The sequence below is a fragment of the Lithobates pipiens genome, unplaced genomic scaffold (genome assembly GCF_037356315.1).
Source record: "Lithobates pipiens isolate NorthernLeopardFrog02 unplaced genomic scaffold, aLitPip1_a1.2 Scaffold_19, whole genome shotgun sequence".
NCBI classification, from domain to species: Eukaryota; Metazoa; Chordata; class Amphibia; order Anura; family Ranidae; genus Lithobates; species Lithobates pipiens.
Window position 1 is genome coordinate 220,228,224 of NW_027507764.1, and position 144,179 is coordinate 220,372,402.

General features: G+C 44.6%; 2 protein-coding genes across 3 annotated transcripts; both read right to left on the bottom strand.

Moving 5' to 3' along the window:
• Positions 1-17,744: 17,744 nt before the first annotated feature.
• On the bottom strand, positions 17,745-33,971 carry LOC143996585 (uncharacterized). The gene is made up of 2 exons (XM_077491708.1): positions 33,852-33,971; positions 17,745-24,209 (listed from the first exon to the last, which is right to left on the bottom strand). The coding sequence occupies exon 2, from the start codon at positions 24,196-24,198 to the stop codon at positions 21,844-21,846; it is 2,355 nt and encodes a 784-aa protein (XP_077347834.1). The 5' UTR covers positions 24,199-24,209; positions 33,852-33,971; the 3' UTR covers positions 17,745-21,843.
• A 19,512-nt stretch (positions 33,972-53,483) lies between these two features.
• On the bottom strand, positions 53,484-81,157 carry LOC143996586 (uncharacterized). Of its 2 annotated transcripts, none has more exons than XM_077491709.1 (3): positions 81,021-81,157; positions 61,380-61,496; positions 53,484-58,059 (listed from the first exon to the last, which is right to left on the bottom strand). In XM_077491709.1, exon 3 carries the CDS (start codon positions 58,040-58,042, stop codon positions 55,676-55,678), a length of 2,367 nt encoding a protein of 788 aa, XP_077347835.1. In that variant the 5' UTR covers positions 58,043-58,059; positions 61,380-61,496; positions 81,021-81,157; the 3' UTR covers positions 53,484-55,675. The 2 variants fall into 2 exon arrangements, with proteins under 2 accessions (XP_077347835.1, XP_077347836.1); XM_077491710.1 differs by lacking the exon at positions 81,021-81,157 and adding an exon at positions 74,122-74,185.
• Positions 81,158-144,179: the final 63,022 nt, after the last annotated feature.

Here is a 144,179-nt window from a genome sequence, read left to right on the forward strand (position 1 = left end):
CCTTTCAGTCTGAAATTTGAACTCAACAACAAGCCATTCAGATTCTCCTCCTCCGAAGGTGAACACCTCCTCCAGAAATTGGGCATAATTTCTAAGGACCCCCCTTGCCCGATGCAAGCCTCTGCTAGCTCCTCCAAGTGACTTTGTCCAGCTAGTCCACTCACTTCCATTTGGCAACAACCCAAAACCAAAAAAGCCAAAGAGGGCCATCCACCCTGAAACAGTCCTGTGCTATCCTCTCTGCCTCATCTCCTCCTCAGGATGGACCATGTTTTCTACAGGTCCCGTTATTCCTTTTCCGAATGACTCTTGTTCTACTCTTCGTTATTGAATCTCCCCCCCATTATGTGGGGAGACTACTTCCCCTGTTCCACCTTCACACGGTCCAGACACATCTGGTCACTGACTATGCATTCCAAGACACAACCTACCCAGAAACTCTCTTCAGCTTTCCTCGAATTACAAGTAAACTGCCCCCCCAGACCCCAACGTCCCACTGTATGGCTTTGCGCTACTGACTGACTGCAGCCATACACTACACCGGAGGATCCATTACCCTACCAAAGTACCTGATAGTCTCCCTGGAGTCCCCCGGAACACTCCCTTTTTGGAACAGGACTGGACTTCCACTCAGATGAAGGCTTTATCCCCATGTGCTTCTTGCCAAAACCATGCACAGTTAACTTAATCCTCTCTACACCCCTAACCCCTATGCCCTCCCCCCCTGTACCCGCCCCCACCCTGACACATTTGACACCCATATTAGTCGTCTCACCTATGCTGCATTTGTTTTCATTTATTTACAGGGGTTGGTGGTTTTGCCAAAGTTCCAGCAAGTTTCATTGTTTATTCCAAAGTGCTGCGCATGGAGCGGTGCTCTTGCACCTCCTCCTGCCCTCAGAGACGCAGATTATAACCCTCTCCTGGTCAGGATTTCCCCTCTAGCTTGAGGGAAAATGTGCTTGTATTGAAGGGTATGGCGGATTTATCCTGTCCCTTTGTGTTCTGTTTTGTTCTTCCTCTTTCTTCTCTTCCTTCTAGATCTCTTCTACTGTACTAACCTTTTATTTTTCCTAGTGACATGGGTGACCTGGCTTCCCTTCTGGACAGCTGACAACAACAGAGTGAATGGGCTCCCTATATTCCTCCTCAGACCTTGCACCAGGCTGGGGGTAAGTGAATGGTACTCACTGGCATCCTCTTTCGAGTTGTTCCATGGCTGATATGTCCCCACCAAACCCTTGCTTGTGCATTGCCTCGCACAGTGTTCAAGGAATGAACTCACCAGTGAAATGTTTGAAAATTTTCCAGTACTACTACACACAGAAAATTGACATACTATTTCTATAGGAGACACATCTTCCCCGCACTTACTCCCCCTCATATATTCACCCAAAGTTCCCCAAATTCCACCTCGCTAACGCGGACACCGAAACTAGAGGGGTGGCGATATTTTTCTCCTAGTCAAGGGACTCATAGATGGCCTAATCTACTCCTTGATTACCTATTATGCCCCAAACATGGGTCAATCTCAATTCTTCTCTTCCCTGTTTCACACCCTAAACCCGTTGACGGAAGGCGCTGTAATATATGGAGGAGACTCCAATGTAGCCTTCGATACAGGGCTAGATAAAACCCAGCCCCCAGGTGGAAACCTTATACGGCCCACCCGACAGAGCCTTAAGGTAGCTAGACAGATATTTCAACAGGGATTAGTCGGCATCTGGAGAGAGGTCAACCTGATGTTGCATGATTATACCCACTTTTCTAGCCCCTATAATTTGTAAGAATTGACCACCCGGCAATCAATATCCTATTAATGAAGATCCTACATAAAACACTTGGTCTGGTCGGATCACTTCTTACTCTTCCTGATATTGGGGAAACCGAAAGGGGGGTATCTTGGCGACATAATGCCTCAATCCTCAGTAATCCGGTCCACGAGGGCAAAATAGAAGAGAGTATTAAGGAATATTTCTTACTAATCGGTTTGACAAATGTCTCCCCAATTATGTTATAGGCAGCTCATAAGGCCACCATTAGGAGTAAACTTATCCAAATGGCGTCCATGCTACACAAGGCTAGATAGACAAACATCAAACAGTTAGAAGAGGAATTTCAGCTCCTCAACAAATGGCACAAAAGCAACCCTACATCACTACCAATTGCACGACTTGATACCACATGTACAGCCCTAAACTTAGCCCTAACCGCAAACCCCAAAAATTAGGTCACACAACTTACCCAAAATTTACCTAGGGAATGGGACTCGCTCTCAAAACCCCTAAAAAAAATTATGGAAGCTTTCCACGACTTCTACAAAAAATTATAAAAATGAGGGAAAACCGGCCCTCGATAAACGCACTAGCATCCTTTATTAACTCACTCACCAAGCTCGAAGATCACCACAGGGACAGATTAGAGGCATCGATATCTGTGGAGGAAGTCTTACAGGTTATAAAAAATGTGAAAACTCACTTGGCTCCTGGGCCGGATGGCTTTTTGACTCCCTACTATAAACACTTCGCCCCCAATTCTTGCACCCTATTTGGCTCGCTTTTTTAATGAGCTTCGTAAAGGAGCCCAATTGGACAAGTCCTTTAAACTTTGCCTTTATCTCAGTGATCCCTAAACCCGGATAAAGATCATAGCTCAGTTACCAACTACTGCCCCATATCTTTAATAAATAATGATCTTAAAATCTTAACTAAGATCCTTGCTGACCATATTGCCTTTTATTAGCCTTTATGTCCATAAGGACCAGGTCAGCTTTATTCCAGCAAAACAGGGTCCTGATCCGGAGGGCAATTGACATTATTTCCCAGGTCCAGTTGGGATGGAAGCCCCCCTCAAACAGGTTTCCTACTCTCCCTGGACCAGAAGGCATCTGATTCTGTCTCCTTGTCCTTCCTCGTCACAATCCTTCACAAATGGGGCTTTGTCCACTCCTTTATGAATGTGATTGGAGCCCTCTACTCCAACCCAGAAGCTAAAATAAAAATACAACTTAAGGGATACCACTCAGACTCCTTTCTGATTTTTAGGGGGACTAGGCAGGGATGCCCTTTATCTCCATTATTTTTTTGCTATTATAATCGAAACACTTGCTATAGCCATTAGGGATCACCCGGATATACATGGGGTCAGATGTGGGCCACATACTCACAAATGTGCACTGTTTGCAGATGACATTCTGCTCTTTATAACTTCACCATTAACCTCACTCCCCTCCGTTTGCAAATTACTGGACAAATTTGGCACAATCTCTGGCCTTACAGTGAACTATGGAAAATCACAGGCCTTAAATATAAATCTCACCGACCATTTGGTTTCCAGATTACAGGAGGAATTCTAATTCAGTTGGAGTGATATGGTAATTCCCTATTTGGGGGTCAATCTGGCAGCCTCAGTGAAGCGACTATATGCGGCCAACCTTCCCCCAATATACCGTAAATTGGAGGAAGACCTCACACGCTGGGACAAAATGGATCTCTCTTGGTTGGGCAGGGTTAATTATGTAAAAATGACTACTGCTTCTTCCGATCACTTCCTATTCCAATCTCGAAGGATCACTTATAAAAATTCCAATCGCAAAAATTGTCAAATTCATCTGGGGCACAAAAGGGCAAAAGGTTGCTAGGGAGACCCTCTATCGACCTTGGGACAAAGGGGGGAGGTGCCCTCTGAAGCTCCTTTGGTACTACCAAGCAGCACAACTGACCCAACTATCTAACATGCATTCCAAATCGGCACACCCAGACTGGGTTCACAAAGAAAGACAAGTGATACCTCACCACACACTAGACTACCTGCTCTGGTGCTCTCCTAAAGGCAGACCTGCCATTATGATGCCCACACTCACCCACTCCCTGGTGATATAGGACTCCCTTAAGAACAACCCGCACCTGATGTCTTTGTGGCATCCACTATCTCACCTCTTCCGGAATCCTCTCTTACCCTGGGCATGGACATTAGGGCCTTTAACTGGTGGCTCAACAAGGAAATGTATAGAATCTGATATTTTGTCAACTCTACAGGCCCTCTTACTGTAGCTCACTGTGTGAGCAAACTTGAAATGCTTGCCTCAGAGAGGTACCAAATCTCCCACTTCCTTAATAAATTTTGGACCTCAAAACCCAACCCACTGTCTATATATATTGATATATCAGTCATTGGCTAAAACGGACGCTAAACTCCTATATATGCGGGAATGGGAAAAGGACCTGGAGCCTAGCAGACTGGCACAGGGCCGCTACCACCTCATCTAAAGGGATCTTGAATAAGGCACTAGTAGAAGCAAATCCAAAAGTTCTCATGCAATGCTATCTTGTCCCTTTAAATTTTTCTAAACTATATCCGACGTCCTCCCCTTTGTGTTTCCGAAATTGTGGACACAATGGGCTGGGCCTGCATGAGTGCTTCCGGCACTGGGGAGCTACAGTTAATTGTGGGATCCATGAATGCCAACGTGTACTGTGACATACTGAAGCAGAGCATGATCCCCTAACTTCGGAGACAGGGCCACAGGGCAGTATTCCAACATGATAACGACCCCAAACACATCTCCAAGGCGATTGCTGCCTTGCTAAAGAATCTGAAGCTAAAAGGTGATGGACTGGCATGTCTCCAGACCTAAACCCTATTAAGCATCTGTGGGGCATCCTCAAAAGGAAGATGGAGGAGCACAAGGTCTCTAACATCCACCAGCTCCGTGATGTCGTCATGGAGAAGTGGAAGAGGACTCTAGTGACAACCTGTGAAGCTCTGGTGAACTCCATGCCCAAGAGGCTTAAGGCAGTGCTGGAAAATAATGGTGGCCACACAAAATATTGACAATTTGGCCATTTCCACTTAGGGGTGTACTCACTTTTGTTGCCAGTGGTTTAGACATTAATGGCTGTGTGTTGAGTTATTTTGAGGGGGCAGCAAACCTACACTGTTATACAAGCTGTACACTTACTACTTTACATTGTTATTAAAGTGTAATTCCTTCAGTGTTGTCACATGAAAAGATATAATAAAATATTTACAAAAATGTGAGGGGTGTACTCGGTTTTGTAAGATACTGCATATTATATGTAAAAAATCCAACAGGCTGGTTGTCGACTTCAGTATGACCAGCCTGCTCATAGATGGATCGAATCTCAGCTGGTCTATCTATGGCCAGCTTTAGTACATTAAACTTTTCTATATTGTTAACGTGTTTCTTCCATTCTACAAGCAGATTAAATAAAACACTACATTAAAATATACAGATTTTTGATGGGAGTCCAGAATGAAAAGTGATATATGGAATTTATGCTTTATATCAAAAACTACAGCCAGTAGGGAAAAATTGCCATTTTTGAAATCAGCAGGTCAAATATACCCAGAAACAGGACTAATATTTGAGACACGGAAGCTTTATTGAGTATTTTGTTTCACAGGTTAGCAAGAAAGGAGACGTTTTAGTAAAGGACTGCCAGGCACAAAGAAACAAGTAGCCTCTTGGTCTTTATATCCAATTTATTCCAAAGGACAAGAAAGTCCACAAAACAAAGAAATACGTTTCTGAACTGAACTGTTGAATTCTGAGGACTTGACGAGTGGCATCCTTTGAGAACAGACAGAAAGTGTCCAGTCTCTTTAGCATAGCTATGTGCAATTATTATGCAAGCTTGGATGCAGTTTACATCCGGGCCATGTTGATTTGTGTACATTGCCGTGGTTTGGATGTGGACTGTATCTGGTTATTTCATGCATAATAAAGTGATTTCTGTGTAGCTATCAGCAGGAATTACAACTCAGACAATGGACCATGGGGGACACAGTATTGTTATTTTTTGAGACCCAGGGGCTGACCACCTAGTGAAGTGGGCAGGATGTGTTTTGTGTGTGATTAAGCAGGTTTGGAAGTTGAACAAAGCAGAGTTCATTCTGATAAATCTTGTTGATATAGTTTTTCCTTTTTTTATCTCCTTGTTATTAATAAATACCGTATATACTCGAGTATAAGCCGAGATTTTCAGCCTCTTTTTTGAGGCTGAAAGTGCCCCCTCGGCTTATACTCGAGTCACCGCTGTCTGACTGCTCGATCAGCGTATCGAGCAGACAGACGGCGGACATTAAAATTCAAAAGCCGCGCCTCCTTCTCCGCCTCCGCCTGTGATAGGCGGAACACTGAATTTCCCAGCAGTCAGTGTTCCGCCTATCACGGACATCCGCTCATTCTCATACTACGGACGACGATGAGAGGATGTCCGTGATAGGCGGAACACAGGCTGCTGGGAAATTGAGTGTTCCGCCTATCACAGGCGGGGGCGCGGCTTTTGAATTGTAGAATGGCCGCCGAGAAGAGCGGCGATCCATCGGCACGACACGGGACAGAGGAGGCACGGGACGGAGGAGGCACGGGACGGAGGAGGCACGGGACGGAGGAGGCTCGGGACGGAGGAGGCTCGGGACGACGGCGGCTCGGGACGACGGCGGCTCGGGACACAGGTAGGCTGGACACACACACAAGGCTGCACGGACACACACACAGGGATGGATGGATGGATGGACACACACACACACACACACACACACACACACACACAGGGATGGATGGATGGATACACACACACACACACACACACACACACACACACAGGGATGGATGGATGGATGGATGGATACACACACACACACACACACAGGGATGGATGGATGGATGGACACACACACAGGGATGGATGGACGGACACACACACAGGGATGGATGGATGGATGGACACACACACAGGGATGGATGGACGGACACACACACAGGGATGGACGGACACACAGGGATGGACAGCCATGTCTCACCCTCGGCTTATACACGAGTCAATAAGTTTTCCAGTTTTTTGGGGGTAAATTGGGGGCCTCGGCTTATATTCGGGTCGGCCTATACTCGAGTATATACGGTAAGTATTTTGTTATATATGTGTTTGCATATCGTCTGCGATAACGGAAAATGGGCGAGGGTGGAGCATGTTCCCTCCCTGCTGTGTTCTACTTCTCTTATATGTAGGCTGGCACTGTTGTGCTATAGTTAGGCTCTTTTCTACTTCTTTCTTTTGAGACTAGTCAATTTCCTGGTCTTGATCTTGGTGGTCCAAAATGTCGGTTTTAATACCGTCTGCGCTCAAGCTGATCTCTTTTAATGTGAAAGGGCAGAATATACTGGAAAACCTCTCAGTAGTCATGTCGGAGGAAAAATGTATGAAAGCAAATATTAGCTTTCTTTAGGAAACACACTTTAGGGCCAATAAAGGTAAATAAACGTAACAATAATTTTCCCCCAGCTTTTTATAGCAACTCACCAGATTCTAAATTCGAAGGGAGTGAGCATTTTATTGTATAAATCCATTCAATTACAATATCGGGACTAATGGATAGTATGGTCTTGTTTCCTAAAGGGGAGAGCCATTCATGTAACTTAGTCAATGTGTATCTCCCTAATTCCAATTAGATGCAGTACATGGAACATCTTTTGTATAAATGATATGAATTTGCGGAAAGTACCCCAATTGTAAGGTAACTTTTAATATTACATTGGACCCTCTTCTGGATGCCTCCTGAGCGGTCTCCCACATCGCCTTTTCAGCTCTTAAGACTATCAAAAGGGGCTGCTTACCTTCCAACTTGAAGATGTATGGGGCCTTCTCTAGGCTAAACAAAAAGATTATACTTTCTGTTCACAATCTCTTCATTCATATTAGTGGATCAACCTCATTTTTTCATCTCATCCTTCTCTTCAAAGGGTTATCAATGCGTCTACGATGTCTGATCACGCCCCTATTACATTGAAGATTAATCTAGTATCCTCCCCGAGAAGTCTTAGCGGTGGAGGTTAAATTAAACTTTATGGCAGGACCCAGCAGCAAGTGCTTAGAATTCCTTGTAATAGTATGTATAAGAAATATCTTTTTTACTGTTTTTTGTAAAGGTGGAAAACGAAATAAAAAGAAATTGCAGGATTTGAATACCTTCTTTGAAATGAATGACTCACCGAAGTGTGATCCTGTGGTTCTATGGGAAACACATAGCTCATATATTAGAGGGACTTTCATAAAGCTATGTGCGCAATATAAAAAAATGACGAACAGAGAAGATTGACAGCCTTTTGAAGGAGATACAAAGATTTGAGATGGTTCATAAACAATCCGTCACTAGTTCAGTCTTGGCAGAATCTACTGCAAAATAGGAACATCTAAAACCGATATATCCATATAGATATGATGGGGATGATTGCTAAATATGGCAATAAATTTAATAAAATTTTAGCCAGGGCCCTTCAAACCCAAGAGGCTTGAATCATAGTGGTGCTAAAGTTTCAATTTCAGCAGAGATCGCATTTTAAAACTATTAGGCCCCTTTCACACGAACGATCCGTTCAGGCCCGCCTTTCAGTTTTTCAGGCGGACCTGAACGGATGCTCCATAGGGGTCTATGGAGCGTCGGATGTCAGCGGTGACATGTCCGCTGACATCCGACCCGCTCCGATCCGAAAAAGTGCGACGGAGGAAAAAGCTATTTTTCCATCCATCATCGGATCGGATCGGGTGAAGGCGGACACTGCGGTCCGTCGTCATCCGATCTCCCATAGGGGAGAGTGGCGCTGTGACAGGTCTATCCCTGCGCAGTGTGCAGAGACGGACCCGTCATCTTCTGCTCAGCGGAGATCGCTCCGGCGATCCGCCCGCTGTACAAGCGGACATCCACGGGGCGGATCAGCACTGATCCGCCCTGTGTGAAAGGGGCCTTATGCCTCTGTATAATATTGTCTTCTCTGCTCTTCCTAGTCAGTGTGTGGGCCTGAAGCTATCATACAGATATCTGGAAGAGGCAGAATGGCTGATTTAGACTTTCCAATTACTCCTGATGAGTTTCATATGGCCATCTCTCAGGCTCAGAGAAATATAAAGCTCCAAGGTTGGATGGCTTTACATTTTTGCATTATAAAATTTGCACCCAGGTGTTATTGCCATACTTCGTTAGAGCTTTCAACACCATTGGCTTTGTGTGTTTTTTTTCCTGACCGATATATACTTTGAGCTCATGTTTTGGTTATTTTAAAAGGAAGGGAAGGAACCTCAACCACGTCAAAAGGCCCATTTCGCTTTTGAATTTAGATCTCATATTCTTCCTTAAGATTCTGGACCACAAGACTGTTGCTTTATATCAGGCATAATGTCCATCTGGATCAGATGGACATTGTCCCCTCCAGAAAGGCCAGTGATAATACGTCCAAGGCATTGGCTCCTTTGCATGCTGTTTGTTCCAGCTCCATTCCTCTACTGCTGTTATCAACAAATGCCAAAAAAGCTTTTGATAGAGTAAATTGGAAGTTTATGGAGAGGATATTTCATTGGATTGGATTGGGGCAATATAATTTCATTCTATGGCACAGATAAAGATCAATGGACACTTATCTGCTCTATTTCAGATTAAAAATGGAACCCATCAGGGATGCCACTTGTTACCGTTGATCTTTTTTAGAACCCTTTATAAAAAAGGATCAGGGCAAACCCCAGCATTAGTGGTCCCACTATGAGGTAAAACTCCTCCTTTAAAAGCAGTGGCTTATGCCCATGACCCCCCTTTTTTTTCATAACTAGCCCATTGGTGGAGATGGAGAAATGTAATGCTCTATATAAATTATAAAAATCTGGGGCTTTGAATATTTTTCTTTGGGAAATACTAGATGACCTCTTAAGGTTGAGTTTCCATGTAAATGGACAGATATATCAATTACCGTATATACTCGAGTATAAGCCGAGATTTTCAGCCTCTTTTTTGAGGCTGAAAGTGCCCCCCTCGGCTTATACTCGAGTCATCGCTGTCTGCCCGCTCGATCAGCGTGTCGAGCAGACAGACAGCGGCCATTCTATAATTTAAAAGCCGCGCCTCCGGCTCCGCCTTCGCCTGTGATAGGCGGAACACTGAATTTCCCAGCAGCCTGTGTTCCGCCTATCACGGGCATCGTCTCATCCTCGTACTACGGACGAGGATGAGACGATGCCCGTGATAGGCGGAACACAGGCTGCTGGGAAATTGAGTGTTCCGCCTATCACGGACATCCGATAGGCGGAACAGCAGTCAGTGGGAAATTGAGTGTTCCGCCTATCACCGACGGAGGCGCGGCTTTTGAATCCTAGAATGGCCGCCGACGAAGAGCTGAAGGACGGAGGCTCGGCTCGGGACGGGACGGGCCGGGCCGGGCCGGGACGGGACGCAGGCTGGACGGGACGCAGGCTGGACGGGACGCAGGCTGGACGGACACAGGCAGGCTGGACACAGGTAGGCTGCACGGACACACACACACACACACACACACACACACACACACACACGGATGCATGGACACACACACACACACACACACACACACACACGGATGCATGGACACACACACACACACACACGGATGCATGGACACACACACAGGGATGGATGGACCCACAGGGATGGACGGACACACAGGGATGGACAGGCATGTCTCACCCTCGGCTTATACACGAGTCAATAATTTTTTCCAGTTTTTTGGGGGTAAATTGGGGGCCTCGGCTTATATTCGGGTCGGCCTATACTCGAGTATATACGGTAGATACCAATTTATTTATTTCCCTAAAGGCGTTACTTTTACATTTATGCTTAACTTCCCTCCTCTGCGCCAACAGATTAAGCAATACCTGCGTAGATGGCATGCAGGGACCTTTTCCAGGTTTGGTAGAAGTATTATATATTAAAAATGAATGTCAAGCCCCAAATACTATACCTGGTAAAAACTCGTTCATTTCATATATCCCTGTCTTTTTTTTTTTTTTTAACAGGGCTTTTGTTTATCTGTAGACAAATACAGTGTCTTGAAAAAGTATTCATACCCCTTGAAATTTTCCACATTTTGTGATGTTACAACCAAAAACTTAAATGTATTTTATTGGGATTTTATGTGATAGACCAACACAAAGTGGCAGGAAAACGAAGTGGTTTTCAATTTTTTTTACAAATAAATATATGAAAAGTGTGGCGAGCATTTGTATTCATCCCCTTTTTACTCTGATATCTTTAACTAAAATCTAGTGGAACCAATTGCCTTCAGAAGCCACCTAATTATTAAATAGAGTTGACATGTGTTTAATTTAATCTCAGTATAAATACAGCTGTTCTGTGAAGCCCTCGGGAGGTTTGTTAGAGAGCCTTAGTGAAATAACAGCATCATGAAGGCCAAGGACATACCAGACAGGTCAGGGACAAAGTTGTGGAGAAATTGAAATCAGGGTTAGGTTATAAAAAAAATAAAAAAATATTCCAAGCTTTCAACATCTCATGGAGCACTATTCAATCCATCATCAATGGCTTTTCCAGATGTCGATTTTTATCAGGAGGCATGTCACCTGACTAGGGTTTTGACTGGTTGAACCATGCCTGGGAAACTAGACCTATATACAGTATATACACTATATATTTATTGAATTATCTTTATTCAGTAGAGAAATGATTTGACAACAGGTATTTCTATGTATTGTTTCTTTTGTTATATAATATGAAAATCAATTAAAAATAAAGGATTTATTTAAAAAAAATAGACAGGGAGTGTCATGCCTATAGTCATGTTAAAGAGGTATTAAACCTAAAACCAAAAAAGTATAGGCCAGGAACCGCAGTGAAGCGTAGGTGGAGGGCTTACATGATGGGGTTTGGACAGAGAAGGCTGGCAAGAAAAGGGTTAATTAAGATAGTAAGAGCAGGGGGAGGTCAGAAAGGTGGTGTGGTCTAAAGAAAAAGGGTATTGGTGGAGGATAGGGTGTGGCAGGGTGGTCCCTAGGGGGTTGCTATGTAGGGTGTGGGGAGCCCTGGGAGTAGTTGCAGTCAAGACAGCTATCCAGGGACATTCTCATTCTCAGCCAGCAGGTAGTTTATTTGATATGGAGGATTTGGAGGCCATGCTGTCCACTTTTAGAGAGGCTGCGGTCGCCAACGGGCCGCAATGGCTGCGTGCCCAACTGGAGGGTATGTTGCCGGGGTCAGGACAGGTGGCTAATACGTCTGCCCCTGTCCGACAACGTGCTAGGAGGTCACGGCCTCCTGAGCGTCTGAGCCCACAATTGACCCCAAGGGGTTGTCGCCGCGCTGGGAGCCCTGTGCAGGACCCTTCAGCCTCCGCGCCTAAGAGAACGCCCTCGCAGGCCGGGGGGGCTGGGAGGAATCCCCATCTGAGGCGTACCCCTGGGGGCGCTGTGGGTCTTTGGCCCGCTCGTGCCCCCCCCTCTGCTGCAGTTCCGGACCATACAGCCTCTGCTGAGTCCTTGCCCGTCAGCAGAGGTGCCCAGCGGAGGAGGAGGTCACCCAGCGCCGGCCTGCTACCTGGGGCGGCCGGGGCTGGTCAGCGGAGAAGCGGAGGGGACCAGAGCCGACGATCCTAATGTGGCCCGGGACGTGCCTGCAGCTTCTGGCAGAGTGGAGCGGATGCAGAGAGCGCAGCGGGGGAGGAGAGGAAGCGCCGTGGACCGAGTGACGGCGGGGAGTGACGTCATCAGCCGAGGACGTTCGCCACGCATGCGCTGTGAGCAGGGCGCTCCAGTTGACCCGGAGAGCCGGTCGGAAGGGGAACTTTCGTCTGAAGATGACATCCAGCCCAGCGGTGCAGAGCGTCGGCCTGGCTCGGGATCTGCGGCTGCGGAGGAGGGGCAGCCTGGTGAGTGTGGTGTGTCTTATGTGTCTCTGTCGAATATGCTGCCTGTTCTGTCTGTGCAGGGGAGGGGGGAGCAGGCTGTACAGGGAGGCTCTCCAGGCTGTGTGTCAGCCGGGGGGTCACCTGGGAACGGGGGGTCCGAGGCAGCTTTCCGGGGGGGGTCACACAGCAGGCACTGCCGGGGGCAGCTGCTGCTGGAGGGAGTGTGACAGGTTTTTTGCAGGCTTTTTTGGCGGGTTTCAGCGAGGCGCTGGCCCGCTGTGAGGCGACTGGGGGTACCACGAGCGGGGTTTGCCTTGCGGGGGCCTGGGGGGTGGCGCCCACGGTTGCTCCGAGTGGCAAAGGGGCTGCGGTTTTCGGCGCCCAGTCTGCTGCGGGCCTCGGGGAAGGGGAGAGAGTTTGCCCGCTTTCCCAGGGTGGGATGGTACAGCCAGTAGTTGGTGGTGGGGTGCATGGGGGCACGGGTCGGGCCGCGGAACAGGGTCAGGAGCCAGTTGCAAGAGGGACCTGCGATGCGGAGGGCTTACGTGTGGCGGATGCGGCCAAGTGCGAAGTATATGTGTGCTTCGAGGGCCCGCTGGGTGCTCACCTGAAGCAGGACGTGAAGGAACGGATTTGGCGGGGTGAGTATGTTGAGATTTTCTCCCTCTTGCCTTTGGAAAAGTTTAACCTGGATAAGGTTAGACCTGATGAGAGCAAAAGGGAGGAAGAGGAAAAGCGGCGGTTCAGGCTGATTCCCCGGACGTTTAGGAATTGGCTACAGGCGTTTAATATTTTGTGATCGGCGAAAAAGGCGCCGGAGCAATGCTCGGCCATTTTCTGCTACGCCGATGCGATTGGGGAGGCGCAGCGTGTTTATGGTGGGTTGTCGTGGTTGCGCTACGATGAGCAGTTCCGGCAACGGAAGGCTGTGAGGCCTTCTATTCGGTGGGACCACAAGGATATTAGCTTGTGGATGCGTTTGATGACGCAGGCGCGACCGTCCGCCCCCCCCTTTTTCAGGGGGGGCTGGTGGCGGTGCAGGAACCTCGTCGTCATCGGCCAGGAAGCGGAAAGGTTACTGCTGGCAGTTCAATGACGGGACTTGCAAATTCGGAGGTACCTGCCGATTCCGGCATGAGTGCTCCGGCTGCGGGGGTTCGCACCCATTCTCCAAGTGTTTTAGCAAGCAAAAAGGAAAATCCGGTGAGTCTGGAAAGAGGGAGGACGCCAGTGAAAGTGGAAAGATTGGCCCCCTTACTAAGTAGATATCCGGATAGGGTGGCGGCGGATTTGTTGTTGCGCGGTTTTCTTTTGGTTTTGTCATCCCGAGCGAGTTAACAACGGTCCCGCCTGTTCCTAGGAACTTGATGTCTGCGCGGCAACACCCGGAGGTGGTGTCGGCGAAGCTGGCTAAAGAAGTGGCTTTGGGCAGGATGGATGGTCCGTTTGGGGAGCCCCCCCTGGTGGACCTGGTCGTTTCGCCGCTGGGGGTGGTTCCGAAGAAGGAACCTAATTCCTTCCGGTTGATTCACCATCTTTCCCATCCAAAAGGCTCATCGGTCAATGATGGCATTGACCGGGAGTTCTGTGCGGTTTCATACGCCTCTTTTGACAAGGCGGTGGCATGGGTCCGCAGGTTTGGAAAAGGGGCGCTTTTGGCGAAAACCGACATTAGGTGGGCTTTCCGCCTTCTTCCGGTGCATCCCAGCAGCTGGAGGCTGCTGGGATGCAAGTGGAAGGGCCAGTATTTTGTGGATTTGTGTTTGCCAATGGGCTGTTCCGTTTCGTGCTCTCTTTGAGTCTTTTAGCTCATTTCTGGAATGGGTGGTGAAGGACGTGTCCGGGTTGCACTCCATAATCCATTATCTTGACGATTTTTTAGTGATCGGCCCTGCGGGGAGCAGGGTTTGTCAGACCCTCTTGGCTTCTTTGCAGTGCATTTTTCGTTCTTTCGGAGTGCCGCTTGCACACGATAAAACGGAAGGCCCGGTAACGACGATCAAATTCCTGGGAATTGTTATTGACACACTCCGGATGGAGTGCAGGTTGCCCCTGGATAAGGTGGAGGAGTTGCGGGCCTCTGTGGAAATGGCTCTGAGGGGCCCCAAGATTCAATTGCACGCCCTTAAGTCTCTGTTGGGAAAATTGAATTTCGCCTGCCGCATTATGCCCATGGGCAGGGTTTTTTGTAGGCGTCTGGCAGCGGCCACGTCCGGGGTTCAGGCGCCACATCACTTTGTGCGACTCTCCAAGGAGCTCAAGGCCGACCTTCGGGTTTGGTTGTTGTTCCTGGAACAGTTTAATGGGCGGTCGGTATGGATGGATAAATGGGTCTCGGCTTGGGATTTGGAGCTTTCCACAGACGCTGCGGGGGCAGTGGGTTACGGGGCCATTATGGGTAGGCACTGGAGTGCTGCTAGTTGGCCTGATTCGTGGAGGGAGGCAGGATTGTTGGGTAACCTCGTGCTTTTGGAACTGTTCCCGATTGTTTTGGCGGTGGAGATTTGGCAAAATGAATTCAGGAACAAGTGGGTGCGTTTTCATTGCGACAATTTGGGGGTGGTGCAGGCGGTCAACAAAGTGTCGGCCTCGTCACCTCCGGTAGTCAGGCTGCTTAGGCATTTGGTGTTCCAGTGTTTGTGTTTTAATTGTTTTGTCGGTGCTGTGCATGTGCCAGGTGTCCGTAATACTGTGGCTGATGCGTTGTCTCGTCAACAGTGGGACAGATTTCGCGTGTTGGCTTATGAGAAGGTTTGGGCAGAATGGAACAATTTGAACTTGGAAAAAGGGGGTTGTTCTTCGGATGAAGAACGATTGTGTTTGTTGTTGGACTTCATTGGGAAAAATGCGGAAGCCGGAATTTCTTTATCCAAATTAGGGAAGAAAATAGCGGGTTTGGCCTTTCTCTTTCAGGTGTCGGGGTGGAGGACGTTACCAAGCGTGGTTCTGCGGGGATACCGCAGGGGCAGGGTGGTGCGGGACCGGCGCCGCCCTGTGTCCTTTCAGTTGTTGGGTACAGTTGCTAATGCCCTGGAACGGGTTTGCTCTTCTGTTTACGAGTCTACTCTTTTTCGGACAGCATTTGTTTTAGCGTTTTTTGGTGCGTTTCGCATCGGGGAATTGGTTTGTGCATCCAAAAAGGGGGGTGGGGGTATGGCTTTGGATGATGTGCGTATTAGGGAGGAGGTTTTGTCCATGCGTACCCCATTTTCCAAGACTGATCTGGCCGGGAAAGGTAAGTGGGTGGTCTTGGCGTCGGTCCCGGGGTCGCATTTGTGCCCGGTTCAAGTTTTGCGCCATTGGTTGGGCGTTAGAGGGTTGGGGCCAGGGCCGTTGTTGGTTCATCAGGATGGGTCGGCCTTGTCTCGTTTCCAATTCGGGGCGGTGTTTCACAAGTGCTTACGAGCTGCCGGTATAGATGTGCAGAACTACTCTTCACATTCCTTCCGGATTGGCGCGGCCACGGAGGCGGTCCGCTGGGGGGCGGAGGAGGAGCTGGTTAAACGCATAGGGCGTTGGGAGTCACATCATTTTCAGTCATACGTACGGCCGCAGTTGTTGCGATTATGGTGGTCGGTGTTGTCTCTGGTGTTTTAGACATGGGTTGGCTGGTGGTTGTTCTTGTTTCTATGTGTGTCTTAGCGTCTTGTGTTTGTAATGTTGTGGTCTGTTTGTGTCAGGGCCTTTCGGGGTTCTGGAATATCAATTTTCTTTTGCAGGTGCTGAATGTTTGGTATGGATCCTGGGCCACTCGTATGTGTTCTGGGGAGCCAAGAGGGCGGATGTTAGGCCGGAAGGGCGCCAGTTGGGTTTCCCGAGGGACCAGGTGAAGGTTCGCTGGATTGGGGTTCCTGGGATGCTATGGTCGCGGGTGCTCCCTGAGGTTCACCGCTATGCCAGGTTGGATAGGCCCCCAGATGTCCTGGTTCTGCATGTGGGGGGTAATGACCTTGGGCTGCGGGCATCCCGGGAGTTGTGCAGGGATATAAAATACGATTTCCTACGGTTGCGGACCATGTTCCCTGAAACGGTAGTGGTGTGGTCCGACATGATGGCAAGAGCAACTTGGCGGCTGGCGGTGTCAGTGGAAGGGGTGAATAGGGCTCGCATAAAGGTCAATAAAGCAGTTGCCAAGTTCTTTTCACGTAATGGAGGTCTGGCCGTTAGGCACCGGGACTTGGAGAAGGAGCCTTGGCTGTTCCTACGGGGGGACGGGGTACATCTGAATGCAGTGGGTATTGACATGTGGTTTTTGAGTTTGCAAGAAGGCATTCAGAGGGCCATAGCAGTGTGGCGGGCCGGCCGGCCGGGCGTAAGGTGTCACGCCTGCCGGCTTTGGCGGTGGTCGGAGTGTTTTTGAAGGCGGGGATGGTAAAAAGGTATTCGGAGGAAGATGGGCTGGGCCCATCACTGAAACAAGTGGATCTGCCCTAAGGAGGGCAGAAGTAAGAGGTGGCTGTACCGGCTGGGTGAATTTTGCCAATTATTGTCCCTGTGCTGGCGTAAGTCACGGCTAGGGGCCGGGTAAGAGGCAAAAGGGGGTGCCGGATACAGGGAATTAATGTCATTGGTGCCTTCAAAAACCCTCGGCAATATATATATATATATGGTTTCTGGTAATTGTGAGTTCTAATGTTTTAAAGTGTTTTATGTTATGTTTGGTTAATAAAAGGCTGCTATGGCCATTTAAAACCCAAGTACAGGTGTCTGGTAGTGATTATTTCAGGGGGTTATGGGTAATGGGGTTTGGTTAGGCCTAAAATTGGACAATACCCCATACAAGTATAGGCCAGGAACCACAGTGAAGCGTAGGTGGAGGGCTTACATGATGGGGTTTGGACAGAGAAGGCTGGCAAGAAAAGGGTTAATTAAGATAGTAAGAGCAGAGGGAGGTCAGAAAGGTGGTGTGGTCTAAAGAAAAAGGGTATTGGTGGAGGATAGGGTGTGGCAGGGTGGTCCCTAGGGGGTTGCTATGTGGGGTGTGGGGAGCCCTGGGAGCAGTTGCAGTCAGGACAGCTATCCAGGGACATTCTCCCGCCCGCCCGCCCTATATTTAGTGCAGTTAGTGTCTGACAGGTGGTTGTAAGGTTTTGTGTGGTTTTCTAAAGTCGTAGCAGCTGGCGGTGGTCGGAGGGTTTTTGAAGGCGGGGATGGTAAAAGGGTATTCGGAGGAAGATGGGCTGGGCCCATCACTGAAACAAGTGGATCTGCCCTAAGGAGGGCAGAAGTAAGAGTTGGCTGTACCGGCTGGGTGAATTTTGCCAATTATTGTCCCTGTGCTGGCGTAAGTCACGGCTAGGGGCCGGGTAAGAGGCAAAAGGGGGTGCCGGATACAGGGAATTAATGTCACTGGTGCCTTCAAAAACCCTCTGCAATATATATATATATATATGGTTTCTGGTAATTGTGAGTTCTAATGTTTTAAAGTAGGGATGCACCGAAATTTCGGCCGCCGAAACATATCGGCCGAAAATGCCCTTTTCGGCAATTTGCCGAAAGGAAAAAACGGCCGATAATTGAGCCGAAAATGGGGCGGGGCCTGGGCGGAACTCCGCCCCTGCCCCGCCCCTGGTGCCTCCCATGATGGGGGTGAATAGCGCAGGACTGATGCAGACAGCGATGCCCCTCTGGGGGGAGGGGATGTGTGTGACGGCGCACGACGGGGAACACACAGCTATTGAAATGAAAGCTGTGATGTTCCCGGCGCTCTATTCAACCAGACGGCTCTCTTCACTGCAGAGGGGCATCGCTGTCTGCATCACAGGGGGCAACACACACTGGCTGCATCACAGGGGGCAACACACACTGGCTGCATCACAGGGGACAACACACACTGGCTGCATCACAGGGGGCAACACTGGCTACATCACAGGGGGCAACACTGGCTGCACTTATCTCTTTTATCAGGTCGCCAGCCTCTGACCACCCCCTGTACCGTGTCGCCAGTCTCTGACCACCTCCTGTACCGTGTCGCCAGCCTCTGACCACCTCCTGTACCGTGTCGCCAGCCTCTGACCACCTCCTGTACCGTGTCGCCAGCCTCTGACCACCTCCTGTACCGTGTCGCCAGCCTCTGACCACCTCCTGTACCGTGTCGCCAGCCTCTGACCACCTCCTGTACCGTGTCGCCAGCCTCTGACCACCTCCTGTACCGTGTCGCCAGCCTCTGACCACCTCCTGTACCGTGTCGCCAGCCTCTGACCACCTCCTGTACCATGTCCCCAGCCTCTGACCCCCTCCTGTACCATGTCCCCAGCCTCTGACCACCTCCTGTACCATGTCCCCAGTCTCTGACCATCTCCTGTATAAAAATATTTTTTGAAAACAGTCATTTTCGGTATCGGTGCTGTTTCGGTATCGGTTTCGGTTTTCGGCCTAGTGTATTTTTCATTTTCGGTATCGGTTTCGGCACCAAAAAACCCATTCGGTGCATCCCTATTTTAAAGTGTTTTATGTTATGTTTGGTTAATAAAAGGCTGCTATGGCCATTTAAAACCCAAGTACAGGTGTCTGGTAGTGATTATTTCAGGGGGTTATGGGTAATGGGGTTTGGTTAGGCCTAAAATTGGACAATACCCCATACATGCATTATATTGCAGCTTACCAATCATTAGATGTGCTGGCTGCACCAGTTTTCTTCCCCTGGTGATCTGGCCAGCAACACACCTCCTGTATTATTGAGACACAACTCTGGAGAAATCAGCACGGGCGGCAGACAGCATGAGTGTAATTCCCAGGGTCAGGGTAGTGTTAAATGTAATAGCATATTTAGATACACTAATAGATGAAAATCAGACTCCAGCTCACACTTTATAAGCAGTTACAGCAAACTGTTTTTTTTTTCCTTTTGGGATAAAGGTTTTGCATGAATAAATAAAAGATGATCATTCATCACCCCACCAGTATTTGTCTGGTACATGTAAACTGATGCATTATACTGAAGAGCTTGTACTTTCGAAAAACAAAAGACTTGCTGGCTAAATCACCAGATAAAAATAGAAGAGAGAGAGCCTAAAAAAAGGAAAGACATACTGCCGTCACATCTAAGAAACCTGCCACCATTTCAGCAGATGTTGAGCCTGAAGGAACGCCTCATTTTTTTTTTTTGTGACAGCTTACTTGTACCCAGCATTTGCCATATACCTTAGTAGTAAAAAAAATAATTTTAATGTTGAGCTTGCGTTTTTAAAGTTTGTACCTTTCTATTTTGTTCCTGGTTTTGCTCACCCTGTTCTTCTCAACAAAGTATATAGATTTATTTACATCTCTGACTTTACAAGTCTGGTTTATCTGGACATAAAAGGGTTTAGGTGCATGGCAAGCTGCACACAGGACACAGGGTAATATGTAGCAGGACCGGTCAACAGGAAACCAATTGACCAGTATATAAACAACAATTAAATTACAAATTGACTTGTGAAGGTGTTAGGGTCCTTTCACACGGGGCGGATCAGTTCTGATCCGCCCCGTGGATGTCCGTTTGCTCAGCGGGGATCACTCCGCCGATCCCCGCTGAGCAGGGAGATGACAGGTCTGTCTCCGCACACTGTGCAGGGACGGACCTGTCACAGCGCCGCTCTCCCCTATGGGAGATCGGATGGCGACGGACTGCAGTGCCCGTCGTCACCCGATCCGATCCGCAGACGGATGGAAAAATAGCTTTTTCCTCCGTCACACTTTTTCGGATCGGAGCGGGTCGGATGTCAGCGGACATGTCACCGCTGACATCCGACGCTCCATAGAGCTCTATGGAGCACCCGTTCAGGTCCGCCTGAAAAACTGACAGGCGGGCCTGAACGGGACGTTAGTGTGAAAGGGGCCTAAGGCATGATTGTTCACTTTATTTTGCAGTTTATTTTGAAGCCTGCAGTATCTGTGTAGCTTTGCAACTTTAACCCTTTCGCTGCCAGAACCATTTTTTGCAATTTTTTTGCACACGTTTAAAAAATAATTTCAGCCTGAAGATTAATAAAAATGTATAAAATAAACTAAAATATTTAAAAATATATTTATAAAGCCCCGAACATATTTAGTTTCTGAAAGCAGACATTCTAGAGCAACCTTTCTCAACACAGAGGAACCCTTGAAATAGTTCTCTGGTCTCAGGGAACCCCTGCTAAAAATTGGAAATCTACAACTCATGATACATTAGTGTGCATGATCCTTACACTTGCGGTCATTGGGAAGAATTACCTCCTTACAGATAGCTAAAAAGATCAATGGTGTTGGTGGGAACTTATCCGAGAGGCAGAAATGACCCAATGCTGAAGGAACCCCTAGCACCCTCTGGAGGAACCCTAAGGTTCCATGGAACCCTGGTTGAGAATCACTGCTCTAGAGAATAAAATAGTGGTAGTTCTATCACTTGATAGTACTGCAAAATTTCTGTAGAAATCACTAAAGTGTATTTTAGGGCAAACGCACAAAATAAGCTACCCAAATTTTGGGTAAACTATAAAAGAGGTTGCAACGAGTAAATAGATACCCACAATTTGTGTGAAACTGTGAAATGGCAACAAACTTCAGTTCTCTATATTTTCTATAGGCGATGCTTCAAAAGTCCCCTATAGGTCATCTGTTTAGTGTTACGAATGAGGCCTTGTGCTAAATCTACTGCTCTCACTCGATATGTCTTTACCACGTGATCAGCCATGTCCAATCACGGCTGATCACAGTGTAAACAGGAAGAGCAGTTTATCGGCTTTTCCTCACTCGCATCTGACATATGCTAGTAGAGGAAAGCAGATCGGCGGCTCTACTCACAAGGGGGGGGGGGGCATCTGTGCTGTTTCTTTAAAAATGTTGTTTGGGTACAGTGTAGCATGACCATGCAATTGTCATTTATCCACTTCCTTCCTGTAGGACGTTCCTGAAGTCCTTGTCTTTGAAGAGGAATACCGTTGTTATGGTAGCAGCTAGCTACCGTAACTCCATATCCTCTTCAAGAGCCAGCAATTCTCTTTCAGATAAAAGTGGTCTCTGCGATGGATTCACCGCAAGATCACTTATCAGCGGCGGGAGAGGGGCCTGTCGGTTTTACACACATTTCCAGTGCCTGCAGAGAAAGGGTTAAAGGGTAAATACCAGCAATGTAGAATGGACAGATGGTTTGAAAATAAAAAGGCATTTGTACTGCTACAAAAGCACCACAAGCCAAGGTTTCAGGAACCACCTTGGTCTGTTTTAAATCTTTTTTTTCTAGAAATTAATCTGGAAACGCGTGTGGTGGCAACATCCAACCTGTCTGGTTTCTCTTTTTTAATTATGTTCTGAGGAATAGGAGGCCCTTTTGAAACCCTAGTACTTGTCTTAACACCCCCCGCTTTTCTGAGAGTGTCCTGTAGGATAAAATTGAGATGTGTATTTGCCCCTGGTTCATTTATGGTGTGCAGTAGCCACTTTTTTCTTCTCTTTGGTGTAAGCAGCTTAGTTCCTAGAGGGGTAGTGGATATAGTAGCTGGTATTCGGTCAATGTTGTGGTTGTGACTCATCGCTGCTAGCCCTGTTCTGGCTTTTAAGGCATCAATAGAAAAAGGAGTGCATTTAGTGTGAAATTTCAGAGAATTGCTATAGAAGACATCTAGCACACCTGTATGGCAATTCCACATAAGTTGATCTAGATGTTTCATAAGTCTGGAGTTGCAAATGATTTCAGAAACTTTATCGTATGCAACTGTGCCTTCTTTAAGCCATAAAATTCCAGAGTATGCTTCCTCAGATAATGCTGCATGCGCACATTTATGATAAAGCACACCATCATGCCATGTGTGGATATTCTGTATGTGCTTTAGAAGAGACAGCCATTTTTCCTTTAGTAGGGCCACATTGCCTTTACTGGTCTGAATACTCCACCAGAAATGTTTAAGAATTTTGGATATCCATGGTTTTATGTGTTTCCCACTGCATTCACGAGAGGCAATTGTTAGCATGCTTTTGAGACTTTTGATATAATGTCGAACATCATACTGATGATTAATGTTTTTGTATTTCGTTCTCATAAGCTTCTGCACACTCATGTGCCTTTCGGAAACAAAAAAAGCAATGTCCTGTCCGCTTGATGTTGCTCGGGACATGCAGATATCAAATCCTTGACTCTCCATCTCCATGGAGGAAGTGCACCGAGAGCCCTGAACTACCTCAAAATCTAAGACTTTGTCAGATATCATGTCCATAATCGTGTACACACAATATTTAGTGTTGCGATTTGTTCTGTAGCATTGCCTTTTACCACGGATGGCTACTGGTGTGTCTTGCAAATTGCTTTGCACCTCATTTTGTTGCGCCTTCCAAGAGTCATGGATTGCTGGAAATATAAAACGTCTCTGATAGTGGTGGAATTTTTTTTCCGAAATGTGGCGTACTCCAAAACATTTAAAAAATGCTTGAATTTTCTGAAAGGTTTGGCCAGTTGTTTGCAGACTTGCCGCCAGCAGAATGTTCCCTGCATAACAGCGGTTGATTTTTGGTTGACTTTCCCAGATACGAAAATAGTGTCCGTCTTCACACGTGCCACGAATGATAACTGCTGACCCATGCAATTCTTTGTTGTATTTATGAACAACTTTAGTGCAACCACTTGGATCTTGACACTTTACCTTGTGAAGTAATTTATCCAGACACTGCTCAAACACAATATATTTGGACTCGTTCACAATGTTGGTAATAGAATCTCCATTGTGTTGCTCTAAAAACGATTGCTGGAAACTTTTTTCTGAACCATAAACACTTTCCTTTAAAGGTTTGCAGTTCCCATTTTGTCTTTGATCTACAGTTTCCTCCAATTTTGATTCCCCACTTAGCATAAATGAAAGAATGCTACTATGAGTATGTTCTTCTTCAATCTGTGAAGGTGGATGTGGGACATTGAACTCAATGAATGCATTTAGTGGATCTATTACTAATGCTTTCACCATATCCTCATTTGATGATCCTTCCTCGCGTTCGACGGGCATACATACTACAGGATTAGGGCATGCTGTTTCCTGAGGCTTTGCAGTTTCCACATTTGGGGTAGCATTAGCGAAAAGGTAAATATGCTGTACTTGTGAAACTGCAGGACCCCACTCAGTTTGTGTGGACTGATCAAGCATTTTTTTACTGGATGCAACACTTGGTGACATGCCACAAAGGAAGCAAACGGAGGAACCACCCTGACCATCAGTTTGGTTTTCTCGATTTTTTAAATCAATAATGTGCAATTCTTCAATTAGTAATCTACCTTCTGGGGGCTCTGGAAATATAGTGGGTACAGCCGTGCGCTTAAGTTTTTTCCGTTTACCCGTATTAACATAGCTGTCTTCGACAAAGTGAGTGGAACACATTCGGTACAAATCACAACGCTTCCCCTCCAGGATGATGTCTGCAAGGGCATCCAAATGTTGAAATGTTTGTCCTGTCTGCAGAAGCCATTCCTTTATTCTCTCAATGGAATTAGGAAAACCATGCAAAGTTACAGTTGGAGTGGTAGGTTTTCCTCCGGTCCTGTGGGGGCATTTTGTTATTATGCACTTGGGCATGATGATGGTATCTGCAGAAAGTTGGAAATAATTGAATAGCTTTAAAAAAGGCCTAATAAAATGCAGTGAAATTAGATAGATTACAGCAACAAATAACAGGAAAAAAGATTTACATTTTTATCTTTCCAAAATGTCCCAGTATTTATGTGTAACTGACTATACTTCAGGCTTGGTTCAGGCTTGGTTCACACTTGAGTTGCACAGAATTGCATGACTATGAAAATTACATTCCCTTTCAATGGTGCCTGTTCACATCAATGCAATGCGACTTTGTGAAAGGTACCTTTGTTACTTTTTTGTGATGCAGCATAAATTTGTGCCTCATAGACTTCAATGGAGGTGTACCAAAAACGCGTACTCCAGTTTGTAAATGTTGAACACAGATCCCAATGGAGAATACTGATTGTCACTTTAAGCAGGCTGCTAGCAGAATTCAGTACTACATAAAGCTTGTTGAAAGTCTGCTAGCAGCTTGTTTAACCACCTCAATACAGGGCACTTACACCCCCTTCCTGCCAAGGCCATTTTTCAGCTTTCAGCGCTGTCACACTTTGAATGACAATTGCGCGGTCACGCTACTCTTTAACCATGTGAAATTATCATTTTCTTCACACAAATAAAGCTTTATTTTGTTGGTAAGTAATCACTCTTTTTTTTTTTTTGGGAAAAAATAAAAAATCCAAAAGACCAAAAATTTTAGAAAAAATAAAAGGTTTTTCTTAGTTTCTGTCAGTAAATTTTGTAAATAAGTAATTTTTCTCCTTCACTGATGGGCGCTGATGAGGTAGCACTGGTAAGGTGGCACTTATGGGCACTGATAGCCAGCACTGACTGGATGCACGACAAGTCACATCCTATTTGTGCCTATGGAACAGTTCAAATCGGTGCGGCTCCAACTTGAACTGATTTGAAAAATGTCCCTGCACTATTTTTAGCGATTTTGTGTGGGACCTGCATTGACATCTGTGCATGAAATCGCACAGATATTGGCGAGATGCACATGAAATCGCAATGACCAACATCTTTTAAGCCACATTCAGTATGACCCAGGGCTTACGGGTGCTGCCATCGAAGCTAAAAATACCTGAATACATAAAATCAAAAACGTATGAACTTTTTTGAAAGAAGGGTGTGCATGACGTGCAAATGAGTGAACAGTACACAGGGAAAATTAGAATGGGACGCTGCATATTAAATGTAGTTAGACATAGTCAGGTATACGTGTTATTGAGGGATAATGGTAAAAAAAAACAAAAAAAAAAACCTCCTGTGCACTGCAATGTCAGACATTCTCCCATACGCACAATCTGACACGCTTGCTACTGTCACTGCAGAATATCCCATTTTGCCGTATGTCAGAAATCCCTTGCTGGTCACACAAACTGCTGAGATCTCTCACTACAGCACAACACAGTCAAAAATCCTGGAGGGTTTTGGGGGAAAACAGTTTGCTTTACTGAGAGCTGGGATCACACATGGCTATGCATCCTATGTTTAAAGCGTATGAAAATTCTAATATTTTGCTCCCTTTTGGTCTGTTAAATGTTCAATTTAAAGCGTTTTATTATATCTGTTCTACAAGTGCAAAAAAAAAAAAAATAGCTGTTCGTTTGACCAGAAAACTTGTGAGCTTATAACTTCCTGTACTCTCTGGACAGTCATCAATTAACAATGTTCCCTGCTATCTTTGCAAACTACAAAACACCTCCCCTGTTATGGAAAAGAGAAGGTGGTGTTATTGTAGTCCTACAATAGTCCTTGGGTGACAATGCTGCTTAGTAGAGTTGTCACGCTAGCACAGGAGGTGAAATAATGGAAGGATTACCAGGTTAAAATAAAAGGGAAAAAGTGTGAAAAAAGAAAAATGAATGCCGCCATTACATCTAAGGATCAGTAAGCTGCAATGCTACCACTTTTTGGGCTAAAGCTGGCCACACACCATACAATTTTCTTATTCAATTTTCTTTAGATTTACCTTCAACTATATAGAGCAAGGGCCTGTCTGACTGTATACACATTGAAGGTGTTTAGGTTTGACCTACTATTATATGGTTTTGGTAAAAAAAGTTGTACAAGAAAATTGTATAATGTATGCCTTAGATATGTTGTAATCTGGATAGTCGACTCTCCAAGAAAAGGGCAAATGGTAGGTCGCTAGCTTCTTCCCAACCACCCTTTTAGGATTGTCCATGTAATGCTAGATTGTGTTTGCATTCGTTCAGTGGCAGAACAGCCTATGTAGTGCTAAACTTGTGTGCTTTGTGTAAAGTGTATAGAAACCCAAGAACAAATATTGATCTTATATTTGATAGCTTGTTTTTTTTTCGGTTTCCCTTTTTTTTTTTTTTAACCTAATGATCCTGCCATTAACTCACTTCCTGTCCTAGGGTGACAACAGTACTGAGCAGCATTGTCACTCTGGGACAAGGAGTGTGTTACCACTACATAACACCCCCCTCTTTTGTTGTGTTTTGTAGTCCACAGAGATACAACCAAGCATTTATTTGGTAGAACAGATATAATAAAACATTTAAAATGGTATATTCAACAGATTAGTAGAGCAAATAGGAGGCAGGAAAGAAGTCTCTTCATTTACATAAAGAGGACTTTCACCTGTCTATCTCAATGCACATCCTTGCTGGTTTGTGTTGCTAGGTAGTGAAATGTTTTCCATCTTTCACTGGCTGTACCTGTCCACAGTCTGACCTAGACACGGAGGACCTCCTTACTGCATGGTATTTGATTGACATCCATTTCAGGATGGAACCAATGGAGGGAGTAGAGGAGGGTGAGCTCCGAATGAGTGGCTTGGCACGTTTGATGTGCACAGTCAGACAAGAAGCAGACTGGGGAGAGAAGTTTTGAACTTGCATTGCAGACAGAATCCCCAGTCTTATGTAATCCTGCACTGCACTGGTCACGTCCCCTGTCTATTCTTGCTCATGTCTTCAGATCCTGCTGTTCGCTTCACAGTGATAGCATAAAGGAAGATGGAAGTAGGCAGTCCCAGCCTGTGTGTTCCATCCTGCCTACACATCCCAGAATGCTTTGCAGTTACAGGCTCAATTTATCGGTTCGGGCAGGGGTAGGCAGCCTGGGGCCCTCCAGCTGTTGTGGAACTACATTTTCCAGGAGGCATTGCAAGGCTGGCAGTTACAATTACTCCCAGAGGCATGATGGAATTTGTAGTTCTGCAACAGCTGGAGGGCCCCAGGTTATCTACCCCTGTGTTAGAGCACTGAGTACTCACAGTACTTTATGTCCACGTTGTTCTCCCTAGTTACTAAAATCTCATTTCCTTTTTTCTACTAGCTCTGACACTTCCAGGAGTGTCAAGGCTTTGTATACCAAAAAGCTTGCAGTTCCAGGAAGTGCTGTACATGCTTAAAGGGACATGCTCATCAACTTAGTTTGTAGTCTCTCTCTATATAATTTTAAAAGTTTGCATTACTCACTGTATCTCCTTTTCCTATGCCCAAAACATTCTGGTTTCTTCTTTCACCTCTGACACTTCCAGGAGTCTCAAAGCTCTGTATGTAAGAGTTCATAGTTACTCCCTGCTCCTTTCCCTTGACCATGAGTAAAGATGGGCCCCGGGCGTGTTCGAAATCCCACGTGCCTAATACTGCCATAAAAGCGACACTGCACATGGCTAATCACAGGCAGTGAGACATTTTCCGATCTATGCAGCTGCGGACCTGGGAAGGTCTCACTGCCTGTGATTAGCCGGTCTTAGTGTTGGCTTCCTGGTAGACACATGGGATTTTTAACACGCCCGAGCCCATCTCCAACTATGGGGTTTAACAACTTTATGGGCAACTGAAAGGGAAATCTCGCCCTTTGACAGGGCTGATTACAAACAAACTTTTTTCACCTATCGTTTCCTGCTCACAACCCAGACTTAGGCCGACCATACACGATTCGAACCATTAATGGGCAGACTGAATGTACCAAGTTGATCGACTGATCAACTTGGGTATAACCAATGTGCCGGATTCTCTGGTGCTCATCGATGGGGCTGCTAAACATCCCTTAATACAGTGTTTCTCAAATCCAGTCCTCAGGCCCCCCCAACAGGTCATGTTTTCAGGTTTTCCATTATTTTTCACAGGTGATTTGATCAGTTTCACTGCCTTAGCAATTACCACAGCCGATACATCTGAGGGAAATCCTGAAAACATGACCTGTTGGGGGGGCCTGAGGACTTGATTTGAGAAACACTGCCTTAATAGAAAAAAGCATGTCGGGACCTCTTAAATATAAGATCTGGAATCAAAAAGACTTCAGATCTCATATTTACACAAAGAAACACCTTTAAAGGGGTTGTAAAGGTGTAATTATTTTTATTTATTTTTAAATAACAAACATGTCATACTTACCTCCACTGCGCAGTTCATTTTGCACAGCGTGGCCCCGGTCCTCGCCTTCTGGGGTCCCTCGACGGCTGTCCCGGCTCCTCCCTGCAAGAGTTAACCCCCTTTTGGGAAGCGCTCTCCAAAGGGGGTCAGCTTGCGGGTGCGCTCCTGTCTGATACAGTCAGTGGCCATAGCTGCTGAGTGTATCACTGCGGCTCTGCCCCCTGGCACGTCGCGTCACTGATTTGATTGACAGCAGCGGGAGCCAATGGCTTTGCTGCCATCAATCATCCAATGAAGAGCCCACAAGACCTGTCATAGAATGCATTAAGGTGAAAAAGTACAAAGCTTTACAACCCCTTTAAGAGCTATGAGAGGAAGTGACGTTTGGAGTCACATCCGCCCTCCCATGCTATGGAGCCAAGCGGGGGGCCATCTCCCCCTCAGTCGCCAGCCACGGGAGAGGACGCAATAGTCTCTGCCACTACCGGCGGGTGCATTAAGTGGCGTAGACAACCGGAGCGCAGCAGGAGGGGGGTGGGCACCTCTCCTGCCACAGATAAAAGTGATCTTGCTGCGAATCTGCCACGGAGGCCACATTTATCATAAAGAGAAATGCACAGCATTGCCGAAAATACTGGGGTTATGGTACCTAGCTGCTGCCATAACCCCAGTATTTAGCGTATAAGTACTAGCGTATGGGTACATCGTTTTGCGTGAAGTGGTTAAAGCACATTAAGACCTCTGGTGTTTTGGGGCCCGATACTAAAGTCTTGTTTTTTTAGTTTAACCACTTGAGACCCGCGCTATAGCCAAATGACGGCTACAGCGCGGACTTCCTTTGCCCGGACTACGTCTATTGACGTCGTCCCGTGCACAAGCGGCATGCGCGCTCTGTGATCGGCGAGTCTTTGAGACTCGCCTGATCACCGATCCGAGCAAGGGGCCGATCCCGACCCCTTATCACGTGATCAGCTGTCAGCCAATGACAGCTGATCATGTGATACAACGGAGCCGGTAATCGGCAATTATTCCTCCTTGCGCTGACAGCGCGAGGAGAAAAAAAAAGAGCCGATCACCGGCGGCCGTGATCGGGACATCAGTCCCGATCACGGCCAGCCCTGCCAGTGCCCACCTGCCCCCTGCCAGTGCCACCCAGCAGTGCCCACAGTGCCACCCAACAGTGCCCACAATCTGCCTCAACAAAGGTGCTGCACCCCAGTGCCACATATCCGTGCCCATCAGTGTCATCTACCAGTGCCCATCAGTGCCGCCCAGCAGTGCCACCTATCAGAGCCACCTATTAGTGCCCATCAGTCCCATCTATCAGTGCCCCTTAGTGCCACCCATCCGTGCCATCTTATCTGTGCCCATCTTTGCGCCTATCAGTGCCACCTTAACTATGCCCACCAGTGCAGCCTATCAGTGCCCACCAGTGCAGCCTATCAGTGCCCACCAGTGCAGCCTATCAGTGCCGCCTCATCAGCGCACTTCAATGAAGGAGAAAAATGACCTGTTTGCAAAATTATTATTTTTTTTGCATCTTTTTTTGTTTGTTTAGCAAAAAATAAAACTCCCAGCTGTAATTAAATACCACCAAAAGAAAGCTCTATTTGTGGGAAAAAAATGATAAAAATTTCATTTGGGTACAGTGCTGTATGCCCACGCAATTGTCATTCAAAGTGCATCAGCGCTAAAAGCTGAAAATTGGTCTGGGCATGAGGGGGGTTTAAGTGCAAAGTAAGCAAGTGATTAAAAAAAACAAACGTGTTATAATTACCTGCTCTATGCAGTGGTCTTGCACAGAGCAGCCCAGATCCTCCTCTTCTTAGGTCCCTCGCCGGCGCTCCTGGCCCCTTCCTCCTGCCGAGTGTTCCCACAGCAAGCAGCTTTCTATGGGGGCACCTGAGCCAATGCTCTGTAAGTCCATTCAGACACCGAGCCATGGCTCGGCCTCTCCTCATTGGCTCACTGACTTTGATTGACAGCAATGGGAGCCAATGGCGCCCCACTGTGTTTCAGCCAGTCAGGAGGGAGAGTCCCGGACTGCTGAGTCTCTCGTGCAACATCGCTGGATCATGATGGGAATAAAATAAATATTAGGGGGCTGCTGCTCACAGAAGGATTTTTATCTTGATGCATAAAGATAAAAAAGCCTTCTGCCTTTAGAACCACTTTAAGTTGGGTACAGACAAGTAGAAATTCTTGTTGAAAGAAAGTTCATTTTCAGCCACAGTTGATGAGAAAATTCTAAGTAGCAGAATGGAAAATGTTTCATGAGGCTGCGTTCATAGTAGTGCGAATTGGATGCAGGTTTTTTTCTCTCCATCCAATTCGCATTATAGGAGATTGTGACCAGCAACACATCTCCAGAGCGGCTGTGGAGCGAATTGCACAGGAGTCCTGTGTGTCTTTGGCTCTGTTTTAGGTCTGAATTCAGGCAAAAATTTGGCCCAGATCGGTCCCTGAAATAGAGAACAGGGATGGACAGGACCCCTGCTGTCAGACGCATCTGTTTGTTTTGTGTGAACCCAGCCTGAATGTATGAATTTCTAACAGTGTATGTGGTTTTCGATCAGCAAAGTCCATTTGTTCCAAAATCAAAATTTCAAACAACTTTTGAGCAGCATTCGACTGTTCTGAGAAGTTTCATAGGAATACTTAAAGAATTTTCATTTGAATTTCTGCCAGTGTACACCCACCTATCTTGAGTGTTGTTAATGGTCACATAAAGGCCTAACTCACACGGGCACTGTCACCTAGTCACCTTGTCAACTAGAGAACATTTCTAAAAGAATGTGATGTTTTCACAATGGTACCATTGACCTGTGTTGACTTGGGGTCAGTCTAGCTGCTTTTAGAGAACATAAGAATTCTGTGCATTCAGGATATAATTAGGGAACACAGTTAAACTCCTTTGATCGCCCCTGATATTAACCACTTCCCTGCCAGTGTAATTAGTACAGTGACAGTGCATTTTTTTTTAGCATTGATCAGTGCCACTGGTCCCCAAAAAGTATAATTTAGGGTCCTTTCACACGGGGCGGATCAGTGCTGAAAAACTGACAGGCGGACCTGAACGGATCGTCCGTGTGAAAGGGGCCTTAGTGTCAAATTTATCTGCTGCAATGTTGCAGTCCTGCAAAAAAGAACAGGAGAAAAGGACATGGGGGCCAGAGGAGAACAGGGGGGAGGCGGAGAAGGACACGCAGGGTGCTGGGGGAGGAGCACACAGATAACAGCTGGGAATGATCAATGCAGCGGGGAACAGCTGTGAACTCCGATCTCCTTTGTATACGTTTTTAGCCGATAGCCATGGGAGGGTGAGAAGAAGTGCCCTACCAACACTGTCCACTGCCCCAACCCACTCCTCCCAAAAAAGCATTGTGAAAAAAAATTAAAAATAAAATGTAAAACAAAATTAAAAACAATTATAAAAAAAAAAAAAAAATACTGACACCATCCACTGCCACATACCACCAACCCCTTCCCCAGAAGCACTGTAAAAAAATATTGAAAAAGTGATTTAATCGGTTCCCGACTGGCACACGCCGATGTACATCAGCAGAATGGCACGGCTGGGCAGATGGGTGTACCTGTACGTCCCTTTGAATTTACCGCCGTGCCAACGCCTGTGCACCGCGTGGGGGTCGCGTGGACTCAATGTCCGCGGGGATACTCGCGATGTCTCACGGAGAGGCATAACGGGGAGATGCTAATGTAAACAAGCATTTCCCCATTCTGCCTAGTGACAGTGCAACTGATCATAGCTCCCTGTGATCGGGAGCAATGATCAGTGATGTGTCACACATAGCCCATCCCCCCCCCCCCCTACAATTAGAACACATCCCTAGGACACAACCCCTACAGCACCACCTAGTGTTATCCCCTTCACTGCCAGTCACATTTACACAGTAATCAATGCAATTTTAAATCGCACTGATCGCTGTATAAATGTGAATGGTCCCAAAATCGCGACAAAATTGTCTGACGTGTCCATCATAATGTCGCAGTCACGATAAAAATAGCTGACCGCCACCATTACTAGTAAAAAAAAAATATATATATATATTAATAAAAATGCCATAAAACTATCCCCTATTTTGGCGCTATAACTTTTGCGCAAACCAATCGATATACGCTTATTGTGATTTTATTTTTATACCAAGAATATGTAGAAGAATACGCATCGGCCTAAACTGAGGGAAATATATATATATATATATATATATATATATATATATATATATATATATATATATATATATTTATTTATTATGGGGGATGTTTTTTATAGCAAAAAGCAAAAAAAAATATTTTTCAAAATTGTCTCTCTTTGTTTATAGCGCAAAAAATAAAAACCAGTGATCAAATACCACCAAAAGAAAGCTCTTGTGGGGAAAAAAAGACGTCAATTTTGTTTGGGAGCCACGTCGCACAATTGTCAGTTAAAGCGACGCAGTGCCGAATCACAAAAAGTGCTCTGGTCTTTGGCCAGCCAAATGGTCCAGGGCTTAAGTGGTTAAGAAAATATTTTGCCGCGGGTGGATGGGTTGTGGGCGCGATGCACCACCGCCTTGAAATTAGTTTTTTTGGAGGTTGGGGGGTCAGTTATACATGCGTTTCTACAAGCATTTAAAGTACATGTTCTTAGATTCAGATTTTTGGATTCAGTGTTACAGGTCTGAAAGCAGCTCATATTTACGCATGGGGCCTTTGTAAATGGCCACATTGAAAACAATGCAGCTGAATTCAGATCCATATTTATAGAGAAAAAAAAAAAAAAAAGCAGCGCGGTGTGAATGAAGCCCATTGATTTAACCATTTCTTAAAACATCTACAACAAGGGTCTCAAACTAGGGTCCCTGCAGCTGTTGCGAAACTACAAGTCCCATGATGCCTCTGCCTGTGGGAGTCATGCTTTTAACAGTCAGCCTTGCAATGCTTCATGGGAGTTGTAGTTTTGCAGCTGGAGGGCTGCCAGTTTGAGACCCCTGATCTACAATCAAGGCATGCCATGAATGAGAACGGTCAGGCCATCAGATGGCTGGTGTCACAACTGATCACATGTGCAGCTACAGATCAGAGCCTAAGATAGCAGAGGTTTACCTGTAAACCACAGGAGGGCTTAGTTACACTTATAAATGAAGACAGGTTCATCTTCTGCACTATTATAGTGAACAGCCTCTACTCCTCGGAGTCCGGCTATCCAGCTACATCTTTTCTACTTCAGCCTCTACTCCTCAGTTTGCAGGCTCTAGAGATATGTGAAAAGTGTTAAATATATACTCACTGTACCTCCTTTTGTTAGGTCCACAATGCTCTCCCTGCTTACAGAAATTGCTTTATGTTTTTCCTTCCACCTCTGACTCTTCCGTGAGAGTCAGTGTCTCTACTGGCCTGAGTGCTCCCCTCCCCCTCACCCTTCCCCCCTCTCCCCCGGCCCTGACATCACAGTATTCCAGGCAGCTGCAAGAGGAAGTCTCACACTCACTGTAAGGATTGTATTGAATCTGCTATCCGGAGCACGCCTGTACTCATACAGTGACGCCGACTGAAATTCTATACAGGCAGTTAGGAAAGCTTTGCCTTATGTGACTTTTTAAACTCTGCTTGCAATTGTCATGTGCAATAAGCATGTGGTACATTGTATACTCCTTTTCTATGCAAAAAATAAATAAAAATGTGTGTGTATATATATATATATATATATATACACATACATATATACACACACACACACACAGGTCTGGGAAAAGATGTGTGGGAATTCACCCAAGATTCTCGTCCCTCACCTCAAAAATGAACAGTGTGTATGTGTATATATATATATATATATATATATATATATATATATATATATATATATATATACACACACACACACATATACACATACATACACACACACACACAGTGGGTTATTTATGAAAGGAAAATCCAATATGCACTGAAAGTGCAGTCGCTGTAGATCCGAGGGGGACATGCAAGGAAAATAAAAAACAGCATTTTAGCTTGCACATGATTGGATGATAAAATCAGCAGAGCTTCCCCTCCTTTCAGATCTACCCCTTCGATTTACAGCGACTGCACTTCCAAGTGCACTTGCAAAAGGATTTGCCTTTTGTAAATAACCCCCAATGTCCTCAGGCTACCGATTGTGCAAAGTGGGTCTCAGGCCCCCAGGCTGCTCACTCCTCAGTGCCCATCAAATGCAGCTTTGGTTCACACTATTGCGACGCGAGAACCCTGCGAATCAACTGCGGGTTCCTGCATCGCACCCGACACACACGACAGTTCACGCTGCCATATGCAAACTGCTGGGGAGTGTCATATGTTAACGACACCCCTATTTCAAATCGCACTGCGAACTGACAGGACATGAATAGGATTGTATATGTGTGAACACAAGTGCGATCCGATTCTGGTCCGAACAGAAAAAAGGGTCCTGTGTGTGTTTGGACTGAATGCAGTACGATATCAGCCACAATATCAGTGCACCACACAGACATTGCATGTAATTCACAGCGCCACTGCTGTTCAGATTACATGCAATGTCTGGCATCGCAATTGTGTGAATCGACACTTAACCACTTAAGCCCAAGACCATTTTCCAGCTAAAGGACCAAGCCCCTTTTTGCGATTCGGCACTGCGTCGCTTTAACTGACAATTGCGTGGTTGTGCGACATGGCTCTGAAACAAAATCGGCGTCCTTTTTTCCCCCCAGAAATAGAGCTTTCTTTTGGTGGTATTTGATCACTCCTGCAGTTTTCATTTTTTTGCGCTATAAAACTAAAAAAAGAGCATCAATTTTGAAAAAAACACATTTTTTACATTTTGCTATAATATCCCCCAAAAATATATAAAATATTTTTTTTTCCTCAGTTTAGGCTTTGGATTTGGGGTGTGTGGGGGAATTTCCCCTCCCCCTGTTTTTTGATTTTATTTTTTTCAAATTTATGTATAAACTTTTTTGGTCAGTATCTTATCACTAAATTTGCATTGTATAAATTGTGGTTGTTAAATATATATTTTCCTTTTTGTAATTTTTATATTTTGTACGCCAGAATTTGACTTTATTATATTGGTCTTCCTCGATTACTCATTTTCAATTTTTTTCTATTTTTGTTTCTTCAAATACCATAAGAATTTTTTTTACATTATATATATATATATATATATATATATATATATATATATATATATATATATATATAAATAAAAAAAATATAGATCCTTCTATTGAGTACTGCCTGACCTTCCCTTGATAGTTTGGTATAACTGTTCCATCTTATATTCGAGTATATTGCTGATTTCAGCAGTTGACAGCATATTTACTATCTGATTATATTATTCTTATTGTTTTTGCTGCCCCTGGCTTGTCGTCTTGTGCCTCGTTTGACGATATATCTCCCTTCGGGTGAACCAGATCGGTTTTTCGCCTCTTGGTGCCTGTATGGACGCCCCGGGCTCTGTATTGTGGAAACAGCACCCTTTACAGCATTTTCTGTGTTTATTTACACACGTTCTGTGTGAACTTTCCCACTCCCCTGCCCGGTATTTTTACTCCGGAGTATTCCATCTGAGTTTGCCCTGCTTTGTCATCGCTAGCATTTACGCCGAACACACTGTTGTGATGACGCATTGCCAGCCGCTAAGCACTCTGGGGATTGTAGGCTTAGGTTACTGAGTAAGCGGCCGCACAGAGAGTACTTGGTCCGCTCTCTATCGGCACTCACACTCGGCGCATGCGCGGTGTGACGTTGCCGGCGTCTACGCTTGAGCGCTGATAGAGTGGGGGGTATATAAGACCCTCCAGTTTGAGGCTGGTTGCTGGCTCTCTGGGGACGCCGTCCTGCACTTGGAAATAAGATTAGTCTTTGGCTGATTGTGACCCACACCTCTCTAGCCTTCCTTGCAGTTGATTCATTACATTTTTTGATTTTATATATATATTTTTTCTATTTGTAATATTAGGGGCCTTATTACTAAGCAGCTTGCTTACTGCATAGCCTTGTTTAGGCTAGGCTTTCATGTTGGATACCAACTACTGCCCCGGATTGGTGAACACACTCAAATACCTTTAATTAGGATTCAGGTGAGCTAATTTATGGATTATTTATTTAATTTCTTTGTTCCCCCACTTTTCAAGTGGTCCGCTTTTTTATGGTCATGCCTTTGAGGTACTTTATATCTTTGTGTGCATCCAGGCTGCTCGACTGTGTGCCCTCTTTACCTCAAACTTTTCTAAACTTTTGGCGTCCTCGATATGTAGTTTTCTACATTATCTTCGTTTATGGTATGTATGAGGTATATACATTTCTCCTGCATACCATCATTTTTCTTTTATATTTGGATTTCTTTATTAATAATTTATGTTGACCGGCTTCTCCTCTACCCCCTGCAGTCACCATTGGTGATACATAGGGCTGGATGTTTCATTCCTTTTTCCCCCTCTTGGGATAGTCTCATCAATTGTGGGTCTGTGGATAAGCCAGGGGTATGTATTTAATTTAATTCTAATTGATACTTTTTTACTAAATTCGAATTTACTTTTGTCTATTTCTAACATTGATTATTAGTTTATACGAATTACCTTGACTAAGGTAACAGGCGGTATTCAATTAATTATCACTTTTAAAATAATTGTTTGTTATCTATTACTATCCATAGTTGTTGTTCGTCTTCCTTTGGGTCAAAAAAATAAAAATAAAAAATGGTTCCCCTGAAGAAGCCATGGTAATGGCGAAACATGTTGGAACTTTGACCAGCGATCACATTTCAACCATATCACATTGAGTAGACGACTATTTTATTTCTTGTATTGTGGTGTGTCGTGTATTGTTTTTGATAATACATATTTTTATGAACAATTGATTTTCAAATAAAGCATTAATGTTAAATTTGTATGTTTTGTATCACACTCCATTGTCTCCAAGTATGGTAATTTATGTCATACTTTATTACTATTAGGCACCGTAATAATCCCCCTTTCCTCAGATCCACATTTTTTGTCTTGTAATTTGGGATGAGGTGCCCTATTAATTAGATCCTCTCGCCGAACTTCCCCTTTTCTGTATTCTTCTACATATTTTTTGATAAAAAAATAAAAATAAAAATCTCAATAACCGTATGATTGGTTTGCGCAAAAGTTATAGCGTCTACAAAATAGGAGATAGTTTTATGGTATTTTTATTAATAATTTTTTTTTAATAGTAATGGTGGCGATCAGCGATTTTTATTGTAACTGCGACATTATGGCGGACACGTTGGACAATTTTGACACATTTTTGGGACCATTGGCATTAATACAGCAATTAGTGCAATTAAAAATGCACTGATTACTGTAAAAATGTCACTGGCAGTGAAGGGGTTAACCACTAGGGGGCAGTGTAGGGGTTAAGTGTGTGTTTTTTTTTAACTGTAGGGGGGAAGTGGCTTGGCGTCTGACGTCACTGATAGTCTTTCCCTATAACAGTTGATCTGTTACCGGTGATCGGTGACAGGCTCAGTAGGAAGCATGAGGAGAGGTTTGTTTACACTTACCTCTCCTCGCTCTTCAGCTCTGTAACCTGATTGCGGGACACCGGTGGCGATCGGGTCCGCGGGTCCCACGGCCTTTTTCTCTTTATTAAATTTTTTTTTATAAAACTTATTTTTCCAAACAAAGGAAAAAGACATAAATCACAACAACAATTACAAATCATTTCATCAACTACGTATCTAACACAACAGGCAGAGTGACATAACATACTAGTTGCCGCTGGCCCGCCTGCCCAAATCCCCCACCCAAAACCCTTCGCTTCGAACACGTGTTGCCGACCCCAGCCAACCCAATCCTGGTTGGCTGGAAGGAGAGTGGCGGAGATCGCCAGGGACAGGAGAGAGAAAGAGAAAGAGGGTCCCATCCAGATATCGCCCCCCCTGAAGGGGGTATCAGGAAGACCCCCCCCAATCCCCTCAAGCATAGGCCAAGCGGATGAGCGTTGGATCTATCCCTCAGGGGGATAGCCGATGTCCTTCAACCAGGGATTCCATAACTCCTTAAATTTTTTTAAATTATTTTGTCTAATAAACGTCACTCGTTCACACCAAATTGTGGAATTGATAGCATTTACCCATGCTTGTAGTACTGGAGGATTTTTTGCCTGCCAGTTTATCGCGATTAACCGCCTAGCCTGGTACAGGCACCTTAATATAGATGTCCTTGTTACAGAGGGAATTCTACCCTCCTCTATAATCCCCAATAGACAAGTCTTGGCTTCTGGTTTCAAGGTGGTCTTAAAAGTCCTGTTTATTCTATGTACAATTTCTATCCAGTACCAGTACAATTTTGGGCACTTCCACACCATATGGAGAAGATCCCCTAGTGCCCCACATCTGGGGCAATCATCGTTGGGTTTTCTGCCTATTTTCCACATCTTTTTAGGAGTATGGTATGCCCTATATATAAGAAGCAGGTGGGACATGCGCTGTGATGGGGATATAGACACCAGGCTCCCCTGTGCTAGTATCTCATCCCATTGCTCCTGCGTTATAGGTCCCAGGTCTTCCGGCTATCCCCTCCTGCTCTTATCGAGTCCCTCCCCCTTCAAAATTCTGTCCTTGAGTTTTATATATAGCCTAGAGATCTGGCCTTTTGCTTGCTTTCGATCAATGAGTCCCTGAAGCAAGGGGATCTCAAGCCTCTCAATGGCAAGTGACCCATACTGCGCTTGAATCCCATGTCTCAGCTGCAAATATTTATAGAACGTCTTATTGGAAATACCAATTCCTGTCTAAGATCTTCAAAGGATTTCATAAGATTCCCCTGATATAGTTGCACTAACCTACTAATCCCCCTCCTCTCCCATTCCAGAGACCTATCTATACTATTTAGTTCAGCCAATTCTCCATAATACCATAAAGGGGTATAGTCAGTCACTCCCGCATAACCCATAAGTTTCTTGGCTATCTGCCACACTTTCCTCGCCAAAACATTAGTGGGGCATTTATGAGCAAATGAATTGGCTTCCAAAACTTCAACTAACGATTCATGATGCGCTTTATCAATCATCAATTTATGATTTGGACATCTGCCCCCTTTGAGCCCAGCCCCAGCTAAATGTTGGAGCTGGGCTGACAAGAAATATGTTCTCGGGTGTGTTATCGCTGCTCCTCCCCTCTCAGCGGGGAGCTGCAGTGTCTGTAGCCGAATCCGAGCTTGCCCCTTCTTCCAGATTAGTTCTCGAAATAACGATTCCAACCTGTTGAACCACTTCTGATTGATCCAGATTGGGGAGTTATGCAGAATATATAGAATGTGTGGCTGCCAAATCATTTTTATTAAATTGCAGCGCCCCGCCACAGAGAGGGGGAGACAACACCAATTATTAACCTTCTGCTTCAATTTCGCTAGTAGTGGTACTAGATTCTCCTCAACATACTGGTTTACTACTCTAGAGATCCAAACGCCCAAGTACTTTAACTTGGGCACCACTTCTAAACCCGAAACTATAGGCGGTGTTAAATCTCCAGGTCCAGACAGCGGCAGGAAGGCTGATTTACTCCAGTTGATCACTAAACCTGATTGTTGCCCAAACTCCATCATCTGCACTACATTATTCAAGGTAGAGCCCATATCCCCAATAAAAAACATTACATCGTCCGCGAACAGGGCAATTTTTTCCTCCTCCAGTCCGCATCGGAATCCCTGGATGTCCGGGCGCGATCTTGTCAGGACAGCCAGGGGTTCCATAGCCAACACGAACAGGAGGGGAGACAGCGGGCACCCCTGTCTCGTCCCCCTTTCCAAGTGGAATATATCAGAGAATAGAGTCCCCATTTTAATCTTTGCCCTGGGTCCATTAAAAAGTAATTTTACCCATTGAATAAATAAAGGGCCAAAACCAAAACGCTCCAATACTCCCCATAGATAGCCCCATTCCAAACTATCAAAGGCCTTGGTAGCGTCTAGAGCTAATTTAGCACCTGATCCTTCATTATCTCTAGGTATTTGTAAATTTAGAAAGACTCTCCTAATATTGGTGCTGGTTGCCCTGCCCGGGATAAACCCGGACTGGTCTGGGTGTATTAATTTGTGAATATAATTATTTAAACGGGTCGCTAGGGCCTTGGCTAGTATTTTTACATCGGAGCATAGCAAGGATATTGGCCGATATGATGAAACCTCCTGTTGGTCCTTCCCCTCCTTAAGTATTAAAGTAACATTGGCCTCCAACATTGAAGCGGGGAGCTCTCCCGCCTCCAATGCGTGATTTAACGTTTCCAGTGGTGCCGGCAGCAGCTGTTCACTATATCGTTTATAAATTTCTATTGGTAGCCCATCAGGGCCAGGAGATTTATAGTTGGGCATGCTGGTCATTGCGCTTTTTAACTCTTCTAGGGTAAGTGGTAGATCAAAGCTCAATTTTTCCTGATCTGATAAAGTTGGAATTGCTGTCTGATGCAAAAAATTTATAGCCAGGCAATCATGGTCCCGTATAGTTGATTTATATAGGTTTTTATAATAATCACCAAGTGCCTTCATAATCTTGGGAGGTCTAGACAAGATCACCATTCTGCATTTTAATTGCCTGTATTGCTGTAGAAGGGCTATTAGATTGAACCAAAAGGGAGACAGCTCGACCCACCCTCTCTCCTTCACCAAAGTAGTGTTGGTGTTGGAAAATACGTCGATTCTCCGCCTTTTTCAAAAGTGCCATTTTATATATTTGTTGGCTATCCACCCAAGCCTTCTGCTTCCCGGGCCATGGATCCTCTACGTACGCTCTCTCAGCCTGGATAACAATTTCTTATTACCCTCTTTTGCTCTCGGGTTTTCCTCCTTATTATTGCAATTTTCTGTATAAGTATTCCTCTAATAAAGGCTTTTAGGGAGTCCCAAACTATTCCAGGCGCAGCTGTCCCTCTGTTGTTTTGAAGAAATTCCGTAATCCGGCCCACCGGGGAGTTAGAGCTGCCAATCAGTTCCAACCAAGCGGGGTTTACTCTCCACTCCCCGAGGCATGCTCTCTCTCCCATGCTCACAGTAATAGATAGGGGGAATGATCTGAGATCCCCCTTACCCCATATTCTATATCTAGTACCAACCCTGATGCCTCCTTGTTCCCCAAAACCATGTCTATTCTTGATAGAGTCTGGTAGGTACTAGAGAAACAGGAGTACTGCCTATCCTGAGGATGTCGCATACGCCAGAGATCGTTCAGTCCGATTTCTGATAGAAATCCATATAATCGACTTGTTCTATTCCCAGCCGGACAAGGGAATCTGTCCAAGCACTTATCTAAAGTTTCATTAAAGTCTCCGGCTATTATCCATGGGACACCTGGTTTACCCAAGCTAAACGTAAGAAATGTGTACATAACCTCTAACTTAAAGCGGAGGTCCACCCTAAAGTGGACCTCCGCTCATCGGAACCCTCCCCCCCTCCGGTGCCACAATTGGCACCTTTCAGGGGGGAGGGGGGTGCAGATACCTGTACAGTACAGGTATTCTGCACCCACTTCCGGGATAGCTCTCTGCGGAAAGGGGCGTATATTACGCCCCTTTCCGCAAGCCCCGCCCCTTTTCGCAAGTGCCCTGCTGCCTGCTGGGAAAACACACAGATCCCAGAGGCAGCGGGGACCGTCCTTATTGCGCAGCGCGGCTCGCGCATGCGCAGTAGGGAACCGGAAAATGAAGCCGAAAGGCTCCATTTCCTGATTCCCATACCCAAGATGGCGGCGGCAGCACCCGAGAAACGATCTACAGATCGGCTTCGGGTGCCGACATCGCGGGCGCGCTGGACAGGTAAGTGTCACTATTTTAAAAGTCAGCAGCTGCAGTATTTGTAGCTGCTGGCTTTTAAAAAAAATAAAACGCGGAGTCCCGGCGGACTCCCGCTTTAAAGGGAGGGGGTATGTAAATATTGGCTAAGACGTATTCTTGCCCACCAATCAGGCAATATAGAAAAACAAACCTCCCCTCCGCATCAATGTGGGACTCTTTACATAAAAAATCTGTTCCCCTCCATACTAGCACACTCACACCCCGAGAGTACGACGAATGGAAGGCATGGTAATATGCCTGGAATTTCCGATTATTTAACTGGAGGGCCGTGATTGGAGTTAAGTGGGTCTCCTGCAAGAAAAGCAACCCAGGTCCTCTTCTCTCTGTCTCCAACATCACAGCAGCTCTTTTATTTGAATCTCCCAAGCCCCTCACATTCCATGAGGTTATATTCAACCTACTCATCAGCTCCAATAATTGCTAAACCCAGGGGAGAGAGAGGGCGGGGGGGGGGGAGGGGACGACACCCTCTCCCCCAACACCGCCCCCCGCCACCTCCCTGGTACTCACAGCATGTGTTCGAAGACCCGCCCCTCTACCCCGACCCCCCCAATCCCGCCCGTCAGAGCATCCCCTAGGGGTCTCAACGTGCCTCGTGATTACAGGGTAGGGGTTAGCTGGGATGGGTCCGCTCCACCGGACACCGCCGGGGATCTTTCGTCAGTCTGGGTCAGCAGCGGAGCCCACCCCGCTCATCCGCGTGTAACTTCGTGTACTTCCGTACACCTTCGTATTCCCGCTCGAAGTCTCGCGATGTCCCGAATCGTCTGCAGGATCTTCCTCGGGTAGTTTCGGCACTCTCCGACAGCGCCCGTTAGGATGGGCAGTGATAGGCGCTTTCCGAGTCCACGTGTTCAATGCAGAGCTACAACGAAAAAAATCAGGCAGCGGAGGTGATAGCCACCTAAAGGTTTACATTCTCCAATCGAAGAGCGGAGGCAGAGAGCTCGGGCACTCACATCTCGCTATCTCACTCCCACCTCCATCTGGCCACACCCCCCGGCCACGCTCGCCATGGGTCCCGCGGCCTTGGTCACGGAGCTCAGGACTGGGTCACGACGCACTCGCGACCCACAGCTGGGCACTTAAAGGGTAACGTACCTGTACGTGCTTGTGTCCAGCCATGCCATTCTGCTGATGTACATCAGCGTGAGGCGGTCCTTAAGCAGTTAAAGAGGAATTAAAGCTTTAATAAAAATAAAAATAGTCCCTGCAAGGCAAAAGCATAATGAGCTAGTATGCATAGCATGCTAGCTCATTATGAATAACTTACCTGAGATTGAAGCCCCCCGAAGCGAACCTTGTCGTCATCCTCCAATACCGCCATGATACCCGGAGTGACTTCCAGGTATCGCGGCTCCGGTGCTGTGACTGGCCGGAGCCGCGATGATGTCACCACCGCACATGCGCGTGGGAGCCACCGCTAATGGCATGATTGCCATTAGCAGCGGTATGCTTAGTGCGCCTGCGCGCTGCTGTCATTTTCAAATATCTCCTAAACCGTGTAGGTTTAGGAGATATTTCTTGGACCTACAGGTGAGCCTTAATCTAATCTTACCTGTAGCTTGAAGTGGTCTGTAAGGGTTTACAACCACTTTAATAATGCCTAACAAATGCAGCCAGATAAGTGCAGCAGGATCAGTGCCCCCAGAAGCAGAGGCATGCAGCCTTACCAGTGCCAACGGGGTCAGTCCGCCCCGGGTGCCACATATTGGAGAGGAGAGGTAGTGTAATTTCAGTGTGCCTGTCCTCCCCTCCAGCGTTCCCTGTAACAAAGCCCCACCTTCTATAATACACACCTGTGACACCGGATTGTTGCGCCTATCACTGGACTCTGGGAGGCAGAACCTTGTTACAGGGGCCGCTGGAGGAGGAGGATGCCACCCCCCCTTCTCCAATGCGTGGTACTCTGTGCCAACAGGGTCAGTCCGCCCCGACACCTGCCCTTCCCTTTCCCTCAGTGTCTTTCAGGACAGCCACCATGAGACACACTGGCTCCTTCCTTCCACAGGAAACACTGCAACAGCCATCTTTAAATTCACAGCTTCCCCTGCCGGCCCTTCAGTTATCAGTATTTACTCTGGCAGGAAACACTGCAGGGAACCAGGCTGGATAGCCAGGTAGGCTGAGGGAGAATAGATCCTGTAAAGAGGTTGGGGACTCCTGGGATCACATACATGTTGGGGGCACATACCTGACTGCGATTTCTCGTACACCAGCCCATCTTCCCTCGAGCGCAGGGGGCCCATTTTTCAGATCCTCAGTGGTGGTGCAGGGGAAAAAGATCCCTCTCACAAAGTGTGGCAGTGATGGAGCACGAACGGGCCGAGTGGTAGGCGACTTAATTTGTGGTGGGGGGCAGACACTACCCCTCATAATGCGGCTTTTCCAGTTCTGGCCGTGGACACTGAAAACGGACTAGGCAGCGGCAGGCTCTAGTCACCATATTGCAGGATGTCAGAGGCAAAGCGCACTGGCCACAGCGACGCCAGCTCTAGTCATTCAAAGGAAAGGAAAACCTGGGCAGTAGGGCATTTCATTTTTTCAAAGATGCGATTTTCATATGACTTTGCTAACGCCCCGAGTCTCAGTGATGTAAAAGATATATATGCCAAATTTCAAGAATATTGGATAATATTTAGGGGTTGCACATATTGATCACTTTTTATCAAAGCAAAGTCTGTGGGCTTCACTTGATAAGTCATATACAACAAAGCTGGATGAAGAAAGTCCCGTTCAAGGCTTTCTAGATGAACGAGTGAAAATGGATAACTACATCCAAAATGTCCTAAAAGACGGAAGTAATCCAAGAGAAGACTACAAAGAGTAATTACAACTGTCACTCCTGTACCTTAGAGGTTGGTCTAAAAACTACTTCAGTTTCAGGATCCCAGGGGCACTGCATCAAGCAAGGTGGATGGCAAAGGCAATATATGCACTTAAAATTGTCCTCTTCACTAAACAGTTGAATATTCCTCAATGACAATTGGAAGGAATGAAAGGGGTTGCACATTTTGTCACCATCATATATGTTCGCTTTTGGCATGAGGCAATTGTAAGTCGATGGGTTCCAAAGAATGATTTGGATATGTTACAGCTTTTGAGCATTAACCTAGATGCAGACGTCAAAAAATGTGTTCACAGTTGCTAAGAGACACCTTTGGTATCTGTCAGAAACAAATGTAGGATTGGCTTTTTTGAACGAACATATTACTCAGGCTGTTAAGGAAAATATGACTAAAAATTTAGAAACCAAACCTGCAAAGGAAAAGGAAGTAAAACGATTAGAGGGTAAAAACATGGTTTTTGAAGAAAAAGACCTGAGCCATTTCGTTGCTAATAAAACAAAGACATTCTTCGAAATGATTGGAATCCACAACGTGACAGAGTACAAGAGATTGCATCGTTCAAAGTTGATTAATATAGCACGTTTTGCCTATCATATTACCTATTAATCTTAGTGTATAGTTTTAATAGTATTTTAAGTTTGTGATTTCAAATTTTCCCAATAAAAGGAATCAAAATTGAAAATCATAATTTTTTGCCTACTTTTACAAAACAGATCAAAGTGTGCAATCACTAAATATTATCCAATCTTCTTGAAATTTAGCATATATATTAATATCTTTTAGATCACTCGGGCATAAGCAAAGTCTGCAAAAATTTTACAGTTTATTTTTTTCCATTAGAAAATGAAAACACCCTACTGGGCAGGGATTCCTCCTTACTTTACTTCTCCTCACCGAATAGCTGTTAGGGTGGGGGTTCCCTCTGGGTGGTCAGAGGAGTGGGAGACTCAGGCTCTGGGAGTAGAGCTTGCAGAGTCCCTGGGTGTGTTCCCTACACTGGCTAAGGGGGATCAGGGTCGCATCAGCTGCTAACTCAACTTCAATGTTCTTATGTATTTCAGAAAGTCCCAGAGAAATCAAAGTACCACCATAGCTCCAGAGGCAGCTCTCTAAATAGGCAAAGTAGGCAGTGGTCATCAACCCTGTCCTCAGGGCCCACTAACAGCCCAAGTTTGCAAGATAACTGAAATACATCACAGGTGATATAAATTTGCTGCTCAGTGATTGCAGTATTCTAGTCTGCATCTCCCCAAGGTAATACATAAAACCTGGCCTGTTAGTGGGCCCTGAGAACATGGTTGATGACCACTGGCCTAAGGCCTTGCACTCACAGGAGCCTCGCACCCATTTACTTTGCCTAACATATGTGAGAGACAATGTCCCTGGTCAGTGTCCCCGGGCAGGCGGGGTAAGCGGGTATAGCCATGCAGGTTCCAGCTGGGCCAGCTGTAATATCCCCCTCACACAGAGAACTGCACATGATCACTACCGTCCTCTTAGCCTTCTCTGAAAGCTGGCACCAGAGCTGGAAAGAGGGGTGGGCGGAGGCGGCACCGGATTACATAGTAGGTGAGGTAAAAAAAAGACAAGTCCATCAAGTCCAACCTATGTACGTGATTATATGTCAGTATTACATTGTATATCCCTGTATGTTGTGGTCGTTCAGATGCTTATCTAATAGTTTCTTGAAACCATCAATGCTCCCCACAGAGACCACCGGCTGTGGAAGGGAATTCCACATTCTTGCCACTGTTACAGTAAAGAACTCTCCATGTAGTTTAAGGTTAAACTTATTTTCTTCTAATTTTAATGAGTGGCCACGAGTCTTGTTAAACTCCTTCCATGAAAAAGTTTTATCCCTATTGTGGGGTCACCAATATGGTACTTGTATATTGAAATCATATCTCCTCTCAAGCGTCTCTTCTCCAGAGAGAATAAGGTCAGTGCTCACAACCTTTCCTCATAACTAATATCCTCCAGACCCTTTATTAGCTTTGTTGCCCTTCTTTTGTGGTGGAGATTTTGAATTCCATATTTATATCAAGGAGCTCCAAGGGAACCATTGCAAGGGCTCTAATTAAATTGCCATGCCCCATTGAATATTTTATATTATATATATATATATATATATATATATATATATATATATATATATATATATATATATATAAACACAAGGGATATAGAAGGCCTACCAGAAAACCCCACCTAAGCACCAAGTCTGACCTCAAACAGGTCAGCAGCAGAAATGAAACAATGACCTTTTGAGAATATACAAATATATCAAGGTAATATACAGCTGCTGTTTAAACTGTAAAAACTAAAAATCTCGAAGAGTTAGTAAAAAATTAAACGCAGTCCAAAAACAGAGTAAAATTACTAAAAACAGCACTAAAAAAAGAAATAAAAAAAATCGGAGATTAGTCCAATTGTAATAGTCTAAAATACAGTCCCATACACTTTGCACTCAAAATCACTTATATAGTAAAGTGATATATAGTTCAAATGAGGGGTAGGTAAGGGCTGAAAACCACAGGGTTCATGCTTAAGGGTGCACCTGTCAACAGATATGCAATTCACCACGTGCTGCACTCTCCCCCAGGGGGGCAAACTCACCAGAAAAACCTGGGTAGAAAGGCACTCAAACAGATCATATAGACCATTAGCCACGTCTTATTTCCTCATCCTCCTCATATATCGCCAGATTTGCAAGGGTTAAGACTTTTCTCATCAAATAGATACCAGTGTGATCCACATAAGGAAAATCCTCCTATTTCCTCCTCACCATATTTTACCGGTAATGTGGGGGTTAACATAAAAGGCAAAACAAATTCGCACAGAGTAATACCTTTTATTTAAACACAATTTCCCATGCAAATAAAATCATCCCTTAGGTAAAAGCTGCGTACATCACACAAAACAGTAACAAACATCAATGAATCAAAATATGCAGAGGGAGCTTTCGCTATACTCAGCTTTCCAGAAGCACTTTTGTCCTGCAGGAAATATCTCCCAAATGCCGGTTAGAGCTTGGAGGGCTGTGGAGCACCGCCTGAGTATCGTGTAAGCCACGCCCTGACCTAACAGTACCCAACACTAGAATACAGGGGTCCCCAAACAAGGGACCCACCATACTGGGAAAGGGAACAACCTTACTATCCAGGCCCAAGGAGGGACAGACAAGAGAGGGTGTAGAGCTGGACGAAGGATCCAGGAAAAGGAGAGAGCAGGACTAACAGGCATTTTTTAATCTAACAGACACTGTTTTAACACACAATGGCACCAATATTTTAAATTTAGGCCTTAAATGTGGCCTGAAGAGAGCTATTAATAAATTTGATGTGTTTATCGATATACACCGGTATATGAGGAAAGTCAACATGAAAAAATACTATTTAAACAAAAACTCTCAACCAGTGATGAATTTAGCCTCTGTTTCAGTTGATAGCGGATTGTGGAATAAATCCCTGTTCAATCCCTTGAATGGAGCAAATCAATACGTAGATGTGTTTAAAGGTTTGGTTTTACGAGATCTGGAGAATGTAATCCCAAAAAAAGGACGTTAATCCATGTTATATACAGGCTGGTATAGAATCACTGGAGAAGAGAAATGATATTGTGATTAGACCAGCGGATAAGGGTGGAGCAGTGGTCTTATTAACGAAAGAGTTTTATAATAACCAATTGTTGGGGATGTTGTCAGATCAGGACACTTACACAAAACTGGACAGAGATCCTACATCACAGTATGACTCTCCGTCAAAGAAAAGAGGTACCTTCTTCAGAGTTTTAGCAGGATACCCACTATGTATACGTTGCCAAAGATCCATAAGGATCTACAATCCCCTCCAGGGAGACCCATCGTGAACGGAATAGGATCCTTATCTTAAAGGATGGGACAGTATTTGGATTCATTCCTGGAGGAGAGTATAATACGGACCAAAGTATATCTGAGAGATACAAAAAGTTTATTACAAACACTACAGAGTGTGGATCTCACCTCTGTAGAGGAGGTTTATTTGGTTACAGCGGATGTTTCATCACTCTACACAGTCATTCAGCATGATGGCGCTTTCCTTGCATTGAACTGGGCTCTCAGTCTCAGAGGGATGATCTAGCATTTAGCCTGAAAGTATTCTTGAGGAATGCCTAGACTTGTTTAGGACATAATTACGTCTGGTATAATGGCTCATTCTACTCCCAAAACCGGGGTGTTGCGATGGGTGCTAAATTTGCGGCAAGTATCGCAAACCTGTTTATGGGCGAGTGGGAGGACAAAACATTTTTTTCGATGAGAAGACCACAACTGTTGATGTATAAGAGGTACATTGATGACCTCTTTTTTATATGGGCCGACACTATCACTTCACTACAGCAATTTCTGGATCTACTAAGTTTAAATACAAACAACTATTTTTAGACAGGGAAATAAACTGGCCACCTCTGTATCTTTTAAACCAACTGATGCTAATAGTTATATTCCTGTACAAAGTGGCCACCATCCTATGTGGCTAAGGAATATCCCCAAAGGACAATTTACCCGCATCAGGAGGAATTGCACAGATATTAGTGATTTCCACACACAGTCAATGGGGATTAAGAAGAGATTTACGTTAAAGGGGTACTCTAAGGATACCCTGGATGCAGCAATTGAAGAGGTGGCGAGTACAGCAAGAGAGAAACTCCTGGAGGATATCACACGGGTTGGAGATTCAAACAAGCATGAATGGAGTTTATCAGGTTTTCACGCACAATATAAAGAGGTTGAAAATATCTTTATATCACATTAGCATGTACTTCGGATGGATAAAACTCTAAATGCCAAATTGCCTGCAAAACCGGGATTTATATAATCTGCGTGCCCCCAGCTTCGCGGATAGAGTGGTAAGGAAGGTCTTAGATCCCCCGAGTAAACCTGCTTCATTTTGGATTAAGGATGGCTTCTATTCATGCAGGAAATTGCCGAGCACGTAGAAAGGTGACATCTCCTCTTAGAGCAGTTGAGAAGTTCACTTCTTCCGCTAACAATAAAGAATTTATTATAAAGGAGTTTATAACATGCAATACAATGTATGTAGTCTATGCCCTGCAATGCCCATGTGGGTTAATTTATATCGGCCGCACTAAGACTTTTGAGAATCAGAATTGCGCAACACATAGCCAATATTAAAATTGGCTATAAAGATCATAATGTCTCTACACTTTAAAACTCATCATGGCCAAGATCCCTCAGGGCTGAAATTCTGGGGAGTGGACCACCTAAAACCAAACTGGAGAGGTGCGAATTTGGTGCGAGAACTGTCGAAATGCGAAACGTATTGGATTTTTTTTAGCTGACACCTTATTCCCGAAAGGGTTGAATGTTGAGCTGGATATAAATTGCTTTATTAGAGATTTTTAACCTGATTTTGGCTCTCTTATGGCTCATTGGGGAGATACAGTGTACTGTGAGTGATAAGTGACCTATTTATTCCCCGCAAGATGTGGTCTGGACACTCAGGCAGCACATTGTTATAAGGACATGTCAATTAAAAAAATATATATATTTGAAATGCACGTATATAAATTTTGAATATACGTGTATGGGTGTCTGTGGGAATGCCCTTATAATTCTGCTCTTGTCATTATTCAGTATTTTTTTAAAATTTGTATTGCTAATTTATTCATTTATTATTTTATGAACACTCTACGCCAGGGTCACATTGTTGATCCCAGGACGTAGCTGTGGCCTGCTGGTCCTGCTCTCTCCTTAATAGCATGTTTAAGTTGTTTTATCTGCTGCTCTGTGGCATTTATCCATGCATTATCCGAATACAGGAATTGATTGCTGATGGAAGAATTGCTTTATATATGTATGATTGGAGTGGTCAGAAATATGTCTCTAGACATATATTGTTTGACAATATTGAGGCCGCTTCTGTGGATTCCACTATTGTTTTTATCCCACAGGTATGATCTGATGATGTATCAGATCCAATGTCTGGTTTCTCATTTACCTGTTTTTCTTATTTTTATCTTGTTATAGTTAATTAGTGGTTGTTTCCCCTCTTTTCCAACATTAGTATGCATGCAATTCTTTACTGATGGTTCTTTGAGCCATGACATATGCATAGACACTGAAAGCAATCCCTCTATCTTATGCAATGTCGATGAGAACTGCTTTACTATGGCTCTCTGTTATCTGCAGTTCTGCCACCTCCGAACCAATCAGGTTTAAACACCATGTAGGTGTCATTTGTTTCTAAGAAGCCCTGATTGGTTGTAATGTCCGGAGACGGCCGTTCTGTACAAATACATTAATTAGGCTGATGTTCATTATATGTTCCACCATGTTCTTTGCCTTATATGCGGTCATAAATACTGTGTAGATGGTACACTAATGCAGCCGAGGTAGATATCGGTGCTGTATATTATCTATAAATGTTACAGTATCCATTCGCCCCTGACCAATCGGGATGCTGGTACTGATGGTGTCATCGGTTGCTGGGCTCTTCTGATATGCTAATGGCAGGAGTTGAGTAGTTATATATATTTGTTGAACAGTTGTGTAGCTGCGCCCTCTGTTGAAGTCTACGTGACGAAACCGGTCAGGGCGTGGCTTACATGATACTCCTGCGATGACACTCTGCGCTCCACAGCCCTCCAAGCTCTAGCCGGCATTTGGGAGATATTTCCTGCAGGACAAAAGTGCTTCTGGAAAGCTGAGTATAGCGAAAGCTCCCTCTGCATATTTTGATTCATTGATGTTTGTTACTGTTTTGTGTGATGTACGCAGCTTTTACCTAAGGGATGATTTTATTTGCATGGGAAATTGTGTTTAAATAAAAGGTATTACTCTATGTGCGAATTTGTTTTGCCTATTATGTTAACCCCCAAGGAGGATTTTCCATATGTGGATCACACTGGTATCTATTTGACGGGACTTAACTCCTGCACATCTGGCGATATATGAGGAGAAGGAGGAAATAAGACGTGGCTAATGGTCTATATCAGTGATTCTCAACTAGGGTTTCTCCAGAGGTTGCTAGGGAGGGGTTCCTTCAGCATTGGGCCATTTCTGCCTCTCAGATAAGTTCCCACTGACACCACTGACCTTTTTAACTATCTGTAAGGAGGTAATTCTTCCCAATGACCACAAGTGTAAGGACCATTATTGCCACTGACCATCACACTAATGTATCATGAGTTGTAGAATTTTCATTTTTAGCAGGGGTTCCCCGAGATTGGAGAACTATTTCAAGGGTTCCTCTGTGTTTAAAAGATTGAGAAAGGCTGGTCTATATGATCTGTTTGAGTGCCTTTTTACCTAGGTTTATCTATCTCCCGTGTCAGCAGCCCCCCCCAGGTCTGACGTCGCCGCCGGATGCCTATGGTGCCTAGGGATCGTCAGCACTGACAAATCCTCAGCTTTCTAGATAGTACAGCTGTTTTGGATTGAACTCGTCAAGCCCGGGACGAGTCCTCCAAACAGCTGACACACACCCCAGTCCATGATTGGTCCACACCAACCTGTGAGGGTCTTAACTTATCTACTCCCCTATAAACTCTCCAACTTACTACTCAGTATTTGCTACACAGCCAGTCCACTTGTTGCCATTGTTGGGAAAAGTGCATACTATTGAACACTCGAAAGTAAGTAGATTGGAATCATTTTCATATGATTTTAATCTCTCCTTTCTTCAAATTTTATTAGATTACGCTAGCTTTTTTTTCCACATATTCCAACATTAGTCTGTTTGGGTGCTCTATATACCAGATAAATTACTTACATGCTTTAAAACACCAGAGCCAAACAAACTGCATGTAAAGTTTTTACTAATAAGACAATAGCCACACATATATATGATTAATTTAGCCTTTGCATGTATGCCTTTTTCTTTTTTTTTTTTGCAACATTTTTCCATTTCAGGTTATCATATTAAACTCCCATTACTTTTTCTTTGCTTAGGAGTGTCCCTGTGCTATTGGTATTGATCCTTGTGGACCCTGTCGCTTGACAGCGCCCCACACCGTTCGGCAAATTTGCTGCATTCTTCCAAATTTTTGAAAACATTGCCAAGGTTAAACTGTATGCCAATTTCTGGCCAAGAGTCACCATCTATGTGCTCAAAATCACTCTTTGGAGACTCCTTTCCCAAATGATCCACGCTGTGGGGCCACCTTGAGATGGAGACCAATGATCCAAGCCGGACCTTGATGTGTACTATGTTTCATTACAGATGATTATTTCGTAAGTACCACCAATTCTCATAAAATGCTTGTGCGATCTTTATTCCCACATGCATTTCTCCCAACTATATGTTTACATACATGTGTCATGTACATATACAATTTGGCTGATATTTGTATATTTTTCTTGCCATTGTATCATTAGACAATACAGCTTGAAGCAAGTGAGCCCCTGAAGAAGGAATTTAACAATTTAAATATTCCGAAACATGTTGAGAGCTCTAAACTCATGTATATTGATTGACCTCTTACCATCAGACCCATTTCATGACTCAGAATTTTTTGCTGTAAATTACCATACATTAACCACTGGTTTTGTGATTTTAATATCCTTAGAAAAATTGCATATATGTCTTATAAACTAATACATTTTGTAATACTCTTTTATATATATGCCTTCTACTTCTCTGTCTGGCTTTAACCCTCGTCCATAAAAATTCCTGGGGCACCCTCTCTATCTGTTCGTGAACCCTTTGTTCTCCAAAACATTACAGTCCACACATGAGTAGTGTGTCAAACTCTTGGGTTTAAGCCTCGACCCTCTTTTCTGTGAGTTCTGAAGTGTACTAGTCTGCACATTTATTGTTAGCCTTTTTGGGGTGTAAATCTCTCAGGCGGAGAGCTATTGTTTACACTTGGTACTGCAATACAAACTCAGTTCATCCCTAGGAGGTACCTGGGTTAACTGCATTATATCAGTTGCACTGGTCTTTTATGTGTTAATGTTCAACTACTGATTTACTGTGTTACTTTTCTACTTTGGTTTGCCAATACATATCTTCTAAAAACCAGTGTGTGCTATTCTCGTGTGACCACTGGGAGTCGTCTGAGGTATTCTGTATTCTGTATTCCAGTAAAGCCGGCCATACACGGTTCGAATTTCTAAAGAAATTTCTTTCGAAAATCGTATCTAAGAATTTTCGCATGAATTTCGCACCATTAGTGGGCTGCAGTAACAGCCGATTTTCGTGTGGAAATAAAATTTGAGGAATCGGACATGTTGGAAATTTTTGGAAAAACAAACAGTTTTCTAATCAATGATGGGAGAATCGTGCGAGAAATGTAATAAGAAAAGAAAATGTACGGAGATCAAAGAAAATTTACGGAGAGAAAAGAAGATTCCCGGTCAAGAAAATTATTTTCTGTAGCAACATGAGGTGAAATTGAAGGCTTGGTCGGCCGAATTTCGAAAATCAATGGTGGCATCATCGGATCACAAAAAAAACAAATTTTCTGATTTTGAAAAGAAAATTTGTTCGAAATTTGACCGTGTATGGCCTGCATTAGATTGAGGTTCTGGCTAGGGCCAGAGATCGAGTAGAGGACCCAATATTACCAGTGTCTCCTGCAAAGGTAGTGATACACTATAGTTATACATTAACTATTTGGAAGAAAAAATGTATTTGTTTATTGTATTTTGCATGTGTTTTGTTTAAGGCTCGGTTCACACAGTAGGCGGCACGACTTGCAGGGCCGCGACCTCAGCGGCGACTTGCAAAACGACTTCTGTATAGAAGTCAATGCAAGTCGCCCGAAGTCGCCGCAAAAGACTTGAGTCGCTCCTATTAGAACGGTTCTGTAGTACAGAACGGGGCGCGACTTGTCAGGCGGCGAAATCGCCTGCACAAGTCGCCCCTGTGTGAACCGAGCCTTACTATGGTTATTTTGCTTTATCTTCTGCAAGTTTGCATGTGAACATTTAAATTATATTTTTAGGTCTACCTGGGAATTTTTTTAGTCTATTGTACCACTAAACAAGGTGTACCAAAACTTATAACGTACCATAGATGTTTCAAAGTTAAAAATGCTTAAATGTCAACAAGTAACATCCCTTTTACACTGTGGACACACATGAAAAATATATGTAACAATAATTTGAGTACAACACATAAAAAAATAGGAATAATTCTATTAGCAACATTCATAATAAACCAAGCAAACATATTACATTCTATCATAATAAGGATAAAAAGCAAAACACAAATTGACTTAAAAGGGGAAGATATCAATAACAACAAGAACAAACTATGGATGGAAGTTGACAATCCTGCTTGACTGAAGACTGCAGTTTGCAATATTTGCTACATAGCTTTGCAATGGTGATTGTTAGCAATGTAAAATGGTCTGAAGAAAAACAAAATGTCTTTGGACTATAACAAGTCTAGGTCTGAGAAACCACCTAATTGTTCTTGGTCTGCTGTTGACCTCTTCTTTTATCTGTAAACAAATCTAGAAAACTGTGTGGCAACAACATCTGATTTTTCTGGTTTCTCTATTTTAACTATGCTTGGAGCCATCAAAGGTGCTTTTGGAACCCAAGTACTTGTTTTAGTGCCTTCCGCTATTCTGAGAGTGTCCTGTAGGATAGGGATGAGATGTTTATTTGTCATTGGCTCATTCATGGTGTGCAGTAACCATTTTTTCTTTCTCTTCGGTGTAGCCAGCTTAGTTCCTAAAGGGGTTATAGCAGAAGCAAATCGTCGAACAGCGAGTGGCATTCGATCAATGTTGTGGTTGTGACTTATTGCTGCCAGCCTTGTTCTGGCTTCCAAAGCATCAACAGAAATACGGGTGCGTTTAGAGTGAAATTTCAAAGCATTGCTTTGGAAGACCTCTAGTGCAGCTGTTTGGCAATTCCACACCAGGTGATCTAGATCCTTCATGAGCTCAGTGTTGCAAATGATTTCAGAAACTTTATCATATGCAACTGTGCCTTCTTTCAACCATAAAAGTCTGGAGTATGCTTCCTCAGATAACGCTGGATGTGCACATTTATGATAAAGCACACCATCATGCCATATGTGAATATTTTGTATATGCTTTAGAAGAGACAGCCATTTTTCCTTCAGTAGCTCTGCATTGCCCTTGCTGGTCTGAATACTCCACCAGAAATGTTTAAGAATTTTGGATATCCATGGTTTTATGTGTATCCCGCTGCGTCCACAGGAGGCAAGTGTTAATTTTCTTTTCAGATGTTTTGCATAATGCCCAACATCATACTGATGAGAAATGTTTTTGTATTTTGTCTTCATAAGCTGCTTCACACTGATATGCCTGTCAGAAGCAAAAAAAGCAATGTCCTGTCCATTTGATAGTGCTCGGGTCATGCAAATATCAAATCCATAACTCTCCATTTCAATGGAGGAATTGCATTGAGTGCTCTGCACTGTCTCAAAATCTAAGATTTTGTTAGATATCATGTCCATCATCGTGTACACACAATATTTGGTGTTGTGCCTGGGACGATCACATTGCCCCTTACCACAGATAGCTATTGGTGTGTCTTGTAACTCGTTTTGCAGCTGGTTTTGTTGCGCTTTCCAGGAGTCATGGATCGATGGAAATATAAAATGTCTCTGATAGTGGAGGAATTTTTTTCTTGAAATGTGGCGAATTCCAAAACATTTAAGAAATGTCTGAATTTTATGGAAGTTCTGGCCAGTGGTCAGCAAACTTGCTGCAAGCAGAATGTTCCCTGCATAAAAGCGGTTGATTTTGGGTTGACTTTCCCAGATGCGAAAGTAGTGTCCATCTTCACAAATCCCACGAATAACAACTGCTGACCCATGAAATTCTTTGTTGTATTTATGAACAACTTTACTGCAACCACTTGGATCTTGGCACTTCACCTTGCAAAGTAGATTATTCAAACATTGCTCAAACACAATATATTTGGATTCGTTCACCATATCTGCAATAGGATCTCCAACAGCACCAGGGCTGGCCTTGAGTTGCTCATCCTCTAAAAAAGAATGCCGGGCAGTTTTTTCTGAAACATAAGCACTTTCCTGTAATGGTTTGTAGACTTCATCTTGTCTTTGATCTACATTTTTTTCTAGTTTTGTCCCACCACCTAGTGTAAATGCAAGAATGCTACCTTGAGTATGCTGTTCTTCAACCTGTGAAGGCAGCTGTGGGATACTGAACTCAATGAATGCACTTAGAGGATCTACATACAATGCTCTAACACTATCCTCACCGGACGGTCCTTCTATGCATTCAAACGGCAATCGTGTGCCAAGATTAGGGCATGCAGTTTGCTGAGATTTTGCAGTTTCTACATTTGGGGCAGAATGAGTGACAAGGTAAATATGTTCTACTTGTGGCACTGTAGGACTCCAGATGGAAGATTCTGTTTGGGTGGACTGATCGTGCATTATTTTATTAGATGCACCACTTGGTGACATGCCACAAAGAAAGCAAATAGAGCCATCACCACCAGCTTGGTTTTCTCGATTTCTTGATTCAAGAATGTTAAATTCCTCAATCAGTGTTCTACCTTCTGCTGGTTCCGGAAAAATAGTGGGCACAGCAGTGGACTTCAGTTTCTTTCGTTTACCTGTATTAACATAGCTGTCTTCAACAAAGTGAGTGGAACACAAGCGGTACAAATCACTGCGCTTCCCCTCCAGGATGATGTCTGCGATCTCATCCAAATGTTCAAATGATTGTCCGGTCTGCAAAAGCCATTCCTTTATTCTATCGATGGAATTTGGAAAACCATGTAAAATTATACCACATGGAGTAGTACATTTTCCTCCAGTCTTGTGAGGGCACTTTGTTATTATGCACTTGGGCATGATGAATCTGCAGGATACTGAAACAATTGCATAGATTATAATTTATTATAACATTACAACTTATAAATAGTTACATTAAATTAGATGGATTACAAAAAGGAGCATATAAAAAAAAAAAAACTGATTTCCAATATTACCTTTTAAAGTAAACAGATATAGGTGTGACAAAAAATGCTTGCAAAAAATATTTATCTATAAACAAAGTAAAAATAAATGTAACCACTTTCTGCTTTCTAACAGTACATTTACTTGTAGTAGGCAGCACAATGTATGGGAACTTCCTGGTTTTCTAAAGCACGTGAGCATACGAGTTTGTCAGCAGGTTGCAACCAATGATTTTGGCTGTATACCTGCTGATTGGCTATGGTCAATCACAGCAGAGTTCTGTTTACAAATACACGGAAACAAAGAACAGCGATCTGGCTGTTTCTTCTCCCTGAAATCAATTCTGAGTTCAGGGAAAAAAAGACAGTCAGATCCTGTGATTAAAAGCAACACACACTTGTTAGGCACACAGTTAATCCATTGAATGCCCTTTTGTGCACCCCCAACACCCATTAGTGTCATTAGAACAGTGTACAGTATTATCACTGTATTAGTGATGTCAGTTAGTTTCCATATTGCCCACCATGCTATCACAGTCACGCTATAAGTCGGTGATCACGGCCATTACTGGAATTTATGCAGCTATAGATGCTATTAGTAGTGTATATATATATATATGAATGTACTAAAAATTATAAAAGCCGGCCCAAATAGCACACTGCTCCGCGCTCTTGGATGCCAATATGCAAACTTGGATACAGTATTTATGCGGTACCCCACTTGCGTAAAATACCCACTTTAAAGCTGCTGCTTTTAAAAAACACAGAAATATAAAAATACATAAAAATTGCAACTTAAATCAAAACAATCGGTGAGTGCATCCCCAAAGGGGGTCGTTTGTGTTCCACAAGTGGTGAACTGCATGGTGGAAGCTGCACCTTAAATCACAATAAGAACGGATAGAACAAGCACCTTCTTTTCTGGACACTGATCAGAACTTTGACTAACTCACTTTTTAAGAAAAATGTGCATGCGCTACTATATATGAAAAGTGGACTTTTTGATTTAAGTTGCAATTTTTATGTATTTATAATAATATATATATATATATATATATACACACATACATATACACACACATACACCATAGTTTGTCAACACTATAACTTTCACACAAATCAATGAACATACACTTATTGGGATTTTTATTTTTACCAAAGACATGTATCAGAATACATTTTGGCCTAAATTTATGAAGACAATTGATTTTCTGGATATGTTTTATAAAAGTAAGTATTCTGTCTTTTTTTTGCTTATATAATAAAAAAAACCCAGAGGTGATCAAATACCACCAAAAGAAAGCTCTATTTGTGCGTAAAAAAATATATAAATTTATTTTGCGTAGAGTGTTGCTGAACAATTGGCAGTTAAGGTAGTAAAAAATGCTCCGATTATGAAGGGAATAAAACCTTCCAGAGGAAAAGTGGTTGTCTTGATTTTTCCTTAATGCATCAAAATGTAAACAATTCAAAAATATTAACCTAAATATGCTGTGACATTAACAAAACATCCAGTTCAATCCAAACACAGGTTCAGAGAGAAGGGCAGGACTGACACATTACTTCTACTGGTCATATACCAGGATTCTCCTCCAATCTGAAGAGTTATGCAAAATATACCCCTCAAAACACCACAGGTTCCACCACACTGCATGTTATTGATAAACAGTAAAATATAGGCAAATGTTGGAGTTTTTTTTAAAAACATCCTGCAGTCTGTAGAGAGATGTCCATTCTTTGTTATAAACAGGGCCCCCAAGTGCATTGAAATTTACTGTATATTAGATAATGTACTTTTGGCAATGGCCACTAAGAGGACGACCTTGAAGAATGGCATTAATGAAGTATGTTTAAGAAAGCGCTATGGACACAAACATGCACATATTTTTAATGTTAAAAAGATGGCTACAGCGCGTACGCTAACTGCCGGGAGGACGTCCCTGGACGTCCTCCTGTTTACTTCCCCTCTGCGTGCCGCCACTGGCACATAAATCGGTGAAGTTCAGTGTTGGCCGTGTCCCCACAGATCGTGCTAAATGGCCAATCACAGCGGCCATTTAGCACTCGATCGGCCTGTAAACATATGAGATCATCTCTCATCGCCGGCTCTCCCTCCTCACACAGAGACAGCGTGAGAGGAGGGAGAGATGAATGGCTGCAGCTGCAGCGTCAGTAAGAACATACACACACATGACCACCTGTCCCCAGTGCCACCTATCAATGCCACCTGTTATCAGTGCCACATATTAGTTCCATCTGTCATCGGTGTCACGTCAGTGTCACATGTCATTGTCCTGGTGCTCCAGGGTCTTCAAAAGTGTAATAGGTAGTCAACAAGTTAGATGTGTAATTTATGCTCCTAGAACATGTAACAGTGCTCTCTGCATGTTGGGCCTCTCTAAGTGGCCAGGCTGTGAAAAAGTCCCACACACGTGGTATTGTAATACTCAGGAGGAGTAGTAGAATGTATTTTGGGGTTATTTGTGGTATACACATGCCATGTGAGAGAAATAACCTATTACAATGACAATTTTGTGGGGGGGGAATCTTCATTTTGTAAGAATTGTGGGGAAAAATGACAACACCAAAAACCTCACTATGCCTCTTACTAAATATCTTGGAATGTCTACTTTCCAAAAAGGGGTAATTTGGGGGGTATTTGTACTTTTCTGGCTTGTTCAGGTCACCCATCAGGTGTGATCAATTTTTTTATGATTTGCACCACAGCTTGTAGACTCTAACTTTCACAAATCAAATAATATCCACTAATTTGGGTTATTTTTTACCAAAGATATGTAGCAGTATAAATTGTGGCCAAAATTCTCGAAAAAAATAATAATAATTTGCAAAATTGTATCACAGAAGCAAAGAAAAATGCATATTTTTTTTCAAAATTTTCGCTGTTTTTTCATTTATAGCACAAAAAATAAAAAACCCAGAGGTGACCAAATACAACCAAATGAAAGCTCTATTTGTGGGGAAAAAAAGAAGGAAAAAATAAATAAATTTGGGTACAGTGTTACATGACTGAGTAATTGTCATTCAAAGTGTGAGAGCACCGAAAGCTGAAAATTGGTCTGGCCAGGAGGGGGGTTTAAGTGCCCAGTAGGCAAGTGGTTAAAATAATTACATTGCTTTGAAATTCCTAATAATGCTTTCAAATGATAGGTAATGCAAAAAGAGAAGATGGACATAAAATAGCAATGGATCGCATTGTCAAAGCGTTTAGTTACCTTTAGTGTAAACAGAGGAACAGAGTATTTTTCTTTTCCAATCTGGATGCAATCTCAATAATGATAGTTGACCGTGTTACCCAAAGTCACTTCAGTAACTTTAAACTTCCAATAATTCTGTAAAGACGGAATAAAGATTGGCATTAATGTATATAATTCTCAGTGTTGTTCTCCATCAAAATTCCAAATCACCACTACTATCAACATAGGGAGAAGTGATGGCATAAATTATTATTTTGTATGTTAGAAAGGACATAACTTTAAAAAATATAATAAAAAAAAAAAAAAAAAAAGAAGATGACAAATATATGTTTTATAACTCTATAGCTGTTTTCCAAAATAAAATTAGCAACTATTGGAATTAATGATACTAGACAACTTGCGTATTTTAGCCAAAACACGTATTAGAGAGATTGGCTCACAAGCTCACCACTAGATGGTATTATACTCCCACTAGATTTCATACCTTTTACCCTAATGTACCGGATATGTGTTTTAGGCTGGGTTCACACTGCTGCGGTGACCAGATCGGATGTGATTCGCACTGCAGTGCAAATCACATCCGATCTCTGTGCGATGCGAGTTCAGCCATACAGATAGTATGGCTGAATTCGCATCGCATCCGGGCGAAACTTGCACAGGAACCTTTTTTTCGGTCCGCAGCAGAATCGGATCGCATGGGTGTTCACACCATGCGATCCGATTCCTGTCCGAGTTTGCACATCGCACTGCGATATGCGAACTGATCTGGGGGTGTCATTAACGTTTCACTGACACTCCCAGCAGTTCGCATAGGGAAGTGTGAACTGCCGCCGGGAGGCATGCGATGTGAACCCAGCCTTAAAGAGGTTGTAAAGCTTAGTTTTTTTTTTTTTTAAACAAAAAATATATTTCCTCCTCTTCTTGGGTCCCCCCGCAGCACTCTGGCTTCTCCCCACATCAAGTTCCTCCTCGGAGACCCGCTTTCCATAGGGGCACCCATTGACACAGACAGTGGGACTCGGCCCCTCACCTCGCTCACATGCCACTGGATTATATTGACAGCAGCAAGGAGCCAATGTCTTCCCAGCCAGGAAGCAGGTCCTGAGATCCGATTGGCCGGGAGTGCTAAGACCCTAATGGTGACCGACGGGACTCGAGGAGATGCAGGGGGGAGTGAGGGGGCCAGGGTTGTTTGTGCGTGCACCCCCCGCACTTCTACTGTATGATAATGGGCCTCGATTACGTAACATGTGACCAAATAACATAGCTTAAAAAGATGCAAGCTCTACCAATTCTGTCACAAAGGTGTTCCATAGTTCCTTCAAATACAGAGCCAAGAGATACCAATTCTTTATTGATAGGATGACTGACAAGCTGTAGAGAAACATTCCATGTCATCCTATGACAATGAAAGCAGTAGTAGACATAGGATTAGCTTACACCAAGGCCACAAAGAAAGTATATTACAAAGAGTATATGAACCCACAATTTAGGATTTCTTGAAAGAAATGTTATAGATGTCCTCAGTGTTGGTAATATCTAATGTGCTGGAGGTGCTCTTTTTTTGATTATGATAACATGCTTTTTTAAACATACTAGGGGCCAAAATGTAAAAGTGTTTGACTTTCTGAAAGTCTTCATCAAAATCAACACTAGCAGGATGCTTTCTACTTTGAGTTGACTTTCTCCTATATTGAAGTGATGGTGGTCCCCAAACTGGCTCCTTAGGTTCCGTTCACATTGGCTCCGCTGATCCCCGATGAGCAGGAGGATGGCAGACACAGCCCCGCTCTCCTTTATGGGGAAATCAGATGGAAACAAACAGCTTACAATCTAAGGTCCCTATGGCTTGGTTCACACTTCTGCATGCAAGGAATCACTGCGATTCCCGCACTCTGAATGAAAACACACTGCTCTGTGAAAACGTATGGGCCTGCCGTTCATTCTGAATGGCACCCCCCACGCATGTGAAATCTTAGTGTGGGGTGCAAGATTTCCCTGCAGCCACATTTTCAAAAAAGGTGCATGCACTTTTTTTTTTTTTTGCAGAAACAGAGGCTCGGCAGCCCATTTATATAAATGGACTGCGGTGCCAGTGCAAGCGCGCTCGCAAAATGCATAGGTGTGAACCTACCGTCACTCACATTCATACATACATATACTAGGGCCAGTTTAGACAGGAGCCAATTAACCTACCAGCGTGTCTTTGGAGTGTGGAAGGAAACCCACACAGGCACAGGGAGAACATGCAAACTCCAGGCAGGTAGTGTCATGGTTGGGATTTGAACGGACAACCCCTAGTGCTGCCAGGTGTGCTACCCATGGATGGCCTGCCCTATGTGTGTAGTGCAAAAACCTTGCCTAACATTTTATCCATGGTTTTGTCACTTGGGCTTCAGAGGGAGATAACATGTGGCTGTTTCAACACATTTTGCAGCCATGGTCACAATCAGAAATACATGCATGCAGACATAAAGTGGCTGAAAAAAGGCTGCAGGAAATTAGCACTGAGATGCAACTAACAATTCCAAAAGAAAAAAGTAATTATGTGCTTTCATTAACCATTTCAGCTCCGGAAGATTTATACCCCTTTATGACCAGGCCATTTTTTTGTGATACAGCACTGTGTCGCTTGAATTACAATTGCGTGGTCGTGCAACGATGTACCCAAACAAGACTGATGTCCTTTTTTCCCCACAAATAGAGCTTTATTTTGATCATATTTGATTACCTTCTGCAATTTTTATTTTTTGTGCTCTAAACAAAGAGCAACAATTTTGAAAATTTTTTTTTTTACTTTTTTCTATAATAAATATCCCTCCCCCCCCCCCCAAAAAAAAAAAAAAGTAACAGTTCAGGTCCATATATAATCTTGTACATATTTTTGGTAAATAAATCGCAATGGGCATATATTGATTGGTTTGCGCAAAAGTTATCACATCTACAAACTATGGGCTAGATTTAGGGACTTTTAGTTGTTTTTGCTAGTAATGGCGTGATCTGCGGATTTTTAGCAGGACTGCGACATTGCGACAGACAAATCTGACCCCAAATTACACGTTTTGGGGGCCAGTGACATTATTACATTGATCAGTGCTGTAAAAATGGCACTGGCATTGAAGGGGTTAACACTAGGGGGTGATCAAGGGGTTAAGTGTGTTACCTGGGTGTGTTCTAACCGTGGGGGGGTGGGACATGACGGAGATCACTGTTCCTGATCACTGGGAACAGAAGCTCTCTGCCATGTCATCTAGCAGAACAGGGATCCGCGTGTTTAAACTGGCAGATCCCCGCTCTGCCTCTGTACTAGGCGACTGCGGGTTACCAGCGGACATCGAGTCCGCCCAACCCGTGGGCACGCTTTTGCAGCAGGAGCAAGAGGTACGGCAGTACGCGCAGGAGAGCCGACCTACCGCCGTATAACGACAGTGGCTGGTTGGCAAGTGGTTTACATTCACTTCAGTACAATACTGAATTTTTTTCATAGCAATATCATGTGAAATGAAGAAACAAACCCCATCAACTCATTTTATTGGCTTTAAGTGAGCAGATCAAGTTTGAACACTAGGGATGAGCCGAAACCCCCCCCCCCCCCCCCCCCGGATCGGTTCGCACCAGAACCTTCAAAACGGACCTAAAATTCGTACGAACTTTAGAACCCCATTAAAGTCTATGGGACTTGAATGTTCAAAATCAAAAGTGCTAATTTTAAAGGCTAATATGCAAGTTATTGTCCTATAAAAGGTTTGGGGACCCGGCTCCTGCCCCAGGGGACATGGATCAATGCAAACATTTTTTTAAATGGCAGTTTTTTTCAGGAGCACTGATTTTATTGACGATTAAAGTGAAAAAAAGAAAAGTGAAATATTCCTTTAACCACTTGCCGACCAGCGCACGACGATGTACGTAGACAGAATGGCACGGGCAGGCAAATGGGCGTACATGTACGTCCCTTTAAATTTGCCGCCCTGCCATCGGGAGCGCGCGGCCAGCGGCGCGCTCCCATGCTGGTCGGGACCCCCGTGAGTCCGGTCGCGGGACCCGCGGACTCGATCGCCGCGGGCATCCCCGCGATCATCTCACGGAGCGACCGAATGGAGAAGTGCCGTTGTAAACAACATTTCTCCATTCTGCCTAGCAACTAGTGACGCTGATCTCTGCTCCATGTGATTGGAGCAGAGATCAGTGTTCACTAAATGAAAGCCCAACCCCCCCACAGTTAGTAACACGCCCCTAGGAACACTTAACCCCTACACTGCCACCCACTGGTTAACCCCTTCACTGCCAGTGTCATTTACACAGGAATCACTGCATTTATATAGCAGTGATTACTGTATAAATGACAATGGTCCCAAAAATGTGTCAAAAAAATGTCTGATGGGTCCCCCACAATGTCGCAGTCACAATAAAAACCGCTGATCGGACTTCCGGTTCCGGCGCCGTATGGAGTAGCTGTCCCGCCACACAGCTCCCGCAGACCGGCCTTCAAATCTGCTCTAAATCAGGCGTTTTCGCCCGTTACACCGGCCAGCCATCCTCCCCACGATACCGGCTCCACGATGGACCGGTTCGTCGAAAAAACCGGGCCGCGTTCGTACGCGGCCGCCACCGCGCGGCAGACCGCGCCGCAAATCGAGGCTCCGGCTTCGGCCTACACCACTTCGGCCCCCGCTCCAGCCAGCACGGCCTACCCGGAGGAGCAGACACCAGCGATGGAGGTAGGAGACCCAGCGCAAGGCCAGACGGCCTCCAAGACACCCCCTCCCATGCATCCACCTGCCTCCACGCAAGTACCTGGGCCTGTAGCACCTGTGGCCATGCTACATGCTTTGCCATCCCCACAGCTGCAAGACCCACAGACTGAGCTTCTGGCACAAGCTGTTGCTGCTCTCCTCTCCCCTATGATAGCGGCCTCTGTTGTAAAAGCTGTCACCCAGGGCATGCATAAAATTCAGGCCCAACTTGGGGAACATGCATCCAGACTTAATGAGGCTGAAAGTCGCATCTCTACATTAGAGGAAGAACTATACCAAACGCAGTCCCTGGAACAAGCCCAGGACAGAACCAACAAATTTATTTTGGAAAAACTCGATGACCTCGAGAATAGGTCCAGGAGGAGCAACCTGCGTTTTGTTGGTATTCCAGAGTCGCTTCACCATTCTGCCCTATCAGACCTGTGCGCAAACCGCATCCCGGAGGCTCTGGGCCTGGGGGGACCCTTTGTCGTGGAACGAGCACATCGTGTGGGGGCGCCGAACTCGGACCGCAAGTCCCCACGCCCGATAATTGCTAAATATCTAAATTACGCAGACAAAGCCTCCATTTTGCAGCAGTATCGTCAGTTCAGATCGCTTCAAATTGATGGAGTCAAAATCCTGATTTTTGCTGACTATTCAGTGGATGTCTCTAAGAAGAGGAAGGCCTTTCAACATATCTGTACGGAACTATTCCAACGGCAGTTGAAATTCACTCTTGCATTTCCGGCAATCCTACGGATCAAAGCACCCAACGGAGAACAACTCTCCTTTCAAGACCCCGATGATGCATCGCGTTTTCTGAAATCGCTACGTTCGGGTCCTCCACTGAGCCCAGCTCCCAAGGCATCCCCTGTCAATAGAGCTCTTGACCAGAGGAGCCCACGGAAGGACTCCCCCAAGCGCTTCAGGGCCTCAGGTCCTGCCCCCCACGCTTTAAATGCACGTTGATGAACACTTGGACCGTGTTTTCTTTTTTTGTTCTCCCTTCTTTTTTAGGGACACAGCTTTACCTACCACCCGTTTCCACCTGGTAGAAGTGGCTCCTGTTTTGACTTACTCTCATCCTGGTCCACCCGCGCGCTGTGCGCACTCATAAGGTATTATTTGCCCAGGGCCGTGACTGGCTCTGGGCGCTGCACTATCTGCTCATATGTCTTCACCATGACCCATGGGCCCTTGGCTTATGGATGTTTTGTTATTGTATTATTAGAACTGCATGTATCTTATTTTATTCCTCCTCTCTCAATATTTGTGTGTATCCTCTCAATTCCCTCTTTCAGGTTACAATCACTGGTTCCCCTTGTGGGGTCTTCTGTGCGGACCATCTCATTTCGTTCTGACCCTTGCCTGGGGTGACGGCGTGTCATATTCCTTCTCTAGGGCAGCCGTAATTATATCAGTTCGATGGCCTGGTTCTGGGAGCTGGTCTACACAGTGACCCCCATGCGGAAAAAAGTGAAGTTCACAGTGAGTTGTTTTGGTTGGCCTGTTTGCCACTCCCTTCCCCGTCCCTTCCTTCCCCCTTCTTATACAGCTGCACTTGTACCTGATTTATTCCCCCTTGCTGTCATTCTACCAAGGTTCATCCTGGCCTTCTCTGGAGCGAAGCTCCTGCTGTTTTATGCCCCGGGTCCTCCCGAACACATGGTATTATTTGTTCCCGCTATCACTGCACTTAACGATTCACCATGCTACAAGTAGTATCGTGGAACGTTAAAGGGCTCCGTTCCCCCAACAAACGCATGAAGGTACTGCGTCACCTCAAGAGACTCAAGACTGACGTAGCACTGCTACAGGAAACCCATCTCTCTTCATCGGACTTTGTCCGGATGAGGAAGCTCTGGGTAGGTGAGGTGGCGGGCGCTGAAGCTGTGGGTCGAAAAGCAGGGGTTCTTATTCTTATCAATAAGAATCTCCCTTGTAAGATCCTATCTACTGACACAGATCATCAGGGCAGACTCCTCACTATCAGGGCCCTCATAGGGACCAAGGAACTTGCTATTACAAATGTCTATGCTCCTAATAGTCCCACAAAATCCTTTTTTGGCACGCTGACCAGTTGGCTTTTGCGCTTCCCACACCTCCCACATCTGGTAGGGGGTGACTTTAATTCTGTTGCTCACCTGGCAGACGACAAATCCTCCCCCCCCGCCCTATACTTTGCTCGACTGTTACCACTCACACGACCCTGGCGCTGACTATGGAATCCCTCCACCTTCATGACATCTGGCGACTACACCACCCGACCGACCGGGAATTTTCCTTTTATTCCTATCCACACAATGTCTTCTCTAGGATTGACTATTTTTTTGGTTCTGACGATTTAATCCCTTTCCTTCCGACGGCGGAAATCCATGACATAGCCATATCAGACCATGCTCCGATATCAGTGACCCTAGACACCCCCGGCATACACCCTAATCCCAGAATTTGGCGCTTCCCCTCCTTCTTACAGCACAATGCAGATTTTCAAACTTACATGTTGAAAGAGTGGGCATCATACTCGCAAACAAACGCAATACATGTCGACAACCCGCACTTGTTCTGGGATGCAGGTAAGGCGTTCCTTAAGGGACGCATTATCTCGTATGCCTCCTCTTTCAAGAAACACGCCCAGTCCCAATACAAAGCTTCCAGTTCCAGACTACATCTGGCCCAGCGGGCGCTCTCTAACTTAAACTCCCCTGAAAATCGCGAAGCTTGGCACACAGCCAAACAGTAATTCGACACTTGGGCTGAAACCTTGGAAACCACTAAAAGGGCCCACTTCGACGCCACGTTACATAAATTTGGCAACAAAGCTGGCAAGCTTCTTGCCAGATTGTGCAAGGGACCCTACCGTCCCACGGTCATATCGTCGCTACGCAACCCCGACGGCACGGTCATGTCTACTCCAAAGGGCATAAATGCGGCAATGCTCCGCTTTTATACCTCTCTGTATGCGGCGGACCCCATTGATCGACCCACTGCTCGCGATTTTCTTGACGGTACGCGCCTGACTCGAATATCTCCCTCTCAACTCGACTCGTTAAACGCCCCCATTTCCCCTTCAGAGATATCTGCCACGACCCGTAAGCTAGCCTCCTCCAAAGCCCCAGGCCCGGATGGTTTATCAGGCGAGTTCTATAAATCCTTGAATACTCTTCTAACTCCGACTCTGGCTGCTGTCTACCAACATATATGGTCTGGTGGCCCCTATCTCCCGTCAGGTAACCAAGCAATTATTAAGTTGTTAGAAAAAAAGGGTAAAGACCCGCAAGAGCCTGGGTCATATAGACCCATCTCGCTCCTTAATCTTGACGTCAAAATTCTTTCTAAAATAGTAGCCAATAGGCTGGCCGACATCATCCCCTCCCTGATTCATTCCGCCCAGTCAGGCTTTGTCAAGGGCAGAACGGCAACTATCAATATGAGGAAGGTGATGATGGCATTAGAATATGCTAGATGTCATCCAACCAGCGATTTGGCTATTATTACTCTGGACGCCGAAAAGGCATTCGATAATGTTAATTTTGAATGGCTTTCCATGGTACTGGGGGATATGGGCTTCACCGGACCTTTTCTGCACCTGATCAGCTCCATGTACACCTCCCCTGCAGCCAGACTGGTGGCCGCCGGCCTTCTGTCTGATGAGTTCCGGCTACATAAGGGGACCCGACAGGGCTGCCCCCTGTCCCCACTTCTTTTTAATCTAGCGTTAGAGCCATTATCCAGACACTTGACATATAACGCACCGCTGCACGGAATCAGAGTCGGGTCACATGAGTTACGAACCTCCCTTTTCGCCGACGACGTTTTGATATTTTCTGCCAACCCTTCCTCAGACATGCCCACGATCAAATCCATATTTGACCGATTCAGGCAGTGCTCGGGATTGCGTATTAATTACTCCAAGAGCGAAATACTCCCTTTGGGTTCCCTTCCACCTCCGACATGGGCAAATCACTCTATTTTTAAGGTAGCTAACACCCATATCACTTACTTGGGCATTAAGATAGGGAAGCTCCCCTCATCTCTTTATCACTTGAACTACCCCCCCCTCTTTACTAAACTTATGCAGGAACTGGATAACTGGATGGATCTGCCTCTTTCGCTCTTGGGAAGGTGCCACCTGGTAAAAATGGTTAGTTTTGCTCGCCTTCTGTATCCCCTTCAGACGATACCTTTACTCCTCAGGCATAAGGATGTTAAACTTTTAAACTCATCAATTTCCAAATTCCTGTGGCGAGGTAAGAGGCCCCGCATTGCCTTTTCTAAACTTCACCTTCCTAGGAGCGAAGGGGGTATTAGTCTTCCCAATCTCAGAATGTACAATTTAGCATGTCTTTTAAGGGTAGGTTTGGACTGGATATCCCAAAAATCCCGCTGCTCCAACTATTCACTGGAAGCTGAAATGACCCATCCTTACTCCCTAGCTGCACTTCTCCACTGCAAATGGAAACAACTGGATCCGTCATTGCAACACAACCTTTTACTGCGAGACACGGCCATTGCCTGGAGAGAAACACGGAAGAGCCTTAAGTTGTCTCCCTACATATCTAGGCATCTCCCGTTACAAGGCAACCCGACCTTTACCCCGGGGCTGGACCGCCAACCCTATGATACATGGCGTCAACAAGGCCTTGACTCCTTTTTCTCGTTGTGTGACCCGGACTCTGGTCGACCACTTTCCTTCCGCCAGCTAGCCGTTAAGTTTTCTTTGCCGGATTCATCTGCTTTCCACTATGGTCAATGCCTCAGTTTCATGCAGAAAACATGCAGAGCAGAGCATGCAAGATTCCAATCCTCGTTCATTGATGTACTCCTCCATAAAGACTCTTATGCCCCGTACACACGAGCGGACTTTTCGACATCCAAACTCCGACGGACTGAGTCCGGCGGACTATCCGATCGTGTGTGGGCTGCAACGGACTTTAGCGAAGCTAAAGTCTGACGGACTTTAGAAATGAAGCATGCTTTAAATTTTCCCGACGGAACTCCGCCGGACCCGGTCCCCTTTGAAAAATCCGCTCGTGTGTGTGCTACTCCGACGGACTAAAACCGACGCTAGGGCAGCTATTGGCTACTGTCTAGGAACTTCCTACGTCGAATCCAGTCGTACGTCATCACGTTCGACTCCGTCGGAGTTTGGTGTGATGGTGTGTGGTCAAGTCCGTTCGGTCGAAAAGTCCGCCAGAACTCCGTCGGAACTCCGGCGGAACTCCTTTGGAGGTCTGTCAGACTTAATCCCTCTCGTGTGTACGGGGCATTTTGGTATCTCAGATATCTACAAACCTCTATTGCTGAATACTACACCCTCTTTGGAACTTTCCTCGGTTTCTAATTGGGCTAAAGACTTTCCAAGTGTTGATACTGTGGACAAGATCCTACAAGGACTACAATCAGTCTACAAGTTGGTCCCAAATGAAACTTGGAGGGAAACCCAACTAAAAATTGTACACCGAGCGCACATACCTTTTCTATACTCCCCACCTTCAGGTCAACCTGCGGTCTCTTTGTGTCCTCTCTGCCAGCATCCGAGACCTTCCCTTACCCATCGTTACTGGTCCTGCCTGGTTATCTCCTCATTCTGGAATGAAATTTTGGCGTTTATCTTCAAGATAACACTTTTGAAAATCCCCAAGGATCCGCTACTCCTTATCTTTGGTCATTGGGACCCCAAACTGCTCCCTTGGTCGGCTACTTCCACACCTCTGGGCAAGGAATGGGCCTTGCTTTGTTTGTTACTCGCCAGAAGAAACATCCTGGCCAACTGGACTTCCACGAACAAACCATCTGTATCACAAGTGGACAGAGAACTCATGCACCTCCTCTTTCGGGACAAATTAAACACTAGTTTTCTGCACGCCAAAGCCAAACTTCGCTTCCACAATAGATGGGACTTATATGTGTCTTCAAAACTCACCCCCCAGGAACGAGCCCACCTTGAGGACCACTCCTTCATCTATAAGGGACACGCATTACCGGCGACAATCGCTGCAACCTGAAATCATACCATGCGTGTCTCTGTGCCCCTATCTATCTCCCCCTCACATGGGGCCTCATTCATGCATCGCCTTTCATGGACGGCCGGGAACTGTGCAGCACCTCCCCCCCCCCCCCCTCCCCTATGTACTGCATTGCACCTATACTCTATGTTACCTTGTAGATTGTCCCTATATTGCACACCAGGTTATCTTCTAACCACCAGATCCATCCAGGGGAGGCTTCCCCTTCTCCCTTCTTGGGGGAGTGGTGAATCCTCCTTTTTGTTATATACGAATTGCTTAGTTATTATCAAACCCTGAGCTGCCTGATTGTTTTCATTCATTTTCTGCCTTTATCTTCTTTCTGTTTCAATGAGAAAAGTATTAGCCCGCAACTTTTGTACAACTTGTTGTATGCCTTTGTTCAATAAAATTTTATATAAAAAAAATAAAAAAATAAAAAAAATAAAAAAATAAGAACTGTAAAAAAAAAAAAAAAAAAAAAAAACGCTGATCGCCGCCATTACTAGTAAAAAAAAAAAGAATAAAAAATGATTAATAAAAATGCTATAAAACTATCCCTATTTTGTAAACGCTATAACTTTTGCGCAAACCAATCAATAATCGCTTATTGCGATTTTTTTTACCAAAAATATGTAGAAGAATACGTATCGGCCTAAACTGAGGGGAAAAAATGTTTTGTTTTTTTATATATATTTTTGGGGGATAATTATTATAACAAAAAGTAAAAAATAATGCGTTTTTTTTCAAAATTGTCGCTCTATTTTTGTTTATAGCGCAAAAAATAAAAACCGCAGGGGTGATCAAATACCACCAAAAGAAAGCTCTATTTGTGGGAAAAAAAGGACGTCAATTTTGTTTGGGAGCCACGTCGCACGATCGCGCAATTGTCAGTTAAAGCGACGCAGTGCCGAATCGCAAAAAGTGGTCTGGTCTTTGACCAGCAAATTGGTCCGGTCTGAAAGTGGTTAAATATCGTGCCTGGGGGGTGTCTATAGTATGCCTGTATTACAGAAACAGAACAAAACCAGCAATAAGGGGTATCTTCAGGTGTATAATGTGCAGGAGGCACAAAACACCCACTGTAAATGCTGCAGATGCCTGTGTTACAGAAACAAAACACCACCAGCAATGAGGGGTAGAGTCGGGTTTATACTGTGCAGGAGGCACACAACACCCACTGTAACAGCGCTAGGTTCCCAAGCAAAAATACATTGTTCCTGCCTATCTTGCTCTTTCCCTGCATGCCAACACACTACACAAGGCCGCTGCGCTGGTGGCCTTATATAGTGGGGGGCATGTACTAAACCCCCCTGAGCTATAATTGGCCATAGGCATCCTGCCTGTGGCCAATTATGGCTCTCCTCACTGCCGGCGCTGTGATTGGTCAAACACGCAGGGTCACAGTGCATGCTTGGCCAATCATGAGCCAGCAATGCACTGCGATAGCATAGTGCATTGTGGGCCGTTCGTGGCACACGAATATGGTGCGAACGGTCCACAAAATTCTTAATTCGCCGAACAGGTGAACGGCCCATGTTCGAGTCAAACACTGAGCTCATCCCTAATGAACACTCGGGGAATCACAGTCATTTCATTATCATGGGAAACATCTTGTGTAATCCTGCACTACACCATCCACCTCTTTCTTCTATCATTCCTTCCTTGTATATCCAGATCCTGCTACTTGTTACAGAGTAACATCTTTCTTCCTGACTACACATCCCAGAGTGCTTTGCAGCAACAGGCTTAAAGAGACACTGACATCAAATTACAGAGGTTGTTAGAAGAGTAGAGGTTGTTTACCCAGCAAAGTCAATGTTGGTGAAGCTGTGATCGCTAATGACTATGTGCTAGGGAAATTATCTCCAGCACATGAGTGGATATTGAAAATAAAGACACATCTTTATCTTCTTACTTACAAGCACTTTGCACAATGAACATACAGCCTCTGCTCCTATAGTAAATTCAGTTTTCAAGCTCAATAGATCTAATAAAAGTATAGGCGATACTCACTGCGCCTCCTTTTGTTATGCTCCCACTGGGCTCTGTGTCTTTTCTTCCACCTCTGACACTTCTGGGAGTGTCAGAGGCTTGACATGCCTGAGAGCCCTCAGATGCTCCCCTCCCCCCTCACCCCCTCCTCCAACATCAAAAGCTCTCCAGGCAGCTGTAGATGTATTCTTGCACAAACTGAATTGTTAGCATGATTAGATATTCTCAGGCTGCTTAAGCATTTGCTGCTGCATGAGCCAACATAACATACCTTTTCTCAATTCTCATGTACAATTTTGTAGATTAGATCTAATATGTTTGTTTTATGTGCAGAAGGGTTAAGCAGTTTTAGGGTTCATTCACACAGAGTGCGGAGATTTAAATTTTTCCTCATCTGATCCATGCAGAGCTCTGCAAGGGCACAAAGAAAATAATAGTTTTTCTGTGCCTCATTCATGCGGCAGCCGAGAGGTGCAGGAAAATGCCGCAGTGTAAATTAATAGAATGGCACTTTGTGACATTTTAATAAAGTTAAAAAAAATGAAAGAAAAAATGAAGAGTGCCTTGCATTGTAAAAACACAGGGCATCAACCCCCCCCCCCCCCCCACTGCCCACACAAAATGGACACCAGCATGCGTACTGATGTGAATGACTATTAGCCCTTGTACACACGGTCGGAGATTCCATCGGAATGTGTCCAATCGGAGCGTTTTGTCGGAGTCTGTGTGTGGTATGCATCGGACTGTTTCCGTCTGAATATCCGTCGGACCAAATTTTCCAACTTGCCGGAAATATTTTCTGACATACTCCGATCATGTGTAGAGAATTCCGATCGAACAAAGTGCCACGCATGCTCAGATCAAATTCCTACATCAAAGCTATTGGCTACTAGCCTGAATGTAGTCCCATCGTAACGAAATTACGTCATCACGTTCTGAAAGATCGGATTTTCTGACAACTTTGTCCGGCCGTGTGTATGCAACAGTTTCGGACAAGATCCGTCGGACAAAATCCGACGAATTTGGTTGTCGGAATTTCCGACCGTGTGTACAAGGGCTTAGGCTAGGTTTACTGTAGCCAATGTTCTGGAAAGTGATCCACGGTGGGCAGCCGCTGTTTGTCGTTCAGGAGGCAATTGCCAAATGACAATTTACAATGGGACTAATGTACCGCCACTCATGGCTCGTGGTTGCCGCATAGACCCTTTGAGGTGAATGGCCGAGTCTGACAGGCCGTGCTACTTATCAACGCGACATGCAATACATTTGCAGCAGCCAAGATACAAAGCGTCATGGTCGCAGCATGTGCATAGCCCCCTCTGGCTGTATTTTAGAGGGGGGGGGATTGGGGATAAGTCCATAGCTTAACCACCTGTTTTTACCATCCCCTAGTGTTAGTGAGTCCTTTGAAAAGTTTATTCAGCACCCTTCTGTTTCATATTTATATGATTTTTCAGAGAGCTTTTATGAAATGTGAAGTTTTCAGGACTCACACTGTTGTGATGTGTTTATGCATTATTTTTTGTGTGTCGCCCTTGGTGCCTGCAAAATTTTTGGCAATGCAGAGCAGGGCACAGAGCTGTGGTTGTCAACTTATTAGCTAAAGGGGGACTTGAATACCGCACCTAATATTCAGTATTTGTAATACCTTTGAGCCTACAAGACATTGCGCCCCCCCCCCCCCCCGCTCGGCCAGAGGAAGGAACGTCACCACTAAAGAGCTGTAGAGCTGGGTGGAAATTTCAGGAAGTCTGGGGGCTCAACAGAAAAGGTATTCTTGTTGCCTGAATATGCTCGACAATTTTTATAGATTTCCAGTCTTGGCTTAAAGGTTCTTATTTTAGTATTGACTGTTACTAGTCGAGACACCTAGAGAGTACAGTGGAACCTAAGATTGCGAGTAACGGCGTTTACGAGCATTTCACAATACAAGCAATTTTTTTACTAAATCCTGACTCGCTTTGCAAGCGTTGTCTCGCAAGACGAGCAGGATTCAAGCCACCAGGGCGTGTGCAGTACTGCATTTGGTCAGAGGTGCGGGGGCACCAGTGAAGCTTGGATACGATCGGAAACGTTCCAATCCCGAGTGTCTCTTAATATCTCCAGCACCCCCGCACCTCTGGCCACATGCAGTACTGCATAGACAAGCAGTGGCTGTGAAACTGAGTTTCCATTATTTCCTATGGGGAAACTCGCTTTGATATATGAGTGCTTTGGATTACAAGCATTCTTCTGGAATGAATTATGTTCGTAATCCAAAGTATTACTATAATTTGTAGTTGTTTTCTAAGTATCCTGTTTACTAATTTGTTGCGCCTTAAAAGGAGAAGTTCAGGCTTAGCTCATTGGCTGGGTTTCTCCTATGGGTCACAGAAGTGCAATTCATTTTGCACTCCTGTGACCCGTTTTCAGCAGAAAGCGGACGTCACCAATATTAGTCCAGGCACCATGTCATCCCGATTCTGGATCCGCCAGATGCCTGGACTGATCGCTGTATCAGCCTCTGTGCCGGCCACTCCCCACCCCTCCATAGCTCAGCGCACCAGTGAGCATGGGGGAGCAGAGCAGAAGAGCTGCTGATTGATAGGCAGCAGCTTTTTGCTCGAGGAGCCGAGAGAAACGAGCCATCAGTGATGTTTGATGGCTTGGTTCTCAGTGCAGAGACGACGAGGGACCGATGCTGCATCCACCTAGGTAAGTAAACAAAAAAAAAATGTTTACTTCTCTTTTAAAACAGTTAACATTTCTAAATAACTGGTGCTCTATTTCTTTCAACCTACCAAGAATACCTCCCTTGAGGCTCAAGATGTCAGCCCACTGAACTACTTGGGGTTCCTCACCCACCTCCCAGGTTGTAAGTGGGCACTGCACCACAGACATCAGGAATCTTTTGAGAACTATTTTATGGGATGAAGGTTATCTCCATACTACAGGCACTTATGACTATTTGTAGGTTCATGAAAATTGTTCTATTGCTATAATAGTATCAATGACAAAATACCGTATTTATCGGCGTATAACACGCACTTTTCCCCCCTTAAAATCAGGGGAAAGTCGTGGGTGCGTGTTATACGCCGATCCCCACTGTCTGTGAGGCTAAAATACCGAGCGGCGCGGAAAAAGACCGAGCGGCACCGAAAAAGACCGAGCGGCGCCGAAAAAGACCGAGCGGCGCCGAAAAAGACCGAGCGGCGCCGAAAAAGACCGAGCGGTACCCAAAAAGACCGGGCCCGTCTGCTCAGCTCTGCTCGGTCCGTCTGTCTCGGCGGCGGTATATTTAACCACTTGACCACTGGGCACTTAAACACCCTTAATAACCAGACCAATTTTCAGCTTTCGGTGCTCTCGCATTTTGAATGACAATTACTCAGTCATGCAACACTGGACCTATATGAAATTTTTGTCCTTTTTTTCACACAAATAGAGCTTTCTTTTGGCGGTATTTAATCACCGCTCGGTTTTTTATTTTTTGTGCTATAAAAGAAAAAATACCGAAAAATTCTGTAAAAAAATGAATTTTTCTTTGTTTCTGTTAGAAAATTTAGCAGATTAGTAATTTTTTCTTCATAAATTTTGGCCAAAATGTATACCACTACATATCTTTGGTAAAAATAAGTACAAATTGGTGGATATTATTTGGTCTTTGTGAAAGTTAGAGTCCACAAGCTATGGTGCCAATATCTGAAAATTGATCACACCTGAAGTACTGACGGCCTATTTCAATTCTTGAGACCCTAACATGCCAGAAAAGTACAAATACCCCCCAAATGACCCCTTTTTGGAAAGAAGACATTCCAAGGTATTTAGTAAGAGGCATGATGAGTTTTTTGAAGTTGTCATTTTTTCCCACAATTCTTTGCAAAATCAAGATTTTTTTTAACTTTTTTTTTTTCCCACAAAATTGTCATATTATCAGGTTATTTCTCACACACAGCATATGCATACCACAAATTACACCCCAAAACACATTCTGCTATTACTCCCGAGTATGGCGATACCACATGTGTGAGACTTTTACACAGTGTGGCCACATACAGAGGCCTAACATGCATGGAGCGCCATCAGGTGTTCTGGAGCACCCAGGACAATTCTGACATTTCTCTCCTACATGTAAAAATCATCATTTATTTGCTAGAAAATTACATAGAATTCCAAAACATTATATATGTTTTTTTAGCAAACACCCTGGAGAATACAATGGTGGTCTTTGCAACTTTTTATCTCGCACGGTATTTGCGCAGTAATTTTTTTAATGCTTTTTTGGGGAAAAAAAACAGTTTTGTGCTTAAAAAAAAAAAAAAAAAAAAAAAAAAAAACACAGTAAAGTTAGCCCAATTTTTGCATAATGTGAAAGATGAAGTTACGCTGAGTAAATAGATACCTAATATGTCACTCTTCAAAATTGCACACGCTCGTGGAATGGCGCCAAACGTCGCTACTTAAAAATCCCCATAGGCGACTATTTCAAATTATTTTACTGGTTATATGTTTTGAGTTACAGAGGAGGTCTAGGGCTAGAATTATTGCTCTCGCTCTAACGTTCGCAGCGATACCTCACATGTGTGGTTTGAACACCGTTTTCATATGTGGGCGGGGCTTACGTATGCGTTCGCTTCTGCATGCGAGCACATGGGGACAGGGGCGCTTTAAAAAAAACTTTTTTTTATTGTTCATTTTACTTTATTTTAGTTTGACATTTTTTTCCACAAAAATAATTTTTTTGATCACTTTTATTCCTATTACAAGGAATGTAAACATCCCTTGTAATAGGAATATGGCATGACAGGTCCTCTTTACAGTGAGATGTGGGGTCAATAAGACCCCACATCTCACCTCTAAGCTGGGAAGCCTGAAAAAAAAAAAAATAATAAAAAAAAAAAAGATTCTGGCTTTGATCGTATTAGCGATTCGGTAGAAGCACCGGAGGGCGGCGGGAGGAGGATGTCTATGGCTGGGTATTGCAGGGTATCACCGACTATGGCTGGGTATCTTCGAGTATGGCTGGGTATCTCAGAGTATGGCGTTGCAGAGCATTGTAGGGTATTGGCGGGTGTTGCAGAGTGTTGCAGAGCATTGCAGAGCGTTGCAGGGTATTGGCGGGTGTTGCAGAGTGTTGCAGGGTATTGGCGGGTGTTGCAGAGTGTTGCAGGGCATTGCAGAGTGTTGCAGGGCATTGCAGAGTGTTGCAGGGCATTGCAGAGTGTTGGCAGGGTATTGCAGAGTGTTGGCAGGGTATTGCAGAGTGTTGGCAGGGAATTGAGGGGTTAATTTTCGGTGAGCAGCGATGTGGGCACTGCAGATGCAGCCCACATCGCTGCTGACACCGATCTCTTCCCCCTCCGCTGTACCGATCGGTACAGAGAGGGGGAGGGAGGAACCGGCGTCATAACATGACGCCGGTATGTTTACAAGTGATCACTCCGTCATTTGACGGAGCGATCACGTGGTAAACGGCCGCGATGAGCGGGCGTTTACCGTAATTCGTGATGCGCCGGGTCCATTGGACCCGGCGGTCACGGATGTTCTCGTGTGCGCGCCCCAGGGGGCGCGCGAGAGCAGAATTCTGGGAGGCCGTTAATTAACGGCCTCTCAGAGTTAAACAACCGCCCTGAAGCCGTTAATCGGCAATGGGCGGTTGTTAAGTGGTTAAACATGGGCAAGGCTGCAAACGGCGCTGGGCGAGCTGGAAATGACACTCTGCAAGGCTGCAAACAGCGGTGGGCAAGCTGCAAATGACACTGATCATTCTGCAATTATGGACAAGGCTGCAGATGCACACTGATAAGGCTGCATTGACGGGCATTTAAATGTAAGTTTTTTTTTCCTTAAAATGCCCTCCTAAACTTGGGGTGCATGTTATACCCCGATAAATACGGTACCCTCTTTTTTTCTTTTTCTTTTTTTACAGAAATCATTCAAAACGCATATCAGTTTTGCCAGATATGGTCAAATCGATGGGACACATTCTGTGCAGTGTACAATTCAATGTCAAAGATCTTCCTGCACACAAAACCTGAGAGCATGCTTGCTGCTGTCACTGAAGAATGTCTATACTGGCGTACGTTGGAAATCCCTTGCTCGTCACACAGACTGCTTAGAGTCCTCTCTCTCCCACCCTGCTCTACTGCACAACACAAAGATCCTGAAGGGTTTTCTGGGAATATGTTTTACTGTGAGCACAATGCTGAGAGCTGGCATCACACATGGCCTTGCACCCTACGTTTAGGCAAAAAACAGGCACAGTGCTACACAGAACCAGCAGCTCTGTCGCTGAACTGCAATCCAGCAATGCTTCCATGGATGACCATGAATGGGTAGTTAGGAAGAAGCTAGTGGGTTACCATTTCGCCTTTGCTGGAGAGTTGAGAATATCCAGATCAATGTCAGGAAACAAAGCCTCAAATTTTGTAAACATGACGTTGTCCGGTTTGTCTCCATGCATGCCTGAGGAAAGTCATTCGACAGCGGACATTCAATGCTTTACATGTGCATTGAATGTCTGGATCTGCCCCCGGCTGTACCTGTTTACAATCCATCCGTCCAGAACTGGTAGACCTCCTCACATGGTGCTGATTCTGCTAGTTCAGGATAGAACCAGCAGAGGGAGGAGAAGAAGAATGAGTGGCTTGGCTTATCTGACACAGCCAGCACAAGAAGCAGACAGTGGGGAGAGATACGTTTTGAGCTTGCATTGTAGACAGAAACCCCATTCTGTAATCCTAACATTGCACTGCCCATGTCATCCCCTGTCTAACCCTTGCTTGTGTCTCCATATCCTGCCGTTAGCTTCATAGTAATAGCATAAAGGAAGTGTAGCAGTAGGCAGTCCCAGCCGCCTTGTTCCATCCTGATTACACATCCCAGAGTGCTTTGCAGCTACAGGCTCAAATTATCTGTTAGAACATGCAATCAGTACTCACAGTGTTTCCTTTTGATGTCCCCACAGTTCTCCCCGATTACAAAAATGTATTATTATTTTTTCCTCCACCTCTGACACTTCCAGGAGTGTCGAGGCTTTGTATGCCCGCGATCCCGTAGCTGCTCCCCTCCCCCTAATTAGTTACAGGAAGTGCTGTACAGTCTTAAAGGGACACGATCATGAATACACAGTTTACAGACTCAATACCTCTGTTAAGGAATGCAGTGAATACTCACTGTACTTCCTTTGGTATGCCCATAGTTTCTCCCTAGTTGCAGAAATGTCTTTTTCTCCTACCGTTAATACTTCCAGTAATGTCAAGGCTTTGTTCACCTGGGAGCCTGTAGCTCTCCCCCTCCCCCTTTGCAGCTAGGAACTGCTGTACAGGTTTAAAGAGACATGGTCATCAACTCTCACTTTATCTAAAGTGCTCATTGTATGTCCCTTTCTTAGGTCTACCTTGTTCTTTCTGGTTACAAAAATCTGTTTTAATTTTTAACTCCACCAAACACTTTTAGGTATTCTGAATATTTATGACTGAGAACAGACAGATGCTCCCCTTTGCAGCTGCAGAAAATGCTAGAAACTCTGTCATACTTTCAGCTTTTAGGTTCAACCAGCTGAATTTCAATCCATGTTCTACAGAGTTGATGGCATCCCAGTGTTCTACACCAGTGGTCTACAAACTGCGGGCCTCAGCTTGCCTTTATCTGACCCTTGGGGAACCATTCCTCCCACTAGGCTTGTGCAGTACGTTTTGTAACGAATTGAAATTCTTCCAAATTTACCAACTTTCTGACATCCGTAAGCATTTTGAATTTCCAAACAAAGCAATCATGAATAAAACCTAATCTGAAATAAATTATATCGTAACTAATGCCTTTGGCATAATTCATTATTGCGCTAATGCGGCCTAATGCAACAGCAAGTCGACTTGTGATCCTGATCACATAACGAATAATTTAATTTATTTGAATCAATTTGTTTTATTCCATAGTGAGCTACTAAACAATTGGAAAGAAATTGATTCATCCAAATGTCTGCTAAATTTAATGAATAGTAAAATGAAATCATTTGTTATGCAAAACCACAAGCCGATTTGCTGTTGCATTAGGCCACGTTAAAGCATCAATTACACCAAAGCCACTCGCTATTTTCAGTATAATTTATTTCGGATTTGGTCTTATTCATAACCGCTTTGAACGGAAATATGAATGCATCCGAATGTCCAAAAGTTGCAAAATTCTGACGAATTTCGATTTAAATTTGAATTAGTTATTCCGGATATTAGAGAGTTACAGTTTTTTAGGCCAATCAGTTAATTCCTTGGGGGCTATATTACTGGCATGGAGTAATTTACTGTCCTATTAGCTGCTTTATTTTGTGCTGGAGGTTGGATTAAGGGCAAAAGTTGACTGCATTCCTGGGAGTGAGAAAGAGAGTTTGAGAAGCAGCAGAAGAGAGTCCAGTCTAGTAAAGTTGATGTCAAGATGGATTCAAGCTCTCAACATGAGGTTCCTCCTCCTGGTACCAGCAGCAGCAGTGGCACAGCAACAACAACCAGCACCTGTGAGTTTGTACCACCATTGTCTGTGACATGTATGTCAGCATCTGTATTGCCAGGCCCAGACAGTTGTACTTCTACCACCAGTACTACACAACGTTCCGGTAGTCATGTTAGGCCTCACAGGAGTGGCTTTTCAAAGGGAAGGCAAATGAAGCAGCAGGAGCAGCTTGCCTATCCTGGTTCAGGCAGATCTAGCAGCTGCAAGAGGTCAAGCTCTGATACTTTGACTAGCAGTAGTGCTATGCTAAGGCCACCCTCCAAACAGAAATGGTCAGGGAGCGAAATTGTTTGTTTAAAATCCCCTACTAGCAGGGCTGAGAGGTCCTGCTCTGAGACCAGGAAGCAGTCGGTATCTATTGCATGTCGTCGCCTTTTTCAGGATCTTCCCCCAACAACCTGCACATTTACTACTAGTGCCCGTTGTGTCACCACCTCCGCTATGGGCACTTTGAGAAATGTGGCGACACCAAGTCTTTTTTACAGGAAAGGCCTGACAGTACCTGATTCTGAACATCCATTTAAGCTGCCTAAAACTGAAATATTAGAATATGAACAAGACATTTTGCGCGCTCATAGTTTCACCCCCACCACTCCCATTGGCACCACCATCACCACTGAAAAAATTACATTTGCAAGTCATAGAAGTAATGAGTGAGATTTTTTAGTCCCATTTCCCACTAGCTACCTGAGAGAAAAGGGAATTCAGCAGGTCCCCCCAACATCTGATGGTGATAAATCCTCCTTCGCAAACATGGAAGATTCAGATTATGCCTTACCTTTTAATCTCGAGCAGGAACAAAATATTTCTGAGATAGAATATTTTATTTTTAATAAATGACTACATTTTATGTTATAAGGCGTCCGGGTAAGACTCTGCCAAAATTTGACTTGCATTGTATAATTGCTTTCCTCTCTATTTTTCTTCATGTTATTATCGTAGATTACTTCATACAGTTTTTATTGATCTAATTGTGACTTATGTATATATCTCTAGATGCTTGTATTTCCTGAAGAAGCTGAAAAGCGAAACTAGTCGAAATACTACACCTTCCCTATGAGTTATTGTTATGTTACATTGAGAAATGTTTTTATTTTTAATAAATGACTAAATTTTATGTTATATATTTCTTCTACCTTATCTTTTCAATGTATATAAATGTTTAATGTGCACCGCAATAGTCCCCTTGCTCGCATTCCCTTTTGATGTTTCTGGCCGGAGACCAGAATTTCCAAATATCTATTCCATATATAATTGGGATGATGGTGCATCAAGAAAATCAAATTCCTAACTTATTATCTTATGAGGCCATACCTAATTTTTATAATAGAATATTCCCCTTCTCATATTAAATTTTATTCCCCTGAAATAACAGCACCGGTGGCACCTGCCCCTCCTGTCCCGGTTGAGTCTCCCATAAACATTAGAGCCGCCAGCACAACTGTTAGTCAACTAACCTCCTTTACTATCCCTGACATGAGGCCATATCGTAAAAACACAGCAGCACAGTAGAGTGTACAGGCCAAGCTACCACCAAAAATGAAGCAACTTGCTCTAGCATCTGCGGCTGAAGAGGAAACTCTAAAAAAATCTTCACCACACAGTGGCAGCAGCCGTCATTCTAAAATTTGGAATTATTTTGTGACAGTTGGTGATGGCCGCACAGCTGTATGTAAACTATGCAGCAGAGAAGTCAGCGGTGGGAGACTGTTGGGTCATTTTACGAACGCTAAGGGAAGAAATGGGTGTGGCTCCCCATCTACCACAACTATTACCAGCAGCAGTGTCACAGCCACTTATGCAGCTGCAGGTCATACTAAAATGCAAAATAAATCCATACAGCCGACTATTGAACATTTTGGTGGGTTACATTACCAGGGAATGTCGAAAAAGCAGTCCCATAAAATGATGGGCCTCACTGGACAGCTTATAGCTGTTGGGGGTGCTTCTTTTAATTTTGTGGAAGGGGAGCCCTTCAAGCAACTTCTGCAGGCTGTAGCACCACAATACTAGGTCCCTTCATGCACCACATTTAGTAGAACTGTAGTACCCCCGCTATACCGTTCATGTGTTGGGGTTTTAAAATATTTTTTGGGGAAGGCTGCTGGCCAATCAGTGAACTTTACAACTGATTTATGGCATGCTCCAATTGGCCAGCATGACATTCCTGTTCTTGACTGCCCATTGGTGGCAGCCCAATGTGTCGAAGATATACATCCACCACAAACAATTACAATGAGTATGTGCGAGTGCGCACGGGTGTGCGCGGACGCGCCGTGTGACTGTGCTTGGCGCCAAAGGGGCTATTTAAAGGAACCTGTCACTATGCCTCCTTGCTGTCCAGTCTACAGAGTTCCTGAGTCCCCCTGTTTATTCTACCTGCTGATCTGATTCCGGTTACCTGGCTTGTCTCTGACCATTCCCTGTCTGCCCTATGAGGGGTTCTTGAGCCAGAGGAATACGAGAAGCCGCTCCCTGCATAAGTGGGCTCAACCACCAGGTACGTGACAATGGGATTTGTTGTTAGTGATGGTGGCGCTAACACAACAAAGGCTATCCGTGATGGAAGATTAGTTGGTGTGCGCTGTTGTGCACACATCCTGGATCTAGTCGTTGGTGTTATCACCGAGAGCAGACCTAACAGTGGAAGGTTAGCAGCACTTCTAGAGTTTTGACGCAAAATTGCTGGTCACTTACACCATAGTGTGAAGGATAGCCACCTTCTCAGGCAGGAACAAAGAAAGGCAGGCCTCGTGGAGCAAACAGGATGTTAGAACGAGGTGGAACTCCACCTTACATATGCTAGAGTGTATACTTGAACAACAGAGGGCAATTCACGCAATGGCATGCAAACATTTTATTGGTATTGCCAGACCACTAGGCAGGGAGGACTGGATCATGATTGACCAAGTTGTCACAGTGCTCAGGCCTTTTGAAGATGTCAATGACAAATTTAAGCCAAGAACGTGCTAGCCTGGCACAAGTACTTCCCCTCTTTGCACACCTTTCAAATAAAATGTATTCCTACCTTTCTAATAGGGAACGATTGCCTGGTGCCAATATACTTGCGGAGGAGGCTGAAGGAGCAACTCAGTTGGCTCATAAAAGAGCTCATCGACTCTCACCTCGAGTTCATGTTAGCCACAATTTGTGGCCCCAGAATACAAGACAAGATAGCAGTCCGCAAAAATACTATCCACCACCTGGAGGGATAGATTGATAGAGAGGGCACATGAGAAGGAAATGAAAGGAAAATGGTAATACAGTTAGAGGAGGGAGAAGAAGAGGAGCTGGAGATGTCTGATGATACTCTGTTACTTGATACTAGCAGCACTGCTGCCAGTGCTTATTCCACCAGAGCATCAGCTTTTTGGGCTGAGGCACTTGACAGTTTGGTTGGACCTACTAAACAGCCCCCTAGAAAAAAAAAAAAAAAGACTGCTGGCTTACCTAGCGGAACCTCATTTGCCCCACAGTACAATTTGGGAACCTCCTTTGCCCCCCCAGTACAGATCCCTTGAGTTTCTGGGATGAGAAGAAGGGTGTGTGACCTGCTTTGTCCTCGGTAGCCCAGGAGCGTTTTCCTGTCCCTCAACCACGGTCCAGAGTGAATGGATGTTTTCTCTAACAGGAAATATATTATGCCCTCAGCGCTCAAAATTGCTCCCTTAGCTCTTAGAGCAAATGGCTTTTTTAAAAGTCAACCTGCCAAAGCTTGGTTACCCTGCTCTTGACTTGCTGCATAACAAAAATAATACTCAATCTACATCATCCATGGTAACAATCTCCACCTGACTCAGTCCCATCTCCCCTAAGGTCATCATTCCATGCCAAGTCATCACATGTCCCATCCTGCCCATTTCCGTGAGGGCTTAAATGTCAGATATGGTAGTTACTGCATGTCTGACCTGTACCATCCTATCAAATTGAATGAAAATCTGAGATGGTTAGGGTGAAAACAAAGTTCCATTTAGTTTGTGATGATTTGGCATGGAATGATCCCCTACTAAGTGCCACCTCATACCTCCCGCCCTGCTATTTTACTGCTCAAGGATTTATCTACCAGCCTGGTAGTATAACTTAAATAGAGAGCATTCAATTTGAGAGCATAGGCCAAAGGGCCTGATATGGATTTGGCCCCATGCCGTTTTTTTGTTTGTTTTTTTTATAGAATATGGCGTGAGGTTTTATCCATACTAGATCCGAAGGCATTGGTTGGTCGAAGTATAAATCGCAATCATCTCAAAGTCAATTCAAAATGGGACCTGAAATCGTAGGCAAAGTCAGATCACAAGTCGTGTGACTTCCACGTCGGATCAGTGTGACCATAGCCTTAGGTTTCCCTTTACTTCCTGTCCCATAGCCAAGAAGAAAGTGAGAACGAATCCCTACAAAGTGAGGAAATTCCTTGTTGTCATTAGAACTAGTGTCCACATCCGAAGATTTTTTCTTCTATTTCTGTTCTTCAACTCAAAATTTGGAATTGTCTTTTGCTCTCAGTGATAAGAGTCACCAGTACAAATGAAAAGGATGAATCTCACTAATGGGGTCTCTTTTCCTAACTAATACCCTTTTGACTATCCCCTCACTTCCACCCATTATTTTTCTCTCCCTTTTCCTTTACCTGACATATTACTAAAATGTTTCCATACATTGGCTGTTACACAGTATGCAACTTGTACCTGGTCGTCTGGACTTTAATCATTGTTTCTGAGCTAAATTTGAGCTTGCTCAAACAACTATATGACTCTGGGAGCATACACGACTTACAATGTTGCTATATTGCCTAATGATATTTTTGATGCTGTACACTTTACAACGTATGTATCTTTACTTAAAAAGAATGCATCAAAACAAATTTGCATAAAATAGAAGAAATGCTACCAAATCCGGTAAAGTGCTTAAATGCCCAAAAATCGAATTATATGAAATGCTGTAGGATTCCCAAATAGTGTAAAATTAAGTTCTCAATTATACAAACGTGTTTCTAATTGCATGGATAATAATGAGAAAAGTGTTGAAAAACAGAGAAACCAGGGAAAATATATCACCAGCATGTTAACATTTTTATTTCCAAAATTGGAGGTTTAATAGTGTTGAACGTAGTAGTGCCTCTTAGGGCAGAAACCTGCACTTATCAGACCTTTGCCCAGGTGATCAAGAGTCAAGCTGTCTCCCTACAAATGAACAACACAGGACCCAGTCTTTGGTAGTTATATCTTGTGTGTGATGTCATTGAGATTTTGGGAAAATTGAAATCAATTACCCATACTTACCACAATTTTCCTTTCCTGACCTATCTCCATGGGATCACACAAACCCACCAGGAGTAGGAGTATTTAGGTATGCATTAGGTTGGGACTCAAATTTTATAAATAGGAAAAATGGACAACTGCAATAATACGTGGCCAAGAAAAAGGCAATCAGTACAATCTTCTTGAAATAAGAACAGCTCTAGGAAGTATAAACCTGTACAAGCTGTATTTCTCACTTCCTCTGTCGTCAATACTTATGCTATGTAATAACGGAGGTTTTTTTCCCTTCTGTGTCCGCCCCCCCCCCCCCCCCTCCCTTGTTTTGTACCCTTGAATTTGTTTTCTTCCTTTTTTTTTCAATAAAACATTCATGGAAAAAAAAAAAAAAAAAAAGAACAGCTCTAGGATAGTTAAACTAATCCACATCGGAACACTTCTTGTTCCATGGGACTATGGAGGCTATAAGGACATATACAAACAGTTTAATACCACACTTATTAAATGTGACGAAGAGGTTGATACCGAGACACTGGAAACAAGTCACAAGACCAACATTGGGAAAATGGAAAAAGGAGGTGGGTGAAATGAGGGAGACAGAAAAGATCTACAAGACCAGAGACAAACAGGATAAATTCGTGAAAATATGGGGAGAATGGGGAAACAATGCCCAAGAGAAAAATGGAAATCATTGCCAAAAAACATCCATTTGGCCTTTTCCGGCAGGTTGGGGTGGACCATTTGTGTGACCCCTGTTGGAGTTCATTGGCGTTCAGGGCCATAGGAATACCAGCTTGCCTGGGTCTCAAATCATCACGTTACGTGGAATATCAGACAGATTCAAATTTTATTGGTAATGTAAAAAAACTTGTATATGTCTCTCAATGCTTCTGACTATGATATATTCTGTTAAATGTAAGTACTAAGTGAATTAATACATTAATATTTATATATTTTTTTATTAGTGGGCTCTGTATAAGGTCTAGAAATGCCCTTAAGAAGGGCAGGATCTGCCTGAAACAATCATCAGGTTGAACGTGTGCTTGAGCCATTGTATGTATCATATTGTGCTGTTTGTGATGATGCATTTTTCTAAATGCTTTATATGCATATTTAAAGATAATTTTTGTATTTAATAAAATATTGCAATAATATCTGTTACTTGTGTTTTCAGTCACTTATAAAGTCCCGTTTTATTGGGGGTTTTTCTCCTTCTCTCTGTACAATCTATTTGGGATGCGATGACTGAGAACAATATTTTCTGCGATTATTGGGATTCTTTTTTCCATTGCCAAAAAACGGGATTAGACCCTAAAGAAAAATCTGATATAAAGAAAGAATAAGGAATAGAACCACAACATGAGCTTCAGTGTTTTTAATTTTATTTCCCTAGTAATATTATTAAGGTAAAGATGGGATTACATGATGTATGGCGGTGACGGAGGGAGGCTCCCCCCGCAGCAGCAGATGGCGTTATCTTTTTCTCCCCTCACGGGTTTTTTTGTTTTTGCCTTGAGAGGGAAAAGGGATCACTATCAATAACACATATGAGCACAACACGGAAGGTTTTTGCAGTGTAAAGGGAAGAGTGAGAGGGAGGGGGAGGAGGAGGGAGGAAATAATTTTTTCCTCCTTTCTCTCTTTTTTTTATTCAGGCACTTATATAAAAGACACACACACACACACACGTTATACAAACCTGTAAAGGAGAAGAGAGGGGAAGAAAAGAGGGGGAGGAGGGGAAGGGAAAGAAAGAAAGCGGGAAAGAAGGGGAAAAAAAAAGGGGGAGACTTATGAAATAACACATAAAGCACAAATAATAAATGTTATAAATTAACAGATTTATTTTGTTCACAAACACATAAAAGGAAGAAATTCATATAGGCAGCAGAATTTTTTTTTAGCCCCGGTTCACACTTGTGCGTTGCGAATTGAAGCTGCGGTTTCACTGCGCAGATAAAAAAATCAGTTGTTCAGCGGTCCCTCTGCGTTTTAGCTGCGGATCAGCTGCAAATTCAGAAGTAACCCCTGAAGTTCCTAATTAGAGCTGCGAATTTTGATCTGGCCAATCGCTTGTCATCCATTTGTGAGGCTGCTAAAAAAGATTGATTTTTGTGGACACTTCCTGGTTGTCCAGGAGTCTGTAGTGTGTTTTTGTTTGTTAGCAATATGTGTGCTGCTCTGCCCATGATAATGCCAACAGTTGTTGGTGCAACAGCAGCAATCTTGCTGGAAGTAGAGAAGAGGAGAAGGAGGAGGAGAAGAAGATACTGAGTTCATCCCAAAATTGTAATCATCCCGGCCAGAACACATGTACTCAGATATGCGGCCCCCCCAGAAAAAAGCCCAGGTATCTGGGGCCGCATATCTGCGTACGCTCGGCGGGAAAATTACACACGCATGTCAACAACTAGGTGAGTCATTTACCTGCCAAACCATTCATTTTTTTGCATGCATATTTCCATAGTAGGGGATGTTTGAAAAAGACACAAGTCCATCAAGTGTAACCGTTATTTATCAAAATATAAGACTGACATAATCACACATAAGTGTTGTTCCCCCCCCCCCCCAAAACACATTGCCCCCAAGTTGATGGGGACCAGGTGCTTTGTGGGGGGGGGGTGGGTGGGTTCCACCCTGCTTTGTGGGGGGGGGGGGGGGGGTGGGATCCCACCCTGCTTTGTTGTGCAGTTTGTGACCAGACAATTGTTATTGTTCAATCCAAATGCCAGTGGCTAGATCTATGTCCAAATTATGTCACATCTTATTTTGGATGTCACTTATTTAACCTACAATTTGATATAGATGAAGGATACAGGCCTTCTTTGAAACAATAAAGTTAAAAAATAATTTTTATTGCATAGTACAAAACAATATACATATGCACAATGATTAATAGAGATATCTCATTCCGCCCCTTTCTTGAGGGGTTTACCTCTGGGGGTCGGAGTGGGACCGTGTTGAGGCCAACATGTCACAATTTTGTTAGGCGCAGCATATGATCGTCTGAATGACGGGGCTGGTTGACCAGTTGGTTTTCTCTGTATATATCCCTTTGATAGGCTTGAGAACAGGCAGGGGTGTCTGTAACAATATGGTGGCAGTTTTTCGTTAGATATCTCCACACAACTTAATTGCATGAACTGTGTGGAAATTGATGGGTCTATGATGGTGTTATGCACTTTATGTGATGTTCCAAGTTTGACGCATTGATTTCTACTGTTTTTCATATTTATATATTGTCAGAGTTGTATTTTATGATAACATGTAATGTTAATATAAATATTTGTTTTTTTTTTATAAACAACCCCCCCCCCTTTTTTTTTTCTCTACTGCCCTGCATTGCTCCTCTCCCCCAACCCTGGTGGAATGGTCTCTGCCCTCCGGGATCTTGTTTTGCTGCCGACATGTGGACGAATGTATGGGCACTTTGATCAGCACTTCCTGGGCTGTGCTCTCGGCGCACGGGGTCACTATTTGATTTGAACCCTTGTGGCCTCCATATTTCTGATCATCCGGGCTGGAGATTTGTTATCTCCTGTTGCCTGGGTGACCGGCGCAGCGCGAGCGATAGAAGCGGACGCCAGCCACCTCTCTCCCTTAACCACGCCCCCTCCAGAGGGTTGGTGTTATGATGCCATTATTATCATCAGGCGTCTCATGGTGGGGATGCAGTTGGGGGCGGGCCTGCACGCCAAAGGCTCGAGGGGTGTGTCCCCTCCATCCCTCCCTTCTCCCAGCTGTTACTGATCTAACGATCAGCCGCTGGGCTTAAAGGGAATACACGCTTGTCCAGTCTCATGCTGGTGTGTGCATCAGATGCACAGCGTGGCTTCAGCTCTCAATATACAGGTATACAGTACACTCTCTCCTTGTGCTAGTTGCTTTGGAACTATTGGGGGGGATTTGATTATATGGTCCATATACACTGACCCTATATAAGGACATGGATATAGTGGGAAATCCCTGCAATATTATAATCATATATACCATTGTTGTACTATGATGGGGATTTTTTTTCAGGACTCTATTTTCCAATATATGTTTTTTTTTTTTATGCTTTCCCCTGCACTGACCCTATACAGGGACATGGCTATAGTGGGAAATCCCTGCAATGGCGAACCTTGGCACCCCAGATGTTTTGGAACTACATTTCCCATAATGCTCAACTATACTGCAGAGTGCAAGAGCATCATGGGAAATATAGTTCTAAAACATCTGGGGTGCCAAGGTTCGCCATCACTGTTATATACCAATGCTGTACTATGATGGGGATTTTTTCTGGACTCTATTTTCTAATATATGTCTTTTTTACGTTTTCCCTTGTTCCTTCCTCTCTCTTTATTTACTAGTTTTGTGGACAACTCTGGAGACCATTATCTCTACTTTTGGGATGGATGACTGAATCCAGCACCTTTTGTGTGAGGAATTTTGATAGCTATGGCATTCGGGTATAACCATTTATGTAGTCACATGGCTGACAAGTCTGGATTGGTAACTTTTCCAAATCAGGGTTTATGTCTCTGATGGGCTGTGTTTTGATTTTTTTCTTCTTGACCATAGAATCGCCTGGCCATACCACAATTATCTGCAGGGTGGAATTCACGCCCCTTGAGTACAGTTCGTTTTGGCTGTTTTTATTGTGCACCTCCGGCCACCATCGGTGGGTCGCGGTCTGGGTCCTGTTCGGCAGACATCTCTCCACCAGATTTTAGCAATTTGGATGCCCTATGAATAGCAACGCACAACAATATCTGGGTAGATTATGTTCTAATCGAATTTGTTTCTTTATCACAAATTGTACCTATATTAGAATAGTTTTTTTCTTTTTTGTCATGTCCATAGATGGGAATGTAATCCTTCATGAGCCCCTCTGAGGAAAAGGTTTAATACTTTTGAACAACCTTGAAATGCGTCGGGCCTTTGTTGGTTTCAGCATTGTTCTGTGATCGACAACGTGGGTGCCTTCGTCCCCATTATGCTGCTCTAGAAACACTGGAATTTGTTGTACTCTCTATCAATCGTGCATCCGCATATGTATATTGTTTTGTACTATGTAATAAAAATTCTTTAAACTTCCTTTTGCTAATCATTTTTGAGACTACTGCCTAAACTAAAGTCCCAACTGAGGAAAAAATTGGTTTTGTGTCTAATGTATTAGGGATGTGGGCAATCAGTCTCTTTCCACACAGTTTTATGCACGTCTATTTGAACACGTGCTACAGAACTAGTATCCAGCCTGCTGAAAGATTACTGATCACATTAAGGTACTTTTCTACACTAATGTCCTTTGTCATGTGAATTTTGGAGCATGAAATCTAATGTTTTTGGACAGACATCATTAATCATAGATTGTGATGGGTTTTTTTGGAAAGGGGGCTCATTGGAGTATTGACTGGCAGAAGCTGGGTAATCACTGGCAGCGCTGGGAGCAGGCCTGGCCTCACCATGTTGACTTGGCACATACATACCCTGATTTGGGAGGAGGGGGGCTGATTGAAGGAATTGGGGATGGGATAGGGAATGTTACTGTGTGGCACTTCATAGCTGGAGATTAACTTTTCAAAACTTGAAGGATAGGATGGCGGATTATAGGGGTAAGGTTGGTGTTGTTGTTCAGGGTATTGCACGTATCTGGGGTAGTTAACGGGAGGTCTTGGTGGCACATATGGCACTTTAAATGAAGCTTCCTCACATGGCTGTGAGAAGGAGTGCAGCACTTGTTCAATAGTGTTTTGCATTTCAAAGTAGCGCTCTGGCGGTACCTTTTTAATTAGAGGGGCAAAACTGAGCGCCAGTATAGTATTTGGACATAAAAAGCATCCACCTTTTCTGACATGTCTTTCAACATTTCAAGTAGGCACTCACTTATGTCAGGTTGGGATTGAGGTGCTCGTCTCCGTGGCACTTTGGCTGGCAGAACAATGTCTGCTTGAGCAGAGGAGGGCCCAGGGATAGCCTCTGCCACTGCAGATTGTTCATCTGGATTGGTTTCCCAAAGATTGGACGAGCTTTGGATTTGTGATAAATCCTCTGTGCCTTCTGGAAATTCAATGTGGCCTTGGGCCCCCGGTTGAGCCGCTGGTTGGTCCTCCATTACATCTTGTTCCTCCCAACTAGCTTCTATCCTGTTTTTCAAAGTTAAGAGGTTAACAGATACATAGATGAAAACTTACTCCCTCATCTCCACAATGGGTTGCAGAAAATCGAAGTCCCTGGCAAACATATAGGGTACCCTTGGCGCTGCCCAGAGCCACTCCTTGCTTCTTTGACGTGACGCATATATTGTCGATACGCATCACGCATGTTATGCCACCTTGTCTGTAAGTAGTGCACTGAAAAACATAAAATATAATAATTTTCTTTATGTTTGCTTTTAGGTACCTAGCAACAGGAAATTCTTTTGGAAGTTTGCACTATTTAAGGTTGGGAAGTCAATCATTAGTGGCATCGTTAATGAAACCTGCCTAGTCATATGGGAAGAACTGAAAGATTTGGTTACGAAGAAGCCAAAAAAAAAAAAACGAATGGTTGAAGATAGTGGAGCTATTCTGGGAGCGTTGCAACTTCCCCAACTGTCTGGGAGCCATAGATGGGAAGCAAATCCACATACTTAAGCCTCCAGCTAGTGGGAGCCAATATTTTAATTATAAGAATTTTTTTTTGTTGGTATTAATGGCAGACGCCAATTATAAATTTATTTATATTGATGTGGGTTCTTATGGCAGCAGCTCGGATTCTAGTGTATTTTCACATTCCTCATTTGGCCGCATGCTGTGTGAGAATACACTAGACTTGCCCAATCATTCTCCCCTGCCTGGAACAACAGAGCCTTCCCTCCCACATGTATTTGTAGAAGATGAAGCATTTGCACTTTCACAGCACATGCTCAGCTCTTTTTCAAGTCGCTCTCTGACAACAGAAAAAAAAGAGCGTTCAATGATAGGCTCAACAGGGTATGATGAGTAGTAAAATGTTCATTTGGTATACTATGCAATAAGTGGAGATTCTTGCATACTTCAATAAACCTCAGTATTGACCATGCTATCCGTGCTGTTAAAGCAGCCTGTGCACTGCACAACTATGTGCGTGAACAAGATAGCTATCTATTTGAGGATTCCCTGAGCCATAACATGGAGGTGGGCACATTGGAATGTTACTAGGGGCACCACTATTGGTACACATATTCGTGGTGAATTCCAAAAATTCTTTATGTCACCAGCTGGGGAGGTGCTTTGGCAGATGAAATCTATATAATCAGAAAAGGTGTGTATTTGTTTTCATTATATTATCAGGGCCTTTACAAAATGAAAAGTGTGCTGTAACAAAGTCTGATCAGCTCCTCACAATCCACAGATTAGTTCACCTTCAATGCCACTTTTTACCATGCTTGCTCTCTAGTCATCACCACAAAACAGACAGGGGAGGAACTGGAAGAGGGGGAGGTGTAGGAGGAGGGATGATAATTTTTGTTCACACCGCAACACAGCTGCGAATCAGATGTGTGCCCATAGAAGATAATGTGCTTGTAATGACCAGAAAACACTTTTTTTTCTGCAATGCGCAGTGCGAATGCAACGCACATATGTGAACTTGCCTCATTCAAACTAACTTATTTTAAAATGTCTTGCGAATTGGATGCGTTGTAATTCGCATAGGTGTGAACGGGGGCTTACATTTTTTAAGAGGGGGGGAGGAGTACGGACGGGCGAAGCTGGGGGAGTCATTCGCCAATCTCCAAGATTGATATATGTTAGATGACGTGTATTTTTTATTTATTTTTTTATGTATATTTATTGAAGATTTTTGCAAAACATAAGAACAACAAGTATGTTACAATAGTCGTTAATATCAACAAAGCACAGCGTTGGAATCATCTTTCAAGTTACAAAAAAGAAAAAAACATATACAAGTACCAGACGGGAGAGGGAGGAAAAAAGAAAAAAAAAAAAGAAGAGGGAGATAAACCATGTATTCATATATAATGACTACACAGTGAAAAAACATGTTATGGGAGTAAGAGATGAAGGTACTGATGCGAAATCACAGTAGGTCGCCCTAGGTGGGATTGGCAATGGAGCCAGGAGTGGATTCCGGATTGAATAAGGAGTGGTCCCAGGGATCCCATATCTTAGAAAATTGAGGTAGGGAGTCCTGAACCACTGCCCTCATATGTTCCATCCTATGCATCTGTGCAATGGTTGAGACTACTTGAGCTTGTGTTGGAGGAACAGGAGACAGCCAGTGGGTAGGTATTACTCTTTTGACAGCTAGAAGTATAAAGGCCATCAGTTTTTTGGCATATTTAGGGATACCCGGGACCGGAAGGCCCTATAAGTAGTGTGCTGGATTCAGCAGTATATCTCTCCCCAATACTGATTGGAGCAGGGATTGAACCATGGACCGCAAATGTGTGATCAATGGGCAATCCCAAAAGATATGGTAATGCGTACCCACGTCCTGTAGGCATCTCCAGCATAGTCGGGATAGTGGGGGATCATATTTATGCAAAAGTCCAGATCTCCTGCCATAGAGGAAGAGAAATAGGAGTGGGTAAAGTCTTGGCCCACTTCCGCATGTAGAGGTGAGATTCCAATGTTGGTGGCGATGAGTCATGAAGGATCCTGTATATAGAGGATATGAGACCTCTCTGGTAAGGACCATGGGTACACAGGACCTCAAAGGCATTAGGTTTTTCTAAGGCTATGGCAGGAGATATGGAGCAGAAATAATGTTTAAATTGGAGATAAGTTTAAAAAAAAAGACTGTTGTGGAATTTCGAATTTGTTTTGGAGGTCTGGGAAGGACATCAGTTTGCGGGTCACTGGGTGGACCAAATGGCAGAGTTGAAAAATGCCCGCTTGAGACCATGGAGCCATAGTCACAGAAGAAAGGCTGTCAGGTATGTCTGGATTGCAAATAAAATTTAAAAGGGGCGGGCATGGGGAAGAGAGAATGAACCTCTTGTGGCATTTCTTCCAAATGGATAAAGTAAATAGCATTGGTTCTAGGCTTATGTGATTAAGTTGTGTCATGGAAGAAGATAAGTCAGACCATAGCATAGAACAAGGATGAACAGTGCTGCTAACGCTCATCTCCAACTCCGACCATCTGCTTGTTGCAAAGCATGATGACCAGGAGATGGTCGCTGATAGGTGGACAGCATAATAATACTTTACAATATCAGGTGCTCCTAGACCTCCATGTGAGCGCGGGGCAAAAACAACTGTGTGGGCAATTCTATGTGATTTGTTTCCCCATATGAATTTAGCGAAGGCCCGTTGAATATTCAGAAGCCGAGGCATAAGGAAGTGCAATTGGCAAGGTTTAGAAAAGATACAGAAACTTTGGGAGTATAGCCATTTTGAGAATGTTTATCCTACCCAGGAGAGACAAAGGACAGTCCATCCATTTACGGAGTAGGCCGTGCGTTTCCGAGATTAAGGAGAGGAAGTTAGCTTGGTAATGATGCAGTTAAATGTATGCCTAGATATTTGAGTGACACAGGGCACCAATGATATGGGAAGTTGTTTTGTAAGGAAGCAAGAAGCATAGGAGGGATATGAATGGGGAGGGCTTCAGTCTTAGCTGTATTAACTTTATAACCCGAGAGTTTGCCGAACGTGTCTAATATGGCGTGTAGGTTGGGGAGTGAAATGTGTGATTTCGTTAGAGTGAGAAGCATGTCGTCCACGAATAGAGACAGCTTGTATTCCCTCCGTCGCAAAGAGACCCCGCTTACATCCTGGCTCTCTCAGATAACTGCAGCTAGGGGTTCAAGGCACAGAATAAATAGCAGGGGGGAAGGGGGCAGCCCTGTCTAGTGCCATTGCTGTGTGTGAATATTGGAGATATAAAGGATGCCAATTGAACTTGTGATGTGGGGTGGGAATACGAGGCTTGGAGGGCCGAAAAACCATAACGCGTAAGTGTGGCAAACATGTAGGGCCAACCGAGCCTGTCAAATGCTTTTTGTGCATCTAAGCTGAGGATAAGGGAGGAGCGAGAGGTTTTATCGAGCAGGTCAATTAAATCAAATCAATGGTACATCTGGTGTTGTCGCCAGCTCGCCTACCTAAAACAAAGCCCACCTGGTCGCTATGAACAAGGGTGGGAATCATAGGAGAGTCTGTTGGCTAAGATTTTAGTAAAGATTTTATAATCCGAATTGAGTAGGGCTATGGGTCTGTAATTGTCAGGTAAAGATGGGGGTTTGCCAGGTTTCGGAAGGACTGTGATATGGGCGTGTAGAAACTGTGGATGAGGAATAATACCCTTCTGCAGGGATGGGAAGAGATTTAGTAAATATGGACTCAAGATTGGGAGGAAAGTTTTATAATATATATAGGGCAAGCCGTCGGGGCCAGGGGATTTGTGTGAGGGCAATTCTTTCACGACTGCCACTAAATCTTCTGGTTTAACAGCTGCGTTGAGGGTAGCCACCTGAGACGATGACAATGTGGGCAGCTTTAGAGGGGACAAAAAAAAGAGTCAAATTCCTCTTGGGAGAATAGATGTTTAGGATCGGAGGCCAAACAGTTATAGAATTTATCGTAAAACGTTCCAAAAACTTTGGACATTGTTAATGGGCAATGGGTCGGGGTACCATCAACCTGAAGGAGGAACTCAGGATAAGAGTGGAATGGACATGGTTTAAGCTTGTTCACTAACATCCTGTGGGGCTTATTGGCGAACTCTTAAAATTTCTGTTTTGCCCAGATTAGGGCCTTGGAGCATTTTTGCATGTCAAGGGACTTTAACCGTTCACGTAGAGAGGTAACCTCGTGCAGACGTGTCACCGTAGAGGAGGCCAGAAATAAAGTTTCTGCTTTTCGTAGTTGCGAGAGGATATCCTGTCTCTGAGCTGCCAAGTCACGCTTCAGGCGAGAGTAGGCTGAGATACAAAGGCCTCTAAAGAACGCCTTGTGAGCCTCCCATAGGGTGGACACGTCCGCTACAGAACCCTTGTTTAGTGGGAAAACTTCCGATAAATTTCGGGACAATTGTGCCTCAACGATGGGGTTGCGGAGAAGAAAGTCATTAAGTCTCCAGTGGCAGGTTCTAGGCGTGGAGGAGGAAAGTGCAAGATCAAGTTGGACAGAAGCATGGTTCGACCACGTTATGGGGTTCAATTCCGACGCTACCGCCGATGTCATGAAGGGGGTTGTTACAAGAAGGTAATCTAGTCTGGAGTACATCTTATGCGGGGGGGGGGGAGAAAATTGCCTGTGGGTAGGGTGTTTAATTCTCCAGATATCCAACAGGTTGTGAGATCTAATGAGCTTCCGGAATGCAGTGGATTGGCGTTCTACTTTTAGGTGAGGGAGTGGAGGAGAAAAGCATTTGTCTGTCCCTTCTGGGAGACATGGTCATATTGAAATGACCCCCTATAATCATAAAGGGTTGAGCATATTTGCCCAAGTTGCCCAATGGGTCAGAGAAATTGAATTTGACCAGAGTTAGGGGCATAAACATTAACCACAGTAAGAGAGCAGGAGAGATAGTCGCAGTCCAGGAGAATGTATCTACCATGGGGGTCTATAAAAGAGGATTTTACCCTCAACGGGCATGTTTTCCTTATTGCGACCCCCCCCCCCCCCCTTTGCCAGAGGGATCGGAAGCCATGAAGGAATTTGGAAAGTGTTTATCAGAAAATTTAAGGGAACCCCCAGGACTGAAATGTGTCTCCTGGACCAGGACTACGTCCGCAGCCGAAGATTTGAACTCCTTCAAAGCTAACCAGTGCTTGTGAATAGAGTTCAAACCTTTAACATTATAGTTAACCACTACAATACAGGGCACTTTCACCCCCTTCCTTCCCAGCCCAATTTTCAGCTTTCATCGCTCTCGCGCTTTCAGTGACAATTGCGCGGTCATGCTACACTGTATCCAAATGAAATTGTTATCATTTTGTTCGCACAAATAGAGCTTTATTTTGGTGTTATTTATTCACGACTCCGTTTTTTATTTTTTGCGATATAAGCGCAAAAAAAGCGGAAATTTGGAAAAAAAACTATTTTCTTTTTTCTATTTGAAAAGAAATCCAATAAAATCAAATTTTGTCATAAATTTAAGCCAAAATGTATTCTGCTACATGTTTTTGGTAAAAAAAAATCCGTTAACTGTATAATAATTGGTTTGTGTGATCACGGACATATGTACGCAAATGATCATGTACATATGTGTGCAGGTGATCACGTACATGTGTGCAGATAATCATTGGGACATGTGATTTTAGTGGGACATATGTGGGGGACATGTTTTTATTATTAGGGACATGTGTTTTTATTATTTGGGGACATGTATGTTTTGGGGACATGTGTGGTTTGGGGACATATGTGGGGACTGTGTTTGTACTGTGTGGTGTGTTGTGTGTTGACACTAGACTGATGATCAGTGAGTAAAAAGCTGTAAAAAGCAGCCCATACTCACTGATCATCAGCCGGCTGCAGCGTTCTGCTCTCCTCTCCTCAGCGATGACTTCCGTGTGAGGAGAGGAGAGCCGATTGCCTAGCAACCGGCTGTTTGTTTACATCACATGACGGCCGTGATTGGACACGGCCGTCATGTGATCAGGAGGGCCAATCACAGAGCCCTCCTGCCGATCTCAGATGTGCCGTGTCCGGGTGACACGAGCACATCGGGATCGCGCCGCTGCGCGGGCACGCGCGCGCGCGATCCCGCTACTTCTGAATGACGTTCAGGAACGTCCTATCAGGAGTAGACGGCTCCCACCCGGCCGTATATATGCATTGGCCGGGTGGGAAGTGGTTAAGGACCCGTAAAGCCATCGTTACGGATTGGCATTAGCTTAAAGCAGTGTTTCTCAAATCTAGTCCTCAGGCCCCCCCAACAGGTCATGTTTTCAGGTTTTCCATTATTTTTCACAGGCGATTTGATCAGTTTCACTGCCTTAGCAATTACCACAGCCGTTTCATCTGAGGGAAATCCTGAAAACATGACCTGTTGGGGGGGCCTGAGGACTGGATTTGAGAAACACTGGCTTAAAGTAACCATAAGAAACACATACTGGCCATAAATACCTGTACAAATTAACTAAGCAATATGTACCATGGTCTATCCTGTGGAAGCAAAGCAAGTAAAAGAATACATCAACAATAAGAAATGAAGATATATAAAACTGAGTTAGGCAAGTCAAAAATGGAAAATAGGCCAAAAAAGAGCCTATAAAAAAGGAAAAACAAAACAAAAAATGTAGAAAAAAAGCCTGGGGGGTAAAAACCACCCAGGAGTCCACAGCCAAGGCCGTGGAACAAAAGGGAGGCACACAAGGGGTTCCAGCTCATCTGGAGCGACCCTCGCCACCTTCCATCAGCGTCTGAAGGTAACAAAAATGGGACATTCCTCTAGTCCAGAAGAATGATGAAAACCCTTAAGTATGGGTGTGAATGCCCCAAAACAGGGGAAACATGGTGACATATGGACCAAAGCCGGATCTGGCCAGGTATTGGGGTTGGGTTCCCCTCAGGGTGGGAGTCTGGGAAACAGAATGCGCTGAGGGGTGGAGAAGGTTTTCTGTGACTTTTGACGAGCAGGGGTCCAAATCTGACCTGGGATGGACGTGGGTTTAGGCGTCGTAGGAAGAGGTGTGGGGTCTTCGTTTGGTAGTGGTGGAAGGCCAAGGTTGCGGATGAATGCTTCACTTTCCTGTAGATCCCTCATGGAGTATATGATCCCGTCCTTTGTGGCCGACAGGTGGAAGGGGAACCCCCATCGATATGGGAATTGGTGATTCTGCAGATGCATGGTCACAGGGTGGAAGCTGCGACGTTTAGCAAGGGTAATTGGAGATAAGTCACTGAAGATCTGTATCTTTGCCCCCTTAAATTCTAAACGAGACTTGTTGCGAGTGGCCACAGTTAAAGCTTCTTTACTGTCGTAATAATGGAAGCGTACTATAATGTCTCTGGGATTAGCTCCTGTTGGGGGTTTTGGGGGGCCAAGGATCTGTGGGCTCTATCTAATCTCCAGTCTATGTCCGGAATCCGAGGGGCTACCACATTAAAGAGGCTGAGTAGGTACGGTCTGATCTCCCCCTCGCCGATGGTTTCAGGAACACCCCTGATACGTAAATTTTGACGGCGTTCCCTGTTTTCCAAGTCCTCCTGTTGGGACTGAAGCTGGGAAATAGATTGTTTCAGGCCGGCATTGTCTTCCTCCAAAACGTGTACTTATTGTATCAAATCATCAAAATTTAGTTTCCAGGACATCAGTACGTTCACCGATTTAGGCAAGCTCCCCCCGCAGTTCGTGTGCAAGTTTTCCCATCTCCTTAGAGACATTGCTGGTCAGGTCTTGCAGGAGGGCCCGCATTTTGTCGTCCAGGACTTCTACCGTTACAGGAGCAGCCATTATTTCTGAAGGGATGTCTGACATGGTCTTTGAGGTGTTTTGCACCGTGGCTTGGGAGGTCACCTGTGTGGACGTGGTGGCAGCCAAAGATGGGGATGGGGATGCAGGTCTACTCAGGAAGCGGTCAAGTGTCTGTGAGGGCCACAGATCAGGTGACAGAGACTGAGTAGGGTGCTTTGGCCCGTATTTCACCATGAGGTGCTGGGACTGGGTATTAGTCAGTTACGTTGCCCCCTGTTGTGAAGGTGATTGTTATGCGTTGTGAAGGGGCATAGGAAGGCGGCAAGGGTCAACGTAGTTACATGGCCCTCATTGTAGGGGGCCCGATGTGTGGCCCCAGTAGTAGAAACTGCAACATGTGGATCGTAGGACAACAAGGGGGGGTGATGTAGAATAATTAGCTGTGTAGGAGGACTCCAGGGACAGGAGCACTGCCAGGTAGGGAGGATCTGAGGAGCCAGCAGGGAGAGGAAGCAGAAAGAAGAGGGTTGTGTGGATGGGTGGAAGAAGGCCCTGGGGGTCTCAAGATGGCCGCCAGTCAGGCTGAGGCCTCAATCTTTAGGAGGAGTGGCGGCAGTAAAAAGTCATGTATCTGCCCCAGGGGTACACGCTTTCCCACCTGTGGTAGTTAGGTCCTGAGCCGCTCAAAGATAGTGGGGCTACAGAGGCTAGTGATCACCCAGGGCGGATCCTCTCAGTAGGCCTAGGGTGTAGCAATATGGCTGCCGGAGCTCACCTGTGGTCTTAGGGGTCCAGGCGCCTCCTTGCCGGCTGTAGACAGACCACGATCTCCCTGCCTCATGCGGGGGCAGCCTCCGGGTCGTACGTTGGATGGGTGATGTGGCGATGGCCGCCTAACTTGAGCCCGGAGCTTGCAGGGCTGGAGGTTGAAGGTAGGCCGCAAGATGGCGGCGACGGGTCTCCCGATGTGCGGCCGGCCACGAACCAGCCCGAATCGTGCAGAGGTGCCGCGGGAGTGCGATACCGTCCGCAATGTGTGCCGGATGTCTCCCGCGGTCAGGATGGCTACTTTTGGGGCACTTTGTGGAAGCCCCGGGCGCGGATGGAGGTGGATGGAGAGGGGTGTTCACGGAGCTCCTCTCCAGCGTGCCTTTCCTCCTCTGCTTCCGGCCACGCCCCCTAGATGATGTGTATTGATGATCTCGTCTTACGCTTTTATTATATATATTGCTTGTATGGATATATCATGCAAACGACAAATGTAATAAGGGGAAAAAATGTTTAATAAAATTTGAATTGTTAAAAAAAAAAAAAAAACTAATCCACAATACAAACGTTTACGTTTTTCTCATACCTAGAACATATTTTTATTTTTTTTTAAATTATAGGGTAAAGCAACAGCTTCATCTTCTTCACAAAGTTTTACTGTTAAGTGAACAGCTCCTTCTGCTTTAGTAAATCAATCCCACCATTTGCAGGCTTACCCACTTCAGCCCCAGAAGGATTTGCCCCCTTCCTGACCAGACCATTTTTTGCGATACAGAACTGCGTCGCTTTGCGTGGTCGTGCAAAGTTGTACCCAAACAAAATTGATGTCCTTTTTTTTTCCCCACAAATAGAGCTTTCTTTTGGTGGTGTTTAACTGCTTCGCGCCCGCCCTATAGCCGAAAGACTGCTACAGAGCGGACACCATCTGCCGGGAGGCTGTCCCTGGACGTCCTCCTGTTTACTTCAGCAATGCGCGCTCCCGGGTGCGCGCATCGGGGAAGTTCTGTGCTGGCCGTGTCCCTCGGACACAGCCAGTCACAGATCGCTGTAAACGGGCAATCACAGCGGCCGTTTACAGCGTGATCGGCCTATCCAATGAGAGATGATCTCATATGTAAACATATGAGATCATCTCTCCGCGCCACTCTCCCTCCTCACGCAGACAGCGTGTGAGAAGGGAGAGATGCAAGTAAAAGACAAGTGCCATCCGCCCCCGTGCCATCCTCCCCCAAGGCCTGGAACGCACGCTATACCAGCGATTGCGGAAGGAACACGCCGTTCGTTTGGAGTGCGAGTTTTTCTTTCAAGGGGAGCAGCTCCAGTGCCGGGTCAGGCACACAACCACGTAAGGAGCCATTTGGCTGTCTGTTTTTTTTATACTTTTATTAAAATCAGGATTACGCTATGGATCCTTTTGTATTTTTTCATATATACCGCCTGAGTCTGTGAAGGGGGACGTATTATCCATTGTTATTTCCACCAGCATCCATATGAGCAGGCATTACCTGTGCAGGCGCTGTTTGACTTACTTTTTAATTAAAGTGGTCAAACAAATCTGGTAAGCAGTTTGGACTTGTATCTTCGATTGGTGTATTGCTGTTTGCTTGGTGGAGGGAGTCGCAAGCCCTTTGGATCTGCTGCTATACCACAATTTATAATATTTGTTTCGGCACTTGGATCATTCAAGATTTTTCCATTTAGAGACACGCTTATTGGGACTTTACTATGTGATTGGTTGTTCACTAGTCCTTATTATATTTTATGTATTTTCATTATGCTTTATATGTATGGTGATTAGATCACGTTTCTAATATTTTGTACCAATGTCATTTTGGTTATTGATATAATTTAAGTTTTCACGTTCAGAATATCTAGAGCGCCCCTAAACTACTGTCACCATCCTCCCCAGTGCCATCCGCCCCAGTGCTACCTGTTAGTGCTATCTGTCCCCAGTGCCACCTGTCCCCAGTGCCACATATTAGTGCCACGTATCAGTGCCACCTGTCAGTGTCACGTGTCATCAATGCCACGTATTAGTGCCATCTGTCATCGGTGCCATGTATTAATGCCACCTGTCATCAGTGCCACCTGTCATCAGTGCCACCTGTCATTGTCCTGGTGCTCCAGGGCCTTCAAAAGTGCAATAGGTAGTGTGACAGAGCGAGGCTCTGTCCTTATGAAATTGGAGGAAAAAGAGACACAGACACAGTTTGCATATCTGCGGACTGCAAGACTACAGAGTGTAGCGTTTAAATGGAGAAAACTGCTCTGTCAGTTTTCTCCAGGATTTGCTAGCTCCAAATGGGATTCTGTAGTTTTGAGATCCCTGAGAGTCATGGGTGGGACGGGATCTCCAACCCTGTGTCCGGGTCTTGACGATAGCGAGCACGGTGTGTGCCCAGCTGTACACACCCCATATAACGAGGGGCTGTTGGGAGTAGAGTGTGGAGGATGGTGGAGTGTGAGCAGCTTGCTGCTGCTAGAAGAGTGGTCTGCCCTGTGGGAGACTGTAGTCTGTGTAAGGGACTGGGAAAGGCTGACAGCCTTGAAAGTCAGGAAGACTAATGCCCCGTACACACGAGCGGACTTAAATCCGAAGGAGTTTCCGCCGGAGTTCCGCCGGAGTTCCGACAGAGTTCCGACGCAACGGACTTGCCTACACACGATCCCACTAAAGTCCGCCCGTCTGGTACGCGGTGACGTACACCAGGTCCGACGAGACTATAAAACGGAAGTTCAATACCAAGTGCGCCACCCTTTGGGCTCCTTCTGCTAATTTCGTGTTTATCTCGTGTTAGTAGAAGTTTGGTGAGAGACGATTCGCGGTTTTCAGACTCGTATTTTTCAGAACGTTTTTCACTGCTTTTCAGTTTGTGCTTGTGAGGTTTGTATCTGTTTTTTAGTGCGTGTAGTCAGTTCGTGTCTGTATTTTGCAGTGCGATCTAACTGCACTCGCTGACTTTCAGCTCGCTCTTCACAGGCCTTGCTGTTCTTCAGTGACGTCTGTTAAGTTCGTTCTGACAATCCGACCGTTTTGAAGCCATGTTGCGTGTACGTACTCGTCGTCGAGTTCGTGCTTTGCTTGCGCTTGGTGTTGTAGTTCATTCTGCAACCCAAGAACAGTCCGTGGACGGGGTGTTGAGGAGTTCATGGACGAAGAATTGGTTGCTCCAGCGTGACCAGTTCTCGCACATGCCTTTGCTTCGTGAGATCCGGGAGAATAATCCTGATGATTTCAGGAATTATCTCCGGATGACGGACCCCGTTTTTCACCGTCTGCTGGCTTTGCTGACCCCTTATATCAGCAGGCAGGATACCTGCATGCGGCAAGCCATCACTCCGGAGCAGAGGCTCGTCGCCACGTTGCGCTACTTGGCGACAGGGAGAAGCCTTCAGGACCTGAAGTTCTCGACAGGCATCTCCCCCCAGGCTCTGGGGATCATTATCCCAGAGACCTGTTCTGCCATTATACAGGTCCTGCAGGAGGACTATATTAAGGTAAGATTTAGCATTTAACATCACATTTTATTGTCTTTAATGTTTGCTAATGCCTTGTATTTCTTTCCTCAATCTCTAATTACCATGATTGCAATATGCTGTGAATGTCCCCTTTGTCCTCATGCATGCTGCAATCTTTTAATGCTCCTTTTTTGTTTTTCATGCATATTTGCCTTCATTAAACCTCACCAACATGCTATGGTAGGCCCATATCCACCTAGTCTAGTCACTTAAAATGTCTTTTGTCAGCTCCATTCTATTGCTTTATCCTAAAACCAAACATTTTAAAGATTATTCCAAATGGTCTGTGTCCCCTTAACTGAATCCCCCCCCCCCCCCTTAATAGTATCCCAAATGGTCTGTGTGTCCTTTAACTGGATCCCCCCCCCCCCACACTTAATATAATTCCAATGAGTCTGTGTGTCCTTAAATTAATGTTGCATTATATATTGTATTTTTAACACACTTCAACCCTGGAATGATTTTCCCCCCTTCCTGACCTTCATCACTTTTTTGGGTGATTTGGCAGTGCGTTGTTTGAATTGACAATTGTGCGTCCTTGTAACATGGCTCCTCCTAGTAAATTATCTTCATTTTATTAGCACAAAGAGATTTTGTATTTGGTTGTCTTTGATCACCTCTGCTTTTTTATTTTTGGTGATTAACCACCAACAAACCCAAAATGCATTTTTCAAAATATGCATTTTTTTCTCACTTTTCGCTCTAAAGAAAGATAGGCACAAAAATATATCACCATGATTTTTTTGGACATCATTTGATGCTGATACGTATTCTTTTAGTAAACAAAAATGTGTTAAAATGAATCACAATAAGCGTTTCTTGATTGTTTTGGGCAAAAGTTCTATCGTTTCGTAAATATGGTCTATTTTGCTGGCATTTGTAAAATCTTGCCATTTTTGAAAATAGTAATGGCGTTGCTAACCGTTTTTTTTTTTTTTTTTTTTTTTCTGGTGACTGCCACATTATGGCGGACACATTGGCCAATTTCCATACATTTTTGTGACCATTGTCATTAATACAGTGATCAATGCTGTAAAAAATTGTCTTGATTACTGTAAAAATGTCACATGCAGTGAAGGTGTTTTATTAAGCACAAGGGGGCCAAGGAATGGTTTAAAGTGTGTTCTGGGTGAGTGTTTCTTAACTGTCTGGGGGATGGGCTAGCACTGACATGACCCTGATCACTGCTCCCAATGACAGGGAGCAGACGATCGGTGTCCTGTGACTAGGCAGAAGCGTGAAATAAAGTTTGTGTTGTAATGTACAATGTTTAATGTGCAAAAGTACTTATTTTGTTTTTTTCTGCTTTGCCTCCCCAGTTTCCTTCATCGCCACAGGAATGGCAGACTGTGGCATCCCATTTTGCCACCCGTTGGGACTTTCCGAACTGTGGTGGTGCGATAGATGGGAAGCACGTCCACATTGTGCCACCACCCCATTCGGGGTCATACTTTTATAATTACAAGGGGTTTCACAGTATTGTGTTAATGGCGGTGGTGTCGGCACAGTATGAATTTCTGTATGTGGACATGGGGAAGAATGGCCGGATGTCGGATGGAGGAGTCTTCGCCCAGACGGAGTTCTACCGCCGTCTACAGACAGGTGGCCTGGGATTGCCACCTGATTCGGAGAATGTGGAGGAACTACCCTTCGTGTTCATCGCTGATGAGGCTTTTGCTCTGGACGACCACATCATGAGGCCATTCCCCCAAAGAGCCCTCACCCCGGAGAGGAGGGTTTTCAACTACCGGCTGGCCAGAGCGAGAAGAGTTGTGGAAAATGCATTTGGAATAATGGCCAGCCAGTTCCGTGTTTTTCTGACTGCTATAAACCTAGCCGAATACAAACTGAACCATGTCGTACTTATGTGCTGCATTTTGCACAATTTTTTACATAAAAACTCAACAACTTATTTATCCACAATAATGCCGGAGGCTGGACTTGGTCCGGAATCACTGACAGGCCTGGATACTGGCCGTACTGGCTTGGCCCCCCAAAGTGCCCGTGAAGTTCGCCAAAGATATGTGACTTATTTTAATGGTAGGGGGGCCATTGCAATGCCACACAATATTTAATTTTTAAAAAGAGTAAAATAATAAAAGAACCTCAAATCTGAAATGTGTTTTCTTGCTTGCTTTTGGTTTGTGCTGTCTCCTATGTTATCCTAGTGCACTTGTAGTGCCAAGTGTATTTTCATTAAATTCAATAAGGCCCATTGTCACTGGATACACAAAATCACTTTTCCCAAACTGGTATTAAGCATTGAAAGAATACGCCACACATTCTTGATTCTTCAAAATTTTAATTTGGCCACATTCACATGTGCCATTGAATATTTAGTGATATCATTTTTTTTTGGGTTTATTTAACTTTCTTTGCCAAACATTTTTTAGTTTCCTTTTTTTTCCAATTTTTAAAAACATTTTTATTTTTTTTTTGTGGTTTTTATTTTTCTATAAAAAATATGAAAAATGTATAACAACAATCAGCCACAATCGTAAAAATTTGGGAACTAACAATCTTTGAACTAAAACAAGGGAAATGAAGAACATGATCGATATTATGGAGAAACGGATTATATTCTCCCCAAAATATCGATCATGTTCTTCATTTCCAGCTGCATATTGTCAATCTGAGTCTTCATGAGATCCAGGCTAGTTCGCATGTCATCTAGTTCCCCATTCCAGCCCATTATCTGGCCAATCAGCCTTTGTGCGCTGTCACTGGAAAATGGGGCCCTTTCCTCAACCATAACATCACCTACAATAGATGGGAAAAATTGGGTCAAAAATTATGCAGTCATACATGGATTTCAACAAGCTGGGGTGTCAGACACTCACCTGGTGGGGTGCCCATCTCCCCTACTTCCTCCACCTCTCCTTCCTCCACCTCTCCTTCCTCGACATCCTCGGGGGGGGCACTGGTGCTTGGAAATGTGTCGCTTTCCAGAACATCACCTAAAATAGATGTAAAAACATGTGTTTGGAAATATGCAGGTATACATCGATTACCTGAAGCTGTGTTGTCAGACACTCACCTGGTGGGGTGCCCATCTCCTCTCCTTCTTCCACCTCTCCTTCCTCCACATGCACATCCACGGGGGGGATGGGGCTAACCTCACATTCCTGCTGGCAAGGGTGGCGGTCCCTGGGATCCTGCTTTGTGAGGCTTTTCTCCCCTATGAGAAATTAACAAACAAAAAGGTATACTTTAGCACACAGATATTTAAGGCCAGAACTAGGAAGATGAAACCTTGATTAGAAGTGTTGTACAATTGTCGGTTTATGAAGAGATGCAAACTGTGAAGACATGATAAATCAATTCACTTTGCCAAAAAATTAAATAATTTGCTTTTTGTGCCAAGGTTCACACATGCCCAACCCCCCCCCCCCCCCAAAGTATACCAGGGAACCCCGTGTGGCGTGTGGTTTACCCTAATAAATGTTCTCTGGTGTCCCACACCTTTGCTCATGGGTGCAGATGTGTTTTTACCCAGCTGCCAAGTGTCCTCTCCTTCAATTACACTGAATGTTCTTTTCTAGTCATTGTATTTTGAAACACATCTAAACCACAATGTCCTAATCATTTTTTGTGTCCTAAAAATTACACAGCCAAAAAATGCTGTTTAAACCCTGTATCATAAACGAGGTTTGCCACGAACAATTTACGAGGGTTTGTTAAAACGATACGATTCTTTTACTGTATCCAACATGAAAGCAGCAATTTTTTACATTGTACAAAGGTAAAGCATATGGATCTGTATGCAATAATCATAAAATAGGAACACACGACAAGTACTTACTTTTTTTCAGAACTTTCTTGATCCTTCTGTATTGATCCGGCTCCCTCAATTTAAGGTCGGACCACCGTTTCCTCAATTGGTCTTTTGACCGTCGTACCCCAAAACGATTATGCAGGGTCTTAACTACTTTGGCCATGATTCTGGCCTTGCGCAAGTTCGGATGGGTGTATGGTCCATGCTTGCCATCATAATCCTTACTTCGCAAGATTGCCACCATCTCTTGAAATGCCATATTTGAGGCCTTAAATCTCCTCTTTCCGGATCGGGACGTTTGTGGCTCCGGGGATTCGTGACTACTGGAGTCGTTAAGATCAACCACCTGTTGTGTTTCTGCCATGTTTCTCCTACTGCGCACCGTAGAGAAAAGGGGGCGGGAAATATTCTTGGAAAAGAACGTCATGGGCGGGCAAAGCAGGCGTAGTTCTACGCGTACGCACTGGATCTTACGCCAAAATGCACATGTCGTACGTACGTTAAGTGCGCAGAAAGGGCGGGAAAACATGAACTTGACTAAAAGAACGTCAGGGGCGGGCAACGCAGGCGTAGTTCTACGCGTACGCACTGGATCTTACGCCAAAATGCACGTCGTACGTACGTTAAGTGCGCAGAAAGGGGCGGGAAAACAAGAACTTGACTAAAAGAACGTCAGGGGCGGGCAACGCAGGCGTAGTTCTACGCGTACGCACTGGATCTTACGCCAAAATGCACATGTCGTACGTACGTTAAGTGCGCAGAAAGGGGCGGGAAAACAAGAACTTGACTAAAAGAACGTCAGGGGCGGGCAACGCAGGCGTAGTTCTACGCATACGCACTGTATATAACGACAAAAATCACATGTCGTACGTACGTTAAGTGCGCAGAAAGGGGCGGGAAAACAAGAACTTGACTAAAAGAACGTCAGGGGCGGGCAACGCAGGCGTAGTTCTACGCGTACGCACTGTATATAACGACAAAAATCACATGTCGTATGTTCGTTTGCGAAAATAGGAACGGAAGTTGGGAGCAAGCAAAACGAAGGTAAGTTTAAACCATTTCCCCAAATAAGTGGCAGATCCTGGAGTCTATATTGGGCTAAGATTAGGAGAGTCTGAGCTAACATTATTGTTTTTGGCTTGTGTATTGTCTTTCAGAAAAATGAATCAGAAATTCAAGGATCCGGAATTTTTAAGTCTATTTATAGACAAATATAAAGAGATGACAAATCTGTGGCATGCCAAGCACAAGGATTATTTTAATAAACCAGTAAGGAGGGCAACACTGGAGAAATTTTTGACATTTGTGCAGACTTGGATCCCAGAGGCAGACGTGGACTTTGTGGAGAAGAAAATTCAAATATTGCGAAATATGCACCGAAAGGAAAAGAGGAAAATCGAGAAATCCCAAACATCAGGAGCAGCACCAGGTGATGTGTATGTACCCAGGCTGTGGTACTTTAACAAGCTACGGTTCCTGGACGACCAGTGTAAAGCCAGGGAGTCGCTTTCAACTCTTCCCTCCACCCTTCCCTCCACCCTTCCCTGCAGCATTCCCTCCACCTCAGCAGAGGCTGATGAGCAAGCGGAGCCTTCCATCCTGGAAGAAGCGGATGCACCCAGCTGGAGCCAGGTATTTTGTTACCAAAAATAGTGATATTCATAATATTAATGATGTTAACTAGATGTTATTAGAATTTGTACGCTATTATTGATGTTAAAAAATAGTTAAAATTTGGACATATCAATTTACAGTAGTGGCCACAAATGTTTGTCACCAGCAGAAACAAGAAATAGTGGTGTCATAATGATACTCTTTTATATGTATTAACAGAATTTTGAAGTCAGGAGCTGAAAAATGTTTAGGATTGATGAACAAAAAACTAAAACAATGTCCCTTTTTTATACACAGGATGAGCTCAGCCAGGAGGAAGGTGGGGAAAGTGGCAGGCAGGAGGAGGCTGGGCCCACTGTCAGCCAGGAGGAGGCCATGCCCTCTGTCAGCCAGGAGGTGGCCGGGCCTAGTAGAAGCCTGACAACATCACAGGTGCCTCCCCTCCGTCTTCCATCAAAAAGGGCAAAAAAAAATTCGCTAGCACAGGAGGAATCCCTGCGCCTAATTCGAGAGGCTACTAATGTCTTAAACAGCCCCCCTGACGCTGAAGAGGCCTATGGCTGCTACATCGCCAGCCGTCTCCTGCAATTAGAGATGGGCCAACGTCTGCAGTGTGAAAGGCTAATTTTCTTGGCGTTACAGAAGGGGCTGAGTGGCGAATTATCTGCCAACAGCAATATTGTGGAGCAAGTTCCTCCTGTTCCTCCTCCTCCTGCCACGAGTACACCACCAGAGACACAGCCTCCCAGGAAGGCTACAGGGAAGTCTGCAGGGAAGGGTGCAGTGAAGGGTGGAGCGAAGAGAAGAAGGTGATGACCTGGCTTCACTCTGGTCCGACCAAAAAGACGCAGCCTGTTGTACCACAGCCTGGGGACATATATACCATCTGATGCTGCTCTTGATGTCTGGGATTCTGGGACCATATTGGATTTCGTAATATTTGAATTTTCTTTTCCACAGAGTTTCACGTTTGCCCTGGGGCCAAAAGGCTACACAAATGTCACAAGTTTCTCCAGTGTTGCCTTCATTTTTTTGTTTGTTGAACCAGAATAAATGGATATTTTTGTTTGAAAATATAATTGCCTATGTGTTTTTTGGTCAAATACATTTCTATAAAAGACAATGTGAAATTAACAAGGGACACTAACCTCCTTGAGGTTACAAACAAAATAAAAATGTTATTGTGGTAACTTGTCACCAGAAAAAAAATAAAAAGGTTATTGTGGTAATGAAACAAAAAAAAAATAAAAAAAAAAGTTTTTGGTGTTAACTTGACGGAATAATTAAATATGGAGATCACAATAAAAAAAATGGTAAAGAATTCTACCAAAAATATGGAGGAAAAAAATTAGTCAACAACATTTTTATTTTTTTTATTTTTTTTGGAGTAATTTTTTCATCCATATTTTTTTTGGAATTCTTGAACATTTTTTTTTCTTGTGATCTCCATATTTAATTATTCTGTCAAGTTAACAACTTTTTTTTTTTTTTTTTTTTTTTTTTTTACTTGACAGAATAATTAAATATGGAGATCACAAGAAAAACATAGTAAAGAATTCTACCAAAAATATGGAGGAAAAAAATTACTCCAAAAAAAAAAAAATATATATTGAGATGGGGCTTTAAAATAAAAACAAGATCATTCATGAGATGAGGAGAAATAAGACAGAAATGTGTTTGGTGAGAACTCTGTGAGTGAATATGAGCAGCAAAGCAACTTCGTTCTTCTAGCATTATAAATAAAGACTTCGTTCTTCTAGCATTATAAAGAAGATGCGCTATACATTTAAACGAGCACAGAATTTGCAGCATGACGAATGTGCTACTTCCAATACGAACTGGAGTTTTACAAGACCGAGCACTTCCGTCTCGTACTTGCTTCAGAGCATGCGTCGTTTTAGGACTGTTGGAACAGCATACAGACGAGCGGACTTCTACATCGGAACTGGGTCCGGCGGAGTTCCGTCGGGAAAATTTGAAGCATGCTTCATTTCTAAAGTCCGTCAGACTTTGGCGAATCAAAAGTCCGTTGCAGCCCACACACGATCGGATAGTCTGACGGACTCGGTCCTTCGGACTTTGGATGTTGAAAAGTCCGCTCGTGTGTACGGGGCATAAGGAAGTCTGTGAGTCCAGGGGGGCTGGAAAGAATTGATAAATCTGTTGGGAGCAAGCAGAGGAACTGCTGACAATTGAGAGCCAGGTGGCTTGGTATGTTTTCATTTGTGTGCTGAATGAAGTTAAACCCCTGCATGGGATTCTTGGATGGACTATTTTGTTTTTTTCCTTTAATAAACGTGGGCTACCAGGCCCTTAACTATAAATGCCTGCCTGATGTGGACTGAAAAATGCATCTAATCACTTAAGCTAAACACCCCAATGTCACAGTAGTCAACAAGTTAGATGTGTAATTTATGCTCCTAGAACACATGATGGCGCTCCCTGCATGCTGGTCCTCTCTCTGTGGCCAGGCTGTGAAAAAGTCCCACACATGAGGTATTGTAATACTCAGGAGGAGTAGCAGAATTTTTTTGGGGGGGGGTGTCATTTGTGGTATACACATGCCATGTGAGAAAAATAACCTATTACAATGACAATTTTGTGGAAAAAAAAAAAAAAAATCTTAATTTTGCAAAGAATTGTGGGAAAAAAAGACAACATCAAAAAGCTCACTATGCCTCTTACTAAATATCTTGTAATGTCTACTTTCCAAAAAAAAGGGTAATTTGGGGGTTATTTGTACTTTCCTGACTTGTTCGGGTCGCAAGAAATGAGATAGGCCATCAGTACATCAGATGTGATAAATTTTGTATGATTCGCACCACAGTTTGTGGACTCTCTAACTTTCACAAAGACCAAATAATATCCACTAATTTGGGTTATTTTTACCAAAGACATGTAGCAGTATAAATTGTGGCCAAAATTTATGAAGAAAAAATTAATTTGCATAATTTTGTCACAGAAACAAATGTGTTTTTTTTCAAATTTTTCGGTCGTTTTTCATTTATAGCGCAAAAAAAAAAAAAAAAAAACAGAGGTGATCAAATACCACCAAAAGAAAGCTCTATTTGTGGGAAAAAAGACAAAAAATTCATTTGGGTACAATGTTGCATGACTGAGTAATTGTCATTCAAAGTGTGAGAGCACCGAAAGCTGAAAATTGGTCTGGGTAGGAAGGGTGTTTAAGTGCCCAGTAAGCAAGTGGTTAATCACCTCTGATTTTTATTTTTTGTGATATAAACAAAAAAAGAGTGACCATTTTGAAAAAAAAAAAAAAAAAAAAAAAAATTTTGCTATAATAAATATCACCCCAAAAAAATATAAAAAACAACATTTCTTCCTCAGTTTAGGCCGATGTGTATTCTTCTACATATTTTTGGTAAAAGAAAAAAAAATCTGCAAAATAGGGTATAGATTTATGGCATTTTTATTATGAATTTTTTTTTTTTTTTTTTTTTTTTTTATACTAGTAATGACAGCAATCTGATTTTTATTGGGACAGTGACATTGCGTTGGACACTTGATATTTTTTTGGAACCATTGACATTTATACAGTGATCAGAGCTAAAAATTGCCACTGATTACTGTATAAATGTCACTGGCAGTGAAGGGGTAGGGGGCGATCAAGTGGTTAAATGCGTGTCCTAGGCAGTCATTCTAACTGTGGGGGGATGGGACTGCCTGAACGAGGAGACATATCACTGTTCATACTTAGCATGAACAACAGACGTGTCGCCTCACCCCTGACAGAATGGAGATCTGTCTGTTTACATTGACAGACCTCCATTCTGTGTCTCTCAGGAGCGATTTTGGGTGTCTCAGCTCCATCGTTGCGCCAGGGGCCCCCTAGTGGTCTTAAAGCGGCCAATGTATGCTCTCACTCTTCCTCTTCCCCTTGCAGCTGCCTGGAATGCTGTGATGTCAGGGCCAGGGAAGTCTCACATTGACTTTGATGATAGTACTGAGTCTTCTATCTGGAGCATGCCTGCACTCATACAGTGACAGCCACGGAAATTCTACACAGGTAATGCCACGTACACACGAGCGGACTGAACTAAGGAGTTTCCAACGGAGTTCCGACAGAGTTCGCGGAAACGGACTTGCCTACACACGATCACAACAAAGTCCGCCCGTCTGGTACGCGGTGACGTACACCAGGTCTGAAGAGACTATAAAACGGTAGTTCAATAGTTAGTAGGTTAAAAGGTAGTTCAAGTTGCGCCACACTTTGGGCTCCTTTTGCTAATTTCGTGTGTACCTCGTGTTAGCAGAAGTTTGGTGAGAGACGATTCGCGCTTTTCAGACTCTTATTTTTCAGATCGTTTAACTGCTTTTCAATTTGTGCTTGTGAGGTTTGTATCTGTTTTTTAGTGCATATAGTCAGTCCGTCTCTGTATTTTGCAGTGCGATCTGCTGTGCTCATTGCTGACTTTCAGCTCGCTCTTCATAGGCCTTGCTGTTCTTCAGTGCCTTCTGTTAAGTTCGTTCTGACAAGCCGACCGTTTTGAAGCCATGTTACATGTACGTACTCGTCGTCGAGTTCGTGCTTTGCTTGGGCTTGGTGTTGCAGTTCATTCTTCAACCCAAGACCAGCCTGTGAACAGGGTGGGGAGGAGTTCATAGACGAAGAATTGGTTACTCCAGCATGACCAGTTCTCTCACATGCCTTTGCTTCGTGAGATCCGGGAGAATAATCCTGATGATTTCAGGAATTATCTCCGGATGACGGACCCCATTTTTCACTGTCTGCTGGCTTTGCTGACCCCTTATATCAGCAGGCAGGATACCTGCATGCGGCAAGCCATCACTCCGGAGCAGAGGCTCATCGCCACGTTGCGCTACTTGGCGACAGGGAGAAGCCTTCAGGACCTCAAGTTCTCCACAGGCATCTCCCCCCAGGCTCTGGGGATCATTATTCCAAAGACCTCTTCTGCCATCATACAGGTCCTGCAGGAGGACTATATTAAGGTAAGATTTATCATTTAACATCACATTTTATTGTCTTTAATGTTTGCTAATGTCTTGTATTTCTTTCCTCAATCTCTAATTACCATGATTGCAATATGCTGTGAATGTCCCCTTTGTCCTCATGCAGGCTGTAATCTTTTAATGCTCCTTTTTTGTCTTTCATGCATATCTGCCTTCATTAAACCTCACCAACATGCTATGGTGGGCCAATATCCACCTAGTCTAGTCACTTAAAATGTCTTTTGTCAGCTCCATTGTATTGCTTTATCCTAAAAAATACCTTTTAATAATTATTCCAAATGGTCTGTGTGTCCTTAACTGAATCCCCCCCCCTTTATTATTCCAAATAGTCTGTGTGTCCTTAAATTAATGTTGAATTATATATTGTATTTTTAACCCACTTCAACCCTGGGATGATTTACCCCCTTCCTGACCATCAGCACTTTTGGCGATTTGGCAGTGCGTTGCTTGAATTGACAATTGTGCGTCCTTGTAACATGGCTCCTCTAGTAAATTATCATAATTTTATTAGCACAAATAGAGGTTTTATTTGGTGGTCTTTGATCACCTGTCTTTTTTGTTTTGGCAATTCACCACCAACAAAACCAAACCCCATTTTTATAAATATGCATTATTTTTCAGTTTTTGCTATAAGAAATATACCCCCAAAAATATATTAACCAGAATATTTTTAACATAATTTTACGCTGATACGTATTCTTAAGCAAATTTGGTGATAAAATGAATCGCAGTAAGTGTTTATTGATTGGCTTGTGCAAAAGTTAGAGCGTATACAAAATATGGTCTAGTTTGATGACATTTTTAATATTCAGATTTTTGGAACTAGTAATGGCGGTGATCACCAAATTTTATCATGACTGCCACATTATGGCGGACACATTGGACAATTTCCATACATTTTTGGAACCATTGTCATTAATACAGCGATCAATGCTAGAAAATTGTATTGATTACTGTAAAAATGTCACATGCAGTGAAGGTGTTAACCACAAGGGGGCGGAGGAATGGTTAAGTGTGTTCTGGGGGAGTGTTTATAACTGTCTGGGGGATGGGCTAGCAGTGACATGACCCTGATCACTGCTTCCGATGACAGGGAGCAGACGATCGGCGTCCTGTCACTAGGCAGAAGCGGGAGATGCTGTTTACATCGGCATTTCCCCATTCTTCAGCTCCGTGACAACATTTGTGTGTATCCCAGTGGCAATCGAGTCCGCGTGTTCCACAGCATGGTCACGGAGCTTGCGGCAGGCGTGCGTGCATTTCAAAGTAATGTATGGGGACGTTAATTTGCAGAGACATTCTGCCAACATATATTTGCCGACAGCAATTGCCAAGTGGTTAAATAAGCTTTCATTAAAAAGGTTAGACTGATGATGTTAAAGAATGTTGTTGTAATGTACAATGTTTAATGTGCAAAAGTACTTATTTTGTTTTTTTTCTGCTTTGACTCCCCAACGCCACAGGAATGGCAGACTATGGCATCCCATTTTGCCACCCATTGGGACCTTCCCAATTGGAGGTGGGGCGATAGATGGGAAGCACGTCCACATTGTGCCACCACCCCATTCGGGGTCATACTATTACCACTATAAAGGGTTTCATAGTATTGTGTTAATGGCGGTGGTGTCGGCACAATATGAATTTATGTATGTGGATGTGGGGAAGAATTGTCGGATGGAGGAGTCTTCGCCCAGACGAAGTTCTACCAGCATCTACAGACAGGTGGCCTGGGATTGCCACCTGATACAGATAATGTGGAAGGACTCCCCTTCGTCTTCATAGCTGATGAAGCTTTCAGTCTGGGCGAGCACCTGATGAGGACATTCCCCCAAAGAACCCTCACCCCGGAGAGGAGGGTTTTAACTACCGGCTGGCCAGAGCGAGATGAGTTGTGGAAAATGCCTTTGGAATAATGGCCAGCCGGTTCCACGTTTTTCTAACTCCCATACACATGGCGGAATACAAACTTAATCATCTTGTCCTTACATGTTGCATTTTGCACAAATTTTTTTTTAAATAAGAACTCTTTGAATTATATATCTTCATTTGGGCCTGAGGCTGGACTTGTTTGCGAAAATATGACAGGCCTGGATACTGGCCGTACTGGCTTGGCCCCCCAAAGTGCCCGTGAGGTTCAGGGAAAAATGTGACTTATTTTAACGGTAGGGGGGCCATTGCGATGCCACACAATGTTTAATTTTTCCAAATAAAAATAAAAGACGATAAAATCAGGAAATGTTTTTATTGCTTGCTTTTTGTTTGGGCTGTCTCCTATGTTCTCCTAGTGCACTTGCAGTGCCAAGTGTATTTTCATTTATTAAATAAGGCCCATTGTCACTGGAAACACCAAATCACTTTTACAAAACTGGCATTGAGCATTAAAAGACGACGCCACACATTGTTGATTATTCAAATTTTTAATTTGGCCACATTCACATGTGCCTTTTAATATTTATATGTAAAATCTCTTTTTTGGTATAAAACATTTTTTTTCTTTTAAAAACATTAATAGAATTTTATTTTTTATATTTTTTAACTTTTTTTGTATTTTTAGAATTTTTTTTTTAAAATGGAACAACAATCGGCCACAATCTTTTGAAGTTTGTAAGTTCCAATCTTAATAAAAACAACGGAAATGAAGAACATGATCGATATTCTGGAGAAACGGATTATATTCTCCCCAAAATATCGATCATGTTCATTTCCTGCTGCATATTGTCAAGCCGATTCTTCATGAGATCCAGGCTAGTTCGCATGGCATCTATTTCCCCATTCCAGCCCATTATCTGGCCAATCAGCCTTTGTGCGCTGTCACTGGAAAGTGGGGCCCTTTCCACAACCAGAACATCACCTACAATAGATGATAAAAAACATGCAGTCATACATGGATTAAATCAAGCTGGGGTGTCAGACACTCACCTGGTGGGGGGCCATCTCCACTACTTCCTCCACCTCTCCTTCCTCCACATCCTGGGGGGGGGGGGGGGCACTGGTGCTTGCAAATGGGTCCCGTTCCCCAACCAGAACATCACCTAAAATAGATGTAAAAACGTGTTTAGAAATATGCAGGCATACATCGATTACCTGAAGCTGTGGTGTCAGACACTCACCTGGTGGGGTGCCCATCTCCTCTCCTTCCTCCACATGCACATCCACGGGGGGATGGGGCTAACCTCACATTCATGCTGGCAAGGCCGGCGGTCCCTGGGCTCCTGCTTTCTGAGTCTTTTCTCCCCTATGAGAATTAAACAAAACAAAGGGTATACTTGGCACACAGATATTTGAGGCCAGAACTAGGAAGATGAAACATTGATTAGAAGTGTTGAACAATTGTCTGTTTAAGAAGAGATGCAAAAGTTGAAGACATGATTATTAAATTCACTTTGCAAACAACTACAATACTTACCTTTTTGGGCCAAGTTTCAGATGCGCGCCCCCCCCAAGTATACCAAGGAACCCCTGTGTGGTTTACCCTAATAAATGTTCTCTGGTGTCCCACACTTTTGCTCATGAGTGCAGATGTGTTAACCAGCTGCCAAGTGTCCTCTCCTTCAATTCCACTGAATGTTGTTTTCTAGTCATTGTAGTTTCAAACACATCTAAACAACAATGCCCTAATCCTTTTTTTTTATTGACACAAAATAACCAAGAACAAAATTGATGTTTAAACCCTGTATCATAAACGATGTTTCACACGAACGAACGAGGGTTTGTTATGAACGATACGATTACTGTATCCACCAACATGAAAGCAGCAATTTTACATTGTACAAAGGTAAAGAAAAGCATATGGATCAGTATGCAATAATCATAATAGGAACACACGACAAGTACTTACTTTTAAGAAATTTCTATATTTTTCGGTACTGATCCGGCTCCCTCAATTTAAGGTTGGACCACCGTTTCCTCAATTGGTCTTTTGACCGTCGTACCCCAAAAAGATTGTGCAGGGTCTTTACAACTTTGGCCATGATTCTGGCCTTGCGCAAGTTCGGATGGGTGTATGGTCCATGCTTCCCATCATAATTCTTACTTTGCAAGATTGCCACCATCTCTTCAAAGGCCATATTGGAGGCCTTGAATCTCCTCTTCCCGGATCGGGACGTTTGTGGCTCTGGAGATTCCTGACTACTGGAGTCATTAATATGAAGCACCTGTTGTGTTTCCGCCATGTTTCGCCTACTGCGCACCGTAGAGAAAAAGGGGCGGGAAATTTTCGTGGAAAAGAGCGTCATTGGGTGGGCACCGCAGGTGGAGTTCACGTATGCGCAGTGCAAATAACGGCAACATGCACATGTCGAAGTTATGTGCGCAGCAAAAGGCCGGGAAAAAAGTTGACCAAAAGAACGTCATGGGCGGGCAACGCAGGCGGGGTTTTACGCGTGCGCACTGTATATAACACCAACATGCACATGTCGTACGTGCGAGGAGAAAATAGGAACGGAAGTTGTGAGCAAATAAAACGAAGGTAAGTTAAAAAAAAACTCCAAAAAACAGTGCCATATACTGCTTATAGATTGATGTCTATATTGGGCTAAGATTAGGAGAGTCTGGGCTAACATTATTGTTTTTGTCTTGTGTATTGTCTTTCAGAAAAATGAATAATAAGACATTTAAAGATCCCAAATTCTTGAGCCTATTTATAGATAAGTACAAGGAGCTTACAAATCTGTGGGAAGTAAAGCACAGTGCTTACTATAATAAACAAGTAAGGAAGGCAACGCTGGAGAGACTTCTGGCATTTGCCTCTGTGATCCAAGTCTGCACAAACTTGGACTTTCTGGAAAAGAAAATTGGCATATTGAGAAATATGTACAGAAAGAAGCATAATAAAATCATTAAATCCATGAGATCAGAAGCATCCGCAGATGCTGTATATGTACCCAGGCTGTGGTACTTTGACAAACTGCGTTTTCTTGACGACCAGAGTGAGGCCAGGGAATCGCTTTCAACCCTTCCCTGCAGCATTCCCTCCACCCTTCCCTGCAGCATCCCCTCCACCCTTCCCTCCACCCCAGCAGAGGCTGATGAGCAACCTGGGCCTTCCATCCTGGAAGAAGCGGATGCACCCAGCTTGAGCCAGGTATATTGTTACAATAAATATTTGTCATAATATAAACAATATTATTGATGTTACCAAAAAAATGAATTATACATATCAATTTACAGTAGTGGCCAAAAATGTTTGTCATCAGCAGAAACAATAAAATACTGGGGTCAGAATGATACTCTTTTATATGTATTAACAGAATTTTAAAGTCATGAGCTGAAAAATGTTTATGATTGATGAACAAAAAACTAAAACTATGTCCCTTTTTTATACACAGGATGAGCTCAGCCAGGAGGAAGTTGTGGAAAGTGGCAGGCAGGAGGAGGCTGGGCCCACTGTCAGCCAGGACGTGGCCGGGCCCAGTAGGAGCCTCACCCAGTCGCAGGTGCCTCCCCTCCGTCTTCAGGCAAAAAGGCCCAAGAAGGGGACGGTCACACAGGAGGAATCACTGCGCCTCATTAGAGAGGCTACAAATGTCCTAAGGAGTAGTGATGGCCGAACGGTTCGCCCGGCGGTCGTTTCGCGGCGAATTTCCGACATTCGCGGTCCGCACGTTCGAACGCCTTTTTCCGTCGTTCGCCGCGGCGGACTTACGTGTTTAATGTATACAAGAACTTTAACCTTTGGTGACACGTTTATCATGTGATACAGGACAGCCAATTGAGACATGACAGCACATGGACACTTGTACATTCCCCCTAACCTATAAATACACCCGATCCGGTGGCCATTTTACATTCTTTCTTCTGTTACGATAGGGACAGGTTCCTGTGTGGAGTAGGGAGAGATAAACCACTAGCTATTTGGTACACAAAAGTTCTTTTCAGGACTGGTATAGGTGTTAGGTGTTGATAGGTTTGCTGTGCTGCTGATTCTTGCAGCAGCCTGAGTGTCTTTTGTTAGTTTAGAGAAAGGGAAAGGACGGTGTATGCTACAGGGACAGCCAGATTAGTCTTTCATCATCATCATCATCATCATCATCATTAGCTGTTACTATCAAGGTCCACAAAAGAGCTGTTCCAGTAACCACTAATCGTTCTCTTTTTTTGCCAATTTGTATAGGGACAGGAAGGAAGCAGTGTTGTCAGGCAGTGAGGGTAATTTTAAAGACTTGCTGTTATTATTAGTTCCACAAAGGTTCTTTTCAGGACTGGTATCAGTGGTACAGTAATAGGCTTGTACATGTATAATATTCTTTCTTCCAAATATAGAAAGGATATTATACTTGACTGCTGCCCTTCTGCTGCAGTCTGCTAAACATTCACAACTCACTTGTTCCACAAAAGTTCTTATAAGGACTGGTAACTTGGTATAGGGTGCTACGGTACATAGGCTTGAGTGCGGTACAGTCTGCTGTTCTGTAAGGACCGCTATCGGTCCACAATAGATAGGGTTGACGTGCACCACTGCTGACCGCTGCCCTATACTGCAGCAGTCCTTCAGCGGTATAGGGACTGACGTACAGTCTGCTAATCACTAACACACAACCTGCTTGTTCCACAAAAGTTCTTATAAGGACTGGTAACTTGGTATAGGGTGCTACGGTACATAGGCTTGAGTGCGGTACAGTCTGCTGTTCTGTAAGGACCGCTATCGGTCCACAATAGATAGGGTTGACGTGCACCACTGCTGACCGCTGCCCTATACTGCAGCAGTCCTTCAGCGGTATAGGGACTGACGTACAGTCTGCTAAACACTAATACACAACCTGCTTGGTCCACAAAAGTTCTTATAAGGACTGGTAACTTGGTATAGGGTGCTACGGTACATAGGCTTGAGTGCGGTACAGTCTGCTGTTCTGTAAGGACCGCTATAGGTCCACAATAGATAGGGTTGACGTGCACCACTGCTGACCGCTCACCTATACTGCAGCAGTCCTTCAGCGGTATAGGGACTGACGTACAGTCTGCTAATCACTAACACACAACCTGCTTGTTCCACAAAAGTTCTTATAAGGACTGGTAACTTGGTATAGGGTGCTACGGTACATAGGCTTGAGTGCGGTACAGTCTGCTGTTCTGTAAGGACCGCTATCGGTCCACAATAGATAGGGTTGACGTGCACCACTGCTGACCGCTGCCCTATACTGCAGCAGTCCTTCAGCGGTATAGGGACTGACGTACAGTCTGCTAAACACTAATACACAACCTGCTTGGTCCACAAAAGTTCTTATAAGGACTGGTAACTTGGTATAGGGTGCTACGGTACATAGGCTTGAGTGCGGTACAGTCTGCTGTTCTGTAAGGACCGCTATCGGTCCACAATAGATAGGGTTGACGTGCACCACTGCTGACCGCTGCCCTATACTGCAGCAGTCCTTCAGCGGTATAGGGACTGACGTACAGTCTGCTAATCACTAACACACAACCTGCTTGTTCCACAAAAGTTCTTATAAGGACTGGTAACTTGGTATAGGGTGCTACGGTACATAGGCTTGAGTGCGGTACAGTCTGCTGTTCTGTAAGGACCGCTATCGGTCCACAATAGATAGGGTTGACGTGCACCACTGCTGACCGCTGCCCTATACTGCAGCAGTCCTTCAGCGGTATAGGGACTGACGTACAGTCTGCTAAACACTAATACACAACCTGCTTGGTCCACAAAAGTTCTTATAAGGACTGGTAACTTGGTATAGGGTGCTACGGTACATAGGCTTGAGTGCGGTACAGTCTGCTGTTCTGTAAGGACCGCTATAGGTCCACAATAGATAGGGTTGACGTGCACCACTGCTGACCGCTGCCCTATACTGCAGCAGTCCTTCAGCGGTATAGGGACTGACGTACAGTCTGCTAATCACTAACACACAACCTGCTTGTTCCACAAAAGTTCTTATAAGGACTGGTAACTTGGTATAGGGTGCTACGGTACATAGGCTTGAGTGCGGTACAGTCTGCTGTTCTGTAAGGACCGCTATCGGTCCACAATAGATAGGGTTGACGTGCACCACTGCTGACCGCTGCCCTATACTGCAGCAGTCCTTCAGCGGTATAGGGACTGACGTACAGTCTGCTAAACACTAATACACAACCTGCTTGGTCCACAAAAGTTCTTATAAGGACTGGTAACTTGGTATAGGGTGCTACGGTACATAGGCTTGAGTGCGGTACAGTCTGCTGTTCTGTAAGGACCGCTATCGGTCCACAATAGTTAGGGTTGACGTGCACCACTGCTGACCGCTGCCCTATACTGCAGCAGTCCTTCAGCGGTATAGGGACTGACGTACAGTCTGCTAATCACTAACACACAACCTGCTTGTTCCACAAAAGTTCTTATAAGGACTGGTAACTTGGTATAGGGTGCTACGGTACATAGGCTTGAGTGCGGTACAGTCTGCTGTTCTGTAAGGACCGCTATCGGTCCACAATAGATAGGGTTGACGTGCACCACTGCTGACCGCTGCCCTATACTGCAGCAGTCCTTCAGCGGTATAGGGACTGACGTACAGTCTGCTAAACACTAATACACAACCTGCTTGGTCCACAAAAGTTCTTATAAGGACTGGTAACTTGGTATAGGGTGCTACGGTACATAGGCTTGAGTGCGGTACAGTCTGCTGTTCTGTAAGGACCGCTATAGGTCCACAATAGATAGGGTTGACGTGCACCACTGCTGACCGCTCACCTATACTGCAGCAGTCCTTCAGCGGTATAGGGACTAAGAGTTTTGTCACAGGGTCATTTAAAAAATGACATGCAGAGGAAGAGGCAGGCCCTTCCGCAGGGGTGGTAGGGGTAGGGCAGGAGCAACAGGCTTGAGCCAAAGTGGGAAGTTGCAGAAGGTGCGTTCAATTACTTTAAAGGATGCACCAGACTTGGTTGAGTGGCTCGCTCAGCCTTACTCTTCTGCACCCTCCTCATCCTCTCGATCTGCACCCTCTTCTTCACTCTCTGCTATGTGCACCCCCAAAGACACTACCACCAACAACACGACCACCACCACCACCACCACATACCTTCCGCTTGAGTCACTGGAATTATTTTCCGATCCATATCAAGAGGACATTTCTGATGCGCAGCCACTCTTGGTATTGGATCAGGAAGAGGAGGTAGCAACAAGCGCTACTCAGCAGTCTGACGCCAGTACCCAGATCAGCCCAAGGAGGAGGTTGGTCCCCGGTGTTGCTGCCTACTCCGAGATCTCTACTTATAGCGGTGGGGAAGGTGACGTTGATGATGACGTGTCTAGTGATGTCACGTGGGTGCCCACAAGAGAGGAAGAGGAGGGGAGTTCAGAGGGAGATATGGACCAGCAGATAGGGAGGAGAAGCAGCAATGACTTACATTGCACAGCAGGGACAAAGCAGACTGCAAATGTATCAGGAGCGAGTCATCGACCATGTACGGTCACATCTGGCGCTCCCAGGACACCGGCACATGGCTCCGCAGTGTGGGCTTTTTTTAACGTGTCCGCTGCTGACAATAGCGTTGCCATCTGCAATCTTTGCAGTCAACGCGTTAGTCGCGGTAAGCCCAATACTCACCTAGGGACGACCGCCTTAAGAAGGCACATGAGCAGCCATCACCGAGCCCAGTGGGAGCAACGGAACACACAAAGCCACACTGCAGGCTCTCACCGTCCAGCCTCGTCTTCTACTTCTCCTTCTCCTCTCTCCTCACAATTGTCCTCCACTCCACCTTCCATCACGCCAAGCTCACATTTTTCTGCAAAAAGGCAGGCTTCCGTGGGCCTAATGTTTGAGCGTAAAAAAATGATGATGCCGGATAACCCTCTTGCCCAACGGTTGGCGGCTGGCTTGTCAGAACTCATAGCCCGCCAACTACTGCCATATAAACTGGTGGACTCGGAGGCCTTTCGCAAATTTGTGGCCATTGGAACACCACAATGGAAGGTCCCAGGAAGGAAGTATTTCTCAGAGAAGGGCATCCCAGAGCTATATGGCCATGTTCAGCGGCAAGTGAATGTATCTCTGGCACACAGTGTCGGTGCCAAGATACATCTGACCACAGACACGTGGTCTAGCAAACACGGGCAGGGAAGGTATATCAGTTTTACTGCCCACTGGGTGAACCTTCTGACGGCCGTCAAGCATGTAACCCGTGGCACCCGTGTAGATTTGGTTTTACCGCCACGGATTGCATGCAGGCCTGACTCTTCTTCTCCTCCTCCTACTCCATCCTCCTCCCTCTCCTCCTCAGCTGCCTCCTCCTTTTCCGCTGCTAGCGTCTCTTCCACTGCACCGCCCAAGCTCCCCAGAACCTATTCCACATGCCAGGTGAGACGTTGCCATGCCGTGCTGCGTCTGTTGTGCCTGGAAGCAAAGAGCCACACTGGCCCGGCACTCCTTTCAGCTTTGCGTTCACAGGCAGATGAGTGGCTAACACCGCTCAATTTGACAGTTGGTAAAGTGGTGTGTGACAACGGTGCCAATCTGCTTAGCGCATTGAAACAGGGCAAAATCACGCACGTGCCGTGCATGGCACACGTCTTAAACTTGGTCGTGCAGCGATTCCTTGTCAAATACCCTGGGGTCCAGGACATCTTGCGGCAGGCAAGGAAAATCTCGGCCCATTTCAGAAGATCTTACACGGCCATGGCTCGCCTTGCTGACATTCAGCGGCGACACCATCTGCCGGTCAGACGTCTTATTTGCGATTGCCCGACGCGATGGAACTCAACCTTCTATATGCTTGATAGGCTGCTCCAGCAGAAACGTGCAGTTAACGTCTACCTGTATGAACTCTGCGAAAGAAACGGTTCTGGGGAGCTGGGTTTTTTTTCACCGCGCCAGTGGCTGCTCATGCGCGACACATGCAGACTTCTGCGGCCATTTGAGGAGATCACCAAACTGGTCAGTCGCAGCCATGGCGCCATCAGTGACATGGTACCTTATGCCTTCTTTCTGGAGCGTGCATTGCGTCGTGTCATTGATCAGGCTGTGGAGGAGCAGGAGCGGGAAGATGAGGAAGTCGCAATGCTGGATGAATTCCCAGGGGGGGCTACTCTATCTGAGACAAGTCAACAACAGGAGTCTGATGAGGAGTCAGAGGAGGATGGTGCCGGGGCGGATGAGCAGGAGCAAGAAGAGCATGCTTTAAACCTTTCTGGGATCCCTGTTGTGCGTGGATGGGGAGAGGAGAATGAAGAGGACGACATTATCCTGGATGATGAGCAGGAGCCAGGCCACCACACCGCTTCCACTTTAGTGCAAATGGGGGCCTTCATGCTCCAGTGTTTTAATAGGGACCCCCGTATAAAAAGCATGAGGGTCAAGGACCAGTACTGGGTGGCAACGTACTTAGACCCCCGGTACAAACACAAAATGGCGGAAATGTTACCGCCGTCGCAGAGGGCTGTCAGAATGCAGCACTTCCAGGCCTTGCTTCGAGAAATGCTGCATTCTGCTTTTGCGTGCGCTGGCAGAGGAGCAATTCCCACTCCCAGAGAAGGATTTGCGGGTACCAATCCAACAGCGCCTGCAAGAAGAGGCCGGTTTGAAGATGTGTTGGTGACTTCGGATATGAGGTCATTCTTTCAGCCGACCCATCGACAGGTGTCATCCGGATCCAGCATCAGGGAACGCCTAGACCGTCAGGTGTCCGACTACATTGGGTTAACGGCCGATGTGGACGCTCTGAGGAGTGATGAACCCCTAGACTACTGGGTGGGCAGGCTTGACCTCTGGCCAGAGCTTGCCCAATTTGCAATCGAACTGTTGGCTTGCCCCTCATCCAGTGTCCTGTCCGAAAGGACGTTCAGCGCAGCAGGGGGGATTGTGACCGATAAGCGTACTCGCCTAGCTCACCACAGTGTTAACTACCTCACATTTCTAAAAATGAATGAGGCATGGATCTCGGAGGAATTCAACACATGTGACCAGTAGACCATGTATATGTCTATAAACTATTTTTTTAATCAAGCACACAGACCTTCTTAATTCATTTGGCTCACTTCCTTGACCCAAAAAAGCACACCGTACTATATGCCCCTACCCTCCTCTTTGAAGAGGTTGAGCGGTGTCATATTTCTACTGGGGCTGCTTATGATATCCCTGTGCTGTGCTGACTTCCTCCTGGGGGTTCTTATTATGAAGGGATCACACTATCCCTGTGCTGTGCTGACTTCCTCCTGGGGGTTCTTATTATGAGGGGATCACACCATCCCTGTGCTGTGCTGACTTCCTCCTGGGGCTGCTTACGGTGCTGCTGTCAGTGCTGTATGTCACGGTGCTGCTGTCAGCGCTGTATGTCACGGTGCTGCTGTCAGCGCTGTATGTCACGGTGCTGCTGTCAGCGCTGTATGTCACGGTGCTGCTGTCAGCGCTGTATGTCACGGTGCTGCTGTCAGCGCTGTATGTCACGGTGCTGCTGTCAGCGCTGTATGTCACGGTGCTGCTGTCAGCGCTGTATGTCACGGTGCTGCTGTCAGCGCTGTATGTCACGGTGCTGCTGTCAGCGCTGTATGTCACGGTGCTGCTGTCAGCGCTGTATGTCACGGTGCTGCTGTCAGCGCTGTATGTCACGGTGCTGCTGTCAGCGCTGTATGTCACGGTGCTGCTGTCAGCGCTGTATGTCACGGTGCTGCTGTCAGCGCTGTATGTCACGGTGCTGCTGTCAGCGCTGTATGTCACGGTGCTGCTGTCAGCGCTGTATGTCACGGTGCTGCTGTCAGTGCTCTGTATTACGGTGCTGCTGTCAGATGCCTCTATCACGGTGCATGTGTCATTCCGGTATGTCACGCTGCTGGTGATCATCTCCTGCACCCTCTTCTTTGCCTACCCTGGTCCCTGACCTTCCCTCTCCTCCATTGCCTTCATTAGCTCCATAGTCCTGAATTGTTAGAACAATTTCCCAAATAAAATAAAAATGCTTGTAGTTATCGATCCCAAATTCACCTCATACATGTATTATGTCATTGTCCAGATGGTGGGACTACGTTTTACCCCCTAATAATTACCACGTGGCCGCAAATTCGACATGAAGGTTTGCAAAGTTCGCCTCCCATTGAAGTCAATGGGGCCCGCGGCGAACGTTCTGTTTCGCGAACGTTTGGGTCCGTTCGCATTTCGCGTTCGCGAAACGTCCCGTCGGAAGTTCGTCCATCACTACTAAGGAGCCCCCCCCCCCCCAAGCTGAAGAGACCTATGGCTGCTATATAGCCAGCCGGTTGCAGCAATTAGAGAGGGGCCAACGCCTCCAATGTGAGCGACTCATTTTCTCGGCCTTTCAGAAGGGGCTGAGTGGCGCGTTAACTGCCACAAGCTAAATCTTGGATCAAGTTCCTCCTGTTCCTCCTCCTGCCACAAGTACACAGCCTCACAGGAAGGCTGCAGGGAAGGGTGGAGCGAAGAGAAGAAAGTGATGACCTGGCTTCAGTCTGGTCTGACCAAAGACGCAGCCTGTTGTACCACAGCCTGGGGACATATATACCATCTGCTGCTGCTCTTGATCTCTGGGATTCATGGACCAGATTGTGCTCCCCATTATATGTACTTCTCAATATCCCAATTTTCTTTTCCACAGACTTTAATGTTTGCCCTGGGGCCAAAAGGCTACACAAATTGCTCAAGTTTCTCCAGCGTTGCCTTCATCTTTATTTTGTTAACTAGAATAAATGGATATCTTATTTTGAGAATATACTTGCCTATGTGTTTTTAGTCAAATACATTCCTAAAAGACAATGAAATGTACAAGGGACACCAACCTCCTTGAGGTTCCAAAAAAAAATATGTTATTGTGGTAACTTGGCACCAGAATAAAAATAAAAAGGTTATTGTGGTAATGACACACAAAAAAATATCAAAAGAAAAAGTTTTTTTTTTGTGTTAACTTGACAGAATAAGATCATTAGAAAATAATTTTTAAATAATTATACAAAAAATATGGATGCAAGAAAAGATGGGGCTTTAAACTAAAAACAATATCATTCATGAGATCAGGAGAAATAATCCAGAAATGTGTTTGAGAACTCTGTGTGAGTGAATATGAGCAGCAAAGCAACTTCGTTCTTCTAGCATTATAAAGATGATGCGCTGCATTTAAACAAGCACAGAATTTGCAGCATGGCGAATGTGCTACTTCCAATACGAACTGAAGTATTACAAGACCGAGCACTTCCGTCTCGTACTTGCTTCAGAGCATGCGTCATTTTTGGTCTGTCGGAACGGCATACAGACGAGCGGATTTCTACATCGGAACTGGGTCCGGCGGAGTTCCGGCGGAAAAATTTGAAACATGTTCCATTTCTAAAGTCTGTTGGATTTTTGAAAATGAAAAGTCCGCTGCAGCCCACACACGATCGAATGGTCCGCAGGAATCGTTACATCGGACCTTTGATGTTAAAGTCCGCTCGTGTGTACGGGGAATTAGAAAAACTTGACCTTACATGACTTTCTAAACACTGCTTGCAATTGCCAAATTAATCACTGTACTTATTTTTTTAATTGGCATATTCATACCAGTTTTAAAAATTAAAATTAAAAATAAATACCCAAGCAATCATGAATAATTTTTAAAACTTGCACCACTGGAGTATAGATTCTGTGGGCTTTTATGGCTTGTAAAATGTTGTTATTGGTTGCATACTGGTACCATCCACAGTAAGTAATGCTGTACATACCTAATATTGCCAAATTTTTTATGCCATATGTTACAAACTGAAGATCTCTCTTCAGATCATGTTATACAAACTTTGCTATAATCTGTATGTTTAATGCTTAAAAGTTCATTAAATCCCAACTCCAGTCAAAATTTTTATTTGAATAATGCATTGTGACCTTATTTAAATGTTTGATTCCAAACACCTCTTCCTAACCCATCCTGCACTATAATGGATCCATCACAGATTGTGGGCCAAACTAATGTTTCTTATTAAAGCGGTGCTCCACCCACATTTTGAAGTTCTCTGCATCTCAAGCTGGTGTGTGTGTGTGTGTGTGTAAATTTTTATTTTGAATTTATTTATTTATTTTTTTAAATCTTCATTTCCTCCTTCCGGCCGCGGGCGAGCGCCTCATTTGTTTGAGATGTTTGTCATCAATCCCAGGAGACAATACGATAGCTTCCAGAGCATTGAGATTGGCGGCGGTGGATATGGTCGATTCGTGTGGCAGATAACAAGGAAAGCAACTATTTGAGAGTGGTAAGAACATTTGCCGATGCAGGGGGACACCATAGCATGTGCAATCATTGTAGAAAAGAGCATTGCGATGGGTGCAGTGTCTGGGCAATGTTATGAGAATGGTGGAAATGAGCTGTGCTATGCCAGAAGTAATGTGCTGTGAGCAATGTGCTGGGCGCGATGCAATGCAATGTGTTGGGGACAGCGTGATGTGCTGCTTGCAGTGTGATGGGGGCAGATAAAATCTATCTATCTTTCTATACCCCTCTCCCTCATCACCCTCATCTGCTCTCCCTTTCCCACTCACCCTCTACCTCTTATCATAGAATCATATTATAAATTCAGTCATTTTAATTTATTTTTAATTATAGAAGCTGAAGGACTGTCATAGAAATTCATCTTTACTTGGTCTACGACATTTGTAGGTAGGCAATACAAGAAATAATGCAATTGCAATTTATTTGCAAACTTTTTTTTTTTTTTTTTTTTTTTTTAGGATTTCAAAAATGTATTTTATACTTATTCATTTTCATATCATTTATGGAGTAGTATTAATAAGAAATTGTTTTGGTGTTCATTTATGGTTTGTGAATATCTCGATTATTAAATTATTGAACATTCTAATAGGGGTGAGCTTTGTGTTCGAGTCGAACATACGTTCGACTCGAACATCGGCTGTTCGTGCGTTCGGCGAATACCGAACGTTATGGGCCATTCGCGCCAAATTCGTGTGGCACTCACAGCCCACAATGCACTGCGCCATTGCAGTGCATTGCTGGTTCATGATTGGCCAAGCATGCACTGTGACCCACGCATGCTTGGCCAATCACAGCACTGGCAGCGAGGAGAGCCATGATTGGCCACAGGCAGGATGCCTATGACCAATCATAGCTCAGGCTGTGTAGTACACTCCCCACACTATATAAGGGCACCAGCGCGGTGGCCTTGTGTAGTGTGTTGGTGTCTGTAGGAGTTAGTGGGTGTTCTCTGTGTACCTTCAACGCAGTATACACCGTCCGTTATCCACCGATTTAGCGTTCTTGCTCTTCTGTAATTGAGCTTTCAGCCAGCTGCAGGAGTTTGTGGGTGTTGTCTGTGTGACCTGAGTGCAGTATACACCATTATCCACCTATATAGCTATATTGCTCTTCTGTAATTGAGCTTTCAGCCATCTTTTGGAACGCACCTTCAGTGCTGCTGGTGGCTTTGTTACCGATCACAGGGTGCGACTGTCCCCGACTTGGTTGATCGACTGACCTTCATAAAGATGAATCAGTCTTGGATCACCCACAGCTACCAAGCACCTGAAGCTGATGTAACTGAATAATTTTTTTTGAAATATCACATCCCTTCAAGACTGCCTATGCTGATGCTGAATGACTGTCCTGTTATGTTGATTGTCTATCCTCTTTCTCCTCCACTGATATCTTGGAAGAACATTTTTGGTTCTGGGTGATGCCACCAGCCCAATTTTTCTGCCCCTGTTTAACAGGGGCGTTTAATTACAATTTTTGATGCAATGCTTTGCAGCAGGGCTCATTCCTGCACTACAACTAGAGTATATGGGAGAGGTTGCAGTGTTGTGGCACCAGTGCCTAAGGCCCAATTTTTCAGCCCCTGTTTAACAGGGGCACGTAATTACAATTCTTGATATAATATTTCACAGCAGGGCCTGTTCCTGTGCCCACCGAGAGTAACTGTGAGGACTCTTATTGTTGTGGCACCAGCACCACCACCACAACCACCAAAGGCCCAATTTTTCTACCACTGTTCAACAATGGCATGTAATTACAATTCTTGATATAATTGTTCACAGCAGGACGCTCCAGCGCCCACCAAGAGTCACTTTGAGGGCTTCCAATGTTGTGGCAACACCAACACCTTGTTCCGCCATTTCTGCAAAGCATATAGGGCAGGCCCCTACTTTCAAACATCCAACTTACAAACGTCTCCTACCTGCAAACGGAAGGAGACAACAGGAAGTGAGATGAAAAAAGACGGACAGCAAAATTAATTATACAGGGGTGATAACCCTTCCCTGTTTTCCAAAAAGCTTAAAAACAGATTTTTTGACTGGAGCTACACTTTAAAAAATGTACCAGTTGAAAATTACAAACAGATTCAACTTAACACAACAAACCTACACAGTCCCTGTCTTGTTTGCACCGCCTGTACACTGCTGTTCTGAGTATATAGGGTCTGGGGTCACCAGGCCTTTCCTTTTTTTAATATGGGTACAGGGTTCCCCTTAATATCCGTACAAGACCCAAAGGGGCTGGTAATGGGCAGGGGGGGCTACCCATGTCATTTTTCTCAATGATTTTCATCCATATTGCCGGAATCAGATAATACATTAAAACCGCAAGCAGTTTAAAATGACTTTTTTTCCGTTAGATGTAATTTTGTGCAGGGACTGTTCTAAACACGGGAAACATGTGGCACTTCACAGGCATACTATAGACACCCCCCAGGCACGTTATTTAAAAGGAATATTTCACTTTTTTTTTCACTTTACTCGCCATTAAAATCAGTTCTCCTGAAAAAACTTCAGTTTTTAAAAACCTTTTAGGCATTGACCCATGTCCCCTGGGGCAGGAGCCAGGTCCCCAAACCCTTTTTAGGACAACATCTTGCATATTAGCCATTAATATTAGCACGTTCGGAGTGCGCATGCGCGGGCGCTCCGTAATGGCCGAGTAAGCCAGGAGCTCCGCATCACCCCTGCTCCGCAATAGCCCGTGGCACCACAGCGTCAGCCCGAGCAGCTCCATCTCACCTCGTCCACTTCGGTGACCCCGGAGGGAACACCCGCAGATGCCCTGGCCACGGCCAGACGTGATCTGGGACCGGATTTCAACAAAGCACGACGGAAAGGGTGTACCAAGATGGCCGCCGTCCAGAATACCTCACAGCCTCACACAGCCACGGGGGACAAGCAAACAGAACACAGGCAAGTGTTAACCCCTGCAACTTTATCATACTCACGTGGCCCAGGGTAGTCATCACTATCCCCAGACTCCGTCCCCAGCCTCCACGGAATCGCTGCTGAGCCGCCACATTGAAGATAATGCCCGGTCTCCATTAGGGCCCTTATCCCCGTGCCTCATGGCTACACCTCCCCCACCCATGCCTGCACAGGACTCTGTCTCTCCGCAGGAAGACCTTTTTATTAAACTGTCAGCCCTCCTGGAAAAGGGGTTTGGCGAACACTGCAGCACAGATCACTAATGACATGAGGTCTGATTTTGCCAACCTAGGTTCTAGAATGGAAGCAATTGAAAGCAAACTGGACATTACTGTGTCACGCACGAATCAAAATGCAGCACACATTCAAACCCTTCAGGAGAAACTGGATATGGCCCTATCTAGGATCGACGACCTCGAAAATAGGTCCAGGCGATATAATATACAGGTCTGTGGCCTTCCTGAGTCATTTTCTGATGTGTCTACAGTAGTACAGGAACTTTTTAAGGAATTGATCCCAAATATTCCCTCACATCGATTGGAACTAGAAAGGGCCCACAGAGCTCTTGGACCCCTGAGAAAAGATGGCTCCCCCAGGGACATCATAGTTAAGCCACACTTCTATGCAGTAAAGGAAGAGGTCCTAAAGCAGTCGAGACTGAGGCAACAGGTCTCCTGCCGCGGTCATCAGCTCCAAATTTTCGCTGACCTGTCCCCATCAACCATTCAGAAAAGACGAGCCCTGAAACCGATTCTTGTGGCCCTCTCTAACCAGGAGATCAAATATCGCTGGGCTTTTCCCTTCGCAGTTAAATTTACCTACCAGGAACGCACCTACTCATTTTCCAGTCTGCAGGAAGGTGAAAAGCTTCTCCTCCACCTGAAGATTATCTCCCAGGAGGCTCCCATGGAAGTGTCGGCCAACGCTGCAGCTTCAACCAAGCGTCCACAACCAACGAGCCTGGTCTCCCCCCTTTGGACATCCGCAAAGAGCAAGAAATCAAGGGATGGAAGACCCCCCTAACAAGGACTTCAGGAACCTTAAACTGGTTCTCTCTAAGTTTTGTCACTAAGTCGGGACGGGTTTCCCTCTGTTGTTGTGAGCCTCGGGCTCCTACTCTACCTTGTCCCCCTACAGGACCTTTTCTGGCACCTCCGGAATAGGTCCCCCCCCCCCCTTTTTTTTTTTTCTTTTTTTTTTTTTCTTGATGGCCATGTTGGTTGTTTTTTCTCCCCTCACAGGGGAGTTGTGGAGGACCTGTTAGCTTTACACAATCGTAATCCTCCTAGTTACCCCTTCATGGCTCCTCCACATTATCACAACCCACCGAATGGTTTCTAATTTCGAGCTGGACTGGAATGTGACAGATATATTTTGCTAGTTTTACATCTTCTATCACAAGTTGTTCATGTGTATTTTCTGTTTTATATGACCTTTCATATGTGGTGTCCTAGGCTTTTTTGTTTGGCTTTATAAATTTAATTTTCAGTTAGGGGCAGGGGTGACCCCCTTGCGCCTCCATCCTTCCCGCGAAGACAAGTTTTTGTATTTGCGGGACGGACAGCCGGCCCTCAGTTAGGGTGCAGGCTCCTTTGGCCTTTTGGTCTATGGGGGGTCATTTCCCCCAGATTTTACAGTCTTTATTTGTTGATGTTTTCTCATATATGTTTGTTTCTCTCTTTACCTTCCTCCCCTTCTTCTTTTCTCTTCGGAGCCAGCCGACAAGCCGAGCCGGGACCACAGTGCCAATATTGTACTTGTCTACCTCCTCACCTCCAGCCAGTCATCAGGGTAGGGGATCATCCTCGGGTAAGAGCAGCTTACTTACACAACTCACCATTCACAGGGTTCCATGACTGATTCCAGTAGTTCTTCGGGGGATCTCTGAATTGCCTCTCACAACACTCAGGGACTGAACTCCCCTAGAAAAAGGAGATTAGCCCTTGACCACTATCGCTCCTTCAAACTCGATATAGTTCTTCTACAAGAAACACACTTCCCAGTTCGGTACAGCCCTAAATTCCTTCATCCACACTACCCTAATTTTTACCTAGCTAATGCGGTGAACAAGACTAAAGGGGTTGCTATCCTCTTTGCCAAGACGTGCAAGTTTGAACACTCCTTTACTTATAGCGACCCTGGGGGCAGGTTCATACTGGTCAGGGGCTTGATTGAGGGCAACATGTATTCTATATCATATTATGCCCCCAATACAGGACAATTTTAATTTTTTCAAGACCTTCTCAAAACCTTACTCCCCCTGAAGGAGGGAAAGGTGCTATTCGGGGGAGATTCCAATGTTGCCTTTGATCAGGGCCTTGACAGATCCAAACCCCCTGGCTCTCAATTAACACGCCCCACCAAAATCAGCTTATTCATTGCGAGGTTCCTTCACAGTCACAGCTTGGTTGACATATGGAGGGAATTGAACCCTACCAAGCGCGATTTCACACACTACTCTCCACCACACCAATCCTACGCTAGGATAGACCATATATTGGTTCCACCGGAGTTGATCCCACCCACCCGAAAGGCTTCCATTATCGACGTTCCCTGGTCAGATCATTCGATAGTTAGCATTTCATTGAACAATGTTGTTACGAGAAGGACAGGGACACACTGGAGACTTAACAAATCTCTTCTGAACGACCCACTGGTCTCCAAAGAAAGAGAGCTCCTTGAAGGAATACTTTAGCCTTAATGAGGTGGGGGGGATCTCTCCGGAAACCCTTTGGGCAGCCCATAAAGCCGTGGTTAGAGGTAAAATTATAGGTATAGCCTCGCGCAACAAAAAAGCAAGACAGTTCGCCATACAAAACCTTGAAACTAAATTTTAAACCCTGAAGTCTCAGCATAAGAAACATCCCTCTCGGGCTCTGGCCGAGCAGGTTGATGTGGCCAGATTGGAACTAAACTTGGCCCTAACGGTTAGGACAGAGAAAGATGTCCGCTGGAGCAGCGCTAGATTTTATCACCAGAAAGATAAAATAGGGTCCATGCTAGCGACCAAATTGACCCCTAAGTCTCGCTCTCACTTTTTCCCTAAAATTAGGATAGCAGGACAAACGCTCTCGGCTAACCCTGTCAAAATACTTAAAGCCTTCCAAAACTTCTACGCCAAACTCTACAGTTCAACCCAAGCAGGCGACAGTCAAGCCTGCAATGCTCTCTTCCGAGACTTGCCCATGCCTAAACTATCGGCTGACCATAGAGAGGTAATGGAAGCGGAATTCTCCGCTGAGGAGATACGGGAGGTTGTGAAATCCCTCAAAACGGGTTCGGCTCCGGGACCTGATGGTCTCTCTGCTATATATTATAAGACATTTGTGGATCCCTTAGCACCTTATATGGCAAAATTCTTTAACTCAATCACAAAAGGGGCCCCATTAGATCCTCAGCTGAATACCGCATTCATTACGGTTATCCCAAAGCCGAATAAGAGCCCCGAAGATGTAGAGAATTATAGGCCCATATCTCTAATAAATAACGATCTTAAGATACTTACAAAGATCCTGGCCAACCGGCTAGCATCCTTTATTGGCAGGTATGTCCATAAGGACCAAGTAGGATTTATCCCTGGAAGACAAGGGCCAGATTTAACTCGCAGGGCGGTAGACATCATCTCAGTTCTTCAATCTAACTGGATAGGGGGTCCCAAACAGGAAGGTATGCTGTTGTCCATTGACCTACATAAAGCTTTTGACTCCATCGAATGGCCATATATCTTTTCGCTCATGGAACATTGGGGATTTGGCAACAGGTTTCTGAGCACCCTACATGCCCTCTACTCGAATCCGACCGCATCTTTTCGATTGTTGGGCCACTACTCCCAACCACTCACCATAGCTAGAGGCACTAGGCAGGGGTGCCCTTTATCCCCCTTAATTTTTGCCCTAGCTATCGAGACACTAGCTATTGCTATCCGCACGAATCCTGACATACAGGGGGTTTCGTGCGGCGACCAAACTCATAAATGCGGTCTGTTCGCAGACGACCTGCTGCTCTTCCTCACTTCACCAATCACCTCGCTGCCCGTCCTTTATAAAACCTTAAATATCTTTTCAGTGGCCTCTGGCCTTAAGGTCAATTTTGCCAAATCTCACGCCCTTAATATTTCACTCCCGGGGCAGACAGTTAGTAGCCTGAAAAACAACTTTGAATTCGCATGGAGGGACATGTCCCTTGATTATCTAGGGATCAAACTCACTCCCAAAATAGAACAACTATACTCGGCCAACTTTCCTCCCACCTACAAGAAGTTGGAGCTGGACTTACAAAATTGGGCAAAGCATGACCTTTCATGGTTGGGTAGGGTTCACTCCCTTAAAATGACTCTCCTTCCCAGGCTTCTTTATCTATTCAGAGCGATGCCAATTGCCATCAGGTATGACCACCTTAAATCCTTTCAGAGGAAGGTAACTCAGTTCATATGGGGGAAGAAGGGTCACAGATTGCCCTGTAACATGCTCTTTAGGCTTCGAAAACAAGGGGGGATGGGAGTCCCGCGGCTTCTTTGGTATTTCCAAGCGGCCAGACTTGCTCAATTATCTACTGTATATTCCAGGCTGGAAAAACCGGAATGGTTGCAAATAGAGCGACAGGCCGCCCCCTTACATACCTTAGATTTCCTGCTCTGGGTCCCCGCCAAAGAGAGGCCCCCCATTCTCTCACCCACCCTCTCACAATCCCTCTCCCTCTGGGATAAGCTTAAAACAAACAAATCCTTAGTGTCAGACTCTCGCCCGCTCGCTCATATTTTTAATAATCGGGACTTCCCTCCAGGAACGGATATTAAGTCTTTCAAGTGGTGGTTGGATAAGGGGCTGTACCGAATCGGTCATTTCTTCACACCCTCTGGCCCTATCTCCCTGCAATTTTGTAAAAAGAAGCTCGAACTCCCAAATACGGAATTATTTAGATTTTCTCAGATTCAACATTACCTTCATGGGATCTGGAGGGAGAAACCGGGACCTCCGTGCTTTTCCGATTATGAAGTGTGGTGTGGTCAAGCCACTGATCAGAGAGGGGGAATCTCGGTTATATACCAAGCTCTTGCCCAGAATGGCAGTAAAACACCCTTCATGCTGGCCTGGGAAAAGGATCTTCTCCTTCAATGGAAACCGGAGTCCTGGTTCTCCTCCTTCTCCAGAGCCTATAAAGGAATTAAGAATGTTTCCCTGATCGAGGCTAACATTAAAGTGATGACTAGATGGTATTTGACCCCGGTTAAATTGGCCCGGATGTTCTCCTCGACCAATCCCTTATGCTTTAGAGGATGTGACATGGCAGGGACAATGGTCCACACTTGGTGGGAATGCATCAAACTCAGACCATTCTGGAGGAAGATGTTCAACCTGATCAATCAGGTAACAAATATTCAGATCCCTAGAACACCTTCTGTGGCCCTCCTGAATGGCCCCATCCCACAAAATAGCAAGTATACTAACATTTTGATCCACTTTATGCTGCTGGGAGCCAAGATCACCATAGCCATATATTGGAAACAGCCCAGAGTCTCCCTACGGGCAGTCAAACATAAGATATCTTGGATTATGACCCAGGAGAAAATGACTAGCATTTTATTAGACTATAGGGACAAATTTGAATTAGTGTGGGAAACTTGGGCCCAGCATGTGGGCATTTCCCTCATCACTGGTATATAGCATAATGTGGCTTGTTGGGCGCTCGGGTCCCGGCGTCGGTTCTGTCGACTGGCCCCCCCCCCCTTTCTTCTTTCCTTTCCCCTACCTTCGCTTTATCCCCTCTACTAGATGATCACCCCTTCCAGTTTGATATACTATGTGATTCTTTAGTGTTATTAGCCCATCTGGTATTTATCAGATCCGTCTGGTTTCCCTTAGTTGTTCTTGCTACTCTCTATTGTGTCTCTTCACCCCACTTTTCCCCTATCTTCGTCTTCTTTCAGTCTTTTAGTATTTTAGCCTCATGATAGATTCAGAGGATAACGGTACCTTTTTTTTCTGCCTGGTCTCCAAAGTCTATTGGCCTTTCCTCTGTAGTTCTCAATCCGGTTTCATTAACCCACTGATCCCTTGGACCCTTCTGGTCTTATATTGGGTGCAGGAGGACGTGGGGGACCTAGGTTGAGCTTGCCTAGCACAGCAAGTTCCCGTAAGGGGTGCTGGGTTGGCCCCCTGGGGCCTCTGGTCCTCCTCACTTTGGTGTCGCCAGGGTCTCTTGTAGCCTTACAGCACGTTCTTTTAATGTTATGATCCCTGTTGTCATTTTCATTTATATTGATCTGAGGCCCCCAGAGGTCAAGGGATTGTTTCACTGTTCGAAATATTTGTATCACTAAAGGCTGATCAGTCTTTGTTGTCTATCTTGAGATATTGTTTGTACTTCTTACTTGATTGTATACTTTTGAAACTAATACTTTGAAAGATAAAATTAGCACGTTCGAGTCCCATAAACTTCAATGGGGTTCTAAAGTTCGCACGCATTTGCGGTCTGTTCGAAAGTTCTGGTGCAAACCGAACCGGGGGGTGTTCGGCTCATAGCCACTTGAAATTATGTCATTAACAATACTTACCTAATCGTATTAGATTATGTTCTTAGGTTTTTTTAAACTTATGAACATAATAATTAAAATTTATTTTTATCATAGATTTAATATAGAGATATATGTGAAAAAATGACACTTTTTGAGAAAGATTGCAGGTCAAGTTGGAACCTATTAAGGGTATACCTCAATTGATTAATTTTAATAACGATATAAAAAAAAAAAAGACTGGAAAAAGTAGATATGGACACTCTGAAGAAAAAACTAAAGAAATTTCAGCGTGATATAGGGGACTTTAAAAATAACACTATATATGTTTGGCAGGACGTGAATGGTGTGTCTGAGACTGTAACGGCAATGAATGATATTGTAGTGCCCACTTCTAATCCTCTCAGCAGTGGTTTCTCTGGGCCCACTGGTGCGGCACCCAAGACCGTTCCATCCGAGAAGAGAAACTTTAAACCCCCTGTGGATTCACATACTGCTGATGACAGGGGTAGGCATCGATAGGTTAGGGGACAAAAGAGAGGTTATACCCAATCAGGAGGTAGGTCTGAATATGAGTATCAGACCTCTAAACCCTATTAATACGCAGAACTGTTTCGAACCTCTAAATAATTTCAGGAATAATCATTATCCTCAGGGCCCTGATCGGCGTCCTTTTTTAGAGAGGGGTAGGAGAGGGCAACAGAGGGGTCGACCCTTTATTCCTCAAGCTCCATACAGAACTCAGGAATGGGAGATGCCACACAGTCCAAACAGACTTTTAAGGCTCTGCGAGAAGGGGCTGCAGAGCTGGCAGAAGGGTCCAGCAAAAAAAGAAGTGAGACAGAATAAGTGGTATTTACAATTTAAGTCGGGCAGTTCTATCCCAAAAGGAGACTAACATCCTTAATGCAGGTTTAAAATGTACTTTTCAGAAACCCATGAATAAATTTAATGTGTACATTGATGTACATAAATATGTAAGAAAATAAATATGAAAAAATATTTTTTATCTAACAATACCATGGTGCGAACCACCAAAGTATTGGATACCATCGGAGTAGATAGTGGACTTAGGAACAGGTCTCTGTTCAATCCCCCACAACCAACTAACCACCAGGTTGAGGTCTTCAAACAATTGGTGTTGAAGGACCTAGATTTACCTTCTAAAAAAAGCCTATGTCCGAGGTACATTAAGGAAGTTATCAAATCGCTTGAGGAAAGGGAAAATATGTCATCATCCGACCCACTGATAAGGGGGAGGGGTTGTGATTATGGATAAGGAATTTTACCACTCTCAGTTAACCTTGATGCTTGCGGATGAACAGACATATGTACAATTGGATAGGGATCCAACAGCTAGATGCAGTGCTGACCTTTTCAATTTGATTAATTATGGTTACTATATGAGGGTTCTGACCAAAAAGGAAAAACTGTATCTGATGCCAAGTTTTAATAGGATCCCGACCATATATACATTACCCAAGGTACATAAAAATCCAATAGAGCCTCCAGCGAGGCCTATTGTGAACGGAATTAATTCGGTCACCTCCAGGGTAGGGCAATATCTGGATCATTTTTTACAAATGAGTGTTATACAGACTAAAGCTTAGCTAAAAGATACCAATTTTTTACAACTATTGAAGGAAGTCACATTCCCGGAAGAGACAAATCTTTTTGGTCACAGCTGATGTATCCTCCCTCTATACGGTCATTCAGCATGATGATGCACTGTTAGCCCTTAATTGGGCATTTTGTCAGAGGGAGGACATTCCGTTTATCCAAAAAAAGTTTGAGGATGGCACTTGATTTCTGCCTATCACACAATTATTTCTGGTATGACGGAAAGTTCTATAGTCAGAAAAGGGGCGTAGTGATGGGCGCAAAATTTATTTATGAGTAAGTGCGAGGATAAGTGGATCTACAGTAATCGGAGAGAACTCATTTTTTACCAACGATACATTGACGACTTATTTTTTTTCTGGCAAGGGTCTGAGGAGTCCTTGATGGCATTTTCTGAGTTGTTAAATACCAATAAGAATAACATCAGATTGGAATTTAACTGGAGTAGTGAATTGTGGCAGCAGGCAGATGAAGTCACCTGGTTGTATCCAGGATGGTAAATATGTGTGTCCTAGATTCAGGCTTTATGCAGACTTTTACAATTAGAGGGGAAGAGTTAATGAGCCCAGCTGAAGCAAGTGGGCTCATTAAGGCCTCTACAAAAAACCCCAGCATGCATAGGGAGATGCTCCATCCTGGAACCAGTTTTGTGTTGTATAGACTGGGGAGTGTGTCACCTGTACTGTGCGGTGAGTTAACGCCTGTGTGGCAAAACCTTTACAACAAAGGCAGGGACTGGTACAGCACAAGGCCGTACCCAGTTGTTAGACAGGGAGTCTATGTGTGTAGTTAGAGGTCAAGCTGACCAGGATTTAATTTTCTTGTTTTATTTTGTTTGGCTGTTATATGTATCACTGCATGGAGCATAAATAAACCGGATCTTTTGTTTTTTGAACCTACACCGCTGTCTGCTGTGCCTGACTTTGTGTTGTGAACCCATCCAGGGGGTCACACACACCCGCTGCCGAGCTAACCCCTCACAGAATCCATACATTATTTAGATGTGCAAGTAATGAAGGGACATGGGTCTCTGTTCACTACGGCTTATTTCAAACCCACAGATAGGAACAGCTATATTCCGGTTGGGAGCAGTTATCCATCATGGTTGCAGGATATCCCTA

Coding starts and splice junctions, on each gene's coding strand:
- LOC143996585 (XM_077491708.1), bottom strand. CDS start 24,198: ATGCCCAAGTGCATAATAACAAAATGCCCCCACAGGACCGGAGGAAAA.
- LOC143996586 (XM_077491709.1), bottom strand. CDS start 58,042: ATGCCCAAGTGCATAATAACAAAGTGCCCTCACAAGACTGGAGGAAAA.